The 144,179-nt window shown below is 34.2% G+C and overlaps 7 protein-coding genes, 2 long non-coding RNA genes and 1 pseudogene across 18 annotated transcripts; 5 read left to right on the forward strand and 5 right to left on the reverse strand.

Moving 5' to 3' along the window:
• Nucleotides 1-19,631: 19,631 nt before the first annotated feature.
• Nucleotides 19,632-26,736, reverse strand: LOC147393549 (uncharacterized). 10 transcript variants are annotated; one of them, XM_086455990.1, is made up of 13 exons: nt 26,292-26,735; nt 24,988-25,074; nt 24,752-24,779; nt 24,336-24,415; nt 23,153-23,210; nt 22,985-23,039; nt 22,604-22,753; nt 22,456-22,508; nt 22,306-22,366; nt 21,779-21,870; nt 21,443-21,690; nt 20,571-20,674; nt 19,632-19,954 (listed from the first exon to the last, which is right to left on the reverse strand). In XM_086455990.1, exons 4-12 carry the CDS (start codon nt 24,395-24,397, stop codon nt 20,611-20,613), a joined length of 843 nt encoding a protein of 280 aa, XP_086312116.1. In that variant the 5' UTR covers nt 24,398-24,415; nt 24,752-24,779; nt 24,988-25,074; nt 26,292-26,735; the 3' UTR covers nt 19,632-19,954; nt 20,571-20,610. The 10 variants fall into 10 exon arrangements, 7 of the variants coding, with proteins under 7 accessions (XP_086312116.1, XP_086312110.1, XP_086312115.1 ...); XM_086455984.1 differs by having other exon boundaries at nt 24,752-25,074; nt 26,292-26,736; XM_086455989.1 differs by lacking the exon at nt 26,292-26,735 and having other exon boundaries at nt 24,988-25,984.
• Nucleotides 26,737-29,206: 2,470 nt separating this feature from the next.
• On the reverse strand, nt 29,207-30,225 carry LOC147393550 (uncharacterized; annotated as a pseudogene).
• Nucleotides 30,226-42,630: 12,405 nt separating this feature from the next.
• LOC147393551 (uncharacterized) lies at nt 42,631-44,351 on the forward strand. The gene is made up of 3 exons (XR_015182379.1): nt 42,631-42,822; nt 43,049-43,305; nt 43,629-44,351. It is a non-coding gene; the product is annotated as an uncharacterized LOC147393551 (long non-coding RNA).
• Nucleotides 44,352-50,602: 6,251 nt separating this feature from the next.
• Nucleotides 50,603-52,288, reverse strand: LOC147393552 (uncharacterized). The gene is made up of 3 exons (XR_015182307.1): nt 52,022-52,288; nt 51,707-51,919; nt 50,603-51,096 (listed from the first exon to the last, which is right to left on the reverse strand). It is a non-coding gene; the product is annotated as an uncharacterized LOC147393552 (long non-coding RNA).
• Nucleotides 52,289-57,454: 5,166 nt separating this feature from the next.
• KEA5 (K+ efflux antiporter 5) lies at nt 57,455-76,085 on the reverse strand. Its single transcript, XM_086455276.1, has 21 exons — nt 75,665-76,085; nt 73,416-73,459; nt 72,806-72,873; nt 72,601-72,688; nt 72,421-72,482; nt 72,157-72,232; nt 71,941-72,015; nt 70,437-70,508; nt 70,199-70,282; nt 70,031-70,099; nt 69,845-69,922; nt 69,636-69,724; nt 69,140-69,236; nt 68,577-68,630; nt 65,748-65,843; nt 61,709-61,897; nt 61,538-61,615; nt 59,216-59,260; nt 59,024-59,119; nt 57,866-58,095; nt 57,455-57,760 (listed from the first exon to the last, which is right to left on the reverse strand). Exons 1-20 carry the CDS (start codon nt 75,894-75,896, stop codon nt 57,976-57,978), a joined length of 1,812 nt encoding a protein of 603 aa, XP_086311402.1. The 5' UTR covers nt 75,897-76,085; the 3' UTR covers nt 57,455-57,760; nt 57,866-57,975.
• Nucleotides 76,086-83,028: 6,943 nt separating this feature from the next.
• Nucleotides 83,029-84,919, forward strand: LOC147393554 (fasciclin-like arabinogalactan protein 10). The gene is made up of 2 exons (XM_086456890.1): nt 83,029-84,414; nt 84,782-84,919. Exon 1 carries the CDS (start codon nt 83,127-83,129, stop codon nt 84,408-84,410), a length of 1,284 nt encoding a protein of 427 aa, XP_086313016.1. The 5' UTR covers nt 83,029-83,126; the 3' UTR covers nt 84,411-84,414; nt 84,782-84,919.
• A 3,817-nt stretch (nt 84,920-88,736) lies between these two features.
• Nucleotides 88,737-89,324, forward strand: NEET (2 iron, 2 sulfur cluster binding protein). Its single transcript, XM_086456333.1, has 2 exons — nt 88,737-89,029; nt 89,101-89,324. Exons 1-2 carry the CDS (start codon nt 88,806-88,808, stop codon nt 89,201-89,203), a joined length of 327 nt encoding a protein of 108 aa, XP_086312459.1. The 5' UTR covers nt 88,737-88,805; the 3' UTR covers nt 89,204-89,324.
• A 10,612-nt stretch (nt 89,325-99,936) lies between these two features.
• GT18 (glycosyltransferase 18) lies at nt 99,937-101,798 on the forward strand. The gene has a single exon (XM_086456582.1). It carries the CDS (start codon nt 100,096-100,098, stop codon nt 101,563-101,565), a length of 1,470 nt encoding a protein of 489 aa, XP_086312708.1. The 5' UTR covers nt 99,937-100,095; the 3' UTR covers nt 101,566-101,798.
• An 11,037-nt stretch (nt 101,799-112,835) lies between these two features.
• PRH75 (DEAD box RNA helicase (PRH75)) lies at nt 112,836-120,132 on the forward strand. Its single transcript, XM_086457093.1, has 14 exons — nt 112,836-113,483; nt 115,614-115,748; nt 115,838-115,978; nt 116,081-116,192; nt 116,779-116,849; nt 116,965-117,119; nt 117,208-117,319; nt 117,663-117,764; nt 117,851-117,911; nt 118,007-118,175; nt 118,282-118,378; nt 118,479-118,573; nt 118,988-119,121; nt 119,611-120,132. Exons 1-14 carry the CDS (start codon nt 112,959-112,961, stop codon nt 119,841-119,843), a joined length of 2,142 nt encoding a protein of 713 aa, XP_086313219.1. The 5' UTR covers nt 112,836-112,958; the 3' UTR covers nt 119,844-120,132.
• Nucleotides 120,133-121,885: 1,753 nt separating this feature from the next.
• CCS (copper chaperone for SOD1) lies at nt 121,886-128,133 on the reverse strand. Its single transcript, XM_086457094.1, has 7 exons — nt 127,850-128,133; nt 127,702-127,728; nt 127,573-127,599; nt 127,377-127,449; nt 127,166-127,300; nt 124,223-124,443; nt 121,886-122,303 (listed from the first exon to the last, which is right to left on the reverse strand). Exons 1-7 carry the CDS (start codon nt 128,090-128,092, stop codon nt 122,040-122,042), a joined length of 990 nt encoding a protein of 329 aa, XP_086313220.1. The 5' UTR covers nt 128,093-128,133; the 3' UTR covers nt 121,886-122,039.
• Between the last annotated feature and the right edge of the window lie 16,046 nt (nt 128,134-144,179).

The raw sequence follows: 144,179 nt of genomic DNA on the forward strand, positions 1-144,179 counted from the left end.
TATACGGTTATGTAACTTCCGCATGTAATCTTTATTTATTAATAGAATTTCACCAGAGATATAATCAAATCTTTTCAACATTATAACACACGTTCATAAAACGTAATTTGCTTTTCTCTTTAACATTGAAATCTAATACACTCTAAAATTGTATTTTTGATTATAACTTTAAGTTATCTACAAAATGGAAAATTTGTAAATAGGGAGTGCCCACAAGAAATTTGCAGGCGAAGAGTTGGTGGTTTCCCCCTTAAGTAAAACACCTCAATGGATACCCATGGTGGATCAAGTTTTTAAATTTATTATTGGACACATAATCAAGACGAATCAGGTTTGGATCCAAATTGGTATTAATCCGATAAAGTCTGTATTGTTCTGGATCCAATCAAAGCATCAATATAATTCGATGATTTAAGAAATGCAAAATATAAATTTACATTATTTGTATATTTCAACACATTATTGGTTAAGATCACTATCTTCGGATTGGAAAGATCTGAAATTGGTTCTATAAGTTATCAGACTAGGTCCTTCTTGGAAGCCAACTCCTTGAAATGGGTCTAAGTCCATCATGGGCCTATAGTTAACTCTTATTATGGTTTGGACTTTTGAACCATCATATTAAGGTGGAGTTGGGGAAATAAATTTTCATGGAAGTGGAGTTTCACTTTTCCTTAAGATCCGAGGAACTCTTATAGTGTCCAACTGTCCAAGGAGGTTTGAGGTTTTCCATCAAACAAATGGTTGAGAACTTGAGATGCCTTGAAAATTTTCTTAAAGATCAATACTATTTTTCTAGGGATCAAATTAATTTTCTAATTTTATTTTTCTCCAGAATTCTAAGAAAGGCTCACTCCAATCACTCATGGAGAACCCAAAACGTGGTCTGAATTAAGCTTGTATTTTGCTAGGAAAAGTTTTAATTGCTTAAGTTTGGAGAAGGACTTTTCTATCATCAAAAAGATTTCATTAATGTCTAGGGATCGGTATATATGGTAAGAAAAACAAGTTTCTTTCGCTCAACCATAAAATTATTGATACGGATTGTCTCTTTTTAATCATATGATTGAAATTAGGTGGCATCTTAAGTTTCTCGATTAAAGTTGGGAAACATTCAAGGGGTCGGGACATGCGAATGTAAGGGCTAGTCCCATCACAAAGGGCTTCGTGATACTTATGATATAAAAAGAACAAAAAAAGAGAGATTTTGTAGGGATTTGTTTTTCAATGAGTAATTCTAATATGTCATTCCACTTAATTGTACGATCGATGTTTTGCTTTAATAAATGTCACTTGGGATTATAATTGTGGACAAAATAAATATTCAATTTCTAGTCCAAAGCATATAAATGCCATTAGGGATTATAATCAAACATATAAATGTCATTTGGGATTATAATTTTGGACAAAATAAATATTCAATTTCTAGTCCAAAGCTATTACTGGAAAGAAATCCTTTATTGCAAGAATTTCAGAGGGTGTTATTTGCAAATAATTCATAACTTTAAAATTCAAGGTACGTTCAAGCTGGAACACACTTTTTGCTAATCCCTAAAATTTCATTACTAATCCCTAATACCTAGGATTTCATTACTAATTCTTATGCTGAACTAATCCCTAGAAGTTTGTTACTGATTTTTAGAAATTCTGTTTTTTCTTCCCCACTTAACTCAAGTTCTCAACCTGGTAGAGTAATTTGCTGTCCCACTTTCTTTGGGCCCAATATTAAGTTTTGACTTCTAAGTCCTGACTTTAATAACTTGTTGAGTCTACTTGGATTTTGAACCACTCAGTCCCTCAAACTCAAACTCGATGAATCCATTTGACTAAGTCAACTTGATAAAATGCATTGTAGATTATAACTTTAAGTTATCTAAAAAATTGAACATTTGTAAATAAGGTTAGATTTACATTAGTTGGTATATTTCAACACATTACCTGATAGGGTTATCGGATTGGAAGGATCCAAAATTGGTTCAATATGTTATTAAGAATTTGGCCCTTATTAGAACCTAAGTCCGTGACCCTGACCCATCAGATCAAAATTGCATTATAATATGTCAATCCACTGAGCTATGTGTCTAAGCCTATCATGATCCTAGAGTTAACTCTCATAAATTGAACTTTGAAATTCAAACTTTGAACCATCATATTAAGATGGATTTAGAGAGAGAAATTTTCATGGAAGTGCAGATTGGATGCATTTCTAGCAATTTTAGTGAATAAATTGGAACTTAGATTTGAAGACTGAAAAAGAATTATAAAAAGGGTCCAAGGTTGCTTCAAATAATATCTCTTCCCTCATTTTCAATTGAGAGAGAGTGGTAATAAGGTTTGTATTGGGTTGTTATTTGCGTCCTTCCAATGTCACACTACATCTTGTCACCTACCGATGCAACATTATTGAGCTATCTCAAAGCAAAGACAAATCAATAAATACCTGAATCAAACCCCATTAACGATTGCAATGTCTACAACTTTGAACCATGGCATCTCCAAGGTATGTATATATATATATATATATTCATTTTAATTATTTTCTTGGGAAACTGATCTCAAAGGCCTTAAATTTCAAAAATATGAACAAAAAATTCTCTTGGTAGAAAATATAAATATTTTGAGATCCACTTTTTTTGATATTACACTTATGATGACTTTTAAAATCAACTCCTAAGAATGACTCATGAAAAAACACAAGATCCCAACCCTTTAAATGCAAAATCCATGGTTGAGATTTACCCTCAGGATAAATAGATTTGTGTTATCAAGATACTAATAAATCTCAACCATTGGGTTTTGTGTTTGCAGGGTTGGGATCATGTGTTTTTTTTCATGAGTCCTTCTTAGGAGTCAACGGATCCCAGCCCTTTATTAAATTGCCTAAAATGACTTTTAAAGCACCACTGGTTCTTTCCATAACTTGTGGTCCCGCCATGTTTTGGTGGATAATATAACTATGTCTTAAAATTGAGACCATGCCTTGATCTCGGTCTCTCTTATATACAAATTAAAAATCATCATCATCACCGTCACTATCATGATCATCATCCAATAGATTGAAGATGATTGGTTTAGGGAAGAAAAATCAAGGGTTTTAGATCATTTTCTATATTTCTATAAGAGAAGGCCAAGGTCAAGGGGCATGTCTTCAATTTTAAAACATAGGGGTATCTCAAGTATTCATCAAAATGTCTTTGGTATATTAGGCATTTTATAAATTGTATTTTAAAAAGGTACAATATTTATAAAAAAAATGAGTCCCAAATGGTCTGAATTTTCTATAGGGAGCCATTTTGGTCATTAGTTAAATAAATAAATAATCTTTGAGAATTGAGGCACCTCTCCCTATTTTATTTCTTTCTTCTTCCCCTTTCTATTATTATTCTTCTTCTTTCAAGTTTTTATGAACCTTCAATGTATTTTTATGATTTTAGGATTTAGCATGGAAGTAGAGATTAAAGAACAATACTACTACGTTTCGAGAAAAATGGGTTTAGACCCAATCAAATAGTCAAAGAAAGAGGTTGGTGGAATACTAATGGTAATACTAAAGATATTGGTGATGAAGAACGAAGGTTGATTGGAAGTATGCAAGGGCTAGTGTTTATTCACTACAAAAATGACAATTAAACATCTAAAAATGGCATGAAAACCAATTGGATGATGCACAATTACACTTTACCGCCAGTTTTAGATCAAAACAATAAAGTTGGTGTAATTTTCCCTTTTTTTATTTATTTATAAAAAAGATAACTTGGAAATTTTTATTTATTTTTATTTTTTAAACATTTTGTATTTTGTATTTTAGGTGAAATTTCAAGAAAGGGTGGTGTGTAGAATTAGATAAAGTGGGTGGTGACGACATTTCAAAGAGAATAAAGACCCCAGAGTCATCATCGATCTTAATGCATCGGTTGTGAGTTTAGAATTGGAGCAAAGAAAGAGAAAGCGACAGAAGCGATCGACAAAAGCATTTTGTTCCAACCAACAAACTTTTACCATGGAGCAATCCCAACAGCAACAAAACCATTTGACTAATTATTAGAGTATTACAATGTGGTGTATCGTAATAAGGTGTACATTAATACATCGTATAACTATAAGTTATACATGAAATGAAATGAACTGTTTTATTGCATAGTTCCACCAAATCCCAATAGAGATAATGGTCCCATCACCCCAAGGAAAATTTTCTTGAGAAGATAATGACATGGAACACTTTGCACAAGGGAACAAGGAAGAAAAGTATTTAAAAGTAAAAAGAAAAAAATGAAAGAGGAAGGCAGGGTGAGGACACAAATAATCCATAATAAAAACCATGCTTTAGAGAATTGACTATAAAAATGATGTGGGGAGATGGTTTTCAAGAGCAAAACTTGGATTTGGAGATTGAAAAAGTAGTAATTTATGATCAATCAAACTTACTTGGACGAATATATAAGATTGAGTTAGAGTTTGACATTTGGGTTTGTAGGGAGATGCTTTCCAAGTGCATAACTTTAATTTGGAGAGTAAAAAAAAAAGAGATAATAGCTTATGATCAACTAAATTTTCTTGAGAGGACAATGACATGGGAACAATTTGCACAAGGGGACAAGGAAGAAAAGTATTTAAAATTAAAAAAAGAAAAGGAAAAAGAAAAAGAAAGAGGAAGGCAGGGTGAGGACATAAATAATCCATAATAAAAATCATGCTCTAGACAATTAGACAATTGACTATAAAATTCATGAGGGGAGATGGTTTTCAAGTGCAAAACTTGGATTTGGAGAGTAAAAAAAAAGAAAAAGATAGTAGGTTATGATCAATCAAATTTTCTTGAGAGGACAATGACATGGGAACAATTTGCATGGGGGAACTATGAAGAAAAGTATTTAAAATCCCAATAGAGATAATGGTCCCACTGCCCTTGGCGAATATCTAAGATTGAGTTAGAGTTTGACATTTGGGTGTGTGGGGAGATACTTTTCAAGTGCATAACTTTAATTTGAAGAGTAAAAAAAGAAAAAAAAAAAAAAAAAAAAAAAAAAAAAAAAAAAGATAGTAATTTATGATCAATCAAATTTTCTTGAGAGGACAATGACATGAGAACAATTTGCACAAGGAACTAGGAAGAAAAGTATCTAAAATCCCAATATAGATAATGATCCCACTGCCCTTAGTGAATATATAAGATTGAGTTAGAGTTTGACATTTGAGTTTGTGAGGAGATGCTTTTCAAGTGCATAACTTTAATTTGGAGAGGAAAAAAACAAAGATAGTAATTTATGATCAATCAAACTTACTTTGACATATATAAGATTGAGTTAGAGTTTGACTTTTGGGATTGTGGGGAGATGCTTCTCAAGTGCATAACTTTAATTTGGAGAGTTAAAAAAAAAAAAAGATAGTAGATTATGATCAATCAAATTTTTTTGAGAGGACAATAACATAGGAACACTTTGCACAAGGGAACAAAGAAGAAAAGTATTTAAAATTAAAAAGAAAAAATAAAAAAATGAAAGAGGAAGGTGGGGTGTGAGGACACAAATAATCCATAATAAAAATCATGCTCTAGAGAATTGGCTATAACAATCCCTCCCCCCTCCCCCTCCCCTCCCCTCCCCGCGCCTCTCAACAAAAAATCGATGTATTTCCTATATTTTGTTCTTTTGATGGTGTGAGATTAAATCATGATTATTTGGATAGGTCTAAAGGTCAGAATGATTGCTAAGATTTATACTTGATAATATAAATATATAAAACCCCTACAGAGTTAGTGGAGCCAATTGAGTGCCCCCCGTAAGGACTTTTTAGTGAGGAGAGAACATCAAACATTGTACAATAAGAAAACAGCAAAATTCAAATTTTATAGGATGCATAACCATGATGATTATCCTTTATTAGGTTTAGGACTTTAGAGTCCAATCTTTGAGTTAGATTGCTAAGATTTATACTTGATAATATAAATATATAAAACCCCTACAGAGTTAGTGGAGCCAATTGAGTGCCCCCCGTAAGGACTTTTTAGTGAGGAGAGAACATCAAACATTGTACAATAAGAAAACAGCAAAATTCAAATTTTATAGGATGCATAACCATGATGATTATCCTTTATTAGGTTTAGGACTTTAGAGTCCAATCTTTGAGTTAGATTAGAACTTTTTGTTTGATGTCTCTTTCCAAAAGTGATGTTCGAATCAATCAATGGGGACATGTTTGAAATAGTAAATCTATGATCTCTATAAAGGGACACCATGGATCATGCATGAGTACATTTTACCCCCGATTTTAGATTAAAATTGAAAGGTTGGTTTAATTTTTTTATTTTTTGTAATTTAAGTTAATATAATGGTCATTTACTCTAGTTATATCAAAGGTGTATAAAAGTAAAATTTCATTTTTATGTACAGTATGTGATAATAAATATTGAAGGGGTATGTTAATAATTTCAAACAGCATTTCCTATATGGTAAAAAATTCTGAAAATGGTATTATCTTTTTGAGTTTGTGGGGGTAATGCGAATTTGTTAGATTGGACTGAATCTGGTATTCACCGATGACATGAGAATACATCTCCAATTTGGTGGAACTATGCATAAAGACAGTCCATTCATTTCATGTATATCTTATAGTTATATTTTGTATTATATTATATTATTTTTATATCCGGTGTATCGAACTTTTTTATATTAAATAAATGCAGGGTTGACCCCACGTGTAAAAAATGAAGCGTATCGGCATTTTACAAACTATTGTTCATTTCGATTTGGATTTGTGGAATATAGCAAACAACATACCAATAGATTTGTGAATATTGACCAAAAGAGGGGAATTTCAACGAATCAACCTCAAGTTCTTTGAAAATAAAAGTATATTAATCGGCCCCATCCTAATTTATGAAGTCTTGACTAGTGATTAGTGGAAAATGTTTAAGTGTACTTAAGATTTGTATCACCATCTTCATCAATACGAAATTGTTTGCTATCTTAGTTTACAAACTATTGTTCATTTGGATTTGGATTTGGATTTGTGGAATATAACAAACAACATACCGATAGATTTATGAATATTGACCAAACGAGGGGAATTTCAACTAATCAACCTCAAGTTCTTTGAAAATAAAAGTATATTAATCGGGCCCATTCTATTTTCTGAAGTCTTGACTGGTGATTAGTGGAAAATGTAGTGTACTTAAGATTTGTATCACCATCTTCATCAATACGAAATTGTTTGCTATCTTAGCTTACAAACTATTGTTCATTTGGATTTGGATTTGTGGAATATAGCAAACATACCAATAGATTTGTGAATATTGACCAAAATAGGGGAATTTCAATGAATCAATCTCAAGTTCTTTGAAAATAAAAGTATATTAATCGGCCTGTCCTATTTTCCAATGTCTTGACTAGTGATTAGTGGAAAATGTTTAAGTTTACTTAAGATTTGTATCACCATCTTCATCAATACGAAATTGTTTGGCATCTTAGTTTGTGTATCCTCTTTTTTTTTTATAAGAGTTATGTCCTTTTGGTCTGATTTAAACAAATATAGGTTGGTGACAATATTTGGGGATCGTATTATGTGGGGGCGGATTTACAATGGGCAGATGTAAACAAATATACCATTAAAAGGAGTTAAATACCATATACAAATGTAGCCAGCCCTATTATAGCTTGTATTCTAAGCCCGCATTACATCCTGTGATGTCGGACAATGTAAACTAATCTAGAATGGTGAACTTGAGATCTCGATTAAATTACCAAGAACAAATAAAAGCATAAAATAATTAAATTGAAAATTAAATTATGATCCTAGGCTAAGTTATTATAGGGCTATTTTCAAATATATTAAGTGAAGGATCCTAAGGAAGATAGATATTCCAATCTGTTGGTTTCTGCTTGTACTCCAATTTGAATTATCTTAGATCCTTTCAAGGATTTCAAGAGTTACCTTACGCTCCAAGGGTTTTATTGGCTATTGTGGAGGGTTCCAAAATGGCCATTGTGTGATTATAAATTTTGAAATTTAGGTAAGATTTAAACATTTAAATAATCCAATAGTAATAATTTTCAAAAGAAAAGAAAAGAAAAGAAAAAAAAAAAACTACAATGACTAAATGGGGTTTAGGTGGTTTGGTTGGTATTAGAATGGGATTTTTGGACATGGGAGGGGGTTTTAGGAAGGTTTATTTGGGATGGTAGGGGCTGTAATTAGGGTGGGTTTGGAGGGGTTTAATTGGAGGGGATGGATTCAGGTTTCAACAAGGTTTGGAAGAGGTGTGGAAGGGGTTTGACTTTGTTTGGAGTGGTCTTACACACTGACTAGAATTTTGGTACGGAGGGGTCCAACTCTTTTTATTTTTCTACTTTTCCATGGATCAAGTAGGAGTGGATTGTACTGCTATTGTATTTGCCAGTTTGATCCTCAGCCGCGATCCAAGGATTCAGTAGACTTTTGTACTTTTAAAGTTATATTTCAGCTTGAATTTTGTTGTTTTCAAATCAGGGAGGAGAATTCTATAAATAGAGCTCTAACTTCCTCTAAAATTTCCATCTCAACTTATATCTCTTCTCTTAATGTATACGTGAGAGTGAGAGAGTGAGAGTGAGAGAGAGAGAGAGAGAGCTCTAACTTCCTCTAAAATAGAGGAGAGAGAGAGAGAGAGAGAGAGAGAGAGAGAGAGAGAGAGAGCTCTAACTTCCTCTAAAATAGAGGAGAGAGTGAGAGAGAGAGAGAGAGAGAGTTTTAACTTCCTCTAAAATAGAGGAGAGAGAGAGAGACTGCATATTCTCACCTATGGATGTTATGAATGCAGTCTTATTGTGCTACCTCAAAGCAAAGATAAACAAAGAAATACTTGAATCATGTCCCATTATAGACTGTCAAATCTACGACTTTGTACCATGGAATCTCCCAGGTATGAATGTATATTTCTTTCTCGTTACTATTTTTCTTCTTTATCTTACAAATCTCCAATTACATGTTGAGTGAGTTAGTTTGTATAATAGAAGAAGATTTGAGAGGTCGCAACTTTGTAAGGCGAGAGTTCTTGATTGTCATGGCAATTTATCATAACTTTTAATTACCTTTCAATTAAATAATGAACATTTTAATAAACTAATTTTATGATTTTTTTTTTCAGGACTTGAAAATGTAAAAGACAAGACTACAAAACAATATTACTTTGTTCAAAGAGAAAGGACTAAGCCAAATTCTTCTAGACCCAATCGAATTGTTAAAGGAAAAAGAGGTACGTGGAAAACTAATGGTAATGGTAAGAATATTTGTGATGAAGAAGAAAAGCCGATTGGACATAAGCAACGGCTAGTGTTCATAAACGACAAGAACCAGAAAACCCCATGGATGATGCATGAATACACTTTACGCTCAATTTTGGATGAAAATAAAAAGGTTGGTTTAAGTTTTTAATTTTATAATTTAAATTAAACCATTTACTCCTATTAAAGCAAAGGAGGGTATAAAAGTAAATTTATTGAAATTTGTGAGATTTCCGTTTTAGACTTTTAGCATATTATTCATTAAAATTGAAATTAATTATTTTTTACCAACTAAGAAAAAAACTAAGTTAAATTTAAAAATATCCTTCTCAAAAGTGCAATGCAATGCAATAGTAAAATACTAAAGGGGGTATTTTAATAATTTCAAGAAATATTTTTTATTTGGTAAAATTTTTTGAAACTGACACTTTGCGAACTTTTTAGAGATATTCATAATAAATTGACCCCCAAAGTAGCATATCAAAATCATTAGAAACCCAGTGAATTTCACACTTTTTTTTTCTACCTATTTATTTTTATGTTTTTATTATTAGTAGTTTCTCTTTAAATTTGATATCCATCTATTTTTTCTACTTTTTCGGTAATTAATTTGTCTTTAAATTTGTTATCCATTTATTTTTAGATTGTAACATTTTTATGTTTTGTGTTTTATAAGATATTTCAAGAATGGGCGGTATGTAAAATTATAAGGAGTGGACGAGCAGAATGGTCTGAAGAGAATGAAGAGGTCAATTATAATGGATCAATTGTAAGCTCAAATTTTGAAGGAAGAGATGCAAAAAATAATGCTCAATTGATTAATATCAAGCAGCTACCACAACAACAACATTATACTGATGTTCAAGAAAACAACGAATCTGATGTGACCCCACTAAAAACAGGCGTTTTGAGTCAGGATCAGATTTTAATATTGAAAAACAGTGATTTGGAGATGCCCTTCATCAAAGATTTGGATTACGAAAGAGTACATTTGAACCCAGATATGATGTCATTCTTGCAAAAATGCAATTATCCTAAAGAGGATAGGAACAGTGAAATTTATTTTGATTGTAATTTATGGGGGGCACCAATATATGTTAAGCCTTCAATAGATCCATTGTAAATTTCTAATCCAAGAAGGATTTTGTTCTTATGTAATTTTGATTTTTCATGTTGAACATCCCAATCTTACCGTTGGTGAACATAGGGCTGGCACAAAAATAGGCCAATCCACTCCTAAAAAGTAGAAAAATAAAAGGAATTGGACTCCTCCGTACCAAAATTCTAATCAGTGTGTAAGACCAAACATAGTCAAACCCCCCCTTCCACACCTCTTCAAAACCTTGCTGAAACCTGAATCCAGCCCCTCCAAACCCACCCTAATCACAGCCCCTACCATCCCAAATAAACCTTCCTAAACCCCCTCCCATATCTAAAAATCCCATTCTAATACCAACCAAACCACCTAAACCTTTCCCCATTTAGTCAATGTAGTTTTTATTTTTTCTGTTCTTTTCTTTTGAAAATTATTACTATTGGATTATTTAAATGTTTAAATCTTATCTAAATTTCAAAATTTATAATCACACGGTGGCCAATTTGGAACCTCCACAATAGCTAATAAAATCCTTGGAGCATAAGGTAACTGTTGAAATCCTGGAAAGGATCTAAGATAATTCAAATTGGAGTACAAGCAGAAACCAACAGATTGGAATATCTATCTTCCTTAGGATCCTTCACTTAATATATTTGAAAATAGCCTCATTATAACTTAGCCTAGGATCATAATGTACTTTTTTGTTAAATTATTTTATGCTTTTATTTGTTCTTGGTAATTTAATCGAGATCTCAAGTTCACCATTCTAGATTAGTTTGCATTTTCCGACATCATAGGATGTAATGCAGGTGTCGAATACAAACTATAATAGGACTGGCTACATTTGTATATGGTATTTAACTCCTTTTAATGATATATTTGTTTACATCTGCCCATTGTAAATCCGCCCACGTAATACGATACCCAAATATTGTCACCAACCTAATTTTGTTTAAATCTGCCCAAAAAGACATTACTCTTATAAAAAAGAGGATACGCAAATTAAGATGGCAAACCATTTCGTATTGATGAAGATGGTGATACAAATCTTAAGTAAACTTAAATGTTTTCCACTAATTACTAGTCAAGACTTTGGAAAATATCACCAAATCTTAAGTACACTCAAAACGTTTTTCACAAATCATTAGTCAAGATTTTGGAAAATAGGGCCGATTAATATATTTTTACTTTCAAAGAACTTGAGATTGATTGACTAAGAAAACGACTTTCTTAATGGCACCCAGAGACATTTCTACATGTGCGAGAAAGAGACATTTCTAACGTGTGGGTCCCGTGCTTCTAATATAAAAGTTTGATACACACCCTCGACGATCATTATGTACTGCATACAACAATGAGTCATAAGTACTTATCAAAAAAAAAAAAAAAAAACAATGAGTCATAAGTGAAGTTGATTGTTGGCCTCTCACAAGGAACCATTTGCACTAAATAAAATATGAAAAAGAAAAGAAATAAAGTAAAAGGCAAACCTCAAATTGTGAGGATTATGTGTTTGACCCATAACTTCTAGATGGAATTAGGTTTGAAACTTGGGTTCTAAGATGGGAGTTATTTAGAAATTTGGGTCCAGCGAAGCACTATTGTCTTGGGTCCAACTTTATGAGTCAATTTTGAAGATGTGATTCCAAGCTAAAAACAAAAGTGAAGATAAAAAAAAAAATATTTGATATAGCAATCCAAATATGCATTGTTTCACATTACTATATATAAGTCATACATGCGTATGTGGGTGCAGTAAAATTTTGATTAATCGAGATAGCCCGTGCAGAACTTCTATACATGAATTAAACTCGAAAAGTAAAGATATCAAACTCGTCAATAATGTAAAAATGATTCAAATCGACTTAATTATCCTCATGGATTTCGTTGTCTATTAATTTTAGAAGGTTGTTATTAGGTATTTTAAGATTTGAATGAGATAGGACCAGCCAATTAATTTCTCGATTATGGTAACATTTTTTTTTTATTTTTCAACCTAAATTTTTTTTCTTCTTATACCTTCAAATCTCAAGAGTTATATTTGAACACGTCCCGACATAACTTTGAGAAAGACATAACTTTGAGAAAGTAAGGAAGCAGTGGGGACACTTACCCCCACAGTACTTTGAGATACCCCTTATTTTCAACTAATTACATATCTTATTTGCTCCACTCCATGTCCATTTGTCTCCACCCCCTCACCTTATTTTTCTAAAGATGAAATTGCCTCTTGACTGGCCTTCTCTCACAGACTAAATGAAAATGACCTAAATAACCTTATCTTCAACTTCTTACAAAAAAATTTTAAATTTCCCACCAAAACTATTCATCATCAAATAATGTACCATTAACTATAGTTTGCCCCTACGACACAAAAAGATTATAAAAAAAAATCCTGGCCCCGCCCTTGGGAATGAATATACATTTCCTACTTTTCATATTCTATATATATATATATATATATATATATATATATATATATATATATATATATATATATATATATATAATTAATGGGTAGCGTTCAATGGTCAACAGTTTGGCAAAACATTTTTCAAAATATGGGTTAGAAGTTTTGGAATGGGCTGATTTTTGGTGATGATGATCTCTACAGTGATGAGATCATCATCACCAAAAATCAGCCCATTCCAAAACTTCTAACCCATGTAGGACAAAAATGATTGGCTAAAATGTTGGCCAAAATGTTTGGTGATGAGCTTGACCCTATATATATATATATGTATATATAGGGTCAGGTTCAAACGACAACCATTTCAACACACATATAAATAACGTGTTTTGTCTTATATGGGCAAAAATGTTTGGAATGGGCTGATTTTTTGTGAGGATGATCTCTATGGTGAGGAGATCATCCTTGCCAAAAATCAGCTCATTATTAAACTTCTAGACCGTCAAATTTTTGTTGAAAAATTATAAACCGTCCAACTTTTGTAAATCAATTTTGATAGGGTTACAAGTTTTGGAATGGGATGATTTTTTGCCAGGATGATCCCCTCATCACAGAGATCATCCTCACAAAAAATCAGCCCATTCCAAATATTTTTGCCCATATAAGACAAACACGTTGTCTATATGTGTGTCACAATGTGTGTCGCAGGAACCCGACATATATATATATATATATAGGGTCTCGTTCAGCAACAAACATTTTGACAAACATTTTGGCCAAACATTTTTCAAAACATGGGTTAGAGGTTTTGGAATGAGCTGATTTTTGGTGAGGATCATCTCTATGGTGAGGAGATCATCCTCACCAAAAATCAGCCCATTCCAAAACTTCTAGCCCCAGTTTACAAGTTGAAAAATTGCGGACCGTCCATTTTTTGTAAACCAATTTTTTATAGGGTTAGAAGTTTTGGAATGAGCTGATTTTTTGTGATAATGATCTCCTCACTGTAGAGATCATCCTTACCAAAAATCAGCCCATTTCAAAACCTCTAACCCATGTTTTGAAAAATGTTTTGCCAAAATGTTTGTCAAAATGTTTGTTGCTGAACATTTCCCGTATGTATATATAGGGTCAGGTTCAAAGGACAACCATTTCTACACACATATAGACAACGTGTTTTGTCTTATATGGGCAAAAATGTTTGGAATGGACTGATTTTTTGTGAGGATGATCTTTGTGATGAGGGGATCATCCTGGCAAAAAATCATCCCATTCCAAAACTTGTAACCCCATCAAAATTGATTTACAAAAATTGGACGGTCTATAATTTTTCAACAAAAATTGGACTGTCTAGAAGTTTCATAATGAGCTGATTTTTGGCAAGGATGATCTCCTCATCACAGAGATCATCCTCACAAAAAATCAGTCCATTCCAAACATTTTTGCCCATATAAGACAAAACACGTTGTCTATATGTGTGTAGAAATGGTTGTCCTTTGAACCTGACCCATATATATAGGATAGCGTTCAATGGCCAACTTTTTGGCAAAACATTTTTCAAAACATGAGTTAGAAGTTTTGGAATGGGCTGATTTTTGGTGAGGATGATCTCTACGGTGAGGAGATCATCCTCACCAAAAATCAGCCCATTTCAAAACTTTTAACCCATGTTTACAAGCTGAAAAATCGTGGACTGTCCATTTTTTGTAAACTGTTTTTTATGGGGTTAGAAGTTTTGGAATGGGCTGATTTTTGGTGAAGAGATCATCATCACCAAAAATCAGAGATCATCATCACTAAAAATCAGCCCATTCCAATACCTCTAACTCATGTTTTGAAAAATGTTTTGCCAAAAAGTTGGCCATTGAACGCCCCACATATATATATATATATATATATAGGGAAATGTTCGGCACAAAACATTTTGACAAACATTTTGGAACCATCATATATGAGAAGATCGAACGGACGAGATTCAATCTCCTCGATTTAACGTATAACTTATACGTTTTCAATTAATTACATCGCCATCATTCTACTTTCGATTATTTAGTGTTACCTCCCTCTCTCATTGAAAAAAAAAAAAACAGAGTGAGACTCTCTCTCTCTCTCTCTCAAACCCTCTCGTTCTCAACAGAACTCGATAGATTACGATAGAACCCTCTCTCTCTCACTCTCTTTCACTCTCTCATTCTCAATCGTCCATCTGATCTCACTCTCTCTCATGATCTCATTCTTGATCGAACTGACATGATGAGGTTGGTGCCACAAAGAAAATTCCTGCACCCACAATTGAACAATAGTGTAAGACTTCATGTACTGAATTCCACTTTACATTTGTACTCAAAAGAAAGAAAATAGGAAATATGTAGGTTATGGTGTTTTTCTTAATTTCAGAGACGTTTACAAACAATTAAATGGGAAAATAAAGTAATATGGGAATAAAAAAGGAGATGAACAACAAACCCAAGCAATCCAACTTTGAAGGTGGAGGAACGAGAGCACAATATGGATCTAGGGACGAAGCGAGTTAAATAGGAGAGCCACCACACCAGCCTTTCTCATACGACCTCTACTACATCAAAATCGATAGAAAACCTGAAAATTCAAAAATCATGTTTACCGAATGGAATCACTTCCACGCCCCTCCCTTCCTCTATCAATCAGATAGTGATTGAAAGCTTGATTTCTAATTATCCAATTCCTCTTTTGTTGTCCAGCTTTTACAACAAAATACGATGGAGCCGTTGGATATTCCATCCGTTTTCTTCATATCTGACGACTCCAAAATGTTTGCCAAATTATTTGTTACGTGGTAGGGCGCCGAACGGGACCCATATATATATGGGTAGTGTTCAAGGGCAAACTTTTTAGCAAACTTTTTGGCAAAACATTTTTCAAAACATAGGTTAGAAGTTTTGGAATGGGCTGATTTTTTGTGAGGATGATCTCTACGGTGAGGAGATCATCCTCACCAAAAATCAGCCCATTCCAAAACTTCTAACCCCATCAAAAACAGTTTACAAAAAATGGACAGTCTACGAGTTTTCAGCTTGTAAACATGGATTAGAAGTTTTGGAATGGGCTGATTTTTTGTGAGGATGATCTCCTCACCGCAGAAATCATCATCACCAAAAATCAGCCCTTTCCAAAACCTCTAACCCATGTTTTGAAAATGTTTTGCCAAAAAGTTTGCTAAAAAGTTTGCCATTGAACGCTACCATATATATATATGGGAAATGTTCAACACCCTAAGCTTTACCCTACACTTTAACAAACGTGTTTTGTCCTACAAGGGTTAGAAATTTTGGAATGGGCTAATTTTTGGTGAGGATGATCTCTATGATTAGAAGATCATCCTCACCAAAAATCAGCCCATTCCGAAATTTTTAGCCCCATGTTTACAAGTTGAAAAATTGTTGACCGTCTATTTTTTGTAAATCATTTTTGATGGGGTTAGAAGTTTTGGAATGAGCTGATTTTTGGTGATGATGATCTCATCACCGTAGAGATCATCCTCACTAAAAATCAGTTCATTCCAAAATTTATAACCCATGTAAGGCAAAACGTGTTTGTTAAAGTATAGGGTAAAGCTTAGGGTGGGGAACGGGACCCTATATATATAGGGTCCTATTCAACAACAAACATTTTGGCAAAACATTTTTCAAAACATGGGATAGAAGTTTTGGAATGGGCTGATTTTTGGTGAGGATGATCTCTATGGTGAGGAGATCATCCTCACCAAAAATCAGCTCATTCCAAAACTTCTAGCCCCATGTTTACAAGTTGAAAAAGCGTAGACCGTCCATTTTTTGTAAACCATTTTTGATGGGGTTAGAAGTTTTGGAATGGGCTGATTTTTGGTGATGATGATCTCATCACCGTAGAGATCATCCTCACAAAAAATCAGCCCATTCCATAACTTCTAACCCATGTTTTGAAAAATGTTTTGCCAAAATGTTTGTCAAAATGTTTGTTGCTGAACATTTCCCATATATATATATATGGGAAATGTTCAGCAACAAACATTTTTGCAAAACATTTTTCAAAACATGGGTTAGAGGTTTTGGAATGGGTTGATTTTTGGTCAGGATGATATCTACGGTGAGGAGGTCATCCTCACCAAAAATCAGCCCATTCCAAAACTTCTAACCCCATCAAAAATGGTTTATAAAAAATGGACGGTCCACGATTTTTCAACTTGTAAATTTGGGCTAAAAGTTTTGGAATAGGCTGATTTTTGGTGAGGATGATCTCCTCACCGTAGAGATCATCCTCACCAAAAATCAGCCCATTACAAGACCTCTAACCCATGTTTTGAAAAATGTTTTGCCAAAATGTTTGTCAAAATGTTTGTCAAAATGTTTGTTGTTGAACGGGACCCTATATATATATATGGGTCCCGTTCGCTGGCTAACAGTTTGGCAAATGGATTGGCAAACATTTTTTAACGGTTCGATAAAACGTAATCTGACGGACGAGATCTAATCTCACACGAATGTTATAAAATTTACAATTTTACAGTGCCGTCCCTTAATTTATGTATATTTCGTGCTTCCTCCCTCTCCTCTTTAAACCCGACAGAACAGAAAAGAGAGTTCTGTCCCTCTTCGAAGAAAACTCTCTGGTTCTCTCTTCTCATTATCTCTCTCACTCACTCTTACTCTCTCTCGCACTCTCGCTGCCTCTCTCTCTTTCTCGCCCTATTCCTCGCTGAAACCCTCGCACAAACGGCTCACTCTCTCATTCTCTTTCGCTCTCTCTCTCTCTCTCACTCTCGCTGTCTCTCTCTCTCATTCTTACTGCCTCTCTCTCTCTCTTTTCCCCTATTCATCACTGAAACCCTCGCACGAACGGCTTTCGCTCTCATTCTCTCTCGCATGAACACGAACACGAACACGAACGGGACCCTATTCCTCCCTGCAACTCCATCTTATGAACATGAATGACTACAAATCTCTCGTCCTATTTGATAGAACTGTAAGTTTTTTTTTCATTTATTTATTTTATTTATTTATTGTGATTTTAGTAAGAGTTATTTGAAATAAGCATCTCTATTGAGAAGATTGTGATCTATTTTAAATGGGTTTTGATTGTTAGATTTATTGTCAATCCATGGAAATTTAATGGTGAATATTGTGGCAATCTGTCTGTGGATGACGAATTGAGGTTGAGTTGGATGGTTTTTGGATCATCAAGGGTTTCAAAACCCGAGCAAGAGAATATATAATTCATTACTTTTTGCATCCTTGAGTTGGCATGTTTCATGTTGTCAAAAATCCAAATAGGATTCATGTTGTTGATCCCAATATTTGGGTTAAGGCATAAATGACGATGATATATTGTGTTACCATATTAACATGTTTAAGTTAAGATGCTATAACTGAACTACTAAATCATGATTAGTTGATGAAGGAAAACATCAAGATTTAATTAATCACAACTTTTCGGGGAATTCAGTTACAGGAGAATTATGAACAAAGAACTTTCCCCTTATTTTCGCCTGACTCTTAGGTCTTAAGAATGATGATTTTAAGAATGAGTGATTATAAATCTCAAGAGTTATATTTGAACACGTCCCAACATAACTTTGAGAAAGTAAGGAAGCAGTGGGGACACTTACCCCCGCAGAACTTTGAGATACCCCTTATTTTCAACTAATTACATATCTTATTTGCTCCACTCCATGTCCATTTGTCTCCACCCCCTTACCTTATTTTTCTAAAGATGAAATTGCCTCTAGACTGGCCTTCTCTCACAGACTAAATGAAAATGACCTAATTATCCTTATCTTCAACTTCTTACAAAAAATCTTTAAATTTCCCCCCAAAACTATTCATCATCAAATAATGTACCATTAATAGTTTGCCCCTACGACACAAAAAAGATTATAAAAAAAAATCCTGGCCTCGCCCTTGGGAATGAATATACATTTCCTACTTTTCATATTCTATATATATAATTAATTAGGATATTTATTATATAATTTTTATTAATAAAATTAAAAAAATTTAGGCAAAGTATAAAAATTTGGGTGACCCAAGATCGGGTAAGTAATCAGATATGGTTATCTACTTAAAACTTGGGTAACATTTTTGATTTGAGAATTACCCTAAAATTCAAGTAAAAAATCAGGTATGGATGCGTATTTCAATTCAGGTATAGAGTCGGTACCCAACCCATTGCCAGCCCTAGTCAATGACTAGCAAAAAATCCACGATTCTGATTTTGAAAATTCAAAATCCAATTGTTGAAATTTCTATTCAAAAATATTGCCATCAACCTTTATTTGTTACATTCTTTTGTCTAAAGTCTCAGTCCAAAGGAAACAATTCTAGTAAGAAAGAGGATGAGCACAAACAATTTCATTTTGACGAAAGATGATGATAAAAATCATTGGTACATCTTAGACGTTTTCCTCTAATCAATAGTCCAGACTTCGGAAAATTGGATGAGGCCCCAATTATAATAGAGGGCACTTATATGCTATGTTTGGGGATACCATGATGTGGTGGCGCGCACATAACCATAAATACTTTTCCATGAGATACAAGTAAAAAACATCTATGGGTCACTATGTGAAAAAAGCCCATATTTGACGGTCTTCGCCCGTCAAATTTTGAAAAATTTGATAGGCCCTGCCATCAAATATGCCCGTCAAATATTCTCTTGTAGAATTTTTTTTTTGACGGCCCTGGACTATCAAATTATTGGAAAATGGGCTTTAAAAAAAAAAAAAAATTCCATAGAGTGACCGTCGAATTTGGAGATTTAACAAACAATAGCACGGTCCTCTAATTCACCAATCACAATGAACGAAATAATAATAAATAAAAAATCAAAAAAATAAAAAACAAAAGAAAAACCATAGAATAAGAATATGATGGGCATCGATATTGATTGAAGAATAAAGATGAGGAAACTGAATCAATATTCATGAATTAATATTTTGAAATTGAAATAGACCCAACTTTAAATTAAATCAAAGAAAATTCAGCAGAACCAGATCCTTGACTGGCTTCATTCTTGTCTACATCAGCTCTCTTCCTCAGCTCCTCCATAATGGGATTCTCTGGATTGATCTCCATTGTCTTCTTGCTTGATATGTACCCAATCATGCTCGAGTCCCTTAGAGCCTGTGCCTTCATTGTCCTCTCCATGTTAGCTGTCCACCCATACTCTCCATGTTAGCTGTTCATAGGACCCAATAAAATGTAAAGATGCAAAAGACACCAAAATAGGATCTCAAGCAATACAAAAACCAAGGTCCTCCACCTGTTTGATTGAAACAAAGTTTGCAATAACAATTCTGTGCCATTTACCAACAGTAGATAAAATTTGTTTTCCAAGTTAGTTAATCAAATGAAATCCTGAATAACGAGTTAAAGCAATAATAAACCTATCGAAAGAAGAACAATGAAAATAATAATAAAGAAGAAGAAGAAAAACGAAATGATATATGTATATATAGGAGGTTGTTTGCAGGTGAACGCCAATATAATCCTTGAATGGCTGCTGGAAAAGGCTCACAAGCAGCCAAAGCATAAACAATCAGAGCATTCAACCAACCAACTTTCATTGATAGCTACCGTTTTAACATCCACGTGGAGGGATCATTAAGTGGTCAGCAACCTTTGTTTTATGACCAATGCACAGTAGAAACCAATGAAAGAAAGAACGAAAGAATTGTCCAAATTTTATAACTATATAAATGTGGATGACATAATAGCCTTGAACTCAATAATGCAACACAAGTGTAATTGAAGGTATGGCATTAAATTGAATAAAGACCACATAAAAATCATACCTATGTTTTTATCTTCAATAGAGGTATAGACAGCTCCTGATCAGGTAAAATTTGCTTGATGCCCACAAGAAAGGATCCCATGGAATCTAGAAATGGGCGTGTAACTTCAATAAAGAAAAAAAGAAAATCAGAAAGAAGAATGCTGGAACTCGTTATTGACAGATGCATCAACTAATGAGGAAAGAGGGGGAAAACAATGGCAGATTAAGTGTTTAAAAATCAAAAGAGGGGGATAACTGCTTGGAAAACAAGTGTACCATCAGAAGTTGCTTTTTGGAGGAAAAATCAAAGTGAGATACTTGGCAAATACTCTTGACAGTATAATACAACAAAAGAAATGCATACCCCACTGTTCCTGCTTCGTACTTTTCTTGTTGTAAATGCAATTTAACGATCTAATAAAAGTAACAAAAACCTCATGATGCAATTTATCTGGGGTATAATTTAAATAGACATAAGCAACACCATCGCTACACAGATCATGTGCCAACAAGGGAAATTGGCAAGCTTGGGAGTGTCCGTGTGTGTGTGTGTGTGTGTGTGTGTGTGTGAGAAAGTGATTAAAAGATCATAACCACATATTATGCTGCACAAATCTGATGAGTTTCCAGCTGATATATATGGGTTTGGATGTAATTATACACTTTTTTTGACAAACTAAATGACACGCTCGTGGGGGCCTACATGGACATGAGTAGAGGCCTGACTTTAGTGAGAATTGGGGGTAGGGCTTACCTTATATTTCAGCATGTCAAATTTGGTATCATAAATAATATAGAATGAGAAGCTTTAAATAATTCTAACAGTTAAAGAGATCTCTTTCCGATCAACTGTTGAGTATCAATTAGACAAAAACAAAACAAAAAACTTACCTTGTACTCACATCATAAAGGGTCTGTCCAAGCTTCAGCTTTATGGCACCACTCTTGTGCACCAGCATTTTTCCCACAAAGCCAGCCGGCAACTCTTCCAAACTGCACCCCTTCTCTGCGGTACACGCTCTTCTTGGTGGGCTCAAACTTTCAGCTATTTCTTTCCCCTTTGCACTAGCAGATCGCTTAACCAATGGCAGAGAAGTGGGTAGCTGAAGAAATAACATCCTTGCTTCTTCACTTTCCTCCTGTCACACCCACCATCCATAAAGATTTAAACAAGGTTTATGTGTCAAAAGTGTCACTATTTGATCTTATAATAATCCAATTACCAACCATCAGGCCAAGTTCTGCAGCATGATTTATAGAATCTTCATCATATTCCAAATTTGCCGAATCCCCCCCAAATTCTTCCTCATCAAGTTGTTCTGAAAGCCAAAGAAGTAATATGCGTCTTTAACTTATTATGAAAAAAAGTAACCATTTGGAATGAAAAATATAAGATGGGCGTGTTGCATTTGTCATCGATCAAGAGTTTTACACTTAGGTGAGCTATGTCAAAACACCTCCACCTATTCAAGCTACTTAGTATTGCCGGTCCCAAGCAGGGATGAAGGAGTGGGTTGTGTCAGACTAACTAAAAGACAAAATAGGGTTCCCATTGCTAACCCGAAGGTCTTCATCAAGACTCATTTTAATATATAATGTAAAACAAAGATAATGATTTGTACTGCACCATAATGGTGCTTTGGAGTAAACCTCATTAACTATAAGGCAGGGCTCAGTTAGGGTGGGGGAAGCGAATACTAAATTCTACCCATGCAACTGTACTTAGTTTTTCTAAAACATGCTTGAAAGCATACCCGGGTTTCCAGAGTGCGGCTTTCTAAGAGGAAGGGTAACAGGATAGTCGTTGTTATAATCCTGCAGTGGCATCACGAATAGGCATATAGTGAGAGATGGCACAGTTATCATGATTTGTGGAAATGAAACCAAGTAGAGGTTTAACTTACCCAGCATTCAACATGTTTTTTCTTTTTCTTCTTATCTGATGCATCGAGACCATCTAAAATGAACACCTCCCAAAGGGTTATAACTTATATGCATTGAAGTCATCTGATTAAATGGATTCATAGATCAATAGACAGGTTTTTTACTTACCGTTGGATTCAAGATCTTGAAGTATAGGTTCACTGCTTCTACTACTACCCTCTTGAAGTACGGATTCAATGCTTCTACTACTAATACCTTGGCCAAATGTCCTTATAGAAGGTGATGCACCACTAGGACCAAATGCAACTTGCACTGGTGCTGTTGCATGTCAGAAATCAGATACAAGGCACCCATAAGAACTAATAAATTAAGATTCATATTGTCTACTAAGGCACATATTTTTATTTTCTTTTGAGAATAAATATGATGGAACTAAGGTTCCTCATGTCCAATTGGGCGCACATCATGCAGTACGCATGGCTCACCAATTCAGTAATCCACTCAATTCAATGTATACCATGAATATTAAAAAACAAAGAGAAATATTACTAGGAAAACACTCGCCTTTCCTTTCAACTTTAGATCCTCGCCTCCTAGAACCTTCCTGCAAATACAGAAGAACTTAGATCAAGAAGTATTTGATACAAGAAAATTAAAACAAATGAGACTCTAAATGTCCATAATAAAGGATTGGAAAAATGGGGAGAACACAAGTACATTGACACGTCGCAGCAACTCCCCGGTCTGGGCGGCTTCTGTATCCTCGATTTCTTTACTGTGAATAATTGAGGTGTTTAGCCAAAGTTTCAACAATGACAATATAATTGAGAAACGTTAGATAAAACGAAAATACAACAAAATATAGTATGTTTTGGTTAGAGTAGTTCGGTGCTTTACGAGGAGGAATTTTTGGTGTGAAACTCACCTGCAAAAAACAAAGCAAAGAATGTAAAATAAAACAAAAACGAATAGTATAATATGTAGAAAAGGGTACTTGTAAGATTGATGTGTACTAAATTATAAAAACTATAATATGTAATGGCCGTTTACAAGATAATTTACTATTCAAGACTCACATTCACATGTATGCCATATTGGTGTTCATTAAGATCTTGGTCGAAACAAAATGAAGCATCCTTGTTACAAAGATGAAAGCAAACCTTTCTAGAAGGAGCAGTTGTAACTTTAGAGGTTTCTTCTGCCATTAATCTGCTTTTCCTTCCAAACTCATGGAGTCAAGTGAGAAGATAATCCTACAATTTAATCACCATTAACATCATCACCACCAAAAACCGTATCTAAAAAATTTGGGGTCAGCTGAACAAGGCATGTTCCTCTATTCAATTTTAGTCTAAAAAAATATAATTTACTCAAAGATGTCCCTTACCCTTTATGCTCGTGGGTAAACTGGGATTCAACTTGTGTACTCATAATTTTTCCAAACTTATACAACAATCTTAATCAAAAACTTTTTCCATATATTTTTCTCCTTTGTTCTTTGTTGGTGAGTCTGTTTTAACAACAAATAAAGTCAAGACTTCTTTTCATGTAGTTAGAAAATTAACTCTCTTTTTTTTTTCCTTTTTTATTATCTAGTTGGTAAGTAAACTAGAATTTTTAACCTCATAATTATATTTAATATAACAATTCTATTCAAGAACTCTCCACATATGGTAAAATATGAACCCATTTATTTCAAATCTGGGTTCAATCTGGGTTTTATTTCAAATCTTGGGCAATCATACTTTGCTGATTGTTGGGGTGATCTCCAAAAGATTATCCACGATTGGTATCAACATGAAAGAACAGAAGGGCATCAACACAAACTGATCAAATTTCAATGGAATAAGAACTCAAAAAAGATGCTACCATATTTTACATGGCTCATTAGAGACATTACCTGACAGTAATATATTGTGGATGCTGTGTCATGCTCACTCCAGCATACTTTGGCACACCCATGTATCCCACCACCAAGTCCTGTGGTTTTCCAAAGCACATGCACGAAACACGTGTAAGAAAACAAAATATCGGTTTCTTTGATTCAAGAAAAAACCAAGTTTCAAGAGGTTTATAATTAGCCAACTTGCCTTTTCTTTTAGGAAACAAAAATATACAACTACTTATGAGCATTATATGAAAGGAAATCTTGACAATAAAATACAATTCAAACCAGTTTTTTCCTAGGATTGTAAGAAATATCTCCATTGTTCATTCAACAAGAGTTCAACTAATAAATATATATGATCTTAACATTGAGCTCCTTGTAACATTTAAAATAATATGTCTGTAGAAATAAAAAATAAAAAAACTCACCGCTAATGCATTTGTATAGTCAAAGCAGCTGTGGGACATGAAAATAAACGAGTTAGACTATACTTCACTAGGAGAATAAACATAATTGACTTTTCATAAACAAATTCTTTTAGTATTAAAACACTTTTGGAGAGAAAGAAAACTCACCTTTTTTTTTCTCTCAATTTCTCTTCACCTTTCAGAATTGGATAAAATCTGTTTTGATGTATAAAATATATATAATGTAATCTAAATACCTTCTCAAATTTTATATGATCAGAGCCATTTCAGATCGGCTAATCCAGATTGTCCCTTGGCTTGCGTACGAATAGCTTTTCTGCATACTGCATGAAGAGAACAATTTTCAATTCTAGATCCCTACATTTTATAGTTTCAGAGCTTGTTTTTGTCATCAGACAACTGATTTTTCTCAGATTCATACAATATGATCATTGATCACTGGTTGCATTTTACATTTCACATCGTTCATTGAAAACTTATAAATTTCTAAAATCTAGGTTTAAGTGAATATGTAAAGACCAAGAAGAAGACTTTCTGATCACTCGTTTTTAATTGGTCTCAATTTGCACTGCTTAAATGATGAAGGTTATCACCTATCTATCTTTTGTTTCCAATCAACGAGGGTATTAGTTTTCAGGTCAAGCAAATATTAGGATTTAGGCGTATCTTAATAAATAACACCATGCACATAGCAAAATCTTTACAAAATAGGAGAAACGTGTTTCCTTAACCATTGAAGTAGTATAATCCTATTCTTCAATTGTTTTAAGAAGTAAAAAAAGAAGCATATCAAAATCATCAATAAAAACTAGTAGGTTAATGATCTCATGTCATAAATAATGGTCTAAAGCAAATAACTTCAGATCTTTACAAAATAGGAGAATCCTATTCTTCATATGTTTTAAGAAGTAAAGGAGCATATCAAAATCATCAATAAAAACAAGTAAGTTTATGATCTTAGGTCATAAATAATCATCAATAAAATCAAGCAAGTTAATTGATGAAAGATGTAATGAAGATCACCGCATGCACATGCTTGCAAAGAATGTGAGCATTTCCCAGAAAAAAATAATAATAATAATAATTTACACAAGAGTAGGGCTGGCAACGGATCAGTTCACCATATAATCTAGATCTGATCCGAAAATTTCACCCTACATTCCAAATCCGATTTGAAAATTTCAGCCTACAATCCAGATCTAATCCGGTTAAAATTTCATCAATCCTAATCCGATTCAATCCATATATATATATATATATATATATATATATATATATATATATATATATATATATATATATATATTTTTAAGTAATCATGTTTGGTGAAAATAACACCCACAGTTAGGGTTTGAGAGGGAAAAAAAGAAAGAGATTGGGGAAGAAACCCTCGTTGAGGACGATGAATTTTAGGCAAAAGAAAAAAATTTAAGAGATCGTCTATGGAGATGCAGATCTGCACTCTGCAATTGAAAAAAGAGGAGAGAGGCGTACCTGGAGAGAGAGAGAGAGAGAGAGAGAGAGAGAGAGAGAGAAGTACCTGCGTCGATCTATCGGCCGAGACAGAGATTGTGAGAGGTCGATCGATCGATCGATCGATCGATGACAGTGAGAGAGGGCAAGGTCGACCGAGACAGAGACTGTGAGAGGTTGATCGATCCATAGATGACAGTGAGAGAGGGCAGAGAGAATGAGAAAGAGACGATGAAGTCGATCGATAAGAAAGACGAAGAGAAAGAGATGATGCAGTCGATCGATGAGAAAGACGAAGAGATCGATGACAGTGAGAGAGGCAGAGAGAATGAGAAAGAGACGATGCGATCGATGAGAAAGACGAAGATCGATGAAAACGTGAGAGAAAGTGAAGACGAAAACGTGGTCCACGGGCCGCGGATTTTGGATATTAAAATTCGACGGGCCTGGCCCAACAAATTTTTTTATATAAATTCGAGATTTTGACGTAGTGGGTATGTGTGCACCACCACTCTTTTGTGTCACCCATGCGTTCCCATTTGTGTCTCTCCAACGTTAGAGGAAAAAAATAAAGACAAAATAAAGAAAAGAAGGCAAATTTCGCATTGTGAGCTTATCTTATATTTGAAATTTGGGTTTGGCTGTAATGTTGTGGGCCTCACTAGTCTACTGTACGTGTGCTTGGAAGATCATTCCATTAAGGCATCATAACTCATAGTGAAAATTCCAAACGGCAAGGTAACATAAAAAGTTTCGTACACTCACCACGTGCCCATTGTTGTACATAACTATAAGTCATATTTGTGCGAAATACTACTGAAGGAAAAAAATGAAATTTTGGATTGAGAAAAAAGGTGTATTACATACAAGCAAAGGCTAGTATTATGGTACAATAGGAAAATCCCATGCATCATGCACGAGTACACTTTGCACCAAAATAATAAGGTTGTTTTAAATTTTTTTTGTAATTTAAATTACAATGAGGGTCATTAATTTACTCTAGTTAAATCAAAGAGGTTTAAAAGTAAATTTAACATTTTTTCTATACAATTTATAGTCATTTTTATTAACAACTTATCTACAACTTAAGTCGGATATATAGATTGACTATTCTATATTTTTTTCAAAAAATATTTTCATGCATAATTTTAGAAAGCCTGATTTACAATATTGTCTATTGACATTTGTGAAATTCCCGTTCCAGCACACAATTCATTTTAATTCAAAATAAATATTTTTACCAAGTATAAAAAAAAAAAATTATATTAGAAAATACCCATTCCCGAAGTACAACATTTTATAAGAAATATTAAAGGGGTATTTTAATAATTTCAAATAACATTTTCTATTTGGTAAAAGAGATTCTGAAAATAGCCTTTTGCCAATAACTATGTAGACCTATTCATAATAAAGTGACCCAAAAAGGGTATCCATTCAAATTATTAGAAAGTCAAAGACTTATGCCTTGTTTTGTAATTTTCTTTTTTTTTTGTTTGGTATTTTAGGAGATATTTGAAGAATTGGTGTTGTGTAGAATTATAAGGAGTGGGCATGCTAAATGGTCCGAAGAGATTGAAGTGGTCAATCATAATGGATCAGTTGTGAGCTCAAACATGATAAAGGAAACAGAGAATCTGATGTAGCCTCCATGGAAACTTTTTACAATGAAGAAGAAAAGGTTTTGAGTCCGGATCAGATTTTAATCCTGAAAAATCTTGATTTGGAGATGCTCTCCATCGAAGATTTCGAATATGAAAGAATGCATTGGAGACCAGAATATCAAATAAGTCTTTTCGATGAGTTATAGGGGCCACCAAAATATTTGAAGCCTTCCGTAAATTTCTAATAATTTTATGTACTTTAGATTTTTAATAAATAACATATATATATAAAATAATAATCATGAATTATTTTAGGAGTTAGAACATAGTTTAATGATCTTTTATGAATAAACTAATGATTTTCTATGAATAGATTGGTAATTTATTTTATGTTTAACTTTTCATTAAAAAATATTATTTACAATTCATAGAATATTGATAATCCATAGAATCGAATCGAATCAAATCAGGTTTAGTTCAATTTGGATTGATTTAGTTTCAAGATAAATTCACCATCGCAGATAAAGATTTAAATTCAAAAGATACCTCTTATCTGTGTATTAGTATCTATGATGAAACCCCACTTTAAGCAGGTAAGGCTTAGGCACTCAGATGATCTTAATTGCACTTTTTGACAACATGGGTCCAGTGCACACCAATGTTCCAGATTATGTCAATTTGAATGTAACTCCAGCACAGCTCTTTTTAAAATTCTTAAATAAATATTGGTCCGTTTGACGAATATGAACTAAAATGCAACAACTTTGGCAAGATTTTGACCTTTGAAAATGATTCCAATCTTAAGAACAGGCCAGGCAAGCAATGATCTAAATGCTGACGTACTACATTCCCACGGAGATTCCAATTTTAATGTAGAAGGGAATTTGCTGTTCTCTTTAACATAAAATGTTTGATACATTTGCTTTAAATTGTGTCGAGGGACATAATCATAAGTCATCATGAAAACTTTGATTGCTTTACAACCAAACGGGAGCACGTGTTTCTAGTTAATGGGTCCAATTAACCGGTGTCTAATTTTCAAGGAGAGGACATCAAAAATAATTATACAAGAAAATACAGCAAACATTAAATTTTGGACTTTGTGCAGTTCTGTACGTCTGTGTCTCCTTATCCGGAACTTTCGGTTCATCTCCTCTCAAATTGTAAATGCACAATGCGTCACATAATTATGTCATCCAACGTTGGACATTTGTATCCACGTCTGTACAGTCAAATATACTCATATCTCTACAAATCATCCAAATCGTTGGATTAAACGGTTACAATTGTTTTATAAAGTTACAATTATTTGTTAAGAAATAAATTTTAAAAATTAGACTCACCTCCCCATTCGTTCTCGTTCTCTTCCTCTTTTTCTTATCTATTTATTCATCCTCTCTTCCATCACAGTATCAGTTGCCACTCTTGAAAACCTAACCACCCTATACTTCCTCTCCCCTGCCGCCTCCTCCTTTATAACTACCCTCTCATTTGTCAGCATAGGCGCCTCCTCTGCTTTTGTGTACTTGGAAGGCAGCATGAACTGCATCACCACCACCAGCTTATTATTATTATTCGTGTTCATCATCGTAGTAGTAGTAGTAGTATTAGTAAGAACAGATGTTGTCATGGCTATCTTCTCTGAATCATCATTATCGCTGCTGGTGTTATTCGGGTTATGATAGGGGTAGTCATTGCAATCTTTGCAGTTTTAGTATTCTGTGGTTGGTCGAGGACACTGATGTAACTGGCCAAGACACTGAAACCTCCATCTAAGTTTCCTCGGAACTCTGATGACAGGTCGTATGTGATTTGAGCCACAACACAAGGAGAGTATTTGTAAATCTCATAGTCACTGGTAGATTGGATGACCTCGAATTTTGGAGTTTCACACAAATCAGATGAGAGGGTAGTTATAAAAGAGGAGGCGGAAGGGGAGAGGAAGTATGGGGTGGTTAGGTTTTCAGGAGTGGCAACTGATACTATGGTGGAAGAGAGGTTGAATAAGTAGATAAGAAAAAGAGGAAGACAACGAATGAGGAGGTGAGTCTAATTTTTAAAAAATTATTTCTTAACAAACGATTGTAACTTTACAAAAGATCTAGACCACAGATCTGCGTTTAATCTAACGGTTTGGACGTTTTGTAGAGATGTGAGTCTAGTTTGAGTGTACACGGATTGCAACCCATATATATATACACAAATAAGGACAAAAGAGTGACACAAATGACGTAATGTACGCTCATAACCGTAAACGCTTTTTACTCGTATCTCTCTAAAAAGCATCTAAGGTAATGCACGCACCACCACGTCATTGTGCCACTCCCAACTCTAAATTTTAGTGGTGAGTCTATAACTCAAAGATTTAAACAAGTTGCATTTTGTACTTTCATGTACCATCTTTGGAGAGAGAGAGAGAGAGAGAGAGAGAGAGAGATATGTAATAGAATTTATTAAAACAAAATCTTTCAATGGCTTGATCTACAGTACCTCTTTCCTTGTTAATCAATACTACGAGAGAGAGAGAGAGAGAGAGAGAGAGAGAGAGAGAGAGATGTAATAGAATTTATTAAAACAAAATCTTTCAATGGCTTGATTTAAAGTACCTCCTTCCTTGTTAATCAATACTGTGAGTGAGAGAGAGAGAGAGAGATGTAATACAATTTATTAAAACAAAATCTTTCAATGGCTTGATTTACAGTACCTCCTTGTTAATCAATACTATCAGACTCCACAAACCACAACAAAGCCTTGAATGGGTCCATTATAAATTTATGATCCAACAAGGATTTGATTTATATTTGTTTGCGTGTTATATCCAATCGGATAAAAGTTTTTCAAAGTTTATGAGTTGGTTACAATTTTAAAGTATTTACTGAATATTTTAAAATCAAAAGGGTATTAAGATATATTCATTACAAAAGGTTTTTTACTTACATAAGTACATAAATATTTTAAAACCATATCCGAATACGTAATTGGATCAAAAGTTCTATTTATTTCGTAATCTCACCTAGTATGATTTGGAGTTTAATGAGTGTACACATTTAATCGGAACTAGATCAAAATCAAAATCGATTGAGAACTAAAAATAATAAGATCTGAGAACCCAAACCGTTTAAAGAGAAATTTCTTGACAATTCATAATTTGATTCTATCAATTTGAGAATCAAGAAACCAAAGAGACTACAAGAGATGAGGAGATGAAATTTCTATCCCAAAATGTTGCCACCAACCTCTATTTGTTACATTCTTTACTCTAGAGTCTATGCCCAAAGGAAAAAATTCTAGTAAGAAAGAGGATGAGCACAAATAATTTTATATTCATGAAGATGGTGATAAAAATCTTTGGTACATTTAAAAATGCAATGTAATAGTAAAATATTAAAGGAGGTATTCTAGTAATTTCAAAAAGTATTTTTTGTGTGGTAAATTTTTTTGAAAATGACACTTTGCCTACTATGTAGATATATATTCATAATAAATTGACCTCCAAAGTATCATATCATATCATATCAAAATTATTAAAAACCCAATGAATTTTACACTTTTTTTTCTACTTTTTTTATGTTATTTTTTTTATTATTGATAATTTCTGTATTTTTCTACTTTTTTGGTAATTAATTTGTCCTTATATTTGTTATCCATTTATTTTAGGATTGTAACATTTTCATGTTTTGTGTTTTAGAAGATATTTCAAACATGGGTGGTATGTAGAATTAAAAGGAGTGGGTGAGCAGAACGGTCTGAAGAGGTCAACCATAATGGATCAATTGTGAGCTCAAATTTTGAAGGAAGAGATACAAACAATAATGCTCAATTGATTAATGTCGAGCAACTACGACAACAACAACATTATACTGGTGTTTAAGAAAACAACGAATATGATGTGAGCTTAGTGGAATTGTTTAACAATGAAGAAGAAGAAGACATTTTTAGTCTGAATCAAATTTTAATCCTGAAAAACAGTGATTTGGAGATGCCCTTCATCAAAGATTTAGAATATGAAAGAGTGCATTTGAGCCCAGATATGATGTTATTCTTGCAAAAAAGCAATTATCCTAAAGAGGATAGGAACGGTGAAATTTATTTCGATGGTAACTTATGGGCGGCACCAATACATGTTAAGCCTTCAATGGGTCCATTGTAAATTCTAATCTAACAAGGGGTTTGGTTTTTTTATGTAATTTAGATTTTCATGTTGAAAATCCCAATCTTACTGTCGTTGAACATGGGATTGGTGTCGTTGGCGTCATGCCACTCTTTTTTTACCCCGTCATCCTCTTAGCTGTTGTGGTGGTTGTTATTTGGTGTTTGAGAATTTTTTTAATCAATAAAAATACTATTGTAACTTGTTGTATGTTACAAAGTGTAAACTTATATAGACAAATTAAAAATCATCATCATCACCGTCACTAGCATTATCATCATCATCCAACACCACATATTGACTAACAAATGTTAACATTGAAAATCAAGTAACAGTCTTAGAATTAACTAATTTTTTGGGAGGATGATCTCCTTGTCGTAGGGATCATTCTCACCAAAATTTAGTTCAATCCAAAAAAATTAGCCCACATAGGAAAAAACACGTTATAGATATATGTGTATATATATATATATGGGAAATGTTCAGCACCAAACATTTTGGCAAAACATTTTTCAAAACATGAGTTAGAAGTTTTGGAATGGGCTGATTTTTGGTGATGAGATCATCATCACCAAAAATCAGCCCATTCCAAAACTTCTAACCCCATCAAAAATGATTTATAAAAAATGGACGGTTCACGATTTTTCAACTTGTAAACATGGGGCAGATTTTTGGTGAGGATGTTCTCCTCCGTGTAGAGATCATCCTCACCAAAAATCAGCCCATTCCAAAACTTCTAACTCATGTAGGACAAAAATGGTTGGCTAAAATGTTGGCCAAAATGTTTGGTGCTGAACTTGATCCTATATATATACATGTCAAACGGTCATGGAGGGGTGACACATGCCATCTACTAGTGTTATATATATGTTAAATGATAATATTATCTCTAAAATTTCCTTTGAAGAAATCTTAATCATTCATAAATCCTGAAGTTTGCACTTTATGTCAGTGTGCACATGCCATCGATTAGTTTTTTTTTAATCTGCGACAACTTAAGATTAGTTAAATATTTGAGACACCATTTATCTTTAAAATCACTTAAATATCTTTTAAAACATAATTTATACAAAATTATTTTATAAAATTATCATTTTAACCTTCATTTTTGAAATCTCACTTTAATAGGTAAGGCCAAGGCACTTAGATGATCTAGGCGGGCAGAACAGGCTACGCGATTGACAACATAGGTACAGTGCACAACGATACAAGAGTTTGACCTTTGAAAATGATTCCAATCTTAATGCAGAAGGAAATTTGCTGTTCTCTTTAACATAAAATGTTTGATACATTCGCTTTAAATTGTGTTGTGGCACATAACTATAAGTCATCTATAAAACTTTAATTTCTTTAGAACCAAACTTTGATTCCATTTGTGTGCCCCACATCAAACTAATGTTTTAAAAACTGGACCTGTTCGTTTACACATATGATTGATCCGGTCTAACCAAAGTGGTCCAGCCGTTAGGCCAAATCAATCTGACCAAAAAAATGAAATATTAAGAAATTATTTTTAATTTCTTCCCAAATCAAGTAACTTCAACTCTAAAATCAATTAATTTCGGTAATTTATAATTATGATTAGGTTCATATAAAATCCTAAACCCAAAACAGAAATCTAGCAACAAGTAAAAGTCAGAGTGCCAAAAGTGGTCCAGCCGTTGGGCCAAATCAAGTTGAATAGACATACAGTAGAGATACCCCTTTTTTTTTTTTTTTCACAGCCCAACACCATTTTGACATGTGGCGATGATGACGTAAGTAATATGAGAGAAATTTCTCTCTTTTGCCACACATTCACTGATCAAAAATCGTAATTTTCAGATTTCAAATCGTAAAAAGTATTATGAGATCCACATGTATTATCATATTGTCAAATCCAACACCATAGTCTTCTGGATTTCATAAAAAACATCATGGTAAATAAATAAATCTTTTTTTTCAAGCTTGATCAATGGTGTTTTCATATTGAAGAGGGGTTGAATCTAAATTATGTGACACCCCTTGAAATGGGTCATATCCTTTTTTTTTTTATAATCAGCCATTCATGTAGACGGCGGACCAAGCCGTTATTTGAGCTTTGCATACTCCACAGACCATAGTCTTGTCCAAGGACTAATCTTAGGGCACGTGCAACACCTGCACATCAAACGCCAGGTAAGTGAGGGTGTGCTCTCGTAGGTGGCCCCTGAGGAAATAATTCTCATACTGGGTATTGAACTCATGACCTACGGGCATTAACCGCTTATTGGTCCGAGATTACCATTGAGCCAATCCCTTGGGTTTAAATGGGACATAAGATTTGGCCCACAGTTCGATTAATTGCTCATTCAACATAAAATTGTATCAACAAAAATTACCAAATAGTAGTTGAACACTGAATTTCCCTCTCTCTCTCTCTCTATATATATATAGAGATATGAGTCGTGATAATCTGATGCCCCCTTTGTCATATGTCGCCTATGTCCCCGTCATAGAATCATAGCTCATTTGCCTCGGGATACATGAGAAAAAGATTTATGATTCTTCATATCTCAAGGCAGATGATCTATGGTTTTGTGATGGGGGCGTATGTTAGAGGAGGGCATAAAAAATCATTATCCTCTCTCTCTCTCTCTCTCCATGTTTACAAGTTGAAAAATCGTGGACCGTCCATATTTTGTAAACCATTTTTGATGGGGTTAAAAGTTTTGGAATTGGCTGATTTTTGGTAATGATGATCTCCTTATCGTAGAGATCATCCTCACAAAAAATCAGCCCATTCCAAAACCTCTAACTCATGTTTTGAAAAATGTTTTGTCAAAATGTTTGTTGCTGAACATTTCCCATATATATATATCGGAAATGTTCAACACCCTAAGCTTTACCCCCTACACTTTAATAAACATGTTTTGTCCTACATGGGTTAGAAATTTTGGAATGGGCTGATTTTTGGTGAGGATGATCTCTATGATTAGAAGATCATCCTCACCAAAAATCAGCCCATTCCGAAATTTTTAGCCCCATATTTACAAGTTGAAAAATCGTGGACCATCCATTTTTTGTAAACAATTTTTTATGGGGTTAGAAGTTTTGGAATGGGCTGATTTTTGATGAGGATGATCATCCATGTAGGACAAAACACGTTTGTTAAAGTGTAGGGTAAAGCTTAGGGTGGGGAACAGGACCATATATATATATATATATATATATATATATATATCGGAGGCGTTCAGCGCCCTCTCTTTTATCAGTCATTTTAACAAAAGAAGCTCGACCGTTGGATATATAGCGATTGGATGGTCACGATTGCATCTACGTTTAAGTTATATATTTATGGGCTTTTTACAACGCCATCCCTCGGTTTTACAATATTTAGTGCCACCTCCCTGACACAATTAAAAACACAGAGAGTTCTCCTTCACTCTCTCCTTCTCTCTCGCTCGAGCGCCACCTCTTTGAAACCCTCTCTCTCTCTCTCTCGTTCCGCTGAAACCCTCGAATCTTACTCTCTCTCTCTCTCTCTTTCTCTCTTGTTGAAACCCTCGAGCACGAACGGCTGCTATATACTCGCTCTCTCTCTCTCTCGCTCTTGCTGCAACTCCATCGACGAAGGAAACGGAGGATATGACAACGGAATATCCGACTGAGGTACCGGAGGATATGACAACGATGGTGGTTGGAGTTCAGTTCATAATAGCAGCTGTGATGGAGATTTTGAAGATCGATCAAGTTTTGAAATTATTGGAATTTTCTTGAGTGGTTTGAGATCTAGGATTTCTGCAGATCCATAGTTTCCTTTCAAGGTTTTAATGGAGGAAGTTGTTGGACTTAGTGCTTCTGTTGTTGGATTTGCAGCTGGACTGGTTGGGATTTCGATTTCAAATGAATTGATTAAGATGAGGAAGAAGATGGACCTATTGATCGGGTTTTAATTGAAGCAGGGAGGTAGCACTAATTTATTCTATTTCAAGGGATGGCGCTGTAAATAAGCGCATTCTTTATAACTTAAACCGTTCGGTTGAACTTTAAATCTCGTCCGTTCAATTACCTTATATCCAATGACTGAAAAGTGTTTGTTAAAATGGCTGACGAAACTGATGCCTCCGAACGGGACCCTATATATATATATATATGGATCAGGTTCAAACGACAACCATTTCAACACACATATAGACAACGCGTTTTGTCTTATATGGGCAAAAATGTTTGGAATGGGCTGATTTTTTGTGAGGATGATCTCTGTGGTGAGGAGATCATCCTTGCCAAAAATCAGCTCATTATGAAACTTCTAGACCGTCCAATTTTTGTTGAAAAATTATAGACCGTCCAATTTTTGTAAATCAATTTTGATGGGGTTAGAAGTTTTGGAATTTGATGATTTTTTGCCAGGATGATTCTCTCATCACAGAGATCATCCTCACAAAAAATCAGCCCATTCCAAACATTTTTTCCCATATAAGACAAACACGTTGTCTATATGTGTGTCGCAATGTGTGTTGCAGGAACCCGACCCTATATATATATAATGGGGCGGTTCAAGGGACATATGTAAAAACATTGATTTTTCAAAATATAGGTTAGAGGTTTTGGATTGAGCTAATTTTTTGTGAGAATGGTCACTATGATGAGAAGATCATCCTCACAAAAAATTAGCTCAATCTGAAATTTCTAAATCCATCAAAAGTGATTTACAAATTATTGAGAAAAAATCGACGATCCACATTCTAAATCACTTTTAATGGGGTTAAAAGTTTCATATTGGACTGATTTTTTTTTTTTTCGGATGATCTTCCCATTATAGAGATCATCCTCACAAAAAATCAGCTCAATCTGAAACTTCTAACCCATATTTTGGAAATTTATTAATCTTACATTGTTTTTACATATATATTTTTTTTGCCCCTTGATCCTGACCCTATATATAATGTGGTAAATTTAAGTTGCCTCCCCAAATATCAGAAGTGTTTGAATCATGTACTACTGGGAGTTGGGTAGCTACTTCATTCCCTATCCTTAATAGACTAAATGTACTATTGGAAGTTTGGACTTCATATTTATTTGTTGTTGGGTTTGATGATATACAATCACCATTCTTTTGTTAATAAGGGTTGATGGGATTTTCATGTAGGTTATTTTGGTATTTTCTTTGTCATTAACTTATGAGAAACAAAATGAGGTCTCTAAATGGTTGTTAGTGACCATAAAATGATGTTTATCTAAAATGGAATTCTCTTTAGTAGAGTGTGAGAAAATATTGAGTCTCTATGTGAGTATTCTTCTTCTCTTGTAAAACAAAGATGCTTACGATTTTTTAAGGTGATCTTCACATTGTAATCACGGGCTTCTGACAACAAGAGTGAGATCAATGTCTTGTTTGGGTTTTTACTAAAGTTAGATATAGAGATTTAGTAGATTTTATTTCACTAAAGAGTTGGAGGTAAGTATAAACCTTCATTCTTATAATTTCTTCATTCTTATAACTACATATATCTTGTGTTGTGGTTGTACGTCTTCGTCTACTTTCTTTATTATTACTTGCATTTACTTTATAACACATTCTTGGGGTTTGGTTATTGAAATTAATTACTTTAGTATTAGAAGGGATTGATTTCAATAATCGGATTTCCATGTATGGGTTGGGATCTAGTCACAACATTTATGATCCGTCCAACAATCTGTTCATAAAGCCCATGAGAGGTGAGTCCAACATTCCTGGCCTGGACCCAGAAAAGCGCATTGATGCGTGCAAGAGGAACAAGTATCATTGCACGAGGCAAGAGTTTCTTATCTTGCTTCTTGAAAAAATGTTCTATGAAATCACAATCACATATGGGAGTTGGGCTTACTTGAGAATTTGAAACCCAATCTGAGTTAGATGGGCTTGGATTAAGATTTTGAATAACCCAACACCTTTCAGGGGGGACGTAGTCACCGCCCAGTCTAACTCACACTCAAGGGGTGCTATATGGAGTGCCCACAAGAAATTTGCAGGTAAAGAGTTGGTGGTTTCCCCCACCTCAACGGACACCCATAGTGGATCAAGTTTTTAAATTTTTTATTGGACATATAATCAAGATGGATCAGGTTTGGATCCAAATTGGTATTAATCCGATAAGGTCTGTATTGTCCTGGATCAAATCTAAAGCATCACTATAATTCGATTTGATTTAAGAAATGCAAAATATAAATTTACATTATTTGTATATTTCAACACATTATTGGTTAAGATCACTATCATGGGATTGGAAGGATCAAAATTGGGTGGTGTGTAGAATTAGAAAGAGTGGGTGGGGAGGACATTATGAAGAGAATGAGGACACCACAGTCCTCATTCGATCTTAACACATCCGTTATGATTTCAGAATTGGATCAAAGAAAAAACGACAAAGACGATCAACAAAATCATCTTGTTGCCTTATAGAATCATTTCATAAATTTAAGTTGGTATTTTAACTCCAAAGACGATAAATTACCATTTTTGTAATTAAAATGAATAGTATGCCATTTTGGTAATAATAAAAAAATTAATTTTAATGTGCCATTTTGATAATTCTCTCAAAGTTTAATGGTCTTGGCTTTTGGTTACTCCAGGAATTGAAGCGGGGGAGCAATCCATTAATACCCCTAAGTAAGATTCTATCAAGATTGTTTTACTTGAAGAAGATTTGAAATAAGTGACTTCGATTGCTTTGGTTAGAGATTTGAAAAAAAAAAATTAAAAAATGGGTGAACTTGTCCATGATTTGAAAAACATGGTTTTCCAAAGCACTTCATTTGACCACAATAGTTGGACTCCCTTTGTTTTGGACCAGAACAACACCAGTACACTTTACGTGTGTTTGGAATATGACTAACTATAAGTCATATTTGCGCCTTACATTATCCTTACATAACCATCGAAAGTGGTCCAGCCGTCGTTATAGTTTGTAATATGACTTTAAAAGTTTGTGTTAGATTGGAAATATCTGTGGGCAAAAAATGCTGATCCTCATATAACATTTTCAAGTGATTAGATTTGGATTTGAAATATTAAATGTTTTCCCCCTTTTCTTGGAATAGTTGGAAGTCTGAGGAAAAAAAGAAGGAATTGGATTGAGGATTAGCTTTAATACATTAACTTCGAGTGATTAACTGATCCAGTCTATCCAAAGTGGTCCAGCCGTTGGGCCAAATCAATTTGATCAAAAAAATGAAATATTAAATAATTATTTTTAATTTCTTGTCAAAATCAAGTAATTTACAATTATGATTAGATTCATATAAAATCCTAAACCCAAAACAGAAATCTAACAATATATATATAATAAATAAAAGTCAGGAATGCCAATAGCAGTTCTCTAAGATACCGTTATTACGATTTGGACTTCGGTCCGCACTTCATAATATGACTTTAGTGTTAGATTGGAAATATCTGTTGATGTAGTGATGCAAAGGTGTGTGGAAAACTATTTATGGAAAAAATGAAATTTTGGATCGAGAAAAAAAAGTGTAATAGATACAAGCAAAGGTTAGTATTATGGTACAATAAGAAAAACCCATGGATCATGCACGAGTACATTTTACACCAAAATAATAAGGTTGTTTTAATTTTTTTTGTAATTTAAATCACAATAAGGGTCATTAATTTACTCTGGTTAAATAAAGAGGTTTAAACGTAAATTTAACATTTTTTCTATACAATTTATAGTCATTTTTATCAACAACTTATCTACAAATCAAATCGGATATATAGATTGATTATTCTATACATTTTTTCAAAACATATTTTGATGCATAATTTTAGAAAGCCTAATTTACAATATTGTCTGTTGACATTTGTGAAATTCCCATTTCAGCACACAGCTCATTTTAATTCAAAATAAATATTTTTACCAAGTAAAAAAAAAAAAAAAATAGAGTTCTTGATTATCATGGGGTTCTATCTTAACTCCCGATTACCTTTAAATTAAAGAATGAACATTTTAATAAACTAATTATATGATTTTTTTTCAGGGTTTGAAAATGTAAAAGACAAGACTACAGAACAATATTACTTTGTTCCAAGAGAAAGGATGATAAAACATTCGTCTAGACCCAATCAACTTATGAAAGGAAAATGAATGCGTGGAAAATTAATGGTAATGATAAGAATATTCTTGATAAAAAAAAAAAAGACTGATAGGACAGAAGCAAAGGCTAGTGTTCATAAGTGACAATGACGAATAAACCTCATGGTTAATGCACAAGTATACTTTACCCTCAATTTTTTATCAAAATGAAAAGGTTGGTTTAAGTTTTTAATTTTGTAATTTATATCAAACCATTTGCTCCTACTAAAGCAAAGCTGGGTAGTAAAAGTAAATTTATTGAAATTTGTGAGATTCTCATTTTAGGCTTTTCGCACACTATTCATTATGATTGAAATTAATTTTTTTTTACCAAGAACGAAAAAAATTAAGTTAAATTTAAAAATATCCTTCCAAAAATTGCAATGTAATAGTAAAATATTAAAAGGATATTTTAGTAATTTTGAAAAGTATTTTCTATTTGGTAAAAATAAAATTTTAAAATGACACTTTGGCCCAGATATATTCATAATAAATTGACCCTCCAAAGTAGTGTTTCACATAAGTCGCAAAGTTGAACCTTTCCTTTCAACCCTTATCTTATTTATTGATTTATTTCTCCTCTACTTTCCCTCACGCAATTAAAAATCATATTGATTGGGCATAAACATATTTGAATTCAATAAGCATTTTTAAAAAAAATAAAAAAATCATGGATAAACTCATATAAAAAAATATTCAAAAAATAATTCTTTTGGATTTGATCTAAGGTTTTGAAAATGGAGGCTATTCAACTCCCACCAAACTTCCAAATTTAAAAATCAAAATTTAACAGTGAAAAATAACATATTTTAAGGTTTTTTTTTACAAAGTTCATAGAATTTTGTCCTCTACATCCTTGGAGCATTAGATTACGTTTTTGGATGCCACAGGGTGAATTAAATGACCCGAGAAATCACTAAGTCTAGACTTACAACAAAAAGAAAAAAAAAAAAAAATCACCATTTGAAAATAAAAGGGATATCTCAAATATGCACCGAAATATAGAGGAGTGTCTATATTGTCCAAGAAATTGATGAGAGGGGGGCAGGCACCACCATTTGAAAATAAAAGGGGTATCTCAAAAATAGTCACCAAAATGTAAGGGGTGTCAAAATCACCCAAAATATTGAAGTGGGAGGAGAGCATGTATCACTAATTTGAAAACTAAAGCGATGTATCTCAAATATTCATCAAATTATTGAGGGAGGGGGCAACCAGGCTAAATGGGTCATGTGAAAAATAATAGGGGTATCACAAATATTAATCAAAATATAGAGGGGGTTCTAAACCATCCAACATATTTAAGGGGCAACAAGGTAAAAGAGACATGTCATTAGTTTTGAAAAGATGGTATTTCTCAACTAATAGGTCCAGTTGAGTTCCCCTCACAAGGACTTTTGATTGGGGTGCACCATAAGAAAAACACCAAAATTTAAGTTTTTTATATGGGCACACAATCAAGATGATAAGCCCTTATTGCGGTGGACCTAAAGCCCTGAAATATAACTATAAGATGAAGTTAGATTCGGAATTTTTGTTTGTTGATGTCTCTTTCTAGAAGTGATGTGTGTACATGTTCAAGTGTAACTTGGTTTTAGAGTTTGAACTTTGACCAATATACTTTAACCTTCAAACCAAAGGAGTAAGAGAGGATTTTTTGACCTAAAAGATTAGAAAAATCTAGGATTTTCTACCAGGATTAAGGTTCAAAACGATTGATTGAAGATGATGTTAGATATTATAAAATTAATTTGCTATAAAAATAAAGAGCATGAAGGTGGATCTTAGGAAAAAAAAAATTGAGGCCTTTTGGGGTCAGATTGAAAAATGAGGGTATTTGGTTATTGTTTGTTAGTTTAAAAAAGAAGAAAAAGAACAAAAGGGGCATATAATTATTTTGGAAACACATGGGTATCTCTAATATGCATCTAAGTATAGAGGAGTGTCTATATCGTCCAAGAAATTGATGAGAGGGGGGGCATGTACCACCATTTGAAAATAAAAGGGGTATCTCAAAAATATTCACCAAAATGTAAGGGGTGTCAAAATCACCCAAAATATTGAGGAGGGAGGAGAGCATGTACCACTGATTTGAAAACTAAAGCTATATATCTCAAATATTCATAAAAATATTGAGGGTATTTAAATCAGCAAAATATTGAGGGAGGGGGCAACAAGGCAAAATGGGTCTTGTGAAAAACAGTAGGGGTATCACAAATATTAATAAAAAATATAGAGGGGTTCTAAATCATCCAAAATATTTAAGGGGGGCAACAAGGTAAAAAGGGCATGTCATTCGATTGAAAAGATGGGGTATCTCAAATAGTCCCCTACAAGGACTTTTGATTGGGGTGCACCATAAGAAAATCAGCAAAATTCAAGTTTTTTATTGGACACATTGTCAAGATGAAATATAACTATAAGATGGAGTTAGATCGGGAATTTTTGTTTGTACATGTTCAAGTATAACTAGGTTTTAGAGTTTGAACTTTGAAATAATGGGATTTGATTTCCAATTTCTTAATCTTTGGACTCTATAAATGGAGTTCTAGCTTTCTCTAAAATTTCCATCTCAACTTACATCTCTTCCCTTAATTTCCAATTGAGATAGTGAGTGAGAGAGAGAAAGACACACATAGAAAATGTCATACTATAAATTCTTACCTAATGATGTAGTCTTATTGTCCTATCTCAAAGCTAAGGTAAAGAAAGAAATACTTGAATCAAATCTCATTATAGATTGTCAAATCTACGACTTTGAACCATGGAATCTCCCAGGTATGAATGCATATTTCTTTTTCTTTACTATTTTTCTTCTTTATTGTACAAGTCTCCAATTACATGTTGAGTGAGCTAGTTTGTATAATGGCAGAAAATTTGAGAGATCACAACTTTGTAAGGTGTAGAATTCTTGCTTGTCATGGGGGTCTGTCTTAACTCCCGATTGCCTTTCAATTAAAGAATAAACATTTTAACAAACTAATTTTATGATTTTTTTTTTCAGGACTTGAAAATGTAAAAGACAAGAATACAGAACAATATTACTTTGTTCTAAGAGAAAGGTCTAATCCAAATTCTTCTACACCCAATCGAATTGTGTAAGGAGAAAGTGGTACGTGGAAAACTAATGGTAAAGTTAAGAATATTTGTGATGAAGAAGAAAGGTTGATTGGACACAAGCGAGGGCTAGTGTTCATGAAGAACAAGAAAGAGAAAACCCCATGGATAATGCACGAGTACACTTTACGCTCAAATAGAAAGGTTGGTATAAGTTTTTAATTTTGTAATAGTAAAATATTAAAGGGGGTATTTTAATAATTTCAAAAAGTATTTTCTATTTGGTAAAAAAATTTGAAAATGATACTTTGCCTACGACGTAGATATATTCATACAAAGTAACATATCATATCAAAATTATTAGAAATCCACTGAATTTCACACTTTTTTTTTTCTATATTTTTATTTTTATTTTTTTATTATTGGTAATTTTCTCTATTTTTTCTATTTTTTTGGTAATTGATTTGTCCTTAAATTTGTTATCCATTTATTTTTGGATTGTAACATTTTTATGTTTTGTGTTTTAGGAGATATTTCAAAAATGAGTGGTATGTAGAATTACAAAGAATGGGCAAGCAAAATGGTCTGAAGATATTGAAGAGGTCAACCATAATGGATCAATTGTGAGCTCAAATTTTGAAGGAAGAGATGCAAACAATAATGCCCAATATATTAATGTCGAGCAGCTACCACAACAACAGCATTATACTGATTTTCAAGAAAACAACAAATCAGATGTGACAATGGATTATCTTTGCGATGAAGAGAGGTGGGACATGTTTTCTTAATGGTAACTCTAGGGGGCCACCAAAATAGACAACAAACATTTGCACCATAAGAAAAACAGCAAAATTCACGATCTTTATTAGACACATAGTCAAGATGATACGTCGTTATTATGGTGGACCTCAAAGCTCTGAAATATAACTATAAGATGGATTTAGATTCCGAATTTTTGTTTGTTGATGCCTCTTTCTAGAAGTGATGTGACACAGGTGTGTACATGTTCCAGTGTAACTTGGTTTTGGAGTTTGAACTTTGAAATAATAAATCTTTGGTCTTTATAAATAGAGCTCCAACTTCCTCTAAAATTTTCATCTCAACTTATATCTTTTCCCTTAATTTCCAATTGAGAGAGTGAATAAGAGAGAGAGAGAGATTAAGAAAATGTCAGACCATAAATTCTTATCTATCGATGTAATCTTATTGTGTTATCTAAAACTAAGGTAAACAAAGAAATACTTGAATCAAATCACATTATAGACTGTCAAATCTACGACTATGTACCATGAAATTTTTTCGGTATGAATGTATATTTATTTCTCGTTACTATTTTTTTCTTTATCTTACAAATCTCCAATTACATGTTGAGTGAGCTAATTTGTATAATGGAAGAAGATTTGAGAGATCACAACTTTATAAAGGGTAGTGTTCTTGCTTATCATGGGGGTCTGCCTTAACTCCTGATTGCCTTTCAATTAAAGAATGAACATTTTAATAAACTAATTTTATGATTTTTTTTTTCAAGACTTGAAAATGTAAAAGACAAGACTACAGACCAATATTTATTTGTTCTAAGAGAAAGGATGACAACACATTCGTCTAGACCCAAACAAACTGTGAAAGGAAACAAAAGATATGTGAAAAATTAATTGTAATGCTAAGAATATTCTTGATGAAGAAAAAATGTTAATTGGATACAAAAAAGGACTAGTGTTCATACGCGACAATGGTGAGAAAACCCCATAATTAATGCATGAGTACACTTTACCCTCAATTTTTGATCAAAATAAAAATGTTGGTTTAAGTTTTTAATTTTGTAATTTAAATCAAACAATTTACTCCTATTAAAAGTAAAGGGGGGTATAAAAGTAAATTTATAGAAATTTGTGAGATTCCCGTTTTAGGCTTTTTAGCACACTATTCGTTATAATTGAAATTAATTTTTTTTTACCAACTAGGAAAAAAAACTAAGTTAAATTTAAAAATATCCTTCCTAAAAATGCAATGTAATAGTAAAATACTAAAAGGGTATTTTAGTAATTTCAAAAAGTAGTTTTAAAAAAAAAATTGAAAATGACACTTTGCCTACTTTGTAGATATATTCATACTAAATTGACCCCCAAAGTAGCATGTCAAAATTATTAGAAACCCAATGATTTTTATTTTTAATTATTGATAATTACTCTTTAAATTTGATATCCATGTATTTTTATGTTTATACTTTCCTTTATGTTTGATATTTTAGAAGCAATTCCAAGAATGGGTGTTGTGTAGAATTAGAATGACTAGGCATTCAAAATGTTCTGAAGAGAATGAAGTGGTCAATCATTTGGAAGAAAGAGATGGAAAATGACAAAGGTGATTCGACGAAGCAAACAAATTTGAGTAACCAAAAGACTAACAACAGCATCATATTGATGATCAAGGATACATCGAATCAAGCCTGGCCTACATGGATTATTTTGACGAAGAAGAAGAACGTTTGAATCCGGAACTCATATCAATCTTATAAAACAGCAATTATTATAACTTTTCAGGGCAAGGTGAATCTATTACCTTAAACCACCTTATTGGGTCCATTCTAAATTTTTGATCAGACAAATATTTGGTTTATATTTGTTTGCATATTATTTCGGTTTCGGTCAACATTTCTCAGTTTGTAATTAATCAAGCTTGGATTCAACAATCATTAGGCAGAGTTTAATTTGGGTACATATATTCTAGATAATTTTGTAAAAATTTGGGAAAATTTAAAAAAAATATACAATTGATGTTTTTAAATTTCTTATCAAAATCCATCATCTTCAACCATCTTAAAAAATCATTAAATCTTGTTCTTGAGATTTGAGTGTGAAAGAAAATAAATTTTTTTAGTGTGGGGGATAGATATGTAACACCATATTTGATTATTCATAATTATTTATTGGGACCATAAATCTATCTCCAGCCGTGTCAATGAATTGGATCAGAACCAAAATCTGATCCATTTGTGATCCAATAACTTGAGTCCATGACTCTAGGTAAAGGATTTGGACTCCAATAAGGATCCAAACCGACTAGAATCCGCTGGGGACCCTATCCAATTTGGGTTCTTGATTAAGGCCTCGAAGTAAGCCAAGTGGACTGATTCTATTGAATTTTAAGTTGACTCTGTATGTATACCGGTAGGTGTGCAAATTGGTCCGGTTTAAACCGATAACTGAACTAAACCAATAGCTTTGGGGTGGTTTGGTTTGGTTTGGAACAAGTTGTGGTTCGATTCGGGATTACAAAAATGGAAAACCGATCAATTTGATTTGGTTCTTGGATCAAGCTTCTATAGAACCGAACCAAATTGAGAATCGAATCCTTATGCAATAAATAAATATAGATGTATATAATAATTATTAAGAATTATTTTAGGAGTTTGGAGATAAATTAATGATCTTTTATGGATAAGTTAATGATTTTTTATGGATAGATTAGTGATTTATGGTACGAAATTTTATGTTTATTATACGTTTTGTTTCTTTCTTTCATTAAAAAATGTTTCTTTCAATTTATAGAATATTGCAAACATGTACCAAAAATCATAGTGTTTGATAACTCGTGTCCACTAGATCTAAGCTCTTGAAAAAAAAATTAAATCCAACGTTTAGAAATCATTCTTAAGATAGTGCTATAATCAATGGATGCACATCACCAACCAAACTAATCTTTTGTGTGTAGATTCACTATGGGATGGAGCACATATCCACAAGGTCAGTGGGTCACCAAAAATACCACGTGGCATAAAATGGGGTGCAAACTAACCTTGGTTAGGAACAGGACAGCGTTCTGGATCTCTTATCTAAATCTAAATCTAAATCATTGTTCTTGACCCATAATTTAAGAACTGGACACTGTCCTTGACCCATAATTTAAGATGGAGTTAGAAATTGGTGGAGCATTGTAGTGGGACCATTGGGTTACTACATGTGCCAGCCATTTCTAACTTGTTACATGTGGGTCCCATGCATTTGATATACACCCTCTGAAAGCAAAATGTGAAATTTAACTATGAGTCATAAATGAAATTGATTGATTGCTTGCATCACAAGGAATCTTGAAGTGGGGATGATGACAAAAGAAAAGGCATATCTCAAGACCACACATTAGGAAGTGAATGTCTCAATTTTCAATCCCTCATTAGGGGCCACTCTCGGGGATTTATCCCAAAAATTATGTGATGCGTGGGGTGAGGGGAGGGGATTGCACATGCCCCGAGGATTAGTTGGATGCTCTAAGAGGTCCAGATGCCTTGATTTTGAAAAATAAAATGTCTAGAAAGTAATTCGATGTTTCTCCAAAATATTTGATATACTCCTCCAAACATGCATTGTTGCACATGATTGTAAGTCATATCTGTAAATATCGGTGCAGTAAATTTTTGTTTAATCTAGACCGGATGTGTGAAACCTTAATACATGAATAAACTCGAAAACTAAAGATGTCAAACTCGACAATTATAGAAAAATGATTTGAATTGAAATTATTACTCTCTGGATTTCGTTGTGTACGTGAGCCACTTTGGTTTTATAAGGTTGTTATTATATATTCTATGGTTAGTAAAAGATTTTTAGTTGAATTGACTAATTTTACTATTTTAAAAACCCTACTATTTCAATTTTTTTTACTATTTTGGATCAGTACAATGAGAGTAAATAGTAGAGACACATTAACACTTTGTTTGGATTGAGAGAAGTAGAGAGAAGAGAAACTTAATTTCTCTTCACCATGTTTGGATTGTCAAGAGAGAAATTAGGACAACTGTAGAGTTTTAAAATATCTTAAAAGAGATCTTAGGGTAGAGTTAGAATTATAAAATATTATAAAATGGTTTCTCTCCACTTTTGGAGAGAAAGAAAACTCACATTTTCTCCTCTTTTCCCCTGTCCAATTATTTTCTCTTCTCTCACCACTTAAGAATCCAAACAAGAGAAATGGAGAGAAACTCATTTATTTTCTCCCTCATCTTCTTTATTTTTCTCTCAATTCAAAACAGTGTAAAAGTCTTGCTTTTACCAAAAAAAAAACATTAAAGCATGAAGTCTGTGGATATGGATTCTTGATCTTAATGATTATTATGAATATTTAAAAATCCAATATGGGCATGTTCTTAAATTTAAAAGAAAGAGATTTACCAAGTTCTGTTTCATCAAATCCTTAAAGCGGTTTAAATTCTCTCTTTTGAATCAAAAAGATCATCCAATAATCATATAATAATATCATAATCATATAAAACGAAAAGAAAAGCCTTATTTATTATAGTTATAGTATAGTGACCTTCTTTTACTCGGCAAGAAGAAAGCTAAGAGGAGATTATCCTGTTGCCAGTTGTTCGAGTTGTTATGTTAGTGCAGTCATTATGGCGATAAGGAAAGCCGTTCCGCTCGGGGCTCGAGCTCAATTACATCGACCCTTCGCTACACTCGACTTGAAAGCGCCGAAAGGGAGTCACAAGCCTTCTTCCTTGAATCCATAATAAGGAGCTGCCTCTATTTCATATCCTCAGGGTACTAAAGCCGTTCCAGTTGGTCCCCTCTACAAAGAAAGTCCCTTCCTTACACTCGACTTAAACAACCTTCAACACACGAAATCAACCCACTCTGAGTCTTGGCCCGGAAAACTAAGACTTTCATCTAAGATAATTAGTTTCTCGGGGAGTGGTTATCACAAAAAATATTAATAACATCCTCAAGAATTATACTTTGATGACATGAAAGGTAAATAAAGCAAAACAGAACTAAACTAAATAATCTGAATACATATAAGCATAAGAAATAGAAAACTTTTATCTTTGTAAATCTAATCAAAGAAAAAAAGTCCTTGTAGTGAGATCATCCGATAGTAACAACTAAATGAACAAATCTAGTCTCTTTCGAAACAAAGGATCCCAAAGGAGCTCAACTACATAGACTCTCAACCCTTGAGGTATTGATTACTCGACCCTGACCGGTCAATCTCCTATCATTGCTATCTCGTGCACGAAGGGTTTCCCATGATCCTAATTAAGTCCATCCGGGTTTTCCATCTTTCAATTTAGGTTTTGACTCAATTGGCCGTCCTCTCTGATTGGCGAACATCAAAGGAAAAGAAGGTGAAGGGGACAAGCCGTGAGGGCCTCAGGGGAGGTCCCGATTGTTCATAATATAATGAGATTCACAGCCTGACTTTCATTTTTGTATCGAATAGGGGGGGGAGGGGAGAATATAATTTGTAACGAAAATCATAATCTAATGAACCTAAAAGCTTAAAGATATAGTTGATGATTTGAACAACGGAACTTGTGAAAAATTCAATGTACTCCCGTTATTTTTTTCTTCCCAAAATCAAGTAACTTCAGTTGTTTAAAATTATAATTAGGTTCATATAAAATCCTAAACCTAAAACATAAATCTAGTAACTATATACAATAAGTAAAAGTCAGGGTGCCAATAGTAGCCCACTAAAAAAACTGTCAAAGTCAAGTTCAATGGACATACAATCGGATACAGCCATTATGGTGTGGACTTTTGAATACAAGCTTTATAATATGACTTTAGGTTAGTGTTAGATTGGAAATATCTCTTGATGTAGTGATGCAAAACGCTGACGTAACATTTTCAAGTGCTTAGGTTAGGATTTGAAATATTAAAAAATTTCATTTTTATAAAAGGTGAGACATGATCCTCAAGATTTATTCATTCTTCTTCCCTTAATTTCCATTGGAGAGAGAGAGAATGTCGCCCTACAAATTCTCACCTAGTGATGTCGATTTATTGTGCTACCTCAAACCTAAGGTAAATGGGGAAAATTTTGAATCAAACCCCATTGAGGACTGCCACGTCTACGAGTCTGAACCATGGAAATGATCGCATGTAAAACTTGCTGTGTAAAATAGAGATTAAAAGATAAAGATATATACTTTGGGTAAGTCAAATTCGTTCAACAGGGACAGTTGGGATTCAAATGTTCAATCGATTAAAAATCAAAACAGAGTTTTAAAACAAATTCTTTAAAAACAAAACAGATTTGTTGCACAAATAAAATAGAAATCAACTTGTAAATTGGAATCAAAACAAAAAATAGAGATTTAAAATATAAGAAAGAGGCTTAGAGAAGTCAAGTTTACCATTGCAAGTCATCCAAAAATGCTAATTAATTCTAAATATGACTCAATCCACGTAGCAAGTCATTGCTCGTGGATCGGAAGATGAATCGATATAACCATTGATTGGAACTCAAAAGTCTCCATGAAGATCTATGATTTAGGTAAAATTATCCGACTTATGCTTCCATTCATCGCAGAGCATAAATGTTCTTGAGCTTATCTAAGTAACACTCATAAAAAGTTGAAATAGAAGTATAAATTGAATCATCTTATCATGAAGAGATTCACAGAATTAGCATGTAAAATAGAAGTAACGAATTAAAACAGCATTAATAGAGTGAACTTACTCCGGCATTCTTGACTTCTCTAATGAGAGTTTAGCCGATCATCACAATGATTAAAATTACTGAAAATAACAAAAAAAGGAGGAGATGGATGATGAAGATAATGCAGCACTTTAATCCTTCATTAATAGTTCTCAAAAGAATTACAGAAAGTACTAATGGATCACTTTTGATGTTCTCACTACACTCATAAGCTCTCCCAAAAAAAAAATTACAGAGAATTAAAAAGAGAAAATGAAATATTACAGAAGAAGAGAAGACTCCCTTCTCTGAAATCAACCCTCCAATTTATAGCATACGTAAACGGGTCATTGGGTTGATTTTTCGGATGATTTGCTTCGAAAGAACCATTCTGTTACAACGTCCAAGGCTTCTCGAACATCTCATACAAATCTCGAGGAAGAATTCCTCGAAATGATCGTGGTGCGGTGATGTGGTACCTCTTTTAGCTCAGCTTTGGTTGATTGCTCCATTTTTGCTCGCACGTTATAACAGTTGTTACATATTTTATTGGTTTCCGAATGTATCATTTTTCACCTGAAATTAGTAACAAATTTTCATTAGCTACACTAATTTTGAATTTTAATATAATTCATTATTATTTAAAGGAATTAGCATTTAAACGATGATAATCTTAGTGTAATTATGATCCCAAAATCGAATAATTGGGACCTTATCACACCCCCAAACCTCAATTTTGTTAGTACCGAATAAAACTTAAATCTAAACAACTCTTTTTTCGTGAGATTCCCGACTGCATTTAGCTTATGCATTAAGCCCTTGAACCCCTAGGTTACCCCCAGTGGACGAGTTTGACTCGTGAGGGTTTGCAGCAAATGTACCCACAAAATTCTAACATTTAAAAAAAAAACTGATCTCAAGTCTGTTAAAAATTCATGAAAAAATGGTAATAAACAAAGAAATAAACAAAAACTCATCTTAAATCTGTTAAAAAATCCACGAAAAAAAGATTAAAATCAAAGGGAAAAAACCAAAACCCAAATCGAATCTGTTTAAAACCCATGAAAAAAAAAATGTGAAAATCAAAGAAACCAGCAAAAACACATCTCAAATATGTTAAAAACCCATTAAAAAAAAGTGAAATTAGAGTAATTAAGAGAAACCCAAAAGAGGGTTTTGGACTTACAGCCAGGAGAGCTAAAATAGCTTTTCCAAATTGGAAGAATGAGATGAGAGGGTACAGGGACACCTTAAACCATGTACTTGAAACTGAGAGCTTGGTGTTCTAGTTCTTGAAATTGAAGTAAAGTGAAAGTAGCTTTCCCATGAGTGAGACCAGACTCAAGGCCAAGATCAAGCCCAATTAATGGTGATTTTCCTCCACATATCAAACCCATTCCTTTTCAAAAAACAAAACCAAATTAGTTCAGAATTAAAACCCAGAAACAGGAACAAAAGAACAAAAATTTTGTTGGTGATAATGAGAGAAGAAAGAGAGTACCAGTCTCTGAAGAGCGAGGAAGCTTAGAAGGTGGGTTTTGGGTCTCCATTGTTACATGGGCTTTAGATTGAAACACTAAATACCAGAGATGTGTTGGTGGTAGTCTGTAAGACTGAGACTGCAACAGATCTGAAGAGTGAAACCAGACGAGAGAGAGATGAGGTTTTTAAACCCAAAACCGACCTCTGATCAATAGAGTAAGATAAATACTTAGATACCACTCTTCTATTTTCTTTGAGTTACTATTTCTTTCTTGAAAAAAATTCTGGATAGACAGTCCAGACTTCTTCTCTAAGCGGCCCTACACTTTTTATGCCATGTGGATTATGATTTTAAATCTGCGTTTACAATTATTTAATTGAAAAATGCTGCGGTGACATTGACATTGACAACTTTTCACACATGAATTTTGATAAAATGACACCATTTTTGCCTAGCGTGCCTTTCTCTCCTCTGACTATAGTTAAAAAAAAACTTTTTGATTTTATCACTTAATGACATTAAAAAAACAGCATTTAATGCAATAGAGTTGTAGAGGAAAAAGTTATATGAAGCTTAAAAATAATAATTACTTTTCAATATTGATTTTTTTTAAAATATTGGATGCTTGGAATCATATTTGGATCGTATAATGTCGATCCGTCTAATTCAATTATTAAATTGGTTGTGTGTTCTAGAGTTAGGGATATCTATCTGTCCAACCTCTTTAATTATCGTCCGATTAACATGACGTGTTGATTCATGTATAACTTGACCTATCTAACCCATTTAAATCATGAAATATAAGAGGTATCTCAAATATCAATAACTATTTAAGAGATTTTTTAAAATATCACCTCTTTTAAGATATAAATTTTTTACTATAATTGTCACATGGTTAACTGTTATTATACAAGTCATCTCAAATATCAATAATTATTTAAGAGATTTTTTAAAAGGATTGATCAGTTACATGTCACTAGTAGTTGGTTGCACACCAACCTAGAGAAATTACCTTCTTTTCGTAACTTCTATTTTAGCCTATTAATTGCACTTCATTATTCATAATGTTAAGTTTTAGGATTATTCACCTTCTCGTGACTTCATCTTCGCCATTAATGTAAATTGTAAATATATTTGTTTTACAATCAAATATTTTTTAAACCATTGAACCAACAATAATTTATGTGAGCATGGTTGAAGAAGAAAAACTAAAAGACAAAGGAATGTAATATTTTTTATTTTGAGTGCAGAGGAAAATTTTAAGTGATGGAGTGCAATTGGTCGTGTGGTGGTGTGCAACTAGTCGGTCCCTTTTTTAAAATATTACCTCTTGTAAGTTTTTTTTTTTTACTTTAATTGTTCGTATTCACGTGTAAAATTGAACATTATACAACCCTACCTATTTATCAAACAAGTAATACTGATCATATTAACTATTTATGAAATGGATTGTGCCCAAGGATTTGACACAATTGTCAAATGGATCGAATTTGGATTGGTTAAATTTTCAAAGTATTTCGACTCATTGTCACCCCTAACCTAAATAAAATACAAATCAAATTCTAATAAAATCGGGGCCTTATCATGATCCAAATATGTGATCCGAACTCAAGTGGGGTCAGATCTCAGGTTTCACTGGGGGATCATGATCCAAATATGTGATCCGAACTCAAGTGGGGTCAGATCTCAGGTTTCACTGAGGGGGGAGCAAATCCTATGTTGTACCTTAGCCATGTTACGATCATGATTTAGATCATATTTGAGAAAAGAAATTTTTTTTTTTAAATCTCATTTTTATACCTGATCTCGAGCTTGAAATTAATCTATCTCTAAAATTCGATGTTTTAAGGAGGGATGTTGTTGTGTTTACCAAATGGTGCTTTTTAAACCATTTAACAACACTACATGAAATTACAGGGATAGAGAACTATAAAGGAACTTCTCCCCTCATTAGCTTCCCAAACCCTACCGTAAACTCTACTTGGAATTAGGATTGGTAGATTCTTCTAAGAGAAATTTACCCAAAAGATCCAATTGTTGCATTTTTATTACATACATTCAGATGTTCTGACAACTCCAAGGGAACCTACTTTATGAAGTTCAGTACCTATCAAACCTCAATTTATCAAGTTTATCATTGACCAAACCCTGGAGTGGGGATTCACATCATAAAATTCATATGTATGCCGTTAATTTGTTACTTAACATACCTTGGAGTGGATTCTAACAGAATCAATTCATAACATTCAAAAACATGATCCAATGCCACAGAGTTATAAAGGAGAAAATTCTAAGTACTTAAATAAATAAATAAAATCTTCGTTGAATTTTAACTTCTAATCTTTGGAGTTTGTAAAAAAAAAAAGATTTTTTTTATTATTTGAATCTAAATTTTTTCATGAAATCTAGAAGTATGTGTTGTTGAATTTCTAATTTGATAAGCCATGTGAGCCTAATGACCATATAAGTAAGTCAAGGTAGGGTCAGGATCAAGGGCCATATGAAAAAACATATGTAAAAACAATGTAATATTAATAAATTCTCAAAATATAAATTAGAAGTTTTGGATTGAGCTGATTTTTTGTGAGGATGATTTCTATGATGGGAAGATCATCCGAAAAAAAAAATATAGTTCAATCTAAAACTTCTAACCCCATTAAAAGTGATTTAAAATGTGAATCGTCGATTTTTTGCTAATTTTTATTAATAATTTGTAAATCACTTTTGATGGATTTAGAAATTTCAGATTAAACTGATTTTTTGTGATGATGATCTTCTCATCATAGTGACCATCCTCGCAAAAAATCAGCTCAATCCAAAATCTCTAACTCGTATTTTGAATAACCATTACTTTTAACCCTGATTGACAAAGTAAGGTTTGTGGAAGGAACAAACTTGCACTAAGGCAGTTTTTTTATAATAAAATTGCGACAGATAGGTCTTGTCCGGTAATTCTCTCTTCTTCTTATTTCCGTCTCAAATACTCCTAACCGTATGGGATAACGTTATCCGGTTCAGTACGAATCCTGAAACAGTAAAAAAGAATGAGTGACAGAAGGAGAACATTTTCTGACACCTATGACCCATCCCACCAGATGTCTAGGTGTGAGATCTGGTCTTTTACCAGGTAAAGCTTTGATTCTATTGCCACACCAACTTTTGTTAACGCCACCACAATTCATTTGTAAATGAATTTTTTCCTGAATTGAACGTGTGCAACTTATGTCTAAATTCTGATTTTGGTACATTGTTCATTTTAATTCCTAAAACATGAATTTTGAATGAATTTGATACTTTTATAATCAATGAATTTGCTGATACATTTATGAATTTGTAGATATTAAAAATGATAAACTCACGAATTTGTAGGTTATAAAAATGACGAATGCATGTTTTGAAAATTAAAATGAATAATATATCGAACTCAAAATTTTGTCATATTCAACACACAAAATGAAGATTCACCTATATGTAAATCATTGAAGAATTAGCACACATGTAGGGGTGGCATTAGCTAAAGTTGGTGCGGCGATATAGCTCTCTAAATTTATTGGGTGAATCTCCATTTCATTTGTTGAATATGACAAAATTCCGAGTTTGGTACATTATTCATTTTAAATTCCAAAACATGTATTCGACATTTTTATAACCTAGGTTTGTGAGATCATCACTTTTAATATATACGAATTCTTAGATATGCCAGTGAATTCATTAATTAGAAAAGTAACGAATTCTCTTGAAATACATGTTTTGGGAATTAAAATGAACAATGTATCAAAACTAGAGTTTGGACATAAGTTGCACACATTTTAGGAAAAATCCCAAATTTATTTGATCTAATTTTGAGAGATTCTATTGTCACACCAACTTTTGTTAATGCCATCCCAATTCATATGTAAATCACCAAAGGTGAGTTACCATTCCATGCATTGAATATGACTTTTCCAATATACTATTCATGAATTTGTTGGTAATTTATCAATGAATTCGTTGATTATAAAAATAACGAATTCATTGAAAAAACATGTTTTCAGAATTACAGTGAACTGTGTATCAAAACCATAATTTTGTCATAAATTGTGCATGTTTTGAAAAATATCTCAATCACCAAAGATTAAAACACATCTTGGAGTGACATTGGAAAAAGTTGGTGTGGCAATAGCCCCTTAAACATCACACCACGAGTGCAGCTCCCAGGGCAAAGGACTCTTCAGCCCATCAATGCCACAGTTTCAAATTTAGACACTAAGGCGAGGTTAAAAACTTCGGAAAATTACTTTAAAGTACCCTGTCGGAGGGATTTCTTTATAAATAGTACTTGAATTTTTGGGCGGTAACTAGATAGTCCATTTGGTTAACTTTTATTTATTTCTTAAATGGTCTCTCATTATGATTGAGGTCAACACACTTTTTATTTATTGTCTAAGTCAACAATTTTATTGTCAAACTCACCACTTTTTACTTTTGATTTCGACAATTTAAAAAAAAATGTTGAACTCTAATAATAAAAAGTGGAAAACTCCACATTGGTAATACACACCCATCTTCATTTTTTGAGTTTTTTCAACTAAAATACATGAAAAACCTGACTAAAAACTTGAGAGAAAGATTTGTTTAGATGATTTCAAATCAAAATAATCACCCTTGATCAATTTTAATCCAATAACAAAAAACAATTTGAAAAAATAAACCCTAATATTTTTACATACGTCTTCAAAAGACTGAAAATGACTTCTTCCTTCTTAATCCCATCTAATAGAATAGAATTTCCAAATCTCAATTGGGATGGCGGAAATCAATTTTTTTGGACGAAAATGGTAAAAGATCATTTACAGTATTCTATCCTGAAAAATGTGGTGAATAAGATTCGTGAAATAATTACAAAAGAAATTTTTTACTAAATAGACTATTAAAATAAGTCCTAAAACTTGAGGACTAATTAGAAAGAAATTCCTTCGCTAAGGCCCTTCAAGTAAATTTTTCAAAAAACTTTGAAGTAACCATCCCACTTCAAAATTTTGATAAAACCCTCTCTGAATTACACATGGCGTTTTCAAGGAGATATCCCAAATATTAATGAAAAAGTAGAGATGTAAAATAAAAACAAAAAGTCACATGTCTGGTACCGACGAGGGTTCCTCCAAAATTAAGAGAGCGTGGCATGGAACACGAAGTACGATTTTGGAGACAGTAAGAAACCACAGATACCTTCTGGTTCACATGTAATGAAGGCGTCCCCAATTTAAAAATATGCCCACATTGGGGAAGGCCTCAATACACATTAAGCAATAGGAATTTTTCTTGTTAGTCTCCAAAATAACAGATTTTTCTGCCTCGCACGTGTGAGAACGGTAAGGTCAAGTCTCCATCTTTGACTTTGGAGGTGTGCCTCCTATGACCAAATCAGTGAATCAAGAAAGTGGCAGAGTTTCAAAGAGATGCACCTGACGCTAGGCTAGTGAAAAAATCTAAATTAATGAAAAGGTATCGATCCTGGGTCACTTGCGTGGTCCAAAAGAATAGCAGGACAACCATTTGTCCAAGCAATCATATTTACAATGTATATATTTACTTACGAAACTAATTTTACGAAAAATTCAAACCACTACCTTGGATTCAACGGCAAGATTGAACCATGAAATCCGTGGGTTCTTTGCATAATAACACTAGATAGCCTTTTGATAGGATCAGATACATTAGCATCACATGTGGAGGTCACAATAATCTGCTGCATTCTTCGATCATTGAAGTCAGTTCCTGTGAACAGAAAAAGGGAACAACTCTTCAAGGCGTTTCAGAAAGAAAAATAAATTTTATATGATTATAAGAATGAAGGCGGCTCTTGAACTTGAGATCAAGTACCTATATATATTGGGGTTGAGGGTCCCACGAACAAAAGCAACAAATCTCTCAATTCGAATTTTCTAAGAAGCATGCAATCTGGATACAGAGATGAGTGAGAGCCGCCACAATTAGACATGATTGTTTATTGGCTGATTTGCTTGCGGTCGGTGTTTAGGACTGTTTGGCTTCGCGAAGATAGACAGACCATGTGTTGCTTCCATTGAGTTCGTATGATTGGCAAGGTTATGCTGCGGAAAAAATTGACATTGGAGATGTTATTCAATGACAATGAACAATGCAACAGCTTTCTCCAAATTCAAATTGTTTATGCTTGATGTGCTCTTGGAGGGCTGATTCCTTTCAGCGATCCAGGGATCGATCCCATGTTGGAAAATTCCATTCTGTGGAACTCCAACTTGGGCAGTCCCGATGATGCAACCATGGCCCATAATACGGGATGCAAATCAAACCATCACTAATGGGATCCAATTTTCCACTTGTTTGAGTCTAGATTTATTTTTCTATCGTTTTTTGTTTCGTCAAGGCTGTCCTGCCTCAGCCCAACTACAATCCAAAGATACCAAACCTCTGATAAATTCCACTCAAGCACATGACAAGCTCTTTCTCATTACTTTATCAAGAAGATTTGAATAAGGATGATTTCTGACAATAATGCCCAATTCCTACCCTAAGGCAGTCAAGAGTTTCAATAGAAAAGTAAAGCGATGGCTAATTTGAAGGGAACTTGAATACTTGTACAATTTCTCCTATGTAGAAGAGCTAGTATTGCTATTTTGGGGTTTCCTCTGTTGGCGGTGAAAGACTGTTGTAGCATTTGCTCCACAGCCATATACCCAATGCATCTCTCTCCCATCCTAATCATGATTGCAAATTTGAGAAATAAATCGGTAAAATAACTACTAAAATAAATACAATGTGTATCTCGTATCCTAATCAGACACCTAATTTTTGCAACTAACACTGCAACTATGTGGCCTTGCCTATCATAGTACCATGCCCCATTTTTAAACTATTTTGGTACCCAGCCAAGAATGGAGATGAGCTTCTTCAAATTTCTGTCCTATGTTGTTGATGCATGTTAGAGAGAGAGGGAGAGACTACGAGATTTCTTATACAGTTATTCCATTTCCCCAAATGAAATACAAGGGACTGCACCTCATTCTGTGTGTTGCTCTCTGAAGGAAACCAATGCATTAGAACACCCAGGTGTATCAGAGCAGGTATCAATTTGAACATGACAGGAGTTGTTACCTGTAGCACCACTCACCAACGTAAATATGACAACAAAAGATCTAAATCTAACTGTAGTTTCCACACACAAAAAATATTTTTTTTTTTTAAACTTACCAGACTGAGAGCTGTTGTTCCCAAAAGAAGAAGATACATTCTCCCCTGGATTACAGAAAAAATATCAATTGTATTATGCCATAACCAGTGCTAAGGGATATGTTAGAGGTTCCATGAAGAGTGACTAAAAGATATAGAAACTAGAAATGCATACTTTCCTTTACGAGTGCTATATGTGTTTCAGTAGGGAAACCAAATCATTTCAAAGTCAGTCAAAAAATACATAGTTATCTCGAACACTACAAACAAAGAGGAAACACATCAATCAAGACTTCAAAAACTTGATGGTAAAGAGGAGGCTACATTGGTTGATGTGGACTTGTATAGATCTATCTACCCGGCCAATTCATCTTTAGGGTAGAATGTATTGGTTGGAATTTGAACGTAATTTTTCAGAAAATGTGATCAGCACAGGAAAACAAAAACACCCGAGTCTTTTATAAAGCAGCAAGCATAAAAAAGAGGGTTTCCCCTACATTGAATTCCAAATTCTATGAGGTTCACTTCAATAAAGGTTCAAATTCAACTTTCATTCCTCTTGCTCCTATGGATGGGCAGAAAACTGTCAATTAGGCCAACAAAATTGGCGGTCCTTGCTTCTAGGGTCAAAGAAGTTCATGTTATCACCATCTTTTCCATTCCAGGGCTGTTCTCTAACCATAGAGAAATCCTTAATGGTTTCCTTATTTACAAGGCATGTATCCAAGGATTCATAAGCAGGTGGCTGGAGTTTTTGTAAAATTGTTATGGAATTTTGAGAGAAGTGGATGTTGATTCAATTTTGCTCATACTTGGCCACTACCTATAAGTTATTATATATTTGTTTCTTTAGATGCTCAAAGCATTGGAGGTGATATTTATGTAGCCCCATAACAATGCCAAGTGCCAACTTCAATTATGGATAAGCTAAAGAGGACTTAAATAGACTTCTTTCCAAGTGCAACTCTAGAAAAATAAAACCACTTGAGTGAAAGACTAATTTTAAACCCCAAAAATCAGCTGTGGTGGGAATTAAAAACTTTAGGAAGATGACTATATCCCTCTTTTTTTTTTTTTTTCTCTTTTTGGGTCGGTAAGCCTGTTTGTAATGTGATCTGTAACTCAACGATGGCGGGCATTGAACTTAGGTATACAGTATCATCACCCATAGACTTTATTACCAACTAAACTAGCTAGCACTTATTAGTTCTTTTGGAGGTTTGGAAAAATATACTGATTTTTAGTCAAGGGTGGTTGTCAACGTTGGTCATAGGAAAAAGAGGGGATTACGCTAAAGGATTTTTACCAAAAGGTATTAGATGGGTAGTTTAGGTAATAGGGTGCAGTTTTGGAGGAACATTTCAGAGGTGACTATGCTATCTTTTACAAGATTTATATCTATCTTGGATAGGCTTTGTCTAAAAGTAGATGTCCTAGTTGTGAGTTGATGTAAGACATCATAGGTGTCTCATGTTCCTGAGTTGATGTAAGACATCATAGCTGTCTTGTGTTCCTATTTTTGGTGCTTTGGGAAATCTGGAAGGAGTGGAACAATTGAAGCAGAATGCAAATGAGGTCATATTGATATTCAAGGCCCTCCTTCATAAGTGGCCTTCCATTCTCCAGGAATTTTGAGGTCAACTACTTTTTGATGACTTCATTTTAGACGGGAAGAAATTGTTTGTAAGTATTCTACGTAAGGTTTCTCCAGGCCACTATGGTGCCTTCCTATGATAATTATGTGAGACCTTTTCTCACCTTATCTTTTTTATGTAAGTTTGGCCTTATCTGCCACAATACAATAAAGTTCCTCTTTACTGATCAACAGAAAAGAACATAAGACATTGGTGATTTGCAATCCTATATTCCAAAGGCCCCAAAGAATTAGAACCAAACATACTTGCTTCCTTTTATCAATTCTAGCTTATCAGAAAGAATGAGTTCCAAGAAAACAATGTTGACAAGTGGGTTGGAAGTGAGATCACAAAGGACTAGCTTTGATATAATCTGCTATGCTTTGCCCCCCACCCCATCCCACCCCAACCCACGTCAGGGTCCTTCGTAAATTTTCCTAGGGACTGCAATCTTGGGTCCCTAGATTCCTTCCAACCTTAGAGCTACAGCTACCCCACCTTACGTCGGGGTCCTTCGTAAATTTTCCTAGGGACTGTGAGCTTCTGATTATTACATGCTAGCTGACTAAGGAAAATCTACGCTGCCTGGTTACTGCACGCGCGTGCACACACACACACACACACACACACACACACACACACACACACACACACACACACACACACGCACACACAGATATATAAATTGAGAGAGAGAGGGAGATTTTACCTCAACAAGATGAAGATTTGAGGCACGACTTAAGAGAACAAATGCGAATTCTCCAATTTGAGCAAGTGATACACCCACCTTTGAAGCATTTGAAAAAATTAAAAATACACAAGAGTGACAAGTGACTGTGATACAAAATAAAGGGTTTTACAGTGGATTAATACTACTTACAAGGAATGATGTCCTGATACTATATCCAAAGGCCTTGGTCACCATGGTAATAACAATAGTCTTAACAACTACAACCAGAATGACAGATGCGAGCAAAATATCAACATGGTTCCATAAGAAGTGTACATTTACAAGCATTCCAATGCTAGCAAGGAAGAGAGCTGCAAAGAGATTACGAATTGGTTCCACCTGCAATGTAGAAAAGAGAAAAAAAAAACTTGAAAATCATGCACCTGCCAAGAAGCAGAATCTTCTTTTCTTATTATTGTTTTTTTGGGGAAGAGAGAAGGGAGGGGTGGGGGTGAAAGTAGCAAGTGGGGGGAGTCATGGTTTAGCTGTTAAGTGTGAGAAGATGTTTTGATCATGTGTTGAGCTATCAATACAGACCGACTATTTCTATCATGTTTGAAAGCCATGCAAGAGCAACGACCTAATGCAGTGTTGTGCTATCAATACGGACCAACTACAGCTATCATGTTTGAAAGCCATGCAAGAGCAATGACCTAATGCAGTGTTGGTTCTGAAATTAACCCTAAAGTATAATCAACAAGAAAAGATTCGAATAATAAAAATTAATCATGAAAGTAAATAATAAGAAATTCCAATTCCGGAGTGCAAGCTATAAGAGAAGAGAAATAAAAGAATTGGGTCTTCAACTTAGAATTCCAAACTTAAAAAGGCGCATCAACAAAGAAAAATACATGCACATGCAAATCATGCCACTTTCATACCACCTTTATCTAGACTTCCTCTCCTCTCAAGCTTCAAGATTCCAAAGAGAAAAGGACATTAACAAAATGATATTTTCTTTGATAAGGTAAATAAATATATTGATAAATGTAAACGCCTAGACAAACAAATATACAAGAAAGAGCTAACGAGCAAGAGGCGCACCAACCCCAAAAAAAAAAATTAACCTAACCCAAATAGAATTGCATCAAATCTAAATACAAACTCTCACACTGAATCCCTTCGAACTGTTTAGAATTCATCATCCATGACTTATCCCAAATATTGGGGTTGGCAACATGAACCCTTATTCTCCAGTCAACTCTATCATGAATCAAACCCCAAGGGGTTGGCCTAGTGAGCCTTGATAAGCTCCTCAGGAAGGGTAGGTCAAATGTTTGAAACCCCACGATGCAATGAATTCCTTGGGGCCACTCTCTAGTGTCTAGTTGACCCTTGACTCAACCAATTGCATATAGGACTTTCCGAGGGGGAGATGCGTGTGACCGTGGGATTAGTCTCACCCAAAGGGTGGGGACACCCATGATAAGGAAAAACTCTCTATCATGAACAATATCTTTAGTCAACCCATGTGTCTTCATATCTCTTCTTCCTATTGCTAACAATGTCATTTTCAGTCTTCTTCTCACCTTTTTAAAGCCTTCGACTTACGCAAATGCCCTCCCCCCTATCGTTGTTAATTGTTTTTGATGTTCGAAGTGAATGCCCAATGACTACTCCTAAATTCTCTCATACTCAAACCTCTCAACATCCTAGTCTTTTCTACACCCATTCTATGGATATGTTGTTTCTTGAAAGCTCAACACTGAACTCAATAAGGCATGGCCGGTCTCTCACTGTTACTGCTTTCCTGTATAAAAAAATTCCTTTATTTTATGGTTGCATGTCAATTACTCAAGACCCCACAAGCAATTCACTTTATCTATCCAACACCAATTTTATCGGCAACATCCTCATTAACATCTCCACCTCTATGTATATTTGAATCTAACTAACGAAAGTTGTCTAATTGAGATATTCCATGCTCATCAATCCTAATTAACATGTCATTCAAAACGTCCTTTCTAAAATAGAAAGGACATTGAATTTTAGCAAACCTCTAGGTCCTACTTATATAAAACCCTTGTATTTGAAATATCCCTTCGGAATTCAAGTTTTGGATTTAGTACGTTTCTAGTCCTACAAAACAATACTACCTGCAAATGCATATGCTAAGAGGCTGCTCCTTGAATATGCATGAGCGATTAGTCCATCCATGACTATTGCAAAAAGGTAAAGACTGGTTAAGGCTAACCCCCAATACAAACCCATTCTAACTGGAAACTTACTCCTCTCACCATTAATTGTTTTGACACTATTTGCAACTGCAAGATACACATATATAATCATGTTAATATATACTCATTTGGCATTCTTTTTTTCCTAATACCCATCAAATTAACTCTCTAGGAAAAATATCATATGTTTTTCAAATTCAATAAAACTATAAATAGAATCCTCCTTTATTCTCAAAACTTCTCCGTAAATTTCCTAAGAAGATACCCTCAATAATGATGTCCTTGGCATGAAGCCAAATTGATTACCTGACATTATTGTTTCAGATCGTAATGTTTTCTCCACCATTCTCTCCAATAATTCCATAGCGTGACCCACAAGTTTTATGTCACTACAATTAGTGCAATTTAACACATTTACCTTGCTCTTGTAAATAGATGTCATAATTCTTCTCTGTCCAGCTAGCATTTTCTTAGTCTCCAAAATTTTAGAAGACATCTTAGTTAGCTAGCCTAATCAAGTTTCTCCCATGCACTTCCAAATCTCCAATGGGATACCATACCATACATGAAATCCATTTAATACATACATGATTTGGACAAACATTCCTTTATTATTTTAATTTTATCATAAAGCAGATTTATTATTTAACAAAATAAGGGGAAAAAATATGAATAGGTCCCAAAATCTCTTACCAAATTTGTAAAGGATCCATGAAATATACTACATTTGTGTGTGTGTGTGTGTGTGGGGTGGGGGGGGGGGGGGGGGGGGGGTTTATATCAGTTCCATGTCGGGGTACCTAAGAAAAAATGTGTTATCCTTTCCAGTATAACTGTAAGGGGGTACTAGAGCTTAAAGATCACAATTTTAGCTTATCTGAGCATTAAACACAGTTTACTGTAAAATTTCCCACTATTACTAAGTGTATATTTTATCTCTCCAGAATATATCTATAAAGTATTGGTTTGCTACCCCAAGAGGTTGGCCTAGTGGCAAGTCGAGCCTTGATAAGCTCCTTGGGAAGGGTCAGTCAAGTGTTTGAAACCCCACGAAGTAATGAATTCCTTGGGGCCACCCTCCAGGGTCCAGTTGACCCTCAACTCAACTAGTTGCACATAGGACTTTCCAAGGGGGTGGTGCCTGTGACCGTGGGTGGGATTAGTCTCTCACCCAAAGGGTGGGGATACCCACGAAAAGCAAAAAAATTAAAATAAATGAAGTATTGGTTTGTAGGATCGTTCATATGTTTTTTTACATGTTTACAGAGCATAAAAAAGATTGTTCCAGTTGTAGATTGGATTTCCTGTAGTGACTGCATATTGCCTAACACATGACTAGTCTCATTAACTCAGCGTTAAAGGACATATTAAGTTTATTAAAATATCACACAAGTGTTTATAAAACCAGCCCCACAGTGGTTAAAATGAGCTTCAGCTCTAAATTCCTATGTATGTTATGCCATTTGTTGAGTCACATCTTTAGATCATAGAGTTGAGTAACTATGTGGTGAGTAGCGAGTATGCGCATGGGAGGCCTACACCAAAAAAATAAAAAATAAAAAAAGCTTTCTGAAAATCAATTGCATCTTAATCTGGTTCTTCAGCTTTCATATTGCTTGCTCCAGCCATCACTGGGCTCAAGTAGAGCTAGTATTTCCTTCCACTTTCTTTCTTAACATTTTCATGTTGCCCACCCAAAAGGAAAGAAAATGAAGCCCCCCCCCCCCCCCCGGCGGAAGATGAAAATAACTACACAGTACACTCAGAAAGGCACCTAATATTAATGATTACAAACAAACACTTGAATTTGACCCTGAAGTTACTGTGTTTCCGTTGAATCAAGTCCAAGAAAAAACAAAGAAGTGATACACCGAAATAGGATATTGATTTAAATGCATATCCAAAGCTCTTCCGAGCATCTAAACTGAAAAAAGAACTTATCCAAGGACCTGCTACTAAATGGATTCACATGAATGACATCACTTAAGAGTATTACAAGTGATGGAGAGTACCTGGTCCGATGTATGCTGTGCGAAGTCAGTGGTAGACAGCATGACTCCAGCTACAAACGACCCCAACTCAAGACTCAGGCCAAGCTTATCACTGCACTGAAAGATAATACCAAACAAGAGATTAGATGAGTGAATGATAAAATCTTCCTATAGTCTCCAGTCATCTTAGCTTATGGTTCTCTTTATAAATCAAAACTCTAAAGCATGTACATATAAAATAAAATAAAAAATATGTTTACAAACCAACCACTTTATTTTAGTATTAAGGTTTCCAATATATTTTACCCAACACCAAAAACACAAAACGAGACATTATCTCATGTTACATATTATAAGAATGATTGCTTACATCCCTTGGGATGTAACTGGTCAGTGGTATGCAAATTCCCTTTTGTTGCAATTGTTACTAATCCAACATTTTTGTTTATTGATTGTATAACACCTTATTAAGAAAAAGGGTAAAAGGTGGACGAGAATCCCAAGGAACCATGAGATCCCATCTAAATAAGAAACCCTCAATAAAGATACCCTTAAACTCCCTTAAATAGCTCCAACCAATATAACAAAAGGGTCAGGATCCCTGGACTCATGGAAAAAACACATGATGCCAACCATTTAAACACAAAATCCAATGGTGGAGATTTATCCTTGGGATAAGTATCTCTAAGATATTTGTTATCAAGATACACATAAATCTCAATTGTTGGATATTGTATCTATAGTAAATCCTATAATACTAATAATCACATCTTTAATGCTCCTTTTCAAAGGCTCTGTTGTTTCCTACCTTCTAGAGTCCCCAGCACACAACAAAGGGGGTTAGAGCCCACAAAATCCTCTTTTCTGCAAGAAAGCCTTGACTTGTCAACTTTCAAAAACGCTCGGCGGATTCCCAAAAATACAACGGAATATGAAAATATGTTCTTCGATTGTAAAAATAATTAGGAGTTTATACATCATAGGAGGATTTTCATTCCTTGACTATGTTTTTGAACATTTCCTAGTTCACTTCTAGAACATCCATTCGGATGGAGAATCAAAGCTTTTAAAAGGTAAGGTAAGGCTATATGGGGATAGATACATTCGTGGTGCACTAGGCTATTTTGAAGGAAAGGAACATACAGATTTTTGAAGGCAGGTAAAATTTGAGTTAGCCTAACGACACAAAAGCCCTTAATTTCTATTGGTCAACCTAGCTTTTGGATAGTGAAGGTCTCAAATTCTAAAATATTGCATCTTCAATGAAATGATTGTTTGTTAGGTTTAACTTGACTTTGGTGTGATGAGAGACTTTCTTATCACCCCTTTTTGTATGTTTTTGATTTTGCCCTTCTTCCAAGGAGAGTATACTTCCAAGTGTCATATGGACACCTAAAAGGAAGGAAAATCAAATTGTTCAATCACAAGAAAAGTTACTTCGGAGATTGATTCCTTTTGCAATGTGGACAGTTCAAAAGGGAAAAAATAGAAGGATTTTTATAAGGAATACCTACAGTCGATTCTCATTTCCATGAAGGCTCTTATTTTCTACTAGTCCTCAGCTATCCGGATTGTAGAAACCTCAAACTTGACCCGTGTCTTCAAAAGAAGAGAAATTTCTTCTTAGGTTTAGTTTTTGGGTGAGTGCGAGGCTCACTTCCCTTCTCCCTAGGTATTTTATTTGTATTTCTTTTCGGCTTGTGGCTTTATCCATAAATTCTTACTTATTTAAATAAAAAGAGAAAAAAATAGTAATGCAAGCATAGATCAGAAGAGACCCAATGAGAGTTGCAACAAGACCTTAGTAACCAAAGCGTGAAGCGAGAGTTGGAGTGAAAATGTGAGTGCCCAATTCAAAAATAACTGATTGGCAAAATTTTGGAAGAAATGGATGGATTAGATAGTTAAATCAACCTGATTATTGATATCACTAATGGTCTCAACAAGCCATAAGATCTAGATTGAGGGATTTTACGGTGTTCAACTTATGAGACCATTTAATCCAATAGGTCATGAGACCAAAAAAAACCCCAGTAGCATTGATCGGACAAGTTGATCTTATTGAAATCTTGAAGAAACATGAATGGCATCGATCGGGAAATATTTTCTATATAAAGGATTATTTTAAGAACGGGTTTGCAAAGGGCATGCTAACGTGGATAGATGGTTTGATTTAGGGGAATTGCATATGGACACGTCACTATTTGTGCACTACCTCTAAAATTCTTTAAAATAAAAGATGATTTACAATTTTCATTACATAAAAAAGTTTGTTATCCTCTCTTAAAATGCGTTGAGGCATGCGTCATTGGGTCCACTAATAATGTTAGACCTACAAAATAAAATAAATGGTTTGACTAGTGTCACATACACTTTAGATTTGGGTACCAAAACATGATCAAATCAATGGTTGAGAATCAATCTTTTGTTTTTTTTTTTTTTTTTTTTTGTAAAGTATAAAATCTAATCAAGAAAAATATAAAATCTAATACCCATACGCCACCAACCAAGTTGACTATTTTTTATATGTCCACCAAAAGATCCACTTATAAAGTTAGTGCGCCTGAAAAATATTTCAAAAATGTTGTCTAGAATAATATCAAACATTTTGTAATAAGAACTACAACAAATCCAAATACGTGTCCCTCTTCCCCTCCACATCTTCCCACATTAAATATGGACTTCTAATGTGTAAAGAGAGTGAGAGAGTTAAGAGCAAAGAATTGAAAGTGCGCTTTGCATAATTCAGGGCGCGGATCCTAGGCAAATCTGCCTTCAATTCATGAAACCACAGTATGATACTAAGCTTTCAACCTTGATAAACAAAAAGGAAAGTTGTTTGACGCTTACCCAAGCTGATAATAAGCAGAATGCTACAGAAGCAAGCTGATAAAGTTCATTCGTCTGCAAATATTCATCAGATCCATCAATAGCTTATAAAAAGAAAACCAGGCCTTCAAAAGACACATAATCTTATAGTGATTTAAAAGATCCCAAATGAAGTTTAGTTGCATAATCCAAAAATCAACAGAACTTGTTTAATGGAAACTAAAAACGAAGGTAAGAGATTTAAGTCCAAGAGAAAGAAAATATCTCATGAGCTATCAAATACAATGCCGCCAAAAGACATAAAAACACTTAGAAAAAGTATCTCTTTTAAAACAAAGTTCCGTATACCTAGCAATCCAATTAGCATAACCTACTTATACTGTTCCTAGTTTCTTTACTCTACAAAATAAAATTAGTTCCATGATCAAGGCAAGGATTTTGAAAAATAACATCACGGAGTGTTATTACATGTCAAGTTTTCATTGACAAAAAAAAGCAAGATGACAAGCAAAAGGAAGTCATATCATCAACTCAAAGCAGTTTTACTATATTTCCTTCCTCAATAAACATGGGTGATCACTCACTTGAGATGATAGCTGTATCATTAGCTTCAAGAAGCGTGGAACGAAGGACCATGACAATATAGATGCAGCAATTAAGAAGGTGGACAATACCAGCAACCTGTGTATAATGTTTGTTAGCAAAGCACAAAACCTAAGCAATATGAGAAAAGAAATAGGAAAATTTTCCATGAATAGTTCAGTAGAGACAATTAAAAGTGAACTTCATTTTTATTGCATCACCAACAAGTTGCACAAAATCACAACAGTACAAAACAAAACTAAAATAATTGGAATATTATACAAGGGGAGCGGTTCGGCAGCCCTAAAGTTTGCCAAGTTTGGTGCCAAACATTTTTGCATCCTCACAAAAAATCAGCTCATTCCAAAGCTTCTAACCCATATTTTGAAAAATGTTTGGCACCAAACTTGGCAAACTTTAGGGCTGCTGAACCGTCCCCTTATATAAGATAGTTAAATTTAACCTTACTGGTGTACTAAAACATAGAAAAGAACTTACAGTTTTGCCATTGAAATTATTCCTTGCAAGAGGCCACTGTTACCACCCAAAACTGGGAGCAGAGCAAACAGTAAACCAACAGCACAATCCTGAAATAACCAGTGAAAAAGAATATGGATATGCATCCCAAGATCAAGCTTCACAGCTTGGTATATTATCCAGCTATGAATGAAAGGTAACTTTTGGAAACAAAGGTCTACAAGTCATACCTGAAAAATAAGTGTACCTATTGTAACTTGACCATGAAGAGTGCTGTTACTGTTCTTTTCAACCAAAAACTTTAAAACCTGAGAAGGGGAAAAGAAGGCCGAATATTAAACTTGGCATCATGTAGAGGAGAAGAGAGAAATTAAAAAATAAATAGAAGTTTCAATAAATGGAGGTGAAAGCATTACCACCGCAGTTGATGACATTGATAAGAAGAAGCCAACAAACACGCCCTCTGACAACTTGGCACCACATAACTGCACTAGATTGAAAGATTATTGTCAAACTCAGAATCCATTTTGATATGAGAAAATAATTAGAGCAACTAGGCCTTAAAGTGAGTTTTGGTGCCATACCACAGAAGTTGCACCACATAAGCTCACAAATATAAGAATTTGAAGTAGCCCTCCAAGAACAGCAACAGGAGCCACAACTTTTAACTGAATCAGTAACCTGAGTTAGAACAACTGCTCTACAAGAAGTCAATGTAGAGAATATAGCAATTAAAGGAATATCCGTACAACTGTCAGGTAGTGATTAATCAAGCATTTTTAGGTAGTAATCAAACATTTTCTTGAAGTCAATATAATATACCTTTGTCAAAGAGAACTCAAGGCCCAAGGCAAAAAGGAGAAAGACAACTCCAAACTGGGCAACGGTCTCAACCTGAACGAAAGGGGGAAAAAATGACATATTACCAGCACAGCAGTAATTGGTAAACCCAGCCATGTACAAGGTTTCCTGGTAAGGAAAACTTGGATGAACAACTAACAATGAAGTGTATATAATTCCATATTATCATATCTTTAGTGATTTTTTTTCTTCACTTTTAATCTCTCTCCATTGTAATTATTGGTTTTATATTCTCCTCCTCTCATAACAGGAACCAATTCATTTCTATGCAATGAATACCTGTGGGTAAGCAGAACCACATGTTCGTGAAAGCATTAGACAACTGAAAAATGGTACCAAGTCCAATATGCGGCATTTCGATTCTTTTTAGGCCCCACTCTAATCAAGTATTGAAAAATGGGATCCAACATAAAGATTTTTGGTTCCAGGTAAATGGGTATACATTGACAGTCTTAATACCAATCAAAGTAAAAGGAAAGCTTTATATGATGGTAGTAAAACCAACTATCGTTTATGGAGCTGAATGTTGGGAGTCAAGAAGTATTGCAAGTAGAAGAGGCGAGGATGTTGAGATGGAAGAGTTGAAAGACTAGGACAGATGAAATTAGAAACGAACACATTCAGGGAAACATAGGAGCTCCAATAGATGATAAACTAAGAGGAAATCGACTGAGACGGTTTAGGCATGTTCAACAGAGGCTGATTACATCCCCAGATAGAATAAATTTTCAAGTTGAAGTTCCTAGAAGAGCCGGGAGGAAGACCTAAAAAAATATGGATGAAGAAAGTGAAAGCATATATGAACCAACTTTCAATAACAGAAACCAAGGTTTCAGGACAAAGTGGAATGGGGGAACAAGATTCGTTAACCAACCCCAAAAAAATTTGGGACAAGGCTTTGTTGTTACAGCATATTTATAAGCGTATTATGGGACATAATGTCATAGTCCCAAGTAGTAATATAGTGCAATATTATCTTAATGTCAACCCTTCAATTTTGCTATAATGGTGTCATACACTTTTATATGATGCCACTATTCACAATCCAAAGGCTAAGAGCCCAGCATTGAGATGGTATTATGGTAAAGTACCACCAGGGCTATGACATCATTGGCATATATTACAAAATTAAAAGCTGTGAGCTGCTTATGTACTTTAAACGGACCAACCAAGCAGCCACACCATTTTTTATTGTCAACAGTGATCAAGGGGGAGGAGTGGGGCTATATGGCTTGCAGTGTAGGGGTTTAGCATAGAAGATTTGACTCTAGAAAGTGTGGAATCAAGGAACATGAGACATTTAGCTGACCCCAAATCTTGGGGATAGGGATTTGTTATTGTGCAAAATAAAAGAGCGTACAATATTAAGCAACTAAAGCATAAATGCCTGCATTTGGAGAATATAAAAAATAGAACAAAACGTCTTCAAATAAATTACAATACTATACTAAAATTGGCATCATACCTGTACCATTTCACTGATTAAATTCAAACCCCCTGGTCCAATCAAAGAACCAGCAAGCAGATAACCGACAATAACCTAGCATACATTGCCATAAAGAATCAGTGAAATCTAAAAGTAGAAATGAAAATATAGATTGAAACTAGAACAGAAAATAATTTCCAGTACAGGGAAAGACTAAAGAATACAGCCATGGCTCAGGCTTATAAGTGTACAAACCGGTTGTCCAAAACGGGAAAAGGTGATTCCCCCAATTGTTGCAGAAACAATTACAACCACCAAGTCTGAAATTAACCTGCAGGAAAGAATTTTGATAAAATCACAAGTAAATGATAATTTCAATGATCAACAACCACTCGAAAAGATCTCAGGAATATTAGACTTTTCAATATTACACAATAATAAACTAATAATATAATGAACCCTAGAGATTAAACTGATTTATGAATAACTATAAAGGGGAAAAGAAAAAATGTGATCAACCTTAAATCTACTTGAAGCACTGGGTACTTCGATTTCTTGTTGGACATCACAAATACATTGTCCTAGCATGAAGTAAACAAGACAATGATCAGGTAATTAAAAATAAAGTTGAAGGAGTAACTTCGAAGCAACACTGGTCTAGTATTCATGCCAAACGTGCACTTGTAAGTTTCAACGCACCTTTGTATCAATCAAAGTAGTCGTGTCATCATTAGAACCTTCATTTTCCAGGGAAAACACATCTTGAAATTGAAACGGTCTAGTGCCACTGCAAGAAAAACATTACTGCAATAGCTAAAAAGAAAAAAAGACCCTTCTAAATTTTATAAGTTTATATGATCAAGCCATTTCATTATTACAAATCCAACTCTACAGAATTCCGTACTTTGACACTCGTGTATCATTTTTCTTGGACTTCTCATGAGTAATTTTAGCTACAGTCTCCAATACAGCCTGCAAGACATATGAGGAAAATGAGCAAATAAAATATTTGAAAAGAAGACTTAAAACATTAAAACCTGAGGAATTAAACATGGAAGAAGTTCACAAATATTGTGGCTACTGGAGAACAGTTATTTACAGGCTAAAACTAGCTGTTGCAAAGTCTGGATGACTCGCATGAATATGTAAGATAGCTCACTGACTAGTTCTATTTTTAGTATGTTCTTTGTAAAGCTACATTGCTCACCAACAAAAGCAGCATAGAATAATATTTCAATATCTAAGCCAAGAAAAACAGAGAAATTAACTTATTGATTTCCACATTTATAGTTATTTTACAATATGGCCATTATATTTCCAACTATCTTAAGATCCTTTTGTGTAAGAATGAATTGGGTTGCATGTTTATACAAAATAGCTTGGCCAAGACAAATAATTATTTTGAAAAATACACCCAAAATATTCAAACTGTCTAAAACCTTTCGTGTAAGAATGAGATTGCTGCAAGATATTGTGCGTCTATGCTAAAGTTTTAAAAGTAAAGTAACACCTACTTGTTGATCTGTTACACTGCTGTTGAAGCTGCTTACATCAGTTCCTGACAAAAGTAGATAATGTTATCATCTAAGCAGCATTAAGGAGAAGAGAATCTAACAAAAATAACGAAGTATACATTACACGGTTTACAGATCGGTGACAAATACACAAATTTTGAAAGGCTTTGCCAAGAGGAGAAATTCCCCACATGACCAACTTTAGTCCTTACATATTTGTTTATAGTAAAATGAGGGTATACTTGACCCTTTATCAATTTTTGTGCTAATCAAAATTTTAAAAGGCGTTTAAAGCTTATGCATTCGTTCGCATTCCCAAGGTATTTGAATTTAGCAGATCTCAAGGCCTTCCACACCTTTTTTAAGTCCCGTTTCATACGGAAAAATAACATACATGCGCTGGTGGAGACAAATAGTAGTAACTTAAATAGTTCAATTTCATTTATTTATTTATTTTTAATCTCTTAACATGTAGTTAAATAATAATAAGCTTTTCAATAACAAATAGCATCAACAAGATTGAGGACCAAGAGCTGTTCAAACGCCCCAAATATGGCTATAAGGCCTTGCTAATGATGAACAAAAACATCTCTTTCAAAGTGGATCAACATTTTCTCATTTTTTGTTTAGTTTATATTACTAACTTAATTTGTCCTATCATTTTTTTTTTTTAATTTCTAGTGTGCATAGAAAAGGCATGCTCATGAGGCTTTCACATCACACTTCACACAATTAAAGAACCTCACCCCACACACACACACACTCTCTCTCTCTCTCTCTCTCTCTCTCTCTCTCTCTCTCTCTCTCTCTCTCTCTCTCTTTTCTTTTTTTAGCTAAGTTTTAAATCTTTGGGTTTTCTTTTTGATCGGTTAGCATGTTTTTAATAAGTTCAGTAACTTGGTGTTAGTGGGATTCGAACCCAGGTCTTTGGTATCATCACCCAAATACTTTAAGCTAGTTGGCGTCCGCACCTCACCCCACACTCTCGTACTAGCTAATCCAATCAAAAAAGAAAAGCCCACAATTAATAGCATCTCTCTCTGTGAGCTATGTACTTGCCATCAATTATTAATGCACACCCTAAAAAACAAAATTTGAAACTGCAAAAGCAAGACTAAGGAACAATAGAAATGACTTTTTTTTTAAAGGAAATATTTTCCAAAATGCCACAACAAAACTTGCCATTATCACCATTTATGCTTGATCCCAACAATTTATGATAGGCAACATGAACCCAATTTTTCCATACAATTATATCCAGACACCTTCTATTAAGGCCAGGGGTGGAGCTAGTAAGGAGCTGGTGGGGGCAATTGGCCCCACAAAACTTTGAGACACCCCTATATTTTCAACTAATTACATGCCCCATTTGTCCCCACTCCCTTACCTCTCTCCCCATTTGCCCCCACACCCTCACCTCCCTCCAATTTTTGCACCCCCCCCCCCCTCCTTTTTTTGTTAATGACATTGCCTCTTGATCGGGCATTCTCATATATTAATTGGAAATGACCTAAATATCCTTTTCTTCAACTTCTAACCAAAAACTTCTGAATTTCTCCCTAAAACCATTCATCTTCACGTTCTTCAACTATACAACAAACCATAGTTTGCCCCCACTACAAGAAAATCCTGGCTCCATCCCTGATTAAGGCATGTAGTTTCCATACAATTCTTCTAATTCAGCACCTCAGCCACCATGTGCAAAGAAAACCCTGCCATTCCAGTGAAAAAATGTTCCGGAGTTACACCCTCTTGTACCAAAACAGATCATTAAATCACTCTATCTACATTTCCTGACACTCTAATCCAACTTGACGCATTTCTCTAACACAAGCAAACTAACAATTTACTCCACATCATCAACTTCACCAAAGCCTTTGATCAGCAATCCACGGAAGCCATCAATGAAGATACCAAATAACCTCTATTTAGTATCGGAACGAACCAGCCAACCCAAATTAAGCAATTAGTTGCAAAATTACACCAATTTTTCTTCAAAACATATTATAAGTGCTTTGTTCGAGCCTAGTTACAAATCTAACAAAAACCAGGTTTACCGATCCCAAAAAAAGAAAAAAAATGTTCTTTTTTTCTGATTCAAGACAAAATTCAATCTAGATTACATTTTTATTCTCCAAAAACTTGAAGCTATGATTTTTTTTTCCCACCTAAGTATGATCTTCGTGATTCTAAAGCGAATTTAAACCAATAATTAAAATATATACATATATATAGGAAGAAATCCTAACCTTCAGGCTGATCATTCTCCGAGAATTCCTTCTCAAGCACCCGATCGAAGATCTTCGCAAAGCTCTCCTCTCCCGAATCTGGTGGCGAGGCATCCAATGAAAAATTTCCATAAAACCTCTCCCTCGTTTCCTTGTCAGATCTCGCGGAAACAGATACCACCATATGAAAACTCACCAACAGGATCCAACACAATAAGCCTAAAATTCCTCGATTTGAGTTTGAATTCGCCATTAGAGATGAAAAATTTTATTTTCTAATCTTTCAGGAGAACTGAAATCAAAGATACCTATACATAAGAAAGTAGAGATCCAAATCCAATGCAGAAGCGATTCTTAGATCGGTTGAAGTCATTTACACAGAGAGGGTTCTCAAAGAGTTTGAATCGAAACCGATAACAAAAAGTGCGAAATGTTTTGCCGTGATATTACGATAAGCAATAAAGAATAATATTTTATTTAGGGTGATTTAGTTATTCACCTCTACATTTTGGTCAAATTAGAGATACAAACCCCTGTGTTTTCAAATAAATGACATGCCCCTTGATCTATGTTTTGTGGGAGAGACTAATGAAAATTACCTAAATACCCTAATCTTCAACCTCTTTTTCTTGTCATATTCAAACTGTTTACATCTTTGAGTAAACTATTTTTAACTTATTCAATCTCGACTTAAGTCACTTGTAAAAGATCTTGATTTTTCTACCTAAAAATCTATCTTCTACTTCACCAAAAATCCTATCTTATTCTTAAAGTTTTAAGGTTGAAAGACATATAAACTTAAGGTTAGAAAAATGGTAAAAAACAAAAAACTTTAACTTGAAAAACTATCATTTTAAAGATGTTACCCATTAGAGTTAATTATTTTAACCCATTCAACCTTGTCTTCAATCGCTTATCAGAATTCTTGACTATTTTACCCCAAAATCCATCATTTCTATTTCTTCAAAAATCTTATCTTATTCTTATGGTTTAAAATTTGATGGAGGTAGAATCTTACGGTAAAATAAAAATGTAAAAAAGATAACTTTACCTAAAGGTTGATGATGATTGGTTTGGGAGAGAAAGTCAAGTGGTTTTTGGCAGAGGTTGAAGATGAAGGTATTTTAGGTCATTCATGTTATTCCCTCAAATAATACCTAAGTCAAGGGGCATGTCATCATATGAAAACATGTGTGACATCTCTATTATTGACCAAAATATGAAAGGCGTTATTTAAATCACCATCGTATTTAAAATCAATTCCTAATCTAAGACAGTAATTTAGTCTATCATAATACATAACAATTATTATTATAAGAGCATCTCCAACGGTAATGTTTTATTTATCTATCTCAATTTCAAGGATATGTTTTAGATGGTAATTTGGTTTAAAAAAATTCAAAAGTCAAATTTTCCGGACCTAAAAGGGATATAACAAAATTCATTAGGATGGTATCCACGAGTGTGAATGGCTTGAACATTTATTTTTGAGTTGTGCAGAACAATAAATACTTCTCACTCGTATCTTGATGAAAAGTATTTATGACTCTGTACATATATCCACATCAACAATATGTGAAATGATGTCAATTTCAATGTTACTTCAGTATTTTATTTTTCTTTGATAATCCGATACATGGTGTAGAAATGAAACATAAGCCACATGTAGGCTCAAAATTTGTGAGAATTATAGGCAGTTAGGTCCATCTTAGGTGGATGAATATGGTTCACCTTAATAAAAAGATGATCCGTCAAAATGAGGGATATCAACAATGATTCCTCTCCCCATCTCCTATCCATTCGATGATAGAAATTAATTCAAAAGATATCAATGATGAATAACATCCTCATCCCCTTCGCTCCATTGCACAAAACGAGCCCTCAACTTGATTACACGTGCATGGTCATCTCCATGATTGATTTTGTCACCTATATACATTGATGAATCCTATTGGATTGGGTACAAGAAGAGTTCCACTCACGAGGATGATGCCCATCCTTGTGTTATTTATCCATTTACTAATATAGTTGGCTATTTAATATTCATAATGATATTGACATCTTCTCCCTCATTCAATCGCTACTACAATTAATGAACCAAACATGAGGTATGTGACAAATGCACATTTATTTTGAACTCATTGCTAAAATATTGGTTTCATAGTAGTAGAGGCAACGTGACTTTTTTATTAAGTTGTTTTATCGTTTATTGTTAAAATGTCGATGCAAAATATTTCATTGACTTCTTATCTGACTTCTAGCTCATATTGAATCAACTAATGCCGTTTTTGGATAGAGCGCAAGTAAAATATATGAGAACTAAACAGAATATTCAAATTCAAAATAGCTTAAATCTAGCAATGGATCCTCTGTAGCCCATTTTTCCTATAGCTATTATTCTACAATCTACAAACACATCACATCGATAAAAATAACAACTCAATCCTCTTGTACTCACGGGGTATATATATAAGGGAATGCTAACGTTCAAAATCTCGTGGGGATGTTAGAATTGTTCAACATTTTTTTTTCTTTAATAATATATTTCATAATTTTATCTTTTAATGAAAAAGATAAGGGCATGTTTATCTTTTACACAATAAATACATTTATTATATTATTAATAAATGCATTAATTGTCAAAGTATTTACTAAAAAAAAAATTTATTTAATTTAAAATACTAAAACGTTTGTAGTATTTATTATGTAAACAAATATTTATGGTGTAAAAGATCAATACACCCTTGTCTTTTCACTACAAGACAAAACGAAGAGGGGTAGTATTGAAAAAAAAAAATATTGGACAATGATAATGTTTCATAAAATATTAGACGTTAGCATTCTCCTATACATACCCTTCCTCATTTTATCTTTTAATGCAAAGACAAGGGTGTATTGATCTTTTACACTATACATGCTTGTTTATATAATAAATACCACGAGTATTTAAGTATTTTAAATAAGATATATTTTTTGTAATAAACTTTTCAACAATCAATATCAATATAATAAATGTATTTATTGTATAAAAGACCAACATGCCATTGTCTTTTTCACTAAAAGATAAAACGATGAGAGGTATTATTGAAAACAAAAATGTTGGATAATACTAATATCCCCATGAGGTCTTTGACGTTAACATTATATATATATAGTGTTCGACAACCAACACTAGGGAGCTACAAAATTTTTCTATATAGCTTAAAAGTTTCGGATTAGGCTAATTTTGTTATAATTATGATATCTACAATTAGGAGATCATCCTTACAAAAAATCAACTCATTCCAAAACTTCTAACTCATATAGAACAAATGTGTTGGCTCTCTAACGTTGATTGTTGATTGGAACCCTATATACATATAACTATTTTTTTGCTCAGATAAAATATTTGAAAATGGACGGTCCTTGAATTCCTAAATTTAAACAATTGGATGTAATCGTTTCGATGATGTGGCACACTTGCAATTACAAGAAAAATGGGCTATAGAGGATCCATTCCCCTTAAATCTCACACCTTATCATTAAGAGTTTGTTTTATTTATAAATTTTCTTATGTGCATTCTAAGCATATGAGTACCCTACAAATGTAAGCTTGACCTATTTGAGCCAATCAATCATTTCATGTCATTCTATTAAACTATACTCTATATTTCATATAGTGTGGTGTCCCAATCCAAAGGTAGGTTGTTTTTGTTCTTGGTTTCATAAACAATAAAACATTAGGGTAAAGACATCAAGATTTGTTATGAATTAAGATAATTTATTTTACAAATCTCGAGGTATTTTGATGGTGGGTGAGGTAAGTAAGACCTTGTTTTTTCCTCACTATGTTAGTAAGGCTAGTCAGACTCATAGTTATACTTGGTGTGGGGCTCCTTGTCAGTAGATAAAAAAGGGGAAGATAAATAGAATTACCAGACAACAAACATTTACGGTACCCCATCACTTTTTATGTGGTCTCACTCTTCCCAGGTTGTATAAAATGTCTTCTTGTGATGGTTCAGAAGTACAAGTTACTTTAGAGATCCCATCCAAGTTTTAGTAATAATTGAGTCATCCCTTGACCAAACTCTTCCACGAGAGACTCATAAAAATAACTTACATACCCTTATGTTCAACCTTTAGTCAGAAAAAAAAAAAAAACGATTCTCCTTCTTGAAATCCATTATCATCAAACTCTTCAACTTCTAGGGAAAATGACTTTTCAATCTACTCTTCAACCTGTTATAAAAATTCTTAATTTTTTTTTTCTTTTACTAAAATATCCCATGACTTCAAATTTTTAAGATCTTTTTATTCTTTTTCTACTAGTTTTAGTGTTGAAGGAGATAAAATCTTGAAGTTGAAAACAAGGAACAAAATTTTATATTATTTGGATTTTTTTAGAATTTCTCTCCAAAAGGTTGAAGATGAAGGCAATTTAAGTCATTTTCTGTTGATCTTTTGTAGAAGACTACTGTCAACGGATATGTCATAAATTTGAAAACACAACACAAGGGCCTCTCAAATATTGACCCCCAGACCCTCGGCTTATCGAAAGTACCCAAAAATAATTCTGAACTGTCGGTGGAGACAAATTCTGTAAGAGGACACGTGGCCAAGCACATACCGTTGGTCTGCATTAAAGAATTAGAGACTGGACAGTCCGATTTGAAGCTTAAATGCAAAAGTTGATCCAAGGCCCAAGGCAGAGTTTTAATCCAACGGCAACAGTTGATCAAGGACTAAAGCGAATTTCTTAAACGTTTGCTTAGCTTAAAATTTTAAATCGACGAGTCGAATCAACTCGATTGAATTTCAAGGTAACTTGGTCTTAAAACTCATTTGAGTCAACTCGAAGAGGAAATCAAAACTTTATACGGGATAACTCAGAAATGTTCCATTAGATTAAACTCGACCGGATTATACATTTATATCATCATATTTATAGGTTCTCGAGAAACAATAAAAACATGTAAATTTTGAATATTTAATAGCAAAATACTTTTCTTACTAACCTAACAAGAAAAGTTTCCTGACCACATTACAATATAAATAAAATAAAAAATTGTACAATGCATGTAGAGGATGGAATTTTAAGAAGGTAGAACTTAGAAAAATATAAAAAAATTTCCGTTAAATTTTAATTTTAAATTTGAAAATTTTAATTTTAAATTTGAAAATTTTAAATGTGATTATTCATGTGAACACAACAATTAAAATCTTATTAAGTTAGTTTATTTAATATATTTTTAACTAAGATGGTACTATTAATGAGTTCAATGGATTCATTAATTGAGTCATGTTTTAAGAGTCGTGCTGTGGTGACGTAGGATTTATTGTGATTCTTGCAATTACGAGTAAAAATCATTTACGATTATGCATGCATGTCCACATCAAAATTGTGAGAATCACAATAAATATTTTGTGTCATTTCAACATTTTTCATGTTTTTTAAATTAGAAAAAAAATTAAAATAACATTGAAATTAACATTGTTTTACACATTATAGATGTGGATCTGTATACAGAATCATAGATGCTTTTTATCAAAGTATGAGTGAGAAGCATCTATGACTCCTTAAACTATGTGTAAAACGATGTTACTTGAATGTTACTGCATCAGGACTCCTTAAACTATGCTGTTAACTACTCGCGGGAATGGAGCAAGCCTGATTGGTTGGAGGAGAAGAAATTTCCAAGTGATTAAGAGTTTGGATTTACTTATTTTTCAATACAGGTGGCAGTATTTTATTCGTCAACTTAGCACAGAAATTTCTTAGCTAAATCTTTGGTCACAAATAAATAATTAGCGAAATCTAACTGCCTTGGTAGGGTTTCCAATGTTCCAATTGCACGTGCGATTGCCCACGCGTAGCCGACATTAGAGTCCAACTACATTGATGGCGTGACCCCCAAGTCGCCCCACCAACAGCATTTGCTTCCGATTTCACATGCAAAACAAAAGGACGGAATTACCCCTTAAGCTATTTTGCAACGTCCACTTTTATTTCAAAAATTGGATAGAGGGAATTAGGTCAAACTCTCGATGCTATTGGATATATTACCGTTTTATTTTATTCGAATATTAGGGTTTTTAAATTTGAATAATGTTGGGGTGAGACAGGTTAGACATTGTGATTCTCACAGTTTTCACGTGGATACTGAGTCACGTCACCCACTTAATGAGTCAATTGCCACATCATTACGTGAAATTAAAATATAAAGAAAACCAATGTCTTCTCCTCTTCTCTCCCTGTTATATCTTTTTCTCTTCCCGTTTCTTTTAAGATATGTATGCACCGATTCTCACCTCATAAATTCTTTCTCTCTTATTTTCTATGTATTTCTTTTTCATTTTCTCAATCTCACAATTTAGGGCAGAGGTAGGAATAAGTGGGTTCGAATGAACCTACACAAATTTTAAAAATCCAAAAAAAAGAAAAGAACATATGTTATAGGGGTGAAATAGACACTTGGATCAAACATGACTGCAAAATCTTCAAAATTACATCATATCTCTTTGTTATTCATCTTACAAATTGTTGAAATAAATCAAAATTCTAAATCTATGAAATTGTAAATTTATCATTCTCTACTCGCCATTTATCATAAAATTTTTTGAGTTAAATTAACAAATCCATTGAACGTCCCACCCAAATACATGTTGGATTAATGATCTAAGAGATTATCACTGATGTTTGATTTCCTTGGTAATTTCCAAATATGTCTTTGAAATTAACAATAAAAATGAACTTTTGTTTGTAAACAGATTGTATTTTATGTGTTTACCCCTACTCCTATCCGAAATCACGAGATCGAGAAAATGAAGAAGAAATATATATATATATATATAGAGAGAGAGAGAGAGAGAGAGAGTGTTTATGAGGAGAGAACCTTTGCATACATATCATATAAGAAAACAAGAAGAGAAGAGGAAAAGATGCTGGTTTTTTTTTTTTTTTAATTTCATTTAATGACATGGCAGCTGACTCATTAAGTGGGTGACGTGGCTTAGTATCCACATCAGAACGGTGAGAATCACAATGGGCAACCTGTGTCACCCCAGCATTACTCTTTAAATTTACATCACTAAACTTAAAAAACGTGTTACTTTGGTGATGATAGAAATTTTGTTTGAATTATAAGATTTATTTAATTAAATAATTACGTACTTTTAAATCGTGATGGACACACAAGTCATTTAAAAAAAAAGCTGCCCATTCTCATGTTTTACACAAAATCTTTCAAAATATTTTGCTTTTCCCTGTTGTGATACGCACAATCACATGCCAATATACCTTATGCCCATCCAACGTTAACCACAGTTAAATTTAACCCATATCTGTAACCATAGTTATCTTTTAACCCCACAAACCCAAACTCAACTATCTATTCTCAATCCCACTCATCTCACTCTCTAGTTTCCACTCCTCACTCCTCACTGTCCTTACTCCACACTAGCTCACAGTAGCCTTGAGCTACCAAATCTGCTAACGAACGCCATGGGCGCATCACACCTCCTCCCCTTCTTCCTCCTCTCACTATCATTCTCTCTCTTCTCCACTCCCTCCACAGCTCACAACATCACAGCGATCCTCTCAGCCTTTCCAGAATACAGCCTCATTAACAACTACTTCACCCAAACAAAACTCGCTGACGAAGTCAACAGTCGTGAAACCCTAACATGTCTCGTCCTAAACAACGCCGCTATGTCCACGTTAGCAGGTAAGCACCCCCTCTCAGTCATCAAAAAAGCTCTAAGCCTTCTCGTCCTTCTCGACTACTACGACACACAGAAACTCCACGACATTTCTAAAGGCACAACTCTCACCACCACTCTTTACCAAACTACCGGAAATGCCCCTGGAAACCTCGGTTTTGTCAACATTACTGATCTCAAAGGCGGTAAAGTCGGCTTCGGCTCGGCGGCTCCTGGATCTAAGCTCGAGTCATCTTACACCAAGAGCGTTAAACAGATCCCTTACAACATCTCGATCTTGGAAGTCAGCGCGCCGATCATCGCGCCTGGGATGTTGACTGCACCAGCTCCATCAGCTTCTGATGTTAACATAACGGCGTTACTTGAGAAAGCTGGATGTAAAACGTTTGTTTCTTTGATTGTTAGTTCTGGTGTGTTAAAGATCTATCAATCTGCGGCTAATAAGGGTTTAACGGTGTTTGCGCCGTCAGATGAGGCGTTTAAGGCTCCTGGTGTTCCAGATCTAAGTAAACTAACGAACGCTGAAGTCGTTACGATACTTCAGTATCACGCGTTAGCTAGTTACACTCCGTTCGGGTCTCTGAAGACTAGTAAAGATCCGATTAATACGTTAGCGACTAACGGCGCTGGTAAGTATGACTTAACGGTAACGACTGCTGGTGATTCCGTTACTTTGCACACTGGTGTGGATTCTTCTAGGGTTGCTAGTACGGTAATCGACACTACACCTCTCTGCATTTTCACCGTCGATAGTCTTCTCCTACCAAGTGAGTTGTTCGGTAAGTCTCCATCTCCGGCGCCTGCTCCAGTTCCAGTATCGTCTCCTTCGCCGACTCCGGTACTTTCTCCGAGTCCTTCACCGGAAACTTCTAAAGCCCCGGCACCGTCCATGTTATCACCACCTGCACCACCGATGGAGTCTCCGGGAGAAGCTCCGGCGGGTTCACCGGAGGCTACGTCGGAGAACAGTACAACTGGTTCTTCTGGAGCCGTGGATCTCAGAACACCAGCATTGTTCAAAACCCTAATTACAGTCTTTGGATTTCTACTTGTTTGGGCTTTGTGAGAATGTGAGTTCGATCTGGTGGTTTATTTTTCAGCTCTTTTGAACATTTTTTTTTTTTTTTGGTTTAATCTGTTCTTCACAGTTACTGTGAGATCATGTAGTTAGATTGTTAGATGATCTGATTTCGAGTTTTTTTTTTTTGAATATCTGCGCATTTTAGCAGGAATGATGGATGTTTTTCCATTGTTTTAGTGGATTGTACTCTTGTGTTTGTTTTGAGTATTGTTATTATCGGGTACTTCGCGTGCTATTTTAATTTTGTGAGATATGTTTTGATTTGGTGGGAAAGTGGGGCCCAGTAAAATAATGTAGGGTTCTTAATGGATTTTGTTGTTTTTTTTTTTTCCTAATTAATTCTTTCCGGAATCCAGACATATTGGTTGGATGGAGAGCAACACCTTGATCTTATTTTTGTTGTTTGGGGCCCACCTACATCAGGACCATCGATCTGTGTGCCACAGCGTAGTTGGTCCAGATCCTCAAATCCACTCCTGACAGGTTTGTCTGAGATTTGTGGAGATGTGATAGTGATTAGTGCAAGTTGCAAGTTGTGGACAGTTTTGATCAAAATTTGTTGGTGGGCCCAATGATGTTACATACTTAGGTGGGTTTTGTCGAGGGACTTGAACTGGGGATAATTATTATTTGGGAAAATTATTTAAAGGACCTTACGGAGTGACTTTTTTTTTAAATAGTCCCTAAATTTTCAACGTCAACTAAACAAGACATTTAGTAAATTTCTTCTATCTAAATGGTCTCTAAAGACCATCACTATTTTGGCATGCCGAATGATGAAATTAGTCTTTTCTCATCTTCTTCACATAGTAAGAATTTCCAACAGCGATTGTCATCATTTTCGATGATCTTTGATCATGAATGACGAATGAAGAATGATATTCTCTTAAAAAGAAAATTGAAGAACGAAGTTAGAGATTAAATTTAATTTTTTTTTTAATAATTACATCGTTATTTTATTGTTTGAAACCATAATTGATACATTTTTGGATATTTCGAGAAGCTTAACTGAGTGTCATAGTTGAAAAAATGAAAAATCTGGTTGCATTACAGTATTGACTTCAACGGCAATAAAATAAAAAAGGGTGAACTCGACACTAATTAGTAAGTTCACCAGTTTTTAATTTATTATCGAGTTCAGCACTCCCTTGAGATGTGAGTGAACATATCTATGATTATGTGCACAACTCCACGTTAGCACAAAAAAAAACAAGTGGTCACCTTTGAATAAAGCCAACGCAACATATAAGCCAATAAGGACTCTTTCCTTTGTCGGTGGAAGGGGCGAGTAACCTGGTCTGTCACCACAGATCTTTTACCTGTTGAAACATTATTCCTTTTAAGAAAAATTACTGACGTGGTGAATCTAGGAATTATTGATGAGCCACACCTTGGGGTATGATCTAAATTGTCTCAAAGTAATTTGAGTTTAGGTTGGTAAGAGATTAAATTACTCTTTTTATTGCTCCATAATATGTTTTACTCTCATATACTCAAACTTCTTTTCATTTACTCTTTTAATCTACAAATATCAGAGATCATGTTTATTTGTCATCATCTACAGATAGTAATTAAAGGAAAATAAATGGGTGTTTTACAAAAAACGGTTTAGTATTTTGAAAAAGTTAATGGTTCTTTCAGTTTTTTTACACAAAAGATTGTACAGTCATATTTTCTATTTACTTATTTATCCTTCTTATGAACCTATAATCAACTCAAGGGCATAAAGGTAAATTCATCAAATTATCGTATAACATCAGATAATTATTTTCATTAAAAGAAAAAAGATAATTATGAAATTGGGTTTATAGCCATTTTCATGGTCATTAAAAACAAATGACTGGTTCAATAACTTGAGAAAATAAAAATGTGATTTAGTTATTTTTCCAAGATAATTTCATCTGAAGATGCGAACTTAACAAGTTGGTAAGACGTGCGAAAAGTGTTCCCATTTCTTTGGTTCGATTCTCTTAGAATCCAACTTCACGATTACCTTCCCAAAAAAATATATATATAATCTCATACATAACAGGCATGATGGATTTGGGTCCCCATCATCGTTCAATGTCACATCTTTGGTTTGACTCTCTTAGAATCAAACTTCATGATTATCTTTCAAAGAAAAAAAAAAGATAATTTCATACATAACGGGCATGAAGGATTTGGGTCCCCGTCATCGTTCAATGTCACATCTTTGGTTTGACTCTCTTAGAATCAAACTTCATGATTATCTTTCAAAGAAAAAAAAAAGAAGATAATTTCATACATAACGGGCATGAAGGATTTGGGTCCCCATCATCGTTCAATATCACATCTTTGATTTGACTCTCTTAGAATCCAACTTCATGATCATCTTTCAAAGCAAAAAAAAAAAAAAGATAATTTCATACATAACGGGCATGAAGGATTTGGGCCCCCATCATCGTTCAATGTCTCATCTTTGGTTTGACTCTCTTAGAATCCAACTTCATGATTATCTTTCAAAAAAAAAAAAAAAAGATAATTTCATAAAATTACGGGCACGAGGGATTTGGGTCCCTATCATCGTTCAATGTCCAAAAGTTCGGTTGAGTTCTACCCATATTAAAAAAGAAGAAAAAAAGTATTGCTTATGGGGTTTATATGGCCCAAAGCATCATTGACCCAAGAACCATTGAATCCATAGTGATTAAATTATATTTTAAACATTTCAAAAATAACTTATGAATACATGGTGATCAAGCTCCATATTTATTTTGAACCATTAAATTTTACATGCTCAAGTTCAACTTGAACCCTAGAAGTCCAATTTCCTTTTTGGATTAAAATCCGACAGGTTTAGGTCTACTCTAATCGATCATGGCCCAATCGAGATCCATTTGAGTAAAGAGATTAGCTCCTGCTCTTATACAAATTTGGATTTGGATACTTGGCGATGCACTAACATCGGATTAAGCAGATTCCGCGACCATTTAGATCCCTAGATGTCAATGAACCGGAACCTTTTACTTGCACCTTCTCTCCCTTATTCCCTTCCTCCCAATGTTGGATCCAATGCTCGAATCTCTTTGCTTTAAATCCTTTCAGGTCCTCTCTTTCAAAAGCCTTTGGTTCAATGTATTATCTTTGTTGGTGTTGGTGCTTGACGAACAATATTATTCAAAAGTCGACAAAGTATGCTTGGCATTGGTATTTGCAACTAATAATCTTCGCCAAATTAACCAGTCTCACGAAAGCGAAGAAACGTGGACACTAGCTCACTCTACCTTGTTTACAAGGTTAGCCACTCAAACTAGAAAAACTCACTATAGAGGTCGATTATGCATCCCTTACAGGCAACCACTCCTAGTGAGCGAAACACCTTTCATCTCCTTTGTTCCTTAGAACTTATATACAACGTGATACACTGAGTCATATTTTATAAAGATTATGATAAGATTAAATCGGTTTACGATTTCAGAGTCATGTCTTCGTGTTTTGTATGTAAATCTTATTAGGGTTCCTGTAATTATTGATTAAGAAAATAAATTAATTTTATATTTTTCACATATTAAAAAGGAAATTCTTGTATTATAATTTATTAAGTGATGCTTTTTCTCGGGATAAGAGTGAAAAGTTTCAAATGGTTTTGTGGGCACCTTGACATTAACAATGTGTGAAATGATGTACATTTCAATGGTACTCCAGCATGACTCTTTTAACTTTTTTTAGAGTCAAGGTGGAGTAACAGTAAAATTGACATTGTTTGGGACATTGGTGTGCACAGAACTATAAATGCTTTTCACTCAAATCTCGATGAAAAGTATCTATTGTTTCATACATCAGTGATATTAGAATCGATGTACATTTTAATGTCGCTTCAGCATTTTCCCCTTTCTTTTTACAAGTGTCTTGATTGCTAATTTATCTTCTTTTTTATTTTTTACCCAACTTCGAATTTCATAAACAAAAACAATTTCCTGACGAAGGAAAAAGGGCCTTAGTAAGAGTTGGTGTACTTCACATCACATTTGGGGTGCTCTTAGTAAAAGTTGGTTTGGCAATAGAGAATGTCTCATTTGGTACACAAGAGGTGAATATATGTACTTGAGACCCATCTCCATGTGGCTATGTGGGTCCACCTTACCATATTAATAACCACAGGATCCGATTAAGAGGTCAGCTAGTTTAACAGCATTGATCACTGTTGTAAGTCAACTAACTTGCCATCAGAACTACTTAATCATTAAAGATAGTTTTAAATAAAATAAAATAAAAACTGTGACGTGTCGAAGTTTTGTTCACAAAATCTTCTTGCTTTTGGAAAGAGCGTGTCCTCCACAGGTTCTACACCCACTCATTCAAAAGGGCTTCCCTCTATCAACTGGAGAGAGATAGAGAGATTTGTAGTTGTTGGAATTAATGGCATCGATTGTAAATATGGTTGGTGCTCGGTTCTTCTACAGCCCATCATCGATGGAGGATCATCGTACGACGATGCAGCAGCGAAGCAGAATAAGCGTTAGAAGAAGAAGAGTTATTAGAGCAGAAACTATGATAAACCCAGAGATAAGGAAGGGTGAAGAGAAAGTGGTGGACTCTGTGGTGGTCACCGAACTCTCTAAGCCTCTCACTGCCTATTGCAGGTCAGGTGACTTTCTTGAATTCAGTTTTGTTGTATGTTGTTAAGGAGAGTGACACGTGTCGGTGTGGACAGGTGTTGGAGGTCAGGGACTTTCCCACTGTGCGATGGAAGCCATGTGAAACACAACAAAGCCACTGGAGACAACGTTGGTCCTCTGCTCTTGAAGAATAAGTAGTTTCTAATTTTTAATTTTTGTTATTTTCTGAGAAATTGAAGTTGGTAGAGACTTGCGAGACTATATAAGTTCTTTTTCTAAAGTTATTATTATCGGAAATATGAGAAAATCTTTGCTATTCTGTCATTGTATCAAAGTTTGATGTCGCACCTTTCAGTCCCATTGATTGGAGTGATATATTGTTTTGTTGGAAAAATGTGCCATTTTTTCCAGATTTTTGTGACCGGGAGGGTCTATCTATTTGAGCTACGATTTAAGTGGGTCCCACAATTTATTAGAAACGGGATCACTTGAAAACTTATTATTCTTATTGAGGAGAATAATCTCATTTATTTAGTTGTCAAAAATCCATTTTGGGTGAATGACAAATCGGCTCTTTACAACCCCTTAATTCCTTTCAGAGGACACCTCTTGATTTGAAGGGACACACCTCTTAATTTAGAAATGATACACCTCTTGATTTTGAAGGGGCACACCCCTTAATTCAGCGAGGACACACCTCTTGGTTTTCATGGGTGCATGTTCATTCTATAAGGACACCTCTTTTGATTTTGGGTTGTCTCTTAAGAGACACTTTTCTTTTTCCAAGAGATATTATGTTTCTTGGAACCATCTTTTCCCAAGAGACACATTGTCTCTTAAAATTTTATAAATAGGTCATTTCGACCTTAGTTTTTTTAATTTAAAATTTTCTCTTCTTTTTTGTTGTTTTAACGCACTTGCATTCTGATTTCTCGTCTACATTCTTTTTGATAATACAAGCTTAGCGTTCGGTTCGCTAAACGTTTAGATTGAAGTGTTTCCTCTACATGTGTGATCGTTATATCATGAGAGACAATTGTTCATTAATCCGTGGACACCAAGTTGTGAGAACAAAATTGTCTTAAGGACATTGTGTTCAACCCAAGCCTCGGTCAAATTTTATTTTGTTTATTCTCGGGTATCTATCGTATAACATGCTTGACGTCCTTCAATTGTAAATCAGCATTTAGCTTTGGTGATGCTAGGAATGGGTCACGAGATATGCACATGTCAACGTCGAATCTCAACGCTTGTAAACGTTGAGTCTCGATACTATAATATAATATATATGCCAATGTCGAGGTTTGACACATTAAATTTTATAAACAAAATTTTGAAAATTTCACTAAATAAATAGAGGGAGTGATAATCTTGCGTAGAGAGAATGGAGCGCACTCTCTCTCTCTCTCTCTCTCTTTAGGTATAAAGGTTGAGAGGAAATTACCATTTAGAAGAATATTTTTCAATGGTTTATTAAGGAATTATAGGGGGGGGGGGTGGGGGAAAGAAAATTACCCTGGAATATGCTAAATTTTTTAGTAAACCCTTCGAAAAAATAATCTTTTAAGTTATAATTTCCTCCCTCTCAACATTTTATAACAGAGAGTGAGAAAGAGAAAGATCCATATTTTACAAATAGGCTCTAGATATGAAGATATGAGGAATCATAGTGAATCTTGTACATCTATGTACCCACATGTTCAATTCTCGATCTATCTAAGATTTTTACCAAAGGCAATCAATTTCTCCTTTATTTCATTAATTTTTTTTTTAAATATTTATATATTCTTATAATCTTGATACATTTCTTGTCCATACTTACTTAAATGAAAAAAATGATTGTAATTTCATTTATTTTTTCACAAAATTTTTAATGTTTTGTTTATAAAATTTATCCAATGTCGAACCTTTACGTTGGAATGTATTATAGAGTCGAGCTCAATGGTATCTATTGTCAATATTTTTCACTTATATAAAAAAAAAAGTTGTTGGACAATTTCGTTGAGGTTCAACAATAAGTACCGTAGCCTTGACGCTAGGATACATTCCAATGTTTAGGTTCGACATTAAGTAAATTTTATGAACAAAATTGTAAAAATTTATGAAATCAATTTTTTTTTTTTTGACAATCATTTTTCATTTTTATAACTATGAGTCAGAAATATATCAAGATTATAAAAATATATAATTGATTTTAAAAAATAAAAAAAAATAGAGAAGAGCTACGAGGTTCACTTTTATTCTTCAAATCCACTAATTGTGTGTTGGATTTAAGTCCTCAAATCCACTAATTGTGTTTCGCATTTAAGTCGTGTTAAGATTGCCACCCCTAGTACGGGGAATTTGGGCAAGATATGGTGTTCTAAGATGTCAGTTGACTATGCAGGGATATGGTGTTCGAAGAGACCTGGTGCCTTGCCCTTGCTAGTCAGGCACTCAGGCCTACGGATCCAGACACTGTTAAAAAAACAAAAAACAAAAAAATCAAGGTTGTTTAGAAATTTTAAATAGAGTCTATCACTGTCTGATGTATTGTGAAGAAGGCATGTAATTAGAAGGGCTTGAGATCGAGAGAGAATGGAATTATACACAATACTCATCTTCTTGAGAGCAAAGTTTTTATTTTGGTGGGCTCAATAGTGAAATTATACACCAAAAATAAACATTAAATTGGTTTCACTACACTCAAACTTGCAAATTAATAGAAATCATCAGATGAAGAAGCTCATATCCAATGGTTCATATATCATCAATCTGGATAGATTTTTATTTTGTTCGTGTATCGAGATTGTGAGGGAGTATTTCTAGGCCTTTTTATAAGTAAGATAAAAAAAGATTATCACTCGAACTTTATTAATGACCCACACACAAAGAACAAAGGATCAATAAAAATTGTTGATCACAAATTATTCCAAATGTAACTAATTCATTCCATTCAAACTAAAGGAAAATTTCTTAAGACATCCGCAAGATCAATAAACCTTATGGCATCAAGAAAAATATGTGGGAAATGTTCCGAGAATTATTTTTAATTTATCTTTCCTTTTACTAAATTACTTTTTTTTTTTTTTTTAATTTATTAACGGGGGTATCCGTACTTACTTCTGACTAGTGGAATTGGGTGAGCCAGGGCTTGGATCAAGGCATACGAGTCCCTCTCCCAGGAACTGTAACGCCCACACATTACACACACCAGGTAAGTGAGGGTATGCCCCCGTGGGTGGCCTCGAGGAGCCATTGCTTATACTAGGTATCGAACACACGACCTACGTACAGTCTCTGCTTGTGTGTGTGTGTGGGTGTGGGGGGGATTGGATGTGGTTGATACGTGTAAGGGTTATTTTGAAAATTATAAATATATCATGCCAAAAAGAGTTCCTCAATATCGAAAGCATTATTGGTGGATTGTAGATGCATCGAATAAAACTCAAAAGTCAATTGACTCGGTTTGGAAACATACTTCTTCAAGGCTTAAGTGATGCTAGACAATCCTCATTTGTACATGCCAATATTGTCCAATTAGTAGTCGTTAGAAGATTTTTTTGAGAGGATTCATGTTTCTCCTAATATTTTCTACTTGTTCCTTTTTTTCCCAACATTTGCTATAAAAAAAAAAAAAAATTAGAGGGATCATGGGAAATACTATAGGTGATGCGAGAAGAACATGTGGGAAATGCTATTAGAATTGCTACAAAAAAACAAGAAAAATATAGGAAATTTATCGAGAAAAAAAAATGCTATAGAATTTAATTTGAATTTATTTTATTTTATAATACATACAACTTATCTCAGAGATTTGATTTCGACCAAATTTCCTCCACTCCACTCTATAAAAAGTCACGTCTTTTGTTAAGTTATACCTATTAAAAAACAGTTTCACCGTTAAATGATTGCTTATATTTATTGAGTTGAAAATCAAATGTTGAGCGGATGTCAACTAGCCTAGTTGGTAAAGTCTTTTGGGTGACGATATCAGAGTCTTGTCAGCACCAAATTACTAAACTCATTAAAAACAAACTTACAATAAAAAATAAAAACAAACAAATGTCGAATACCCTAATTTGAAAACATACTTCTTGAACGCCTACAAGATGTGGGATGGTCGCGCATCAAAATTATTCATTCACAAGCTATTTTAAACATTTATGATACCAATCTTGGGTTAGGTGAGCAAAAATAACAAGATCCATTGCATTTGAATGTCATATTTCATATATTTCCCATCTCTTTGTTTGTTTGTTTGTTTGTTTTTTTTTATTTACTTGATTTCGTATTCCATGGTAAATGATCTAAGTACTCTCATTTTTACTCTCTAGCCAAAAATATATATATATATATATATATATTTAATTAAATTTTTTTCCCATTGTATCTTAAACATTGAGCCTCTGCTTGGTAATTGGTATTGTGCAAATCATTTGTAAATGCAAATAATTCTTCAAAATCAATTTTATTAGTGCTTATTGTAAAATATTTCAGCAAATCACAAAAATTACTGCAAATCGTTTCACTCCAACTCATCTTTATCAAAATTACTAAAATACCTTTTATCAAGGAAATTAATCAATTTATAAAAATATTCTTAGTACTTGATACAACGATATGCACATAAATTTATGAAAATAACCCCCCCCCCCCGCCCAAGATATAATAATTTGATATAAAAATTATTTAAAAACAATAAAAATACCCCGCATGAAAAAACTTTTTACTTATAAATATAACCCTCAATACTTACTGCAATAAAATGCATATGAATTCACAAAAATACATCTCATCACACATTTTATTGCATATGAAATTTATAAAAATACTCCTCATAATTTTATTACAAAAGTATCTCTCTTCATGAAGGTATTTTTTGTAAATTCATATGCATATTATTGCAATAAGTATTGATAATGGGTATTTTTATAATTCCAATATGTAGATTCCTATACTTTTATAAGGATATTTTTGTAAATTCATATGCATGTTAGTGTACCAAGTAGTGAGGGCATATTTGTAATTTGAACAATTTCTTTGAAGGGGGTTGAATAAGTTAAAATTGTTTTCACGTTTATTTTAACAAGAAATCACAAAAAAAATTTGCATTGCAAGGACTGCTTAAATTCTTAAGAAATTTCAACAAATGATTTGTGACAACAAGAAAAAAAAATATTGTAAATCATTTGCAAATTCACAATGAAAATTTTTATTGCAAAAATCAACTAATCACAAAAAAGATTCACATGAGATATCCCAATGGTTACCAAGCGATAGTAAATCATTCATTGCAAACCATTTGCATTGCAAAATATTTGCAATGCAAATGATTTGTAGTGTACTAAGCAAGGCCTTAAGGTAAACTTTTTTTCCCCTTGTCTTAAATTTTAAGATTTTCTCATTCAACATTCAAATATCTAAAACTAGATAAGATTTTTTGGAAGTACAAGATGATCTATTTTTTTGTAAAAAAAATTAGGCATTTTCTACAAGAGGTTGAAGTCGATGGATTGAAGATTGATTCAATTGGTTAAAAATAATTTATCTTAGAATTTTTAGAGAAAACTCAAGGATTTTCGGCCAGTGGTTGAAGACGAGGGCATTTGGATTATTTTCTACTTATTTTTTCAGTGTAGATTCTTCGGTTCGAAAACAAAGGGTTATCTCAAATCTTCAACTAAAAACGGCTATGTCAATGTCAACTAAAAATATAAGAGAAACCCTTTACTTATTAAGAGACATTGAGATGCATAGAACAAGATCTCGAGATTTATTTCAAGATCTCGAGATTTATTTCAAATCTCGAGGTCTTCTTGACAGTAGATGAAACTTTGTAAGGCCTTTTTTCCTTATTATGTTAGTAAGACAAGTCAGACTCAAAATACAATTTCTCAAGAAAATGACTTTCTCATTAGGGTGCAAATTTTCTAATGTGAATTATCCAACGATTTTCCTCGCCGGGAAAATTAAAACACAACTCAGTTTTTTCATAATCTCGAAAAGGCAATAAACACTGACAAACATTTTTCGAAAAAATTCATCTTAAGGTCATTTTTCTTTTGTTGTTGAGGAAATTGGTTTTTTAAGAAAATATTATTTTCTTCAATCATATACACCACAAATTGTTGTCTGTTTTCTCTATGACAACTACTATAACATTCATTAAATTTTGTCCCAAGGCCATCACCAGCGCAGACTGGTTTGTCTGATGTCTCTATTCATTGATAATGATTAACCTTCCAACCCTAACACTAATTAAAATAAAAAATTTTGTGCCCCACCATTTAAAAGAAATTCATCATTCATATATATATATATATATGGGTAGCGTTCAATGGCAAACTTTTTAGCAAACTTTTTGACAAAACATTTTTGAAAACATGAGTTAGAAGTTTTGGAATGGGCTGATTTTTGGTGAGGATGATATCTACGGTGATGAGATCATCATCACCAAAAATCAGCCCATTCCAAAACTTCTAACCCCATCAAAAACAGTTTACAAAAAATGGGCGGTCCACGATTTTTCAACTAGTAAACATGGGTTAGAAGTTTTGGAATGGGCTGATTTTTGGTGAGGATGATCTCCTCACCGTAGAGATCATCCTCACCAAAAATCAGTCCATTCCAAAACCTCTAACCCATGTTTTAAAAAATGTTTTGCCAAAAAGTTGGCCCTTGAACGCCACCCTCTATATATATATATATATATATATATATATATATTAAGGAAGTCTACATGTGCAAACTAATGAAACATGGTGGACACCTTTAAGATTAGGCATAATTTTTATTTTATTTTTAAAAAGAGGAAAATGTAGGGATTAAAATATTGGGTGATTTGGACATAAAATTTATATTTTAATTAATATTTGTGATAATCACCCTGTTTTATAAAAGACATACACCTCAAAGCCTCTGTCTACCTTAAGAGACTAAAGTGAAATGTCCTAGATACCCTTGTCTTCAACCTCCAATCTATAGATAAATTGTCATCTTCAAGTTTTTCAACTTTTATAGTCAATTATTTTTAACTTGTTGAGTCTTGTGTTTAATACCATATCATAATCATGTTGAAAATCCTTGATTTTTGTACTCAAAATCCCAATTAGATTTCTTCAAGATTTTGTTCTTGTGATTTGAAGGAAAAAATATATAATTATAAGGTTCAAGATGATTGGTATTGGGAAGAAAAATCTAAAGGTGTGTTTGATTCCATGGAAAATCAAAATTCATGAATTTCCAAATCTATGAAAAAATAGTGATGGAAAAATGACTAAGATGAAATACCTAAATCCACTGTTTGATGCTACTTTGAAAAGAAAAAAAAAAAGAACGACAGTGACAGTGGTAGGGTGGGGATGAAGAAGAGATAGTCATGATTTATTTTGGAGATGAAAAATAGAGATGAATTTCATTTTCCTATTTATATGGGTGGGAAAATGAAATTTAACTTTTAATGAACTTTTTGATTAAAGTGAAAATTAACTTTTCATAGAAAAATACAATCAAATACATGAAAAATATCGTTTTTTATGAAAATTAATTGTTCACCCTATTTTCCATGTGCAATCAAACATGCCCAAGAGAATTGGATTAGGGGTTAAAGATGACAACATTTAGATGATATTTTGTTAATCTTTCTATAAAAATCGAGTTCATGGGGGCACCTTAGGATTATGAAAACACAAAAATATCTCAATTATTTGACAAAATCTTGAGGAAAATGTCTAAATTATCTTAAAATATTTGAAAGCGTATTTTATAACTGAACTATGTAGTAAATTTTTTTTTTATTATATATATATTATAAATATTTTGTCTTATATCTCAATCAAATATTGTAAATTTAAATGAAGGTGGACCTAAGTACCAATCTATTATAATGGAGTTTAACTATAGACATTTTCACCTTTGTTCAAATGTACCAAACACATGTAACACATGGTTACGTTCAACACAGCTATGGTTAAAGGATAAGCTGTCAACATCCATGACGTGTTCACAAATACTTTTGGGACCATCATGAAATAAAGCTGTCTGTGGATCGAATCAGACTCGAATAAGATTCATTTAGTTATTGGGACTTGGGTAAGGATCCGATCTATTTAAGATCCCATTTTAGATTTATAGGATTGATCTCATATCAAGCTCGATCAAGAATTTAACCCCAAGGGGGAGTCTCAATGCTAATTTCTAATCCAATTCGTAGGTTGTGAGTTTGATACCCAGTATGAGCTGTAGTTCCTCGGGAACACTTACGAAGGTGCATCCTCACTTATTCGATATATGTGATGTGCAGGCGTTGCACGTGCCTAGGAGAGGTTGGGGCGGAGCTGGTGGGGGCAATTGCCCCACATAACTTTAAGATACCCTTATATTTTCAACTAATTACATGTCTCATTTGTCTTCATTCTCTCACCTCTCTCCTCATTTGTCCCCACTCCCTCACCAAACTCTAATTTTTGCCCCCTCCCCCCTTTCAATTTTTTGTTAATGACATTGTCTCTTGATCGGACGTTCTCATATACTAATTGAAAATGATTTAAATATTTTTTTCTTGAACTTCTAATAAAAAAACCTCTAAATTTCTTCTCAAATTTATTTATCTTCAAGTTCTTCAATTATATAACTAATCATAGTTTGCCCCCACTACTACAAAATCCTGACTCCACCCTTAAGGAGAAGGACTCATATGCTTTGGCTCTTCTAATCCTCCTGGTTAAACGTAAATTCAGACATTCACGTCATAAATAATAATAAATAAAAAAAACTCGATCAAATTTTTTTTGTCTAACTTGTCGTAATTTTTAGCTGACTAGGCTAAGTTGAGTTTATTAATTGGGCTATTGAATTTGAAAGTTGAGTCACCTTAAAATTCAATTGAGTTGACTTGGCTTGACTCGACCAGTTTTAAAATTATGATACTAACCAGTGGATTACCTCTTAAATTACATTTAGAGCATATGGAGATACGAACCTTGCACATGAAAGCTATTTATTACTTCTTCCTTGGACCACACTCTATTATTACTATCAAGTTACCGACTAACATTATTTTTCACTTTTCAAGAGTCCGACTTTGAAGTGGACAGCTCGCTTCAAAATTTGAAGAAACTCTCTTCGTTACAAGACATATGGCATTTGAATTTATTTTACACCCTTACATTTCTATCAAAATTTTAAATACCTCCTTGAAAATGCTAAGAGTTACTTCAAAAGGATTTTTTTTTTTTTTTTTCCCACTAAACGACTTTTGTTTTTACTCTCTGTTGACTTTTTTCAAATATTTTCCTTGGTATTGATCCTGTGCTTCCAAATTATCTTTACAAACCAACTTCATCTCCTTATGGTAATATATCCTAGAGTGTCCATCTGCCTAATTGTCTTTGGGACTGCTTCAAAGACATGTAGACCAAAAATTAGTGTGATTGGGTTAAAAAATAAACTCACACGATTTCTAACATTGTCACTCCGAAGGACTTTTTTTAGCAATCCTTTCCCTCGAGATCTCCAACACAATCAACCTATCTTTCTCTATTATTGGATGTTGATTCCAATGCTAAATTTTGATTCTCAAGAATGTTATAGTAGGACTCTTGCTTTTACTTATTCGGTATCAATGATCTATCTTGTTGAAGATATGATTTACGATGGAGTTAAATTGACCTAATAATTAACTATTAAGTATAAAAGATAATGATATCGCACAAAACAAGCATCAATGATTGTATATATACTCTGACGATCAAAATAATCTCAATTGTGACAGAGTGTTATAATAGAATTCAAATTCTTAGTTAAGATCATATACTTTACTTTATTTGATTAATTATTTATTGATTTTTTCAAATCTCTAAATTTAAATTCATAAAATCATGATCATAGTATTATTGAGGGTGTTGACATTTCAAATTTTTGACTGCCTCGTATCATCATTTTAAATGGAGGCTACGTGTTGTATAAATCAACTTGTTCTACCAAGTGCTACATCGCATAAGCACTTGAGAAAGCATATATGATTGATTTATAGTCTCGATTCCATATGTAATCCTAATATTGAAATGATGTTGCCAAAGATTTAAATCTTCAATTTGTCGATTGATGATCAGCCAAGTATTAATCGCAATGTGATTATTTCTTTGAGATCGTGATAATATAACGTCCCCCTTTGACACACACACCCATCACAGAATCGTAGATCAATTGCCTCAAGATACATAAGAAAAATGATTTATGATTATGTGCATCCCGAGATATCTTATCTACGATTATGTAATGGGCCCGGGGGGGGGGGTGGTTTAGAAAATCATTACATTATTGCTTTCTTTTATTATTTGTAAATCATACGAAAAGGGTTGTATATTATCAACTAGTGGGCCCAAAGTGTAAGAAAAGTCAGACAAATTAGGCCCTGGAGTCTGGTAACAATCCAACTTCCAGGAGTACCAGATCACTGCTCCCCCAGTTAAGTGTAGCCTGTTTAGGACCACCTCAAGCGCCATTTTTGACGGTTCGTACTTCGGTGATGATCCCTCAAAAATACAGCTGTGCATACGCCACCCGTATATTATTTAACTACATTTAACAATCAACATGACGTCCGTAATAACGATTCCATTTTCTAGGGATTAGTATTGATATTTCTAGGGTTCCATTTGTGAGAATCTCTAAGAAAATCTATTCCATAAAAACCGTTTGTCTAAGTCCGATATATATAACCTAAAACGTCGTTTAACATCAAAGCCATCAAACCTACGACATGTAGTCTCTGTGGGACCCACAATGGTCTTTTACAAACACGTATTTTCGTAGAAGTCGTACCCCAACTTTCATATACAAACGGCCACGCATCCTTCAAAAAACTATTATTTCACACCGTCGGTGGTCCACGTATTCGGTCACACAGCTGGACACGTGTCAATCACATTTATAACTAAATCAACAATTTAGAAATTCGAGTCGAAATAAACGGCTTTATACGCTTATCTCTATCGTCCACTCATTCCTGCTAAAAGCTCTCTCAGCAACAAATTTCACAAAAAAACACCATTTTTCCCGGTTAAAATCCGCCGGAATACGTGGTAAATCACCTGAAAAAGCCTGTAATGCTTCCTTTATCCGATACGCCGTCTCCAGAAAATCAATTTCTTAAGAAACCCAAAACCCTAGATTTCTCTGACCGTAAAAACCCTCTCTACTCGATCCAAATCTTCATCTCTACTCATCCTCGAACATGGCTACTCATCAGCATTATTATACTACAGATTTTTCTCATCTTCATGGCTCGATCTCTCCCTGTTTCCTCTCTCCGCCGCCACCATTTTCCCTCTCCAAACAACCTCTCAATTGCCACCAACAACGAAGTTTCTCTCTGCAAGTACGGTAAATTTTACGTCTATGATCTTCCCCCAATGTTCAACAAAGATCTCTCCGAAAATTGTGAAGGTTTGAATCCATGGAACTCTCGATGCGAAGCACTCTCCAACGATGGATTCGGCCGGAAAGCGACTGAAATTTCTGGTGTTGTACCGGAAAATCTGACACACGCGTGGTACTGGACGGATCAGTTTGCGTCGGAGTTAATCTTCCATAATCGAATTCTAGGGCACAAATGTCGAACCCTAGATCCTGAATCCGCTACGGGTTTCTACGTTCCATTCTACGCTGGACTCGCAGTAGGTAAGTATCTCTGGAAGAATTACAGTCCTCGAGATCGAGATTATCACTGCGAGTTACTTCTGAAGTGGATCCAAGATCAACCATACTGGAAAAGATCCAACGGTTGGGATCACTTCATCATGTTAGGTCGAATCACGTGGGATTTTCGACGGTCGAAAGATCAAGATTGGGGATCAAGCTTCATCTACATGTCTGCTTTGAGGAACGTTACACGTCTCTTGATCGAACGAAACCCTTGGGACTACTTTGATGTTGGTGTACCGTATCCTACTGGATTCCACCCCAGAACTGATCAAGATGTACGAGACTGGCAACAATTCGTCCGTACACGTAAGCGAACAACTCTCTTTTCATTCGCCGGAGCGACACGTGGAGCTATCAAGAACGATTTCAGAGGAACACTATTGAGACACTGCTACAACGAGTCTGACTCGTGTCGTGTCGTTGATTGTGGTGTAACTCGGTGTTCTAATGGTAGCTCAGCGATTCTCGAAACGTTTTTGGACTCGGAGTTTTGTTTACAACCGAGAGGGGATAGTTTTACGAGACGTTCAATATTTGATTGTATGGTTGCCGGTTCGGTTCCGATTTTCTTTTGGCATCGAACCGCTTATTATCAGTATGAGTGGTTCTTGCCGGGTGAACCGGAGAGTTATTCAGTTTTTATAGACCGTAAGGATGTGATCAATGGTACGTCTATAAGAGGAGTACTTGAGAGGATTAGTAAAGAAGAAGTGAGAAAGATGAGAGAGAAGGTTATCGAATATATACCGAAGTTTGTGTATGCGGAACCTAAAGAGGGGTTGAAGAGTATAAGAGATGCTTTTGATGTAGCCATTGAAGGGGTGTTGAAAAGGTTTAGAGAACAAGAAGAAATTGGATACAAGTGGAAATAATAGAAAAAATTGAAATAAAAATGAAATAAGAGAGAAGGCTACTTAGAGAGAGAGGCAGTTAAATTAGTTATTACAGTATGTATTTTATTTGTGTCATTTTAGTTAGAAGAGGTGAAGGGGGGGGGGGTGGCGATGAGATATTCTTTTATGAAATTTTTTATTTTGAGGTGAGATTGTAAATAAATACAGTATGGGATATTTATGATTATTTATGGAATCTACTTGTTTGTGTTTATTGGTATTGAAGCTCACTAAATTGTGTGATTGGTAGTAGTTAATTCATATTTTAGTTTATGGATTTTAAATATAAAATTTAATGTGCAATAAATACAATTTCGAAATGATTAATATGGAGTGACCTGTCCACGAGGAAATCTTTACGAGGTGACGCGCATGCCCGTAGTTGCACGCCACCCAGTCAAGGTGTCTTATGGTGAGGTCACTCCAGCACAACTCTTTGAAAATTGGAATCTGAGGGTAATAAAAAGTGTATTTATTGCACTTTGATTGCATGGAAAGTCACTTTCCATGAAAAATTAGTTGTGGAAAATAGGTAGGGTTGGAAAATCAAATTCCATTGTTTGATTTCACTTGGATAAAATCATGGAAAAAATAAGAAGAGGAGAAGGAGGATGTGGCGACGACGAGGGCGACGGTGGCGGCGGTGGCTGCTACGACGACGATGGTGGAGGCGGTGGCGGCGACGACGGTGGTGGCGGTGACGATGAAGGTAAGTGAGGAAAATGGGGGGAGAACTTGGTGGTGGTGGTGGCGGAGGAGGTGAGGGATGGAGAAGAAGAAAAATAAGAAGAGAGAGAGAGAAGGTGGTCGGAGACGGAGCCGACGGCGACAACAATGGTGACGACGACGATGACGACGACAGCAAGGTTAGTGTAATGATGGTGGTGGTGGTGGTGGTGGTAGTGGTGGTGGTAGGGAATAATTGATGATGGAAAACATGGGTGGATTTCATTTTCCCACCCATATGGGTGGGAAAGTGAAATCCATGATTTAGTGGACTTTTTGAATGGGGTAGAAAATGAATTCCATTTCCATGTGTAATCAAACACTTGAAAAATGTCATTTTCCATGGAAATTGATTTTCCACCTTATTTTCCATGTGCAATCAAACATACCCTTAGTTTATTTATAAAAGAGTGATAAGGCATATTTTTAATTATTTATGGGATGTTATTATTTGTGTTTCATGGGAATAAAGCTAATTAAATTGGGTAATTGATAGTAGTTAAATTATCATTAGTTTGTTTACAACTCATTTATTTCATCAAATTAATATAAGTATGACGAATGGCTAGTATTTCTAGGTTTACCATTTCCTTTTAGGTTATGAGATGCCTTATTGACATTTGTAGTCTACTTTTTTATTTTAAGAGTAAAATGTTATTTGAATGATTTCGAATTTTCTTTTGTTACGTTTCTTGATCTCTCAGACACCTCATGTATTGAGGTGTGATGGATCTAGAGGCGTTTTTAGTTTCCCTTATCCTTTGCTTTAGAAAAAAAAAAGGGTCAAATCTACTCTAATGGACTCGAATCTCATTCTGGATGGATTTGTAATCCATGGTAAGCTTTCCATCTTAAAACATATGATTATATATGAGAGACATTATCGTTGTTTTGTTTTAGGAAAAATTAGGCGAAGGGAATTTTTTCTAAATAGTCCCTAAGTTTTGGGTGGTCTCTTAATTGTCCCTTTAGTAAATTTTTCTTTTTTAACATTCCTTGGACCTCATCTGCCACATTTTTCACGATTGAACGTCCTAACCGTTTGAATTCTTCATTTTCATATTAAAAAAATGGATTTTTGGCATTTCCCTTGAATTTGGAGACTCCATTCAATCATAAAGGATTTAAAAATGAAGAAGAAGTCATTTTCAACGGTTTTTTCAAATATTTTAAAGATGTATGTAAAAAATTAGGGTTTTGTCACTTTTTTCTATTAGTTTTTAAATGAAAATCGACAAAGAATGGTTATTGAGGGTTGAAATCATCTAAACAAATCATTATCTCAAAATTTTAGTAGATCTTTCAATGTAGTTTAGTCGAAAAAACTCGAAAATTGAAAATGGGTGGATTTTACCATTTTTGAATTCGATAGTAAATAAAAAGTGGTGAACTTGACAATAAATAGTGGTGAGTTAGATAGTAAAAACTATGAACTCGACACTAAATAAAAAAGTGTCTGAATTCAACAATAAATAAAAAAACGATAAGTTCGCCAATAATGACACACCATTAAGAAATAAAAAGTTTACTAAATGTCACATCAAGCTATCGCGCAAAAATTAGGGACTATTTAAAAATAAATCCCTCCGCCAGGTCCCTTAAGTAATTTTCCCCTTGTTTTAAGCGAACTTAAGTGGAAATTGGGGGGGGGGGGAGACTTTTATGGAAATTTCACACTTTGGGAGTGTGATTGTAAATAAGTATAGGTATGGAAAATTTAAGGGGTATACGCTCATTAAATTAGGTAATAATTGATTCATCTTTAGTACCTTTTAAATAGTGAACTGGACCTATATCTCAGTTTTAACCAGTCCATAAACCATGGTCTTGTCTAAGGATTAGTCTCAAGGCACATGCAACTCCCACACCTCACACGCAATAGGTAAGTGAGAGTGCGCCATCGCAGGTGGCCCTAAGGAATTAATGCTCATATTGGGTATTGAACTTATGACCTACAGACATTAACTACTTATCAGACTATATTGCTTGTATATACATAAAAAAAATGGATCCAAAGGTATTTTTGACTTCTCTTTTTTTTTCTTTGCCTATAAAGATGAGTCGAACTTAATCGCAGATGGAAACATAATCCCTTGAAGCTTTCCATCTTAGATAATGTGATTAGATATTGGAAGCATTAACAACTCTTTTTTTGAACTTATTTTCTTTGCTTATAAAGAAGAGTTTAACTTAATCGCAAATGGAAACGTAATCCCTTGAAGCTTTCCATCTTAGATAATGTGATTAGATATAGGAGACATTAAAAACTTAATTAATTCCCTAAACCCGCTCAAGTTGTATGTCTATTTTACATAGTTATATAATGATTGGACATGTTAACGAGTATTTGTAGATATTATTAATCAGTAATTTTAGATGTCATAATCCTTTGCAATAGATTCCAATATCTTTACCATCTCAACAAGTTTATAAAAAACATTTAATTCCACTTGTAGGTGGATGGGCCCCGAATGGTGTACGAGTAATTGTTTGCTCACAACCTAACACCATTTTGACATGTGTGCTAATGATGTAAGAAATAAGAGAAGAACTTTTTCTCTTTTGCCCATAGTGAAAAAACGAAATTTCATTATTTGATCACCTTGTGTACCAATCTTGTAGAGCATTAAATTCTTTGAAGTTAAAAATATATATTATTTATTTATTTACTTTTTTCACTGTTGAATTTTAAATTTATATTTGGATGCTCATGCTCAATAACCGTCCTTTTTCAACACCATTGATCAAGTTCGAAAAACTTGATTTTTTATTTATTTTTTTTACTATGAGTTTTTTCATGAAATCTAGAAGGGTGTGGTGTTCAATTTCCAATATGATAATCCATGCGGATCCCACAATGCTTTTTAAGATTTGAAATCTAAAAATTACGATTTATGGGGAGTAGATGTGCAGGTAAGAGAGAGGAAATTTCTTTCTTATTACTTACGTCATCAGCACCACATGTCAAACGATGTTGGGTTGTGAGCAAACAATCACTCAATGGTGTAACATGTGAGGCAATGTATATTTCAAATCATGTGAATATGTTATGGAAGACTCACATTCAAACGAGTCTAATAAAAATATATTAAAAATTTTAAAATAAATAATTATCAATTATTTCTCACAAATTATTAAATATAAACACCTAAAACTGGCAATGGACCGATCCATATAAGATGAAGTTGCTTTAGGCCAAAATCTATAAGGATCAAATTAAATATGGATCCAATCTGATAAGAATTAATACGGGCTTTTATCAAATTAGATTTTTATTATATCCCTCTAGTAGGATCTAATAACGCTTGGATCAGATTCGAATCAGATCAAATAAGATTTTATATACAAAACATAAATCTTTTTCATATTTGAGCATTATATATAAGGGAAATGCTGAGGTCCAAGACAGTACGAGGACGTTGGCATTCTCTAATATATATATTTTTTGTTGGTATTTTTCAATATTTTTTTTTTCAAGAATATCCTTATTCATTTTGTCTTTTAGTGAAAAAGATATTGGTATATTAGTTGATTTACTTAATAAATATTTGTCTCTCATGTAATACATTCTACGGACATTTAATTTTTAAAATTAGATGTCTTATTGCAATTAATGCAATCAAAGCATTTATTGTAAAAAAGACCAATATAACCCTATTTTTTCATTAAAAAATAAAATGATTAATGATATTATTGGACAAAAAAATATTGTACAATGTTAACTTCCCCATAAGATTTTGGATTTTAGCATTCCCCATATAAGATACTTCGCATAATTTTTCACATTTTATCGAATTAAGGCCTATCAATTTGGGACTTGATTGATCTAAAACCGATCCAATAGTCTATCAAATTACATTCATTCGGATGGAAACGATCGAATTTTGGGTCTGATCCGATCCATCCATTGAGATTGTTTCTTTTGCTAAAAGGGGGGACTAGGATACATACATTAATAAGGGGGCCACTTTGAAAACTTGGGATACCGACAAGAAAGAGAAGGGGACTTAAATTATTGAATGAGTCTCGTCTTTTATAAGAATGACGACAACATAAAGGTTTGCTAACAAGACCCAAAGTAAAGGCAACAGTCTTCAAATTTGACCAAAAGAATCTAATAGGTTTCCACTTACCATATAAAAGAATCCCAAACGTACTTTTTAAATGGGAAAGAGGAATAAATTGCATTCCACTATGTAACAAATGTCCAACTTGTATAACATCAATCATTTTGATTTCTTAGAGGTCCTTCGCTTCTCGAATGTATCATATAATCAAGAAAAACTCACAAATTCATTAGAAGTGATCCAATTTCTTCATTGAATAGAAATCGAAGATCTTGAATGCAATTGATTTGATATTTAAAAAAAAAAAAAATGTTGGAATGACACAAACGGAGACACAAAGATAACAAAAATGATGTGGTGGAGCGCACATAACCGTAAATATTTTTTACTCATATCTCATGGAAAAACATCTACGGTAATATGCGCGACTCCACATCATTTTGTCACCTTTGTGTCTCCGTTTGTGTCACCCCAGCATGACTCTAAAAAAAAATTACGTTATACTATTATTATTATTATTATAGAAGTAAAAAAACTTCTATTATCTTGATATATGTGTTAATGGCTTGTTATTTTAGTTTTTGTACTCTTAAGTGTATATGCAACACAACTTTTTCGACGTTCAAGTTAGGTTAAATATAAAAAGTAGCTTAGTAATATTGTAGAGGGTGGAAAAAACATGTTTTTGATGTTCTTGCATATATATATTTATAGAGATAAAATCTTAAGATCTTATTAACAAATCTCTTCCTAATTCGTCCATCCTTTTTAAGGATTTTCCCTTATTAAGAGTTTGTTCAAATTTGACAAATTCTCTAAGTTTGACCTCGTCTCATTCTTGATTTTTAGAGATTTGGGTTGAACAAGCAACTCTGCCACGTACCTTTTTTATGTGATCAATTCTGACCTCATGAGGTCAACGTAAGTGAACTAGATATACACAAGCATCGACTCATACCCACACCCACCTAGGATCTGAATCACCCAAGTTTTTCCATTCACTTGGACGGGTTGACTCGTAACTACGAGATTAACTCAAATTTCCAAATGTGCGTATCCTTTCCTAGTGTCTTGTAAAAAATATTCCCCATAATTATTATTACTTAAAATATTTTAAATATGGATTTGTGTGAGGGAATGAAGATGTGATCCTCCACTTTATTAGAATTTGGGATTGACAATGTATTGCAAGGTGAATAATACAAAGATAAAATTAAAAATGAATGCATTTGAAAAAAATGTAAGACTAATTTCATTAATAATAAATTAAAATAATTCAGACATAATCATCGAACACCATTTCCAACTCTAGCTGTGTTGCCCCTACGATCTAGAAACCCCATTGAGCACGATACGTTTAACTAAGAGATAAATAACCACAAGACTAACCGTTACTTAAGCTACACGAGCATCTCAAATGCATCTACTTAGTGGTAGTAATTGAAAGGTTGATTTAGACATGTACACACTTGTTTTCAAATCTCCTTAACCTTAGTCTTATGCGAGAGACCATAAAAAAAAACCCAATTTAATCTTTCCAACGTAATTTCCCATCACTTGAACCTTTTATATAAAAACTTCGATTTTTTTATATATTCCAAATTTCCATTATTATTATTCTTTGATTTTTTTTGCTTTTACCAAGATCCTATCTCCTCCTTTAGGTTTGAAGGTTAAAGGAAATGGAATGTTAAGGTTGAAAACGAATGTAAGAAAAAAAAATTTATACCCTAATGGCTGAAAACAATTGTCTTAGGGAATAAAAATCGAGGTATTTTTTATGGTAGAGGTTGAAGATAAAGGTATTTAGATCATTTATTATCAATCTCTCAAAGAAGATTATGGTCAAGAGATGTGTCATAAAAGAGTTTGAAAACAAGAGAAATCGATTATTCAACATTGACAAATTTACCATTGGTTTGATTGTAGAAGTATTATTTATTTATTTATTTATGACGAAGGTGTCTGAACTTACGTTCAACTAGGAGAGCCTATGGGTCCCTCCCCTGGGCATGTTCAATGCCCACACATCACATGCACCAGGTAAGTAAGGGTGCGTCCTCGTGGATCGTCCAGAAGAAATATTATTCATGCTAAGTATCAAACTCACAACCTGCAAATTATTTTAAATATAGGCATTTGAAAAACAATATTAACAGCCTAAACTCTAAATGTCCTCAATCTTTTGATCTTTGATTTTCACCCCCATACCATGTGTATTTGACTTTTCTTTAGTCAACTTTTAAAAGTATGATCAACCACTAATGCTTATGACTTTGGAGTTTCAACCATTTAATATTAAAATCTTTTTATTTTTAAACATAAATAAATAATTACTATTAGCGGTGGAAATTATAGCTGCAAACGTAGTACACGTGAAATGTTCAACACGCGTAGAGCAAACCTCAAACAACATTGGTTCTAAGCACGTGGTTTATGATGTAACGTGTTTCCATCGCACCACAGTGATTTATATAGCTGTTAATGGATCGGATCAGGTTGAATGGGATATCCGACAAAGATTGGATCCGATCCATAACTGATCCAATAGGAATTGGAATAGGTCCTTGCCATGCTGATTTTTTCCTTCTTCTTATGGTGGGTTGCCCCACCCTTTGGTGAGACTAATCCCATGGTCACATGGACCGTTCCCTCGAAATGTCGTAAGTGCAATTGGTTGAGTCAATTGTCAACCGGACCCTAGAGGGTGGCCCCAAGAAATTCATAGCTTCGTTGGGTTTCGAACACTTGACCTACCTTTCCTAAAAATCTTATTAAGGCTCAGTTTGTCATTAAGCCAACGCAGTTCTTGTCATGTGGATCTCAATCTTAGGATCTAAAACTGATCCAATACCACTTGAATCACATCTAAAACAAGATCAACTTGGATTTGATGTCCAAAAATCCTCTACCTCCTTAAAAAGCAAAATATTTTTCTTATGTTTTCTGATAAAAAATTAAATTTTAAAATATAAATAAAAAAATAACTCATACATGTTAAACTATTATTTGTATCCGTAAAAAAAAATATAAATAAATACTTTTTTTTATTAAATCCTATACCTCTTTAAAAAGAAAATTAATTTCTTTTTTTTTTTAAAGAAAATTATATCAAAAATTAATTTTACTAATAGATTTTTCTTTTTTCTTTTACTTATCTACTTCAAGAGTAATAATTTTTAAAATATTAGTAAAAAAGAACTCAGAATTGTTAAACCATTCTTTGTTTTTGTCAAACATTAATTAAATAAATATTTTTTTTATCAGGTCCTCTGCTTATTTAAAAAAGAAAATTAGTTTTCTTCTATTTTTTAGAAAATTATTTTAATTAATTTTTAAATCAAAATTTGATTTTACTAATAGTTTTTTTTTTTTTTTTTTACTTATCCACTTCAAGTGTCCCTCTTCCACTACATCTCTGACCATAAATAAGGTGATAAGAGACCTCGGGATCCAATATTTAATTATTCATTAAATTTATAAATAATAATTTTATCAATATAATTTTTTTCTTACTTTATGAAATTCTCATTTTTAAGTGGCCTTCTTCCTTTATACCTCTTAAGGTGATAAGGACCTCACTATCCTAGAATGACAAGAATGCTCTCTTCAATTGATTAAAAGATTGAGTTCAATTAAGGAGAACATGTCGAAAGATGATGAGATTCATGCATCCAATCTAAGTGTGAGAGTATAGATGGGGAGCAAATAGGAAGCGATAGATCGTGCTCTTAATATAGATTTGTAATTTAAACAAGTAAAAGTTGGGGTAATAATAGTTGTTATCTCTCTCTCTTGTTAGATTTCTGCTTTTTAATGTTGATTAATAACTTGAATCCAATCTTTAATTGGGTGTGATAAATAAAAGTTGGGGTGTCAATAGCGTCTCCACTTTCTTACTTGAAAAGATTTCAAATCTTACTCACAGTGGTTGGGCCATATGGATTAACATGGAAAAACTCAAATTCAAATATATATATATGATCTAGATCCAAGATGTAAAAAATGGATAGATTTGAAATTAAAATTCAGTGGTGAAAAATAATGTCGAATCATAATTTAGATATTGAGCTCACTGAAATCGTCTCGACACTTTTTAAGATGAAATAAAAAGTATTTGATAAATTGGAGGGTGTAGACGTGAGATGTTCATCATAGAATCTCAATGCTACATTATTTGAAGTCACCACTATTCTTTTTTAGAAATAGGTGTGAATGGGCACCCAAAGTGATTTTGAAATTGATTTATCATTGTAATGACTCTCATATATGGATAAGGGCACGACCTACCTAATATCTAAATAGGGAAGTCCGATTAGAGGATGAGAAAGGTGTTAGGTACCTCATTTTCTCTACCAAAGTTGGTTGGTTACCTTTGAAACGTGACTAATAGTTTGAAAAACTTAAAAATAAAAAATAAATGAAGGTGGGAGAGGATGTACATTACATCCTAAAGACTTTCTATAACAAAAACATAACTAGATGGGAGAGGATGTCCCTTGATGTTATTGAATGATATTGAGTCTTGAAACAAGTAACTTGAAGGTTGAGAGTGTTAGTTGAGGGTAGAAGGTTAAAGAATGTGAGGGTTATTAGTTGGTAGTTGAGAGATTGATAGAAGTTCTTGAGTTGGAGGTTGAGTTGAAAGAGGGTTAAAGAGGTAGAGTAAGGATTTTAATAGAGTTTTAGGTATAGAGTTGAGGATTTGAGAACATGAATTTCTCATAGGAAATTATGTTATTTATAGAGTTTTTGAAGAATTTTTAGGGGTAAAGTGGTTCAACCTTTAAAACAAAGAGAAATGACATGAGATTTAAGTTATTTGTTTTAGGATTTTTTTTTATTTTTATAAAGGTAAAGGTGAAATTTGTGAGAAGAAACCATAAAATATTTTTGGTCTTTAGTTTTTTGATAAATATAAGTGAAAGAACAAAAATATTTTTGGGTGGGTGAGTAGGGGAGTGACATGTGTAAAAGTGGAGTGATAAGTAAAAAGTTAATCTTGATTCATTTGTAAATAATTCATAAAGTAAGGGTGAATATATATATTTAAAATAAATTAATAGGAGAGTTCCATGCATGTACTTGAAGATTCCTACCTTTGAGGGGTAGGATTGGAAGTTCTCTAAATTTTAGATATTATTACCAAATATCAAGGTACCTTTTTGGTTTGACATCACCTTTTGATGAGGACATTCTTGGGTTTTTTCAAAAGAGTTGACTCTATAATTAAGTTGGAGTATTGGTCCACCAACGAGGATCATTATTGGATGTTGAAACTTATAAGAGACCAACATGTGTCCTTTCTTGGGAGAAATGTAAGACCATAGACTTAAAATGGGCTTGATATGGGTTTAGTAGTAGATTTTATGTTTGAGCTTGGATTATGGGCTTATGATAGTTTTGATTTGGGTATTTGGACTAGGCTTGGATATGGACTTGGTATTAGATTAAAATATGGATAATAGAAAATGAATTTGGATTAGGGACAAAGTTTAGGCATGCAAAATAATATGAGATGATGTATGTGTGCATGTATGCATGAAGAAGTGTGCTCGATGGTAATTATTATGCAACGTGGGAAAGTGAAATCCACCCAAAATTTTCATCCCCAATTCTTCTCCACTCATATCTTCTTCCCTACCACCACCACCACCATCACACTAACCTCGTCATTGTTATCATCACCGTCGTCGTCTTTACTATTGCTGTTGCCGTCATCACCATCTCCGACCACCTTTTCTCTCTCCATCTTTCACCTCCGTCGCCACCACCACCATATTCTCCCCTCATCTTCCTCATTTACCTATGCCGTCACTGTCGCCATTGCTACCACCACCATGTTCTTCCCTCTTTTTCCTCACTTACCTCCGTCGTCATCTCCACCACCACCACCACCACATCCTTCCCCCTCCCTCTTCCTCCTCATCTTCTTTCTTCTCTTCCTTATCTCATTCTTCTTTTTCTTTTTCCTCATACAATTTTTCCATGATTTTATCAAAGTATAATCAAACAATAGAATTTGATTTTTCAACCCTACTTATTTTCCATCACTATTTTTTCATGAATTTTAAATTCCATAAAAAGTCACTTTCCATGCAATCAAATATACCTTAAGGATTTTGTTAACGTATGCCCTTACAACACATGTTAAAGTGCAATAAATACACCTTGGGAATAAGTATTTGAGGGTATTTTGTTAAAAAAAATTTAAGAGTGTTTTTGACACGAAATCCAAATTTCAAAGTGTATTTATTGCACTTTTACGTGTGATCTTCGGACACACGTTAATATGACCCTAAAACTAAAATTTGCCACGTAGACATCGTACTTATTTTATCGGAACGGAACACCTCTCTGGATCTTGATTCTCAATAAAAAGAAAATGACCTTTTTAGCCATCCAAACCAACGACCGAAAACCCTCCAACACGAATATAAAACCCTAACCCTAACATATTTCTCTTCCTCTTTCACTCCTGCTACTGCAAATCACTGCCGCATCCATTGTGTAGCAGGAGAAACCCTAAACCCTAACCCTAACTTTAACTCTATTTCTATATCTTCGTTCTTGATCTCCATGCCTTCTCTTGTTCTCTCCGAAACTTTCTTCTCTGAAGAACCCAAAGAAAATAAGAAGAAAGAGAAGAAGATGAAGACGAACACCTCCCTAGAAACCAACCCTTCGATCGAAAAGAAGAAAAGCAAGAAGAAATCCAATGTTTCAGAAGAATTAATCAGCGATGATTCACAACAGAGCTCGTTAGAGAAGAAGAAATCGAAGAAGAAAAGAAAAGTTGATGAAGTTGACGAAGAATCTGAGGAGAAGAGTGAGACCAGTTCTGAATTGGGAGAACCCATTATTTCTAACAAGAAACAGAAGAAGCAGCCTAAAGTGATGGAGAGTGATGAGGAGGGAGAAGTGGTTGGTGCAGATGATGATGAAAAGAAAAACCCTAACGCGGTTTCGAATTTTAGAATTTCTAAGCCTTTGAAGGATATGTTGAAGTCTAAGGGAATCGAGGCTTTGTTTCCTATTCAAGCGATGACTTTCGATACCATTCTTGATGGTTCTGATTTGGTCGGTCGAGCTCGCACTGGTCAGGTACAATTCAACATCTCTGTGTGTGTTTGTTTGCTTTTAGGGTTTCTTATATTAATTTCAATCTAACTATTCGTCCATTCTCGCAATTTTGTTATATTTCCCCTTTTTTAAATTTATTATAGAAATACATGGGTTAGTTTAGTTATTTAATTTAGTTAAAAACCACGTGATTTAAATAAATGGGAAAGCAAGGATTGATCACATGGTTGTTAATCTAACCATTGTTTGATTAAAAGAATCTTGATAAAACTTCCGCAATTTAAATAGTAACAGATGGTTTAGTTTTTTCTTCAATTTTTAGTCCAAATTACAATCTTTGTAGTTTAACAAATGGGGAAGCAAGTGTTCACCGCATGGTTGTGGGTATAATCAGTATGCATTGCTATTGATTTTGAGCACTTCTTCTATTGACAAACTACAAAGATCAATTGTCCGAGCGATGTTATCTTCTTCTATGGTCAACTGCGAAACTGTTTATGTTTTTATGATTAAGCTATAGAAAATACAATTTGTTGTGGTTTTAAGTGCCCTGGTTATGAAATCTGTACTCTGTTTGACGACAACCCACTTTAGTCTTCCATTGTCGGTGTAGTAGAATGCATAAGATGATCTTCACTGGAATGATGGGTGGTTTCTTTCTAGTAGACAACATCCTTGTCTAGGATATGCTTATACTACCCTTCCATATATTGTATTTTCCCATTCAAATGATACTGTTAATTGTATTTTATATTATTAATGACCAAATTTTTTGGGTTGAAGCTTGCCGTGGGAAGTTGTTGGGGTGTGCAATGCGCATAACTCTTTGGATGTGCGACCTTAGCTTCTACCTATTTTTCTTTCTTTCTTTCTTTTCTAGGAGCTTTGCTTGTTTTGATGTTAATATCTTGACGTAGGAAACGAAAGAAAAGATTGAATTGGAGATTCACTAACCCATAAGAAGATACAATTCGGTGAATGAGTCTCGGTAGACATTATGGATAATCTTAACCGGCACAGTAGAATTGAATGGGATGATTATCTAAATTAAATCACTCTATTCATGATGAATCTAAAGCTCATTGCATTATCCACCTCTATTTATGGACTAATAAAACTATATAGATCAGATAGATAATAAGGTAGTTTAAGCTCGAAGAAAATTAATTAATTTGTACTAATAAAACTATTTTTGGAAACTTTTAATGTCCTCACCATCATAAGAAATGCTAAATTTATTAAAAGAAAATCTCAATAATTTCTAGGTACTCCTAGATTTTTTTTTTTTGGAGCACATCAACATATTCCTTAACTACTGAAGAAAGTAAAATATTACTTACTGAAAGTAGTGGAGTCAAATATTAATAAGAATGGTTATTGTGTATTTGTGTTCATAATTGCTATGCACCTATATGGAGACTCTTAGATCATTTTTCCGATTACTTGGCCGTGAAGAGAGTGGAATGGACAAACAAAATTTGTTTGGCTAATCCCGAATGGCTGTGTAGATCTTTCTTTTGTACATAGGCAAACATTACATAACACAAATAGTAAAAATGGAAGATAAATAAGTGGTTAGCACGTGTTCTGATTCTCAGCACGTAAGTCCTGAGCACATATATGTAGAATTTGAACCCTTTTTGTTGAGATGAATGATCTTCACCATGTATGTATAAGCTCTGAAGATCTGGTGGCAATTATGACATGCTCCAAGCAACTTGTCCTATAACACTAGTACACTGCTTCTACTCAACATGCTATTTTCTTTTGGTTTTTTGGATGTTAGATTTTGAATTCAATCATGCACCAATTAAATATTTTTTTGTGTGTGGGGTTTTCCCCCCTTTTCTCTTGTTTTTCTTCGCATTATTTTCTTTCATCCTAATGGATCATCATGTATTTTGTTTTTGTTTTTTGAGATTAGTACTTCATCAGTTTGCATGTATGCAATAGTCCTAGTTTGATTCAACAATTTGAAGATATATTTTGTTTTCTTGAGGTCTTGATGACGTCCAGTTGGTCCATTATTTGTTGTTTGATTAGTCCAGAAATTGTAATATGCATGTTATCTTCCTAATTTTCCTTCTAAAACTTGTGTCTTGCACTAACCAGATTACTTCGTTGGGAATTTTTTTAAATGAATTTTTATAGGGAAAAACCTTGGCCTTTGTGTTGCCGATCTTGGAGGCTTTGACAAATGGTTCAGCAAAGGAATCAAGGAGGACAGGTTATGGGAGGGCACCAAGTGTACTAGTACTTCTACCAACAAGGGAGTTGGCCAACCAGGTATGATGGAAAGGAATTATTTCAGAAATTAGTAAATCAGTGAGTCGATTGTCTTGTTCTTATTCGTGGTCGGTTCTCTTTTATTTCAGGTATCTGCAGACTTTGACGTTTATGGTGGTTCATTGGGATTAAGTTCATGTTGTTTATATGGAGGATCTCCTTACCGATCGCAAGAGATGGCACTGAAAAGGGGAGTTGATATAGTTGTTGGAACCCCTGGGAGAGTAAAGGTAGCCTTTCAATCCCTCAATGGTCTAGCGCATTTGAAAGATTACATGTAACAATGGGTTCTTTTTCGCATCCATTCTAAACTCATGCACCTCCTGTTGTAGGATCACATAGAGAGAGGAAATATTGACTTCAGCTCATTAAAATTCCGCGTCCTTGATGAGGCTGATGAAATGCTGAGGATGGGTTTCGTAGAAGATGTTGAACTTATTCTAGGTACATTGTTCATAATACATAATATTTGCTTTTGAATTGATTCTCATTGTCATTCTTGACCTACATGATTGAGTCCAATAGATTTGAAAGGGGAAGCATTGTCATACAAAGTATTCTCTTATTTCTTGGATTATAATTGGGGTTACCTACATAATGGAGTCCAATCAAATTGAAATGGGAAGCGTTGTCCGTTTGCAATGTTCTTTAGTTTCTTGATTTATTCCTTCTTAAATTTTACCTGTTCGTCATCATGCATATAGTGAAGTGTTTGGTCACCGTATACATGGTTAGTGTGGAAACTGTTTTTTTGATAGGCAAGTAGGTTAATAGTCAGTAATTAATAAGTGAAGGAGGGTTCTGAACCCAGGTTTTGGTATCAACACTCTCAGACCTTACCAACTAAGCAAACTGATACCTTCCATGGTTAGTGGAAATAAAACAAGCTATTGAAATTTCATATCGATCCTTGTAGTTGATCATTACTGTTAGGATTTTGATACCTCACATGTTAGTCCCCCGCAAATAACTTTACCGTTGGTGACATTTGATTTAGAAGGATTAACCATTTGTGCATTTTATATCGCAGGTAAGGTTAAAGATGTAACCAAAGTTCAGACACTCCTCTTCAGCGCCACTTTACCCATCTGGGTGAAGAATGTGAGTCACTTATCCAAATTATAAAAACTGTTGTTATAATCTGTTGTTATTTAACATCTTTAATAGCTCACCGTTGTAACCTTTGTCTCTTGATGATTCTTTTATGTGTTTACAGATTGCTTCTAGGTTTCTTAAATCTAACAAAATAACGGCAGATCTTGTTGGTAACGAGAAAATGAAGGCTAGTGCTAATGTTCGGCATATTGTTCTTCCCTGCTCTAGCTCAGCCAGATCCCAACTCATTCCGGATATTATTCGCTGTTATAGCAGGTTGGTTTTTAAAGACTTTCCTAATTATGAGCCTTCGTATTCTTTCTCTACTTATGCTGTTGATTCTTCCTGGATGATTCTGATACAGTGGTGGCCGAACTATTATTTTCACCGAGACAAAAGATTCTGCTTCTGAGCTTGCTGGGTTATTACCTGATGCACGTGCTTTGCATGGCGATATACAGCAGGCCACACGTGAAGTAAGTTCACTAGTGATATGGATGGTTTTCTATCCTTTAAAATGCCTTTGGTCTTTTCTGGATAGTAGTACATGTCAAGCTGTATCCAGGGGCGCAAAATTTTTAAACTCTACCAAGGATTTTGAGCTATTGCGACAGAGTTCAGCAGCAGATTAGCAATCCGCCACTATTGCCGCCACAAAATTTCCACACTTAGTTGCCCCCACGTGGGCAAAATCCTGGCTCCGCCCCTGGCTGTATCCCAGTATTTGGCTCTCTATCCAATCTTGATGACCTTGGTGATAATGGATGCTTTTATTTTCCATTGTTCTTTTTTTTAATCTTGATTTGTGATTTCTTGCAGGTTACACTTGCTGGGTTCAGGTCAGGAAAGTTCATGACATTGGTGGCCACAAATGTGGCAGCCCGGGGTTTGGACATTAACGACGTTCAGTTGATCATTCAGGTTTTTATATATTTTTTGTTTCCTTCTATATTTTCTTGGACGTTCTTTTGTCTGGTATGTGATCTGTTGAATATATTGTATTTCAGTGTGAGCCACCACGCGATGTAGAAGCCTATATCCATCGTTCTGGGCGAACTGGGAGGGCTGGTATGTACATAAATTTTGTATTTCATGATATTTAATCTTTATGATAAAGATTGACAAGCCACCACTGACTATGTATGTGATATAAACCTTTTCAGGGAATTCTGGGATTGCTGTAATGCTTTATGATCCAAGGCGGTCAAACTTTTCTAGGATAGAAAGAGAGTCGGGGGTGAAATTTGAGCACATATCTGCTCCTCAGCCCGCTGATGTTGCCAAGGCTGCTGGTATTGATGCAGCTGAAATAATTACTAAAGTCTCTGATAGGTATTACTGATGTTGCACACTTGAATGCTTCCAGCATTGCTACTCCATACATTAATTTATTTTTATTTTTGGATAAGTACTAATGCATTATTATTTCAAAATTTAGTGTAATCCCTGCATTCAAGTCAGCAGCAGAGGAGCTTTTGAGTTCCTCTGGTCTCTCTGCAGTGGAACTACTTGCAAAGGCACTTGCTAAGGCTGCTGTAAGTCCCTTTAATGCTTTGTTGTGTGCAAGTTTGAAATTTGATTAATCCCATTATCGGTTGGGACGTTGGGTTACTGAACTTACTGTGGGTTATGCAGGGCTATTCTGAAATAAAGAGTAGGTCACTTCTCACTTCCATGGAGAACTGTGTTACTGTACTTCTCGAGGCTGGAAAACCCATGTACACACCATCGTGAGTGTTGGAAACTATTACGATGACCCTTTTCATTCTTATGTACATTCTTGATATTATAGATTTGAACTTGTTGCAATGATCATCTGTGAGACAGAACAAGGATATTCCAACATAGTTTTTAAATTATATTTGCATGTATGTATATGTGGGTACAATTTATGAACAGAGCGGACTAGAATTTACCACCATGCACTCTTTCTTATTTGAACAAACCAATCATGAAGATCCATTAAAAGGATTTTGTGGATTGAAAATCAGTCATATTGAATCATTCTATCTTTCTGACCAATTGTATTTCTTTATGTGGACAAAACTAATGAAAGTGTTGTCTAATTGAGTTTTTGTCATGATATAGACGATTTATCTCTATGATGGCCTTACTGATTTTTGTTGGAATTCGATCATTTTTAGGTTTGCTTATGCAGTCTTGAGGAGATTCTTACCTGAGGAGAAGGTCGAGTCAGTGAAGGGTCTTGCGCTTACAGCTGATGGGAAGGGAGCTGTGTTTGATGTGCCATCTGAAGATCTGGACGCATTTCTTGCAGGTATTTCTTCCTACAAGGGTTGTATACCAAGCTTGTAAATCACACTTATAATTTCTCTAGTGTGGATTAAGGTTCAAATGAATTCTGTTCTTTCTCTATTTGATGTGGGTCTTTCTTGGTCACTGGCTCTGGTCTCCGAGTTTAAAATGTGTGAAGAATTGCCATTTTATGAGCTTGTAAGGCCTGTTGAAGTCCCCAAATAAAGGGGAAAAATGGGGGACTATAAGTAGGCTGTTTGCTATTGCTATTTTGCCATCATATCTGTTTTCATTCTTATTTAGACAATTAGATAAATCCAAGACTTGGTTCCATCTTACTGGATATGACATGATAAACCCGTAAAAAAACATTAGGTATAGATGGTTGAGAAGCAGTTTTGATCTGAACTGAGTTTTAGACATAATGTAAAAACTATGACTAAAACAAACTACTTTCATTGTTGCCATGCATTTAATTTTCCCATGTAATTTTTTCTTGTCCCCACAATAGGTCAGGAAAATGCGGCTAATGTGACCGTTGAAGTGGTGAAATCATTGCCACCCTTGCAAGAACGTGAGTCAAGAGGGGGAAGATTTGGTGGTGGTGGTGGTCGTGGTTTTGGTGGCGGTAGATTTTCAGGGGGAAGAGGTGGGGGAGGCAGAGGAGGCGGTTTTTCTGACAGAAGAAATGGTGGGAGGGGAAGCAATGGCGGCAATAGATCATGGGGGGGACGGAGGAATTGATCGGATCAAATAACAAAACCTTGGGTTTGTTCCAAGTTTTGACGAATTTACTGATATCTATATTCTTTCACAAGGGGTTTTTAGTCCCTTTTTTATTTTTGTTTAGATTGATGAATTACAGCCATTATTTAAGGTATAAACAACATATTATGTATTCATATAATTTCTGAGACAAGATCTGGATTGTTCTCTGAGAGGGGAGGAGATAGACCTGAACTGGTTGGGGGAATTCATTGTGAGGTTGAAACAGAGTTAAAAATATGTGTTATTAAATCAAGTGATTTGCGCAGCTTTGATTGTGGGTTCTAAACAAAAGCTTGATTATCTTCAGCAAATGACAAGCAGTAAAAATAAATCAATCTTTATTCATGCAGGAAATATGGATTTCAAGTATAGAAGGTACTGATTTTTATTTCGAAAGGGTTCTTTACCTGTTTTACCTGGTTTGTCTGTTCGCTCAATTCAAATTTGGGTTTGAGGTTTGCCTCTAGAATGAACCCGGTCCGTAGGGCTGGTTAGGTGTAAATCGTTTCTTGGTTCGCTTTGGTTTCCTAGGTCGGTTAGCTAATTTGGTTGGCCTATTTTGGTTAGCAGAACCAAATTAACAAATTATTTGGTTCGTTGAATTTAATGCTTTGGGTCAAATTTAATGCTTTGGTTCGTTAAACCAAATGTTTTGATTTGTGTGATTTACAAACTCAGTACGAACTGATACACTTTGCACTGGTTCGTGATTCGGATTAGTAGCAATGAATTGGGTAACATAGTTGTGCTGGATAATGTTGGCTGCTTTTTAGATTTCTATTTTTTCATTTTTAATTCCCAAGGGTAGCAAATAAGCTCAACATGGGCAACAAATTCCCTTTTGCTTGCAAATCAGTTGGTTATTAGTGTATATATTGTCTTCTTTTATTTGTTTCCACCTATACCATCTATATATTGTAGAACACTGAAAATAGTTGGAACTCATTGATATTGAAGGAGATGGCCATCTTTAGTCGTAGTTTTTTTCATTGTAAACATACAGAAACGGATAGAAATGTGAAGGCTTGGCATGTTGTCTTTTAAACCATCTTTAAATAAAATTTATTCTCAAATATTTTTCCTGTTAAATTATTGCATTACTCATCTTCCATCTTTTAATGTCTATTTCCAAGTACTAAAATTATATATAGTGGCAAAAGGGCACAATACCATAGATCATTATCTTCGGGATACACAAGGATCATGTTTGGATCCAATTCAATGAACCATCATCAAACTTTGTTTTACCCTTTCAATAAAACCTTGAATTCATGCACCAAATCATTCTGACTCATCATATCTATAACCAGTCGATTCGAACATTTTAAATATAAACGCTTTTTCCCTGTAAAATAATTTTTCAATTCAAAGCTACTTCCCAATGCCCATAGGCGAGAAAATGTTTCCATCTAACCCCATTTTCTTTTCGACATTTTCCTAGGTACAATCAAACAGCAGAAATTCATTTTCTTATTGCCAATGTCTTGAAATAATCAATTAGACTAAAATTTTCTTGTAAATAGGCCCAAAAGAGAGCGCCACATTCCAAGATGACTAATCAAACTTTATAACTACTACTAAAAACATTGAAAAGTGAGTAACCACTTACATATATATTTCTGTGACAATTTTCTCTTGGGATTCTGATCTTGTGCTACAGAAAGTTGGGATAGCTACCTACCCTTTCACGTCCCGCTCTATTATAAGTATTTGACCCACTCTATGATGTACATAAAGATCATCCTTAAGCCATTGAATTTTTCTTTTTCTTCGAAAGATTAACTTGTGCTACAACAACAACTATTGATCCAAAGATTTTCATTCCATCATGTCCAAAGCCAAGTTTATTAAGAGTGAATTCATGTTTAGCTTTTATCATCTCCATCCATATTCTTTTGGGGGCATCCCCTCTCTCTTTTAGGACTTTCAACTTGAATATGTGAGCAGCTTTTGTTGAACATGTCCAAACCATCTCACCCAGCTTTTTAGACACAAGTTTCAGCCACAATAAACAGATATAATTCCTAAAAAGTTATGGGGTTCATTCATTTTTATTACATGGAGTGTTAATTTCTTCTCTGTTTCTTACATTAATCTAGTAGAATTTCCAAAACATAAGAGTCAAGTTTTTAACTACAAGAAAATAGCAAACATTTCCACTTGAAAGCATGATCAAACCTTGCTAACAGCAAAATCAACGTTACTCGATTCCCATATGGTGGTGCCATCACACGTGCAGATCTTTTTATAGTTCTCACCGACACCCGCACTTCTAGCAATAACCGCAGCAGCAATGCCCGAGTCTGATTTATCTTCAGTTTCATAAACTACAATGGATCGCCCAATAAGATCGACTACTCTCAGCATTTGTTTGACACCCGAGAAGAAAGCTTCTCCATTCTCTTGAGCATCTAATGTTCCCAGGTCACCCAGTGGCTAAACAAAAACAAAGCAACACCACTTAGGAAATGAACTCTATGGTGCCATCAAAAACAAATTGAATGATAGTAGATGGGTTTCATTTAAAAGGGAAGAAAACAAATAATGTTCCAATGTATTTTTGCAAAAATATTCTTACAAATGATCTTTACTATTAAAATGAGAGAAGGCTGAGTAAAAGAGGTTCAACACCAAAATTTGGATCTCACAAATGCCCCCATTCAAAAATCAAGAAAATTGTAATCTCACGATGTTATAATCACGTTGGTTTAGTTAGTTTTCAAAATTACAAAAATATCACTTTTACTATGTAAATTTCAAAACCCCTTTAATTAATATTTTAAATTACAATAAGCCTTCTGATATATGTGCGTTTGCACATGCCACCTTCTAGTTGATACATAATGAACTAGATGTTGAGGGTATTTTTATTCTCTCTTTAAAGTGATGAGCAGGCTTCTTTAGTTGTAAATATTGTTTTTGTACATTTTCTTTCCATAATGCCCTTGTAACATTTATTTTCTTCAAACTATCTAACAAAGGCCATGTGGGGAGACAAAGTAGTCCTTTAACATTACTAAAAAATGCCTCCAATAGAGAGAGTTTGCTAGGTGCTTTCCAAATCTCTCTTTAAAACTGAGTTGTATTTTTTCTTAATAATTTTCTATCTTGTGATCCTTAAAAGTTCATAAGTTTTAGTGCATAATTAATATCTTCAATGGTGCTTCTTCAAAACAATAGTTTCAACTCTTAGAAAGAGTTACTTTTTGAAGCACTAGAGAGAGCCAAATGCAGGGTCTAAGTACTTCTGACTCCCTGCAAGAGTCAGAAGTACTTGGAGAAGTCAATCCAAACAGGCCCTAAGTTTGCGTTAGAAAGAAATCCATTACAAATATATAATGAGGGATCTACCAACTTCTAGGAATCTCCTAAACATTTAAATCATAAAGAACCCTAAAGTACACACTAACACACATTCTGACAATATTGTTTTGATTTTAGCCTTTGAGGTTCTCAAGATCAGAAATAATTTGCTGAAAGCCTTAATAAGAAAGGGGTGTCAATGGGTCAGTTCCACATATACCCAGGCCCGGACCCTAAATAAATATCAGTTTCGGTTCTTATTGATTTCGGTTTCAGGTAAGGACCCAGAACCGACACTACAAATACCCGATACCCATCAGGCAACCACCAAGATAGATAATGTTTTCTTTTTTTAATGAAAAAAAATGAGTATCAATAAAATAGACAATTATTTATAAATGTAATCATTTAACTTGTAAATCCTCAATTGCAAGTTAAGATCAACAATAAATTCTTCAAGCAAATCAAACTTTTGAGAATAAAATCATAGAAAATTATCGAATAAATCATTTATTTGTCATTGAAATTGTATAAATATATGAAAAATGAAGGGAAGTTCAAGTAGAGAAAAGGTAAAAATTAAAGACTTCGACAATTTCTTTATATTTTAATTATATATCAACTAAATTTACATCAAATATCTCTTTGTAAGCATTTAATTAGACTAGTAATTTTATTATAATATTATAAATTTACTAGTTGGGTACCCGAAGAAGACCCGATTCTTATCGGGTCCTTAAGATAGCTACCCAGAACTGGACCTGAAATTGTTTGGGTCCATATTGGTAGACCCAAAACTGACTAATAGGTTTTGGGTACATCGGGTAATTGAGTACCCATTGACACCATTAAATTAAGAATATGTAGTGTAGCTGAACAATAAAATAATAATGTGTCCTTTATGTACTTCAATTTGAAAATCTGCATGCCACTTCTACTAGTACAAGGATATCTCAACAAATTAAAAAGGAGAAACCATTAAAGTACCAAGCATAGATTCAAATAATGGAAAAATATAAAACCCATAAACAAAGCATAGTGTAGTGGCAAACCTCTTCATTGACTTGATTTGTTGGATTGAACACATTCCCGGTGCTTGCTGCTCCTTTAGTTAGATCTCCAAATTCATTTATGGACCAACCATGTTTCCCAGGTGATAATCCACTGAAGCTTGCTTCAATTGTTGCCAATTCCATATTCACTTGGGCCAAGCGAACCACACCAAAAATATTTGGACCTTTGAACTCAGAAACAGCAGCCGAAACTAAAAAGTCTGCAGGTCAATAGTGAATTACAATTATTGTTAGGAAGACATTCTAGAAACTATGCAGAAAAGATTGATAGTTTTGGGTGGAAGAAGTTGCTATGAATCCATACTCAACACACAAGTTCTGAGTTCACCTGTCCTACACAAATTATTATGGAAGCACTTTAAAGCACATCAAGTGACACTCAATTATTTACAATAATTTGGATGGATGGACAAAAGATTAGAAATTTGGATGAAATGTTGTAGAATGTCCATGGTTTTCAAAAAAAATGATCCAAAATGATGGGTTTATGAGTGTTTGTGTCCTAAAGTCATGATTTAAACCAAACATGTGTTTTCAAGGCATGAGTTAAACCACCGACGTATCCTCCCCGAAGGAGATTTTAGTTAGACAATCAAATAAGTGCTCCCTTTGAAAGAGACGGAAAAATCAACTAGTCTAGAAAATGAGAATCCCTTGGTGTGTTCTCAAACCTCGTAGTTCAGCAAATCATAAATTTCTTCTTTCTCTTTGAACCAATTTCTCCATCAAGGGCACACCAATTTTTTTTCCAATACTTAAATTGCAAACCAACTTATAACTTAGAAATTATGGAATTTTCAAAATTCCCAAGAAATCTAGGAATGGTAATTTTGCAATTAGGTTACTCGAGGGAAATGTATTAAATTTTGGTTTCAGTATCTATTGCAGTCATCTTGGAAATGAAAATATCACAAACTGTGTGAAAATAAATGCAATTATATATATATGCCGACCTTGTGGAAATGGAAATATTTCATGGAAATATGTCAAAATTAATACTACGCTTGAGTGATGGTTTGAATTATCACTTTAAACTACTACAAGAATCCAAATGAAATAAAAATAAAATAAAGCATCCCTCAAAGGTTCAAAAAAATACAAAGGCCCCCTTTTTTGCTATATATAGTAGAGATGACAGTTGCCACACAATAATCATTGCTTAATTTTATGAAATTTGAACACAAATCAAATCAAAATAAGTCAAGGCTTTCATCAAAAGGATAAGGTTCACTTAGTGCAAAATTTGGCATGAGTCACTTACAAATATTGTGGTCATTCTAGATTTACACCTACACCTTCAACAAGATGGGGATAAAGTATGAAACGTCACCTAATAAGTTTAAAAGACCAGAAATATAAATGTCAATCCCACACTTATGCAAGTCAATAGGACGAATAAGGATTGGGCTTTGGGTGCAGAGTCGTTGGGTCCCTCCCTCCCTCTTGCAAAGAGCAAATAGCCTTCTGGCTTCTCTCTCGCCCTCTCTTGCAAAGAGCAAACAATCGTCAACCCTACACAGCCCACCAATTGGCCCAAATACAATAAGATCAGGCTTAGTCTATATTTGTAGGCCCAATTAAAAGCATCTCATTTAAGGCCTAGCCCATTGACACCTCCACCCACACTTCTACCGACCACACTTCTTTGATCTTGAACTCTACTATGTGAATCGACCTCTTCCAAACAACTCAAAAACTGTACAAAAGGAATTCATTCTCTCCTACATAAGACTACCCATTCATGTGTAGAAATTATATTGCAAAAAACTTACCTCCTAAAACCTCATGAAAATTCGTCAACAACACTTACTTCCTACATTAGAAGCGTTGATGGTGGATACAAAAGGCACCTCACAGGGTAATATTCCACCACCCTAAACCTACAAAAAGAAGGCCATAGTTTGATGGTGGGAAGTGAATCTTCAATAGCCTTTTATTGAGACAAACCGCCAAACCTCCTTTTTCTAGAGGGAGAGGCTAGTTGGTATAAGTGCAAAAGATTAGTAAAAAAAAAAAAATGTTTTCCATAAAGTAGCAATTTTCTTTCCTCCTACAAGCAGACGCTTGAATCTCCCAAACTTATGGGCCAGGGATTTTGAATAAAAATGTTACAAATTGGGAGACGGGAAAAAGATGATTAGATGAGAGTGATCTCCCGCCAAAAGTAAAAGGAAAAAATGTTATTTTCAATCCTAGATTCTTGTTAAGGGTCTCAAAATTTTAATATTAAGAACCAATAATACTTCAAAGCAACTGCGAATGTGTTGTGATTTGTGGAGCTTGATAGTACTGGTCAACAAGGAGATACTGTAAATCAAGCCTCAATCTAGAGGGAACCACGTAAAATCTTGGTCTCTCTTTGTGTGATTGCATCTTGTATTTAGTTTTTTTTTTTTTTTTTTTCGATTCGTTCTATTATTTCGATTGCACCTGTTTTCTTAACAGAATGCACTTGAGATTCCCAACTTGCCAAATTAAAGCACCGTCGTTTTACCTAGGCATCTTTATAAAATTGGGGTAAGTGGAGTGAGTATTGAGTAATACAATCCAATCATTCTAAAAGCCGCTGCCACTAATACGTGTTCTTCCCACGTCCTAGGTTCAAACCCTCTTGAACCCAACTTCATTTGTTAACCACTAATCCTATACCTATCCAAAAAAAACCACATGAATGAGCTTTACCTCCCACATTTTCATCCACCAACCATATCACGAGATGACAAGCCTCTAAAATTGGACGTAAATGGAAACCATAACCAAGTACAGATTCAACAGTGTGTCATAAATATGTATGCCATGCAGAGTTTAAATACCTATATGTCACGCTAATACATCCAAGAAAGAAGAATGCTTAAACGGAAAGAAATCAAAATTGCACCAAAGCATTATTACTAGAACAATCCAAAAGGTCAAAAAACCAACCATCGCGATTTCCTTGGCCAATTAACCGAGCTTTCCGACCCGTCTGTTCCAAAGCATCAGCCATGGCCTTCACCGGGGAAGAACCGTGAACCCGTACAACTTGATTACTCAAGTCCACCTCAACTTCTTTAACTCCTGAAAAACATAAATTTGTTCAATCAAAACACAGTAAATAGTCCAAAATCAGAAACACACTAAGATGATTGCTTACCATCAACAGTAAGTAACTTATTCTTAACAGCATTAACGCAACCATCACACTTCATATCCACCATGAACTCTGTCTGAAAATAGACTAAAAATCAGAACTTTAGGCCATTAAAAAACCAAAATACTTCAATAACATTTAACCAAACACAAAATTCAAACAAAAGCAAAATTCAAAACGAATAATTGATCAAACTCACCATAAGTTCTGGCAAACCGACATCTTTCTGTAAATCGAATACAAAACCGAAACAGTCAATTAATTTTACTGAATCAATTCGACTTAAAGAACATAAGCAAAATTAAAAACAAAAATCCGATAAACTCACCAAAAGTTCCGGAAAACCACCATCTTTCTGCAAATCGAATCAAAATTTCAAAAACCGAAAAAAATCTGTTAATTTGACCGATTCAATTCGACATTTCGACATAGATAACAAAAAGAAAAAGAAATTATGATTAGGGCAAGTTGCTAACCTGCGGCGAGTGTTTCAGCTCGGATGAAAGAGAATCCATGCGAAGAGAGCTGTGTGAGGGATTGAAGTTTCTGCAGAAACTCAAACGATCCGATTTGAAGATCGAAGACGAGAGAGAGTGAAGATTTGGAGGTTTGAAGAGAGAGGGGTTTGGAGATTGAGACGAAGAGAGAGCAGAGATTGTGAGAACTGTTGCAGGTAGAACTGAAACTGCTGTCGTAGTTATTGACCTAAGGAAAGCCATTTCAGATTATTTGATTCGGTTTTCTTAAATAGATGTCTGAAATACTGTACAAAAAATAAAATGAGAAAATTGGGGTGTGAGGGAGGGGTAAAAAGGGAATTTGGCTTGGGTCCACTGTTTTTTCTCTAGAAAATGAAAACAAGGTTCTAGATCATGGTTTTGAAACTCGGACGAGTCTAAGTTGAGTTGAGTTGGGGTTTAGTGATAATGGACTCGAAAGATACTGAGTTGAGTAGTTTACTTACGTCGAGACGAGTCCAATTGTGTGATTGTATTGCTAAGCAATCAGATTTTGTGATTCTATCATTTTTATAATTTTTTTCATGAAAATTGCATTTATTTTCAGGTCGAAATATATTTTTGTCAAATATTCTCATTTTCAAGTTCATCGAAATGAATATATATCTATGTGTCCAAGTTAACACATTTATATTTATTCGTTTGTTGATCTTCTTAGTAGGGGTGCAATTTGGTTTGGGTTGGTTCGGTTTAGAACAAAATCAGAACCGAACCGACCAAGGTCGATTCCATTATATGAGAATCAGAACCAAACCAAATTGGTCTAGAACCGAACCAACCCAAATCGATGTTAATTCGGTTTGGTTCGGTTCGGTTCCATGGGTCGTAAAAAAATTTCTTAAACAAATATTTTCAATAAAAAATAAAAAATAATAACTGGTTCATGCATAATTTTGGAGTTTGATAATGTCATATATTTCTTAAAATTTTAATTAATTTTTGTATTAGATAATAAACAACTTCATATATCTTTACATAAATAAAAATTTTATTTAATAAAAAAATTAAAAGAACTTATCTCTATAATTTCAGGGAAAAATCGACTAGCTAATATAGTTAGAAATAATAACCTCTTTCTCAAAGATGCTTAGAAATTGGGGGCATTTTAGATCCTGTGTAGGCTTTCGTTTCTCCATTGGAATAATTCGAAGAACAACTTCAGTGGACAATATCGAGCAACAAACCAACAAATCTTGCTATTCAACTCCAAGAGAGAGAGATCTTCTAGTCGTCGGAGTTGACAGGCAGCCCGTAGCCCGCAGCAAGAATGCAGAGAGAGAGAGAGAGAGAGAGAGAGAGAGAGAGAGAGGATGATCCGCCCGCTGCTCCCCAGCCTCGCAACCCGATAGCCGACAACCGTAGAAAGAGATGAGAGAGAGAAGAGAGTAGAAGAGATGAGAGTTGGGGTTTTTAAAAAGCCAAATTTTATTTTAAAACAATTTCAGTTATCGGTTCGGTTCGATTATTTATAAAGTCTAAATCGAGAACTGAACCGAATCCATCGATTCTTTATTTTGTAAACCCGAAATTGAACCGATTTCAATTTAAATCGAACCAAACCAATCCAAAACTCGCGGTTTGGTTCGATTCTCGGTTTGAACCGAATTAAGTTGCACCCCTACTTCTTAGACAAGGCAAGTTTTTAGTAGTTTGTTATGATTGCATTTGGTCTTCGTTGTGTTGTATCAATCTCGGGGGATGATGTAACTTCTGAAATGGAATAACATGCAAATAAGTGATTGTGAGATTTGAAGTTATGATCTACAAAGAAACACCAAATCATGAGCAATGTTTAAAGATTCATGTTGTTGGAGTAACATTGAAATTTGCATCTTATGAGACATTGATGTGCACAGAACCATAGATGCTTCTCACTCGTATCTCGATGAAAATCATCTATGATTTTATAAATACATCCATGTCAGCAATGTCTGAAATCGTGTCAATTTCAATGTTACTTCGACATTTTTTATTTTATTTTTGGTACTACTAGTGGTATCCATTGCTGGAAATGCCAATCACATGGTTTTTCACTGTGTAAAGTAAAAATAAATAATAAGTAAAAACAAAAAGAAAGAAAGATATAGGCCAAATTTACATGGTTAATAGGACCCAAAAAGATTGCCAAATATAACTTCTTCTCATGAAAGAAAACTTTATCGAAAATATTTGGTACCGAGCATACAACCGTATCTCGTAAATGATTTTTGGAACACAAGAAAGCCCATGAAAAGTGCTAATATGTATCAAAATACTTATTAGTGTGTTTTCATGTCTATTTTATTATTTTCCTTTAATGTCGATGAAATTAGTCTCAATATATGTATCATTTCCACTAGGTTTTCATCATTTCTATGAAAATTTTATCAATTTCGATATAGCTGAAATTTAGGCTAACCGAAATTCAATACCTTCGATGATAAATATGTAATATAGGTGGAATTTGCACGGGTGCAAGCTAGCTTTCTTGATATACTCTTTGAGTACCAAAGACCTGGATTCAAATCCTGCCAACATGAACCACCAAGGGGGTGGTTGAATGGTAGTATCTTGGGGCCAAGGAATCTGTTCTTTCTATGATCTCAAGTTCAAATCCCACTACCCATAAAAAATCTTGGTGGCCACGCACCACTCCACGTAGTAGGGTATAGTCTGAGTGTGGGGCGTAGGGACTAGTCTGGTGCGCGCAAGCTGGCCTGGATACCCTTCGTTATAAAAAAAAAAAAAAAAAATCCCGCCAACATGTTACTGAACACATTAAATAGACTTATAAATAATTAAATAAATAAAAAGATAGGAGGAATTTGAATAATTATGGGTCGCATTAATTTGTAACATCCAAGAAATAATGGTATTTTGAAAATCAACATTCATACTAAGAATGCATTAAAGGATGTACTAAGAGATCAATATTCCACAAAGAGTTGTGATTTTCTAACTTGAAAATTTTCACTTCTTTGTATGCAATTGACGTGACAAAGGCACAAAACCATAGATCTTTTTCTTTGGGATACACAAGGAAAATGATCAATAGTTCTATGCCCTTGCCACGTCAGTTGAGTACAGGCTGAGTAAAACTTTCAAAGTTAGAAAATCATTTGCATTCCTAAAAGGGTCACAATAATATAAACAAAACTTCTTTAATTCCACGACAAATTGATTATTCAAGTCCATCCCAACTTTCTTAATTCCTCGAAACACAATCCAAAAGCAAAACCATAATATGATGATCACTTACCATTATAATTACTAACTTATTCTTGGTAGGACAATATTAGAGCCAGATTCCAAAAGAAGAGGAAGAGAGATGATGATCAAGATAATTGGAGAGTATTTCTAACCAAAATAGGATTTCTAGTTGAATGTAATTAGTGAATCCACGCAAATCGAGTTGTGCGAGGGAGTGAAGTTTATGCAAAGGTCCAAACAACCTAATTGCTTGATTTTATTTTTATCATATTTATTTTATTTTGAAAAACTCGAGTAATTTTTTGGAAACTAGACCGAAGCCAACTTGTTTAGGTCGTAAGAATTTGTGATTAATAAAAATTAAGATTTTGTGATTCTAACATTTAATAAACCAGAGTATAACTAATTTCTTATTTTTCAGAAATACATTTTGTGATAGCCAAATAGATCCCACACCTTGATGATTTGACACATGGCACATTAAACTATGAGATGGACCTTATTTCCAACTCACCATCCGAGACCTATTGAATCCATGATTCGAAGCTAGACTCTTGTCTTGAGTATACCTAATCCTGAGGATGCTTGTCCAACCATCGTTCGAGACACTACGAGGGAGTTCAAATAATGAGGATATTAGCCAATTGTAACCCATCAAATACATTACGATTTCAACAACAAAAAATGGATTAAAACCAAGAGACCAACCTTCTATCCAAGCGCGAGCACGCTACTTGCATTTATAGCAAGGCTACTCAAAACTCTCTTAGAATCCCAATGCACTATCAAATTCAAGACTAACTTAGTTGTCAAAGAAAAATAGTTAACACTTCAAAGAAATGTAAGTGAACAAAAGTCTAAGATTCTGCTACTTGTTTAGTGGAGCGGAAGTGATAAAAAAAGATAGCTCCCACATATATATATAGGGTCAGGTTCAAGGGCCATGTGAGAAAACATGTAAGAAAACTTTCGTTTTTCAAAATAAGGGTTAGAGGTTTTGGATTGAGCTGATTTTTTGCAAGGATGGTCACTATGATGAGAAGATCATCCTCACAAAAAATCAGCTCAATCGAAACCTCTAAATCCATCAAAAGTGATTTACAAATTAGTGATAAAAATTGAAAAAAAATCGACGGTCCACATTCTAAATCACTTTTAATGGGGTTAGAAGTTTCAGATTGGGCTGATTTTTTTTTTGGATGATCGTCCCATCATAGAGATCATCCTCACAAAAAATCAGCTCAATCTAAAATTTCTAATCCATATTTTAAAATTTTATTTACCGCCGAAAGTTTTCTTACATGTTTTCTCACATGGCCCTTGAACCTGACCCATATATATATATATGGAAAATGTTCAACACCCTAAGCTTTACCCTACACTTTAACAAATGTGTTTTGTCTTACATGGGTTAGAAGTTTTGGAATAGGCTGATTTTTGGTGATGATGATTTTTTGGTGATGATGATATCTATGGTGAGGAGATCATCCTCACCAAAAATCAGCCAATTCCAAAACTTCTAACCCCATCAAAAATGGTTTACAAAAAATGGACAGTCCATGATTTTTTAACTTGTAAACATGGGGTTAAAAATTTCGGAATGGGCTGATTTTTGGTGAGGATGATCTTCTAATCATAGAGATCATTTAGAGATCATCCTCATCAAAAATCAGCCCATTCCAAAACTTCTAACCCATGTAGGACAAAACACATTTGTTAAAGTGTAGAGTAAAGCTTAGGGTGTTGAACATTTCCATATATATATATATATATATATATATATATAAATTGATGTTGAAATTAGTTTGAATTCATTTGGAAGGATACGACTTAGACAAGTCAAACCGCACTTTGTGGGTACTAATCCTTCTCCAAAATCTAGTTTTTAAAATCATGTTATCGACTCGTTCTTAACTAGTTTTGAAATAGCCTCCTTGATTTGGTATTTCTACGGATGGCAAATAGAAATGTATAACAATTCTGTCTCTTTTAATCTATATATTATCTAATTTGTAATTGACTTAATCGTCAGAGTATTTTCAAGAGAAAGAATTAGGGGTGACAATCTCAACACGATTCACAAACACGACTCAAAAACGATACAAAGTTAGTGGATTTAAGTCAAGCTTAATTGGGTTTTGAATCATAATAATGTTAACCCATCTAACATGATTATTAAATGGGTTGAGTTTGGGTTTTGAGTGTCAACCTGCCTAACTCATAGTTATTGTGTCATTAACGTGTAATTTTAAATATATCAATAATTATTTAAGAATTTTTTAAATTACACATTTTTTTTCTAGAATTTCTTAAAACTTTTTCATAATAAACCTTTTTATTATCAAATTTTATAAAATATAAATGGTGTTTTAAGATATTTTTAAATCAATAAATGGTTAAGCTTTACTTTGAGAAAGAGAAAAAATAATTTTCTTAATAAGTTATTTATTTATATTTATATTTTTTACTTCATTTTTTTCATTAAAATCTAGAAGTGTATAGTGCTTGATTCCTAATATTGGAAAAATGACCCTCAGTAAGACTTAAGATCTTACCAAGCAAAGCTAGTATGTTTAATGTGATAATGAAATACACTTTGCTTAGCCAACAATAACAATAATAACATTGAAAAACACTTTCCTTATTAAGTTGGTAAGAAAAGTTTTCTGTCCACATTACCTTATGGCATTCAAAAACATGATGTGATGCCACATGGTTGTAAAGGACAAAATTCTACAAACTTTGAAAAAAAAAGTTATTTTTCACTATTAAACTTAGTCTCTGATTGTGTGATTTTATTTTTATTAATGATATTTTATTTTTGGTGGTGGAAATGGAATTTATATTTTTCAATTAAGATTATAAGTTTATTAAATAGGTTATATATGGGTTGGGTCTGGTATATCAATTTATAAATGGATTGGGTTTGGGTTGGTAAATTTTCATAATACCCTTATCTCAACACGACATGAACAATGAGCGTCTCGTCTCGTCCATGCCAGATACCAAGTCGTCTTGGATAAGTTTTTGATATGTTTGAGACGTCTCATTCAAAAATGAGAAAAATGAATGTGGGAGTTTAAAACTCAATCGAAAAATTGACTTCTCTGTCCATGCCTGATACCAAGACGACTCAGGCAATATGTCTCAGTCTCGAACGAGTTTTGAAACAATGATGCACATGCCACATTGACCGAGTGAAAATTTTTGAGTTAGAAAATCACAACTTTCAAAGAATAATGATAAACTAACTCTCCCTCTACTCTCTTGACGTGCCATGAGCATAGAACTATAGATTTTTTCTCGGGATAAACAACTGCATATCCCCATAAATATGTGTGATTTTGTATCCTGAGGGAAAAATCTATGGTTGCACATGCCACGTCAGGAGAGCAGAGGGGGAGACAGAAAATCACCACTTTAATAAAAAAGTGATAAATCTAAAGATCTCGAATAATCGAGTATGTTAATTTGGGAGTTGTAACTCCACTAGTCATGTGTAGACCCAAAACAAAATGCCACATGTCAGCTTTTGATTGGATGGTGGATAAAACTTTGGTCCTCCTTATTCATAGCAAACTTCCTTTTTTTTTTTTTACATGCCGACTCAACAGGGATTCCTCTCTTGTTTCACATATACATGCGAGACGGAAGGCCTCAGCCAAACATACCACGACTAAGCCGACCTTGGCTCGAATCAAATTGGATTAATTTTAAATCACCTTCTTCACATAAAATGGAGAAATGGTGAAAGCCCTGGCCCACACCAAGGAAATGGTAAAAGCCCAGGCCAATACAAAGAAAATGACCCACCTTTTGTTCTTCACTCCCTTGGCTCACCTATAAATTACTTGCCCAATAGGCCCATTTACACACAAACATAAACAACTCTCATCCTTTCTTCTACTACTCAACACTCATGGAGAACAACATGGTTGTGCTTTTTTTCTTCATTTTCTTCTTCAATCTCTCTCCTACATTCGCTCATCGATCGTCAGCAAGTCAAAGTATCAATCAAAATCGATTCTTTCTTCAAGAGAAGAATCGATTTTCACCTCTCAATGGTGTGAGCACTAATGGGAATCGGCTTTCACCTATAGATAGTGCGAGCACTAAGGGTAATCATTTTTCGTCTATAGATGGTCATCGATCTGGGCCTCTAGACAGTGCAAGCACTAAAGGTAACCGATTTTCACCCTTAGACGGTCATCGAGGTGGGAGCATAGACAGTGCAATCGCTAATGGTAACAAATTTTTGCCTCTAGATGGAAGATTTCATGGTGTAACCAATGTGGGCGCCGATGGTAACCGATTTTCACCCTTAGACGGTCATCGAGGTGGGAGCATAGATAGTGCAAGCGCTAATGGTAACAAATTTTTGCCTCTAGATGGAACATTTCATGGTGTAACAAATGTGGGCGCCGATGGTAACCAAATTTCACCCTTAGACGGTCATCGAGGTGGGAGCATAGATAGTGCAAGCGCTAATGGTAACAAATTTTCACCACTAGATGGAAGATTTAATGGTGTAACCAATGTGGGCGCCGATGGTAACCGATTTTCACCCTTAGACGATGATCGAGGTGGGAGCATAGATAGTGCAAGCGCTAATGGTAACAAATTTTTGCCTCTTGATGGAAGATTTCATGGTGTAACCAATGTGGGCACCGATGGTAGCCGATTTTCACCCCTAGACGGTCATCGTCAGAATGTAGTACTCAATATTTCATATAATTAAGCATGCATTTTAGATACTAAGATATTTACTATTAGTGTGACAATAATGTTGCCACTTTCATGTAGGGTATGTTGTTTCGGGATATCAGGCATTCATATAGTTGCTCTAATATGTATCGAAATGCTTATTAGTGTGTTTTCATGGCTATATTATTTTCCTTTAATTTCGGTGAAATTAGTCTCAATATGTCTATCATTTCCACTAGTTTTTCATCATTTCTATGAAAATTATATTAATTTTGATATAGCTGAAATTTAGGCTAACCGAAATTCAATAGCTTCAACGATAAATATGTAAGATAGGTGGAATTTGCACGAGTGCCAGCTAGTTTTGTTGGTATACTCTTTGAGTGATGATACCAAAGACCTGGGTTCAAATCCCACCAACACATTATTGAACACATTAAATAGGCTTACCAATCAAAAAAGAAGAAAATAGGTGGAATTTGAATGATTAGGGGTTCCAGTACTTTGCAACATCCAAGAAATGATGGTACTTTGAAAATCAACATTCATAATAAGAATGCATTAAAGGATGTAATAAGAGATTAATATTCCACAAAGAGTCATAATTTTCTAACTTGAAAATTTTTACTTTGGCCTGTACTCAGCTGATGTGGCAAGGTCACAAAATACAAGGAAAATGATCAACAGTTCTATGCCCTTACCACGACAGCTGAGTACAGATCGAGTAAAAAATTTCAAGTTAGAAAATCATTAACATTCCACAAAGGGTCACAATAATAATAAGAAAAACTTCCTTAATTCCACGACAAATTGATTATTTAAGTCCATCCCAACTTCCTTAATTCCTCAAAACACAATTCAAAAGCAAAACCATAATATGATGATCACTTACCATTATAACTACTAACTTATTCTTGGTAGGACAATATCAGAGTTAGATTCAAGAAGAAGAGGAAGAGAGATGATGATTAAGATGATTGGGGAGTGTTTCTAACCAGAATAAGATCTCTAGTTGAATGTAATTTGTGAATCCACGCAAATCGAGCTGTGTGAGGGAGTGAAGTTTATGTTTCTAAATATATATTTTTAAAACTCGATTTTTTGGAAACTTTACCGAAGGCAACTTGTTTAGGTTTTTTATTTTTTTTTTGGAGGGGGGGGGGGTATATAAATAATCTTTTAAATTTAAGGGTATGTGATTAATAAAAATTAACTTTTTGTGATTCTAACATTTAATAATTCCAAGTATAACTAATTTATTTTTTGAGAAATATATTTTGTGGTAGCCAAAAAGACCCCACACCTTGATGATTCGATACATGACACCTTAAAATATGAGATGTAGCATATTTCCAATTCACCATCCGAGACCTATTGAATCCATGATTCAACGCTAGACTTTTGTCTAGGGTATAACTAATCCTAAGGATACTTGTCCAACCATCACTCGAGACACCATGAGAGAGTTCAAATAATAAAGATATTAGTCAATCGTAACCTTTCAAACACGCTACGATTTCAACAAAGAAAAATGGATTAAAACCAGGAGGCCAACCTACTATCCAAGCACGAGTGCATGAGGGCCCCCGGGGGGGGGGGGGGGTATTGGTATTTAAGACAAGGCAACTCGAAACTCTCTTAGAATCCCAGTACTCTATCAAATTCAAGACTTACTTGGTTGTCGGGAAAAAAGAAATGTAAATGAACAAAAATCTAAGTTTCTGTTACTTGTTTGGTGGAGTTGAAGGGATAAAAAAAAGATAGCTCCCACATACATAAATATATATATTTTTAAATTGATGTTGAAATTTGTTTGAATTCATTTGAAGGGATATGACTTAGACAAATCAAACAGCACTTTGTGGGTACTAATGCAGTAATGCTACTCCAAATCTAGTTCTTAAAATCATGTTGTCTACTCTTTCTTAACTAGTTTCGAGATAACCCTCCTTGATTTGGTATTTCTATAGATGGCAAATAGAAATGTATAACAATTCCGTCTCTTTTAACCTAAATTCTACTTAATTTGATCATAAGAGTATTTTCTAGGGGAGGAACCAGGGGTGGCAATCTCAACATGACCCATGAATACGACTCGAAAAAGACACGAAGTTAGTGGATTTAGATAAAAGTCTAATTAGGTTTGGAACATAATAGTGTCAACCCGCCTAACTCGTTTAGTTATTGTGTCATTAACGTTTAATTTTAAATATATCAACAATTACTTAAGAAAATTTTAAATTACTCATTGTTTTCTATAATTTCTTAGAACTTTTTCATAATATATTTTTTTACTATCAAATTTTATAAAATATAAAGGGTGTTTTAAGATATTTTAAAAATCAATAAATGGTTAAGATTTATTTTGGGAAAGAAAAAACAATTTTCTTAATAAGTTATTTATTTATATCTATATTTTTTACTCTATTTTTTTTTTTCATTAAAATCTAGAGGTATATAATGCTTGATTCCTAATATTGGCAAATGACCCTTAGTAAGATTTAAAATCTTACCAAGTAAAGCTAGTATGTCTAATGTGATAGTGAAATACACTTTGCTTAGTTAATAATAATAATAATAATAATATTGAAAAACACTTTCCTTATTAAATTGGTAAGGAAAGTTTTCTGATCAAATTAGTTTATGGCATCCAAAAACATGATCTGATATCACATTGTTGTAAAGGATAAAATTCTACGAACTTTAGAAAAAAATTAAAAAAAATATATTATTTTTCACCATTAAACTTAGTTTGCGGTTGTGTGACTTTATTTTTGCTAATGCTATTTTATTTTTGGTGGTAGAAATGAAACTTATTTCTTCCAATTAAGATAAGAATTTTATTAAATAGGTTATATTTGAGTTGGATCAGGTATACCTATTTATAAATGTATTGGATTTGGATTTAAGTTTTTAATACAATTATTAAATAAATTGGATTTGAGGTTGGTAAATTTTCATAATACCTTTACCTCAACACGACACGAACACAAACACGAACACGAACACGAACACGACCCAACCAGACCTATTGCCACTCCTAGGAAGAACCTAGAGAATTTTAAAAAGAAAGAAAAAAAATTAGTTCCACCTTTCTCAAGTTTCAGCTTTTTTTCCGCACTAATCATATTGACTAGGGCCCTGACATGCTCTCCTGATGTGGCGTGAGCATAGAACCATAGATTTCCTCGGGATATACAATTGCATATCCCTATAAATATTTACAATTTTGTATCCTGAGGAAAAATCTATGGTTGCACATGCCACGTCAGGAGAGCGGAGCGGGAGACAGAAAATCACCACTGTAATAGAAATGTAATAAAATCTAAAGAACTAGAAATGATCAAGTATGTTAATTTATGAGGTGTAGGTCCATTAGTCATGTAGACATAAAACAAAGCGCCACATGTCAGTTTTTGATTGGATGGTGGGTAAAACTTTGTCCTCCTAGGTTATAGCAGACTTCTTTTTTTTTTACATGCCGACTCAACAGGGATTCCTCTCTTGTTTCACATATGCGAGATGGAAGGCCTCAGCCAAACAAACCACGACTAAGCCGAACTTGGCTCGAATCAAATTGGATAAATTTTAAATCACCTTCTTCACATAAAATGGAGAAATGGTAAAAGACCTGGCCCACACCAAGGAAATGGCAAAAGCCCAGGCCAACACAAAGAAAATGACCCACCTTTTGTTCCTCACTCCCTTGGCTCACCTATAAATTACTTGCCCAATAGGCCCATTTATACACAAACATAAACGACTCTCACCCTTTCTTCTACTACTCAACACTCATGGAGAACAACATGGTTGTGCTTTTTTTCTTCATTTTCTTCTTCAATCTCTCTCCTACATTCGCTCATCGATATTCAGCAAGTCAAAGTATCAATCAAAATCGATTCTTTCTTCAAGAGAAGTATCGATATTTGCCTCTCGATGGTGTGAGCACTAATGGGAATCGGCTTTCACCTATAGATAGTGCAAGCACTAAGGGTAATCAGTTTTCGTCTATAGATGGTCATCGAGTTGGGCCTGTAGATAGTGCAAGCACTAAACGTAACCGATTTTCACCTCTAGATGGTAATCGATTTGGGCCTTTAGACAGTGCGAGAGCAAATGGTATCAAATTTTCACCTCTAGACGGTCATCGATCTGGGCCTCTAGATAGTGCAAGCGCTAATGGTAACAAATTTTCGCCTCTAGATGGAAGATTTCATGGTGTAACCAATGTAGGCGCCGATGGTAACCGATTTTCACCCTTAGACGGTCATCGAGGTGGGAGCATAGATAGTGCAAGCGCTAATGGTAACAAATTTTCGCCTCTAGATGGAAGATATCAGGGTGTAACCAGTGTGGGCGCCGATGGTAACCGATTTTCACCCTTAGATGGTCATCGAGGTGGGAGCATACAGAGTGCAAGCGCTAATGGTAACAAATTTTTGCCTCTAGATGGAAGATATCAGGGTGTAACCAGTGTGGGCGGCGATGGTAACCAATTTTCACCCTTAGACGGTCATCGAGGTGGGAGCATAGATAGTGCAAGCGCTAATGGTAACAAATTTTCGCCTCTAGATGGAAGATATCAGGGTGTAACCAGTGTGGGCGCCGATGGTAACCGATTTTCACCCTTAGACGGTCATCGAGGTGGGAGCATACAGAGTGCAAGCGCTAATGGTAACAAATTTTTGCCTCTAGATGGAAGATATCAGGGTGTAACCAGTGTGGGCGGCGATGGTAACCGATTTTCACCCTTAGACGGTCATCGAGGTGGGAGCATAGATAGTGCAAGCGCCAATGGTAACAAATTTTCGCCTCTAGATGGAAGATATCAGGGTGTAACCAGTGTGGGCGCCGATGGTAACCAATTTTCACCCTTAGACGGTCATCGAGGTGGGAGCATACAGAGTGCAAGCGCTAATGGTAACAAATTTTCGCCTCTAAATGGAAGATATCAGGGTGTAACCAGTGTGGGCGCGATGGTAACCGATTTTCACCCTTAGACGGTCATCGAGGTGGGAGCATAGATAGTGCAAGCGCTAATGGTAACAAATTTTCGCCTCTAGATGGAAGATATCAGGGTGTAACCAGTGTGGGCGCCGATGGTAACCGATTTTCACCCTTAGACGGTCATCGAGGTGGGAGCATACAGAGTGCAAGCGCTAATGGTAACAAATTTTTGCCTCTAGATGGAAGATATCAGGGTGTAACCAGTGTGGGCGGCGATGGTAACCGATTTTCACCCTTAGACGGTCATCGAGGTGGGAGCATAGATAGTGCAAGCGCCAATGGTAACAAATTTTCGCCTCTAGATGGAAGATATCAGGGTGTAACCAGTGTGGGCGCCGATGGTAACCAATTTTCACCCTTAGACGGTCATCGAGGTGGGAGCATACAGAGTGCAAGCGCTAATGGTAACAAATTTTCGCCTCTAAATGGAAGATATCAGGGTGTAACCAGTGTGGGCGGCGATGGTAACCGATTTTCACCCTTAGACGGTCATCGAGGTGGGAGCATAGATAGTGCAAGCGCTAATGGTAACAAATTTTCGCCTCTAGATGGAAGATATCAGGGTGTAACCAGTGTGGGCGCCGATGGTAACCGATTTTCACCCTTAGACAGTCATCGAGGTGGGAGCATAGATAGTGCAAGCGCTAATGGTAACAAATTTTCACCTCTAGATGGAAGATATCAGGGTGTAACCAGTGTGGGCGCTAATGGTAACCGATTTTCACCCCTAGACGGTCCTCGATATGGAACCATAGATAGTGCAAGCGCTAATGGTAACTGATTTTCGCCTCTAGACAACGCAAGCACTCATGACAACCTATTTTCAACTCCAAGTGGTCATCGATCTTCACTAATAGATAATACGGGCACTAATGCATGAATGTCAGAATGTAGTACTCAATATTTCTTATGTTTAAGCATGCATTTTAGATATTAAGATATTTACTATTAGTGTGACAATAATGTTGCCACTTTCATGTAGGGTACAGTTGTTTCGGGATATCTGGCATTCATATAGTTGCTCTAATATGTATCGAAATGCTTATTAGTGTGTTTTCATGGCTATATTATTTTCCTTTAATTTCGATGAAATTAGTCTCAATATGTTCCACTAGTTTTTCATCATTTCTATGAAAATTATATTAATTTTGATATAGCTGAAATTTAGGCTAACCGAAATTCAATAGCTTCGACGATAAATATGTAAGATAAGTGGAATTTGCACGAGTGCCAGCTAGTTTTGTTGGTATATTCTTTGAGTGATGATACCGAAGACCTGGGTTCAAATCCCACCAACACATTATTGAACACATTAAATAGGCTTACCAATCAAAAAAGAAGAAGATAGGTGGAATTTGAATGATTAGGAGTTCCAGTAATTTGCAACATCCAAGAAATAATGGTACTTTGAAAATCAACATTCATAATAAGAATGCATTAAAGGATGTAATAAGAGATTAATATTTCACAAAGAGTAATGATTTTCTAACTTGAAAATTTTTACTTGGTCTGTACTCAGCTGATGTGGCAAGGGCACAAAACACAAGGAAAATGATCAACAGTTCTATGCCCTTGCCACGACAGCTGAATATAGATCGAGTAAAAAATTTTAAGTTAGAAAATCATTAACATTCCACAAAGGGTCACAATAAAAAAAAAAAAAAAACTTCCTTAATTCCACGACAAATTGATTATTTAAGTCCATCCCAACTTCCTTAATTCCTCAAAACACAATTCAAAAACAAAACCATAATATGCTGATCACTTACCATTATAATTACTAACTTATTCTTGGTAGGACAATATCAGAGTTAGATTCAAGAAGAAGAGGAAGAGAGATGATGATTAAGATGATTGGGGAGTGTTTCTAACCAGAATAAGATCTCTAGTTGAATGTAATTTGTGAATCCACGCAATTCGAGCTGTGTGAGGGAGTGAAGTTTATGTTTCTAAATATATATTTTTAAAACTCGAGTAATTTTTTGGAAATTTTACCGAAGCCAACTTGTTTAGGTTTTTTATTTTTATTTTTGGAGGGGGGGGGGGTATATAAATAATCTTTTAAATTTAAGGGTATGTGATTAATAAAAATTAACATTTTGTGATTCTAACATTTAATAATTCCAAGTATAACTAATTTATTTTTTGAGAAATATATTTTGTGGTAGCCAAAAAGACCCCACACGTTGATGATTCGATACATAGCACCTTAAAATATGAGATGTAGCATATTTCCAATTCACCATCCGAGACCTATTGAATCCATGATTCAACGCTAGACTTTTGTCTAGAGTATAACTAATCCTGAGGATACTTGTCCAGCCATCATTCGTGACACCACGAGAGAGTTCAAATAATGAGGATATTAGTCAATTGTAACCTTTCAAACACGTTATGATTTCAACAAAGAAAAATGGATTAAAACCAGGAGGCCAACCTACTATCCAAGCACGAGCGCCTGAGTGCCTGGGGGTTGGGGGGGGGGGGGTATTTAAGACAAGGCAACTCGAAACTCTCTTAGAATCCCAGTACTCTATCAAATTCAAGACTAACTTGGTTGTCGGAGAAAAATAGTGAACACTTCAAAGAAATGTAAATGAACAAAAATCTAAGTTTCTGTTACTTGTTTGGTGGAGTTGAAGGGATAAAATAGATAGCTCCCACGTACATAAATATATATATATTTAAATTGATGTTGAAATTTGTTTGAATTCATTTGAAGGGATATGACTTAGACAAATCAAACAACACTTTGTGGGTACTAATACTACTCCAAAATCTAGTTCTTAAAGTCATGTTGTCTACTCTTTCTTAACTAGTTTTGAGATAACCCTCCTTGATTTGGTATTTCTATACATGGCAAAAATGTATAACAATTCCGTCTCTTTTAACCTAAATTCTACTTAATTCGTAATTAATTTGATCATAAGAGTATTTTCTAGGGGAGGACTCAGGGGTGGCAATCTCAATATGACCCATGAATACAACTCGAAAAAGACACGAAGTTAGTGGGTTTGGATCAAAGTCTAATTAGGTTTGAAACATAATAGCGTCAACCCGCCTAACTCGTTTAGTTATTGTGTCATTAACATTTAATTTTAAATATATCAACAATTACTTAAGAAAATTTTAAATTACTCATTGTTTTCTAGAATTTCCTAGAACTTTTTCATAATATATTTTTTTATTATCAAATTTTATAAAATATAAAGGGTGCTTTAAGATATTTTTAAATCAATAAATAATTAAGATTTATTTTGGAAAAAAAAAAAAAACAGTTTTCTCAATAAATTATTTATTTATATTTATATTTTTTACTCTATAAACTTATTTCTTCCAATTAAGATAAGAATTTTTATTAAATAGGTTATATTGAGTTGGATCAGTA

The sequence above is a fragment of the Akebia trifoliata genome, chromosome 10, assembly GCF_017979445.1.
Source record: "Akebia trifoliata isolate Shusen 1 chromosome 10, ASM1797944v1, whole genome shotgun sequence".
Taxonomy (NCBI): Eukaryota; Viridiplantae; Streptophyta; class Magnoliopsida; order Ranunculales; family Lardizabalaceae; genus Akebia; species Akebia trifoliata.

What these genes read in the sequence shown, in the direction of transcription:
- LOC147393549 (XM_086455984.1), bottom strand. Translation starts at nt 24,790, where the DNA reads ATGTCCCACAGCTGCTTTGACTATACAAATGCATTAGCG. An exon ending in CCACAATATATTACTGTCAG is followed by an intron (nt 23,211 to 24,335) that starts GTAATGTCTCTA and finishes AATTATTCACAG; the next exon opens with TAAAGAAATCGAGGATACAG. An exon ending in GAAAGGCGAGTGTTTTCCTA is followed by an intron (nt 22,754 to 22,984) that starts GTAATATTTCTC and finishes GACATGCAACAG; the next exon opens with CACCAGTGCAAGTTGCATTT.
- KEA5 (XM_086455276.1), bottom strand. Translation starts at nt 75,896, where the DNA reads ATGGCGAATTCAAACTCAAATCGAGGAATTTTAGGCTTATTGTGTTGG. An exon ending in CTACTTTGATTGATACAAAG is followed by an intron (nt 72,483 to 72,600) that starts GTGCGTTGAAAC and finishes ACTTCATGCTAG; the next exon opens with GACAATGTATTTGTGATGTC. An exon ending in TATGTGGTGCAACTTCTGTG is followed by an intron (nt 70,100 to 70,198) that starts GTATGGCACCAA and finishes AATCTAGTGCAG; the next exon opens with TTATGTGGTGCCAAGTTGTC.
- LOC147393554 (XM_086456890.1), top strand. Translation starts at nt 83,127, where the DNA reads ATGGGCGCATCACACCTCCTCCCCTTCTTCCTCCTCTCACTATCATTC.
- NEET (XM_086456333.1), top strand. Translation starts at nt 88,806, where the DNA reads ATGGCATCGATTGTAAATATGGTTGGTGCTCGGTTCTTCTACAGCCCA. An exon ending in CCTCTCACTGCCTATTGCAG is followed by an intron (nt 89,030 to 89,100) that starts GTCAGGTGACTT and finishes CGGTGTGGACAG; the next exon opens with GTGTTGGAGGTCAGGGACTT.
- GT18 (XM_086456582.1), top strand. Translation starts at nt 100,096, where the DNA reads ATGCTTCCTTTATCCGATACGCCGTCTCCAGAAAATCAATTTCTTAAG.
- PRH75 (XM_086457093.1), top strand. Translation starts at nt 112,959, where the DNA reads ATGCCTTCTCTTGTTCTCTCCGAAACTTTCTTCTCTGAAGAACCCAAA. An exon ending in GTCGAGCTCGCACTGGTCAG is followed by an intron (nt 113,484 to 115,613) that starts GTACAATTCAAC and finishes GAATTTTTATAG; the next exon opens with GGAAAAACCTTGGCCTTTGT. An exon ending in TGGGCGAACTGGGAGGGCTG is followed by an intron (nt 117,912 to 118,006) that starts GTATGTACATAA and finishes AAACCTTTTCAG; the next exon opens with GGAATTCTGGGATTGCTGTA.
- CCS (XM_086457094.1), bottom strand. Translation starts at nt 128,092, where the DNA reads ATGGCTTTCCTTAGGTCAATAACTACGACAGCAGTTTCAGTTCTACCT. An exon ending in TCGGTTTGCCAGAACTTATG is followed by an intron (nt 127,450 to 127,572) that starts GTGAGTTTGATC and finishes GTCTATTTTCAG; the next exon opens with ACAGAGTTCATGGTGGATAT. An exon ending in CAAATCAAGTCAATGAAGAG is followed by an intron (nt 122,304 to 124,222) that starts GTTTGCCACTAC and finishes GTTTTTGTTTAG; the next exon opens with CCACTGGGTGACCTGGGAAC.